The sequence below is a fragment of the Enoplosus armatus genome, chromosome 12, assembly GCF_043641665.1.
Source record: "Enoplosus armatus isolate fEnoArm2 chromosome 12, fEnoArm2.hap1, whole genome shotgun sequence".
In the NCBI taxonomy this organism is placed as follows: Eukaryota; Metazoa; Chordata; class Actinopteri; order Centrarchiformes; family Enoplosidae; genus Enoplosus; species Enoplosus armatus.
In genome coordinates this window covers 4,145,228-4,257,691 of record NC_092191.1, presented here as the reverse complement: position 1 = coordinate 4,257,691, position 112,464 = coordinate 4,145,228, and the positions used below count along the sequence as shown (strand labels likewise).

Sequence of the window (112,464 nt, the reverse complement as noted above, 5' to 3'; positions counted from 1 at the left end):
CTCTTTGTGCGTCAGTGGCTTCAGGTTCACAGGGTTAATGGGGTATTACTCGTCTAAAACCGCGATGGCAAGTACTCTGCTATAGAGGACTGAGAGCAACGTAGAGAGGAAAGAGTGGAGCGTGGAGAGAGCTGAGGAGGTGGAATACAATGTTATACAGTATATTGTTTGTTCCTCCTCAGTGTAATTCAAACATTAATAGTCATGAATCCTATTTTTGTAGTGCTTTGATGAAATAAGAGTGAATACATTAATAGTTCACTAATAATTGTTATGAGGTGTGGAAGATGACCCAGGCGCAGACACAGTGGTGTGGTGGTGAGAAACCTGAAGAAGTTTATTGTTTAGGGAAATGGTGGAGAGGAGATGGACTGAGGAGGGCAGGCCAGGCAGAGCGGGATGGCGAGGAGGGCTGGCGTTGCAGACTGGAGAGGGCAGGTGAGTGATGGCAGCTGGCTGAGAGCAGGCAGGCAGATGAGTGGGCTGGTGAGAGGTGATCCTTGAACCCGGGAGAAAGGAAACAGGGATTAGTCACAGGAAATGAACAGCAGGAATCCAAAAAATGCAAAATCACAAAGACGGACGAGGGCAAAAAACTACCACTGGGGTTAGAACAGCGACCTGGCGATGAATGGGAGGAAAGCCGGGGTTGATATACTGCAGTGGATGAGCTTGATGAGCAACAGGTGTAAGTGATAGGCAGCAATGAGGAAGCCCACGTCCACATACACACAGACAGACACAGAGACAAACAGGGGAACTAGAGGCACAGCAGACGCTGTGACAATAGTAGAGAATATTTCTTATATAGTGGTTATACACTTCAGCTTTCCCGCTGACTGAGAGTCCTCAGGGTTCATCATATTGTCAATTCCACATAAAGAAACACATCACAGTTTGTGTGTAATCACTATCACCACTGACTGTATCGGCAGAGCTGTTAGCAGCATTGATGTTTGGGTTTAATTGCCATCGACTGCTTATTGTTAATGCTGTTGATCCTCTGCACCCGAAGGCGATGAGATAATGATGTGTTCGTGTTGGTCAGATTATGAAAATACTCGGCTGTAAAACAAACTGTCAGATAGTTGAAAATTATGAGATAGAGTGATAATGTGTTGATGATCTCTCTCGCTCTCCTATTACATAAATTGCAGCTTGTTGTTATGGTTACTGAAGCATCTCCATGTTCTGGTGCAGGTTCTGGGCTTAAATTATTATAATGATATTTTTCTACCACTATGTATCCTATATGATGAGGTAAATCTATCCAAAATCAGATATTACAGTAAACAATCTGTGTGGAACTCAGACTTCATGTGTGTAAACTAAATATTTAATAGATCTTTTTTAGCTGCAAAACACAACAAATATGTGTCCAACATTCATTCTCCTTTTAGTTATGTTTTGGTCTAACTAACTATGTGCTATTTCGTTCTGAGCAGGTAAAATACTGTACAGTCGGCTTATCAGAGGTTTAGTGGTGAAAACAGCTTCCTGCTGTGGCTGGAAATGGAGCTGATGAGGGCGTGAAACCAAAACAATCACCCGAAAGACACTAAAATGTGTATTTTGTCGTTTTTATATGGAGGACTTGTTGGAAATTACACGGCGAGTAAAGGATAAGAGTTTCCGACTGTTCTGAAATAAATCTGACAAACTGAGATTAGCTAACTGGCAAATATCATCTGTGACAATGAAATGAGAATCCTGGACTGCAAGTGAGTGTAATGGCAGCGACAGGTTAATACGTTCCAAAGACTGATTTCACACCCGTTCTGTGAAAAGAAAGATGTTAATTTGAACCGAAGCAGTCCAGGCAGAGCATTTTCCAGCCACTGTTTTGTGTTAACACATCCAAACACCGCCAAACTTAATGAGATTTTATTTCAAACCCTCAGCTACCTCTACTCTCTCATTAGAGGTGATCCTCAGTCTTTTTGTTCTGTGGCTTGAATTTATACACATATACTCCTCATTGTCTTTCTGTTGTGCTTCTGCTCACCGAAGGTCGTCGTGTGGGCAATTTTTCATCTGTGCTGAAATTAATTTTAGCTTCCTGCCTCTATCTCTGTCTCTCTCTCTGTCTGTTTGGAGGAAGAGGATGATAAATCAGATAAGTTAACTTTTCCTCGTGTCTGCGAGGGCAAAGAGGTCTGCAGAAAAGAAGTCAGAATAAAAACTTAATTTTTGTGAGAAAGTGAGACAGTGACACATTTTACCTCCTGTGACCTCCACGCTGGAGTGTTGAGGAAGAGTTTGAGTGGTTTTGGATTGTTTTGTTAATTGGTTTTGGTGTCAGGGTCCTGCTCATGGTTTCAAAACCAAAGAAGTCCTCATAGAGGCCACGTTCAGTGCAGAAACCTTCCAGCGAGGCTCAAAATCCTATGTGTGTGAAATATTTAAGATAAATCATGCAATCTGTGTTTTGATTTATTTAATTTTGATTCTGATGTTAAAGTCATTTTGACATCATGAAAATGGGATAAACGCTCAGAGAAGCTTTCTCAGATCAGATTACTTCAAAATGGATCAGCCAATCCCAGTTTGCCTTATTGTTTTTGCACCTGGAAGCATGTAATGAATGGTTTTAAGTGTGTGTGTGTGTATTTGCATTTGTAAGTGCAACAGGGAATCGTTTAGTTTGAGCTTGCATTCATGTATACCTGTGTATGTGTATGTGTGTGTGTGTGTGTACGTTGTTCCTGCAGCAGGACTTTCACACTAATGCCATCTCTCATTGGTTCTGCCAAAAACCAACATGTACTTGAAACACTTTGGAAGAGACAAGCACAAATGACTGGAAATTGGCTCCAAACAGTGTCGACATTAAAGCATCAAATTATCAACAAACAGCTCAAATTGGGTCCTTTATGTTCATTTAATGATAATCAAGAAGTGGTGACAAAGCGCGGGCAGATGAAAGGACTGCATTCAGTCCGGGCCACGCAGCGAGCAGCCTGTCTATGTATTCCTGTCCCTTTGTAAATTTGTCATTTGTTGCATGTCAGTTTGTCGCTTGCAAACACTGATAAGGGAAATGGAAAACGGAGGCTTGGATCTCCTCCAAGTTTTTAAAAATGATTTTTCCCTCTTGTCGTCCTTCATTTTGGAAGGTCTCACACACTCTAAAAATGTGGAGCTTCATCAGAGGTTCTTTATGGGACCATACTGGTGTTTTTGGATAATTATACAGGCAGCTGCTGGTTTTGATTCATTTTGGTTCAGTATCACATTTATTTTACAGAAACTTCATATTTTTAATCCTTTATAGTGACTTTTTAGCCACCTGACTTGGCAAAGTTCTTGCAGCTTTGTGAAGTGGGACTGCTTTGAAATTCGAAAGGTGCAGAGTCTGTGACTGAAACTCAGAAGATGAATAATATACATGCTTGAAAGTCATGAAAGGAATCACTTAGGTTTACATTATTTCCAATGCCAGGCTGTCCTTGAAAGCACCACGCAAGGAGATTTCCCCAAAAGGTTACGAACACAACAAGCAAGCTTCAAGTGCAGGTTGATTTTGAAAATGACCAGCACTAATGTAAAATAGCATACCACCAGACAAAGAACCTTCCTTAAAGAACCTTCAGTTCCTGAAGAGTGAAGCATCCTCTGGTTTGCAATCAGAAAAATAAAAGCCCTCTAAACGTTCTTCAAAGCCTTTTTACTTTCAGTGTGCAGCTGCTCCACGCTGCCATTTGGTATTCTGTTTATGACTTTGGAAACAGAAACTGTGTCATTTTGGCTGCTCTGCACAATCAAAGCCGATCCAAGAGCTTTGATTACATTTTAAAAACAAAAATAACAGTTTGTGTCAACCCAGCGGAGGAGACGGGCCTGCCTCATCCTGATTTAGCTTCTTTTGTTTGTTCAAAGGAATCTGTGATTGGGAAGTTTACCTGTCATCAGCTCCTCTCTCTCTCTCACACACACACACACACACACTTCAAACCAATCAGTAGTCGGAGCCGCTGCCTGCACTGCTCCATTAATGAACTATGAAATGGAAGTTAACAGATTCGTACCATGAAATATGGCCAACAGGGGCCAACTATGATAAGACTGTGTTGAATCACAATGCTGCTAAAACTATTCAGTCAAAAAGAACTATGTCAAAACTTTACCTGACTCGCTCACATATGTGCTCTGTATCCTCCTTCCTGTTGTGCATATTTCAATCAGAGATAGAAAAAGAAATGGGAATAATTTAAGCAGAATCACAAACCAGCTGCAGCAGACCGAGGACCTGTTTTACATTAAGATAATAAATAACATAAATGACATGGTCTGTAGCCATTTGTGTGTGTGTATGTCACGCAATCATATGTTCATTAGAGGCAGCAGCTGTTCAAAAACACTGTTTGCGTCATATCCCCTCTAATAGAAGCGTAGAGTCTGTGTTTGCTGCCTGCTTTCTTTAGCTCCTCTGGTGCTTTTACAGATGCGTGTCGCTTCAGCTTCAGGCCTGATGCTGTTTCAAGGCGGACAGCTCATCAAGATGAGTGACAGGAGCGATTTGAGCTACTGTGGTTAAGTATAACTGGAATCATGCATTCAGTGGTTCAAGGCAAAGAGTTGTTTAAAGTGGCTTTAATCATAACAACGTACTTCATCCTCCCTGTGGAGAATTTCTTTTTACACTTGTGCTCCTCCAGGATGTTCAAACGTCACGGTCAGCAGCAGGACAGCACCTCTTTAAGAACTGAATGAGACTCAGTGTCTTGCTCAAAGACTCTACAGTAGTGTCTATAAGGACACGACAGCAGTGTGTATAAGGCTCTAGACGCGCTACTCACCCCAAATGTCCTCTGCTGGACTCCAGCTGAATCTGGTTGACTTTAAGGTTTGATTTCTTGCTGTTGAATAAATAACTGGATTTCCCCCAGTGCACATTGCAGAACTTTCATCATCCTTCAGATGTATATTCAAAGCTCTTTGACGTAGATCGAGGGCAGAATAAAGATAAAAAAGGTGTTTAAGCATCTGTTTCAGGGGACTCCTGCCTCATTACCACATCTGCATCATCGTCTGGGACTGTAATGGGAGTGCGTTGGTTTTTCTGTGCACGTAAAAGCGTTAAACTCAAAGTATAATTGAAGTGACAGATTTGTCAAACTTGAACTTGATTTGATGAGGACATGAATGAAAGTGAGATGGATCTGATTTGATAGAAGGTCCCGCCATTCAATGAAAAGAGGCTTGATTTGATGAACCTCTGTCATTCATCACAACTCAACTTGCCAAGTATTCAAGTACTTGGCAAAGCAGTAGTAGAATGTCAATTATGAGTGATACAGGTTTTAACCAGCACACCTGAGCCATGGAAGTTAAGTAGTGAGACAGAAGTACGTTCATCCCTCAGAAACGTGACTTTTTTTCAGAGATTCGATTGCTTGTTGGTGCACTTGCTGTGATGAAGCTTTAGTGGAAGCTCAGTAAGGAAGATGTGTGCCTTTATTCCTTTAGCCTGGGTGGATGTCTGCTATTTCATCCTGTTCGATTTTTCTCCATCTCTTCAGCTTTCCTACACTGTCGAAATCCCTACATCTATCATTGCAATTCTGTCCACCATGACCTCCAGGATGTCCAGGAAGGCTCAACTGAAAGTTTCCATCAACCACCGGCTGGCTTTACTCCACCACCACCTGCATCTGGACTCCTATGGACATATGGACCTACGCTTAATCAATCTAATCACCACAATCTCTGCTGCTAACCTCAATAAATATTGTTATACACTTCCAATTTGTCTCTATTTATTGAAATGAGCTTCACAATCACATAAAATGGCTTCATACATTTGTTGAAATACAGCTGGGGACATTTCTTTTATTTCTTTTGTAATTTTTACAGGCAACCATTGAAGTCACATTTCCAGAATGGAGCAAATTTCTTAGCAACCTGAGAAATCTGCTCCAAATATATCAATTCAATTATACTTTCATCGTCTTTGTTTATTTTCAGACAGATGTTGAAGTGTAATTTGTCGAGAAGCTCAATATGGCTTCACGATCAGTCAAGACTTGTTTGTTTTGACACGTTTTCCTCCATCTCCACATTTTAATTCATCTTTTTTTCCCCCAACACATATAAGTAATGGTGTTAAAGACACTGTGTGAATATAACTGTGCTCTAAACTCTGAAATCTGTACATTTTCCACACACACCTGTTCTCACCTGCCACCATTTTCATCCTCTTACCTGAATTAGTTCACAGATGAAGTTAAACTGAATATTTACTTTAATACCGGAGACCTCCACTTAAATGCAATCGAATGTGACGCATGTAATTAACAAATAGCTTTATAAGAAGGCATTAAAACATACAACATAACATAAGATTAAGAAGAAAGCTAAAGACTTCACTTGTACAGTGACGAGTATTTTAACAGTAGTATTATCATCATATCAGTATCCACATTATTATTTTCCTCCAGTATGGGCAGGTTGGCAGCAGCTGGCTGATTGTGTTTGATGTCTGCCGCCTCTCTCCCTCACCGAGCCCTGGAGATACGATGCTGTTTAATTAATGATTCGATAACTGTTGAGGTGTTAAGAGGAGCACAGGCATGAAATACGGCTGACGAGTGGAAGCAGAGCTACGTGGGATTTCTTTCCACCTGGTTCTCCATATGCTCTGTGTCTTGTTGTGTTTTCCCTCTCTGTCTCTGTCCTGATTTCTCAGTTTTACTCAGTGTACATCATGCTTCCTCGCTTTGTCACACACACACACACTCACACACAGAGATCTCAAGTAGCAGGAGGCATGAAAATGCGTCGGGAATGTGTTAAGAGCTTTGCAGACACTTTACCGTAGAAGCTGAAAGGATGTGGGGAGAAGAGTGTGTTATTCTGTCTCATTAAAAAGCAGCAGTGGTTTTACTTGTGTCAGGACAGTGTGTCAGCGATATTATCTGTGTGACTCAACTTAGATGAATAATCAGCACCGCACAGTCACAGTAACAGATGATTACCAACTGCGGGGCTGAATCTGTTGTATCGGATCTTATCAGTGAGCTGGTGTGGAGTGTTAAAGAGGAGGAACGTGTAGCTTTCACTGTTGGAGGTGATAACAGTGTCTGACTGAGGCCGGAGCGAGCAGATGTCGTGACTAACACCACACATTAGTTTAAATTGATCGCAAATTCGCACTCTTTAGATGGCAAAATCACTAACACTACATAACTTTGAAGTACAATTAACAAGCACAACGCCGCCAAGACATTTGTGACAATATACAAATGATTGTAGCTAAAAATACTTATTTTAGTCTGTTGATTACAAACAGTGTTGTGCATGTCCTACATGAAATACAGTTTTTGAACGATATCTTTATTTAAAGTACCCCACAGTACAACCAGTACTTTCATTTATAGCCATGCTAGCATCATAGTTCTATGGATGTCAGTCTATAGGCCACCACTTTGGTGACTTTGGTGATCCCCTGACCTTCCCTCTGATAACACCATGAGGTTGACAGTTGTGGTTGTTATGCAACCATAACATTACACTACCAAATATATGACAGTATGAAGCAATTACATGCACTGAAACACCAGAACAGATATTCATGACAAACACTGCTGCAAGTAGCAGTCGAAATGTAAGCAGGTGTGCTGATGAGTGGATGAGAGGGACAAACTAGCCATTGCATCACTGCCAGCTGTAAGAAATAACAACCAGAGGAAAAGAAAAACACAACTCCCCAGGTCAGGATGACAAGTTATTAAAATTCTTGAATTGGCGTCATGTAAAGTTCCCTTCATCCTTGAACTAACTGGACTGCCTACAGCGAGCCTCTCTTTCATGTAGTGGCTTGGTTTCCTCATTATATGCAATAGTTCATATTCTTTTAAATTATATATGCACAGGAAGGGGTTCACTGTTGCATGTTCCCAGCTTAGCATTTTTCAGTGGCTGTGAGCCAGGTGCTGAGTTTACATTTCAGACAGTATGAATTAAGACGACGACACATACAGGCTTGTGCACTCTTCCACACACATAAAAACCTGAAACCATAAACATCCTAATCCCTCTAGTGTCTGCCTGGTTGCTGGACACTTTGGCCTGGATCTCTCTCCACTCTGCCCTTGTCTGCCTCTGTGTGTTTGGCTGGCTGTGTGTGAAGAGCAGCCATCTGTTTGGGAGTAGAGCTCGTCCTTTGGCTGGCTCTTTGTTGTTAGAAATAAAGCATTCCCAGCCTTTTTTTACCCCTTTTGTTTCAGAAAATTCAGCATTGAAATGTCATCAAAAGAGCCGAAATGTCCATGTTGTGCATGTTTTCAGGAGTTCAGGCTAGATAATGTGGTCATAGAGCTTTTATTTGACTATATTGTAAGAACTGCTGACTGGGGGCATCTTGTTGAACCAATGATCTAAGGTGTGTACCATGTAACCATGACAACCAGTCTGAGTCCTGATGGAGGACTCTCTCATTTCAACTCAATTATGGTGAAATGAATAAAGATGTTGTTGGTTATGTCATATGATATCAATTTACAAGCCACAATGTCGCCAGACAGGAAAATAAATATTGGGCAATTCAGCAATTCACCCTTGGTTAATTTTAAATATATATTTTAAATAAATAAGCAATAAACTACGGTTAGGTTAAGATTAGGGGAAGATCGTGGTTATGGTTAATAAAAATGCAAACATTAATCGCAGGTCTATAACGGGAGGCGAAGTCCGGTCTCCTACATGAAGGTTGGACTCACAGGACAAGTAATTTCCTGGAGTCTCTGCTGGTTGCTTGGCAACTACTCCCAGCCAAGAAATAATCCAGCACATAACCCTCAGTGAAATGGAAAATTAATACGTTTATGGATAGTTTTTTGTACGGATTAAACAAATCAGGTATGATGTGTTAATTTGTGAACTTTAGAGGTGCTACTAGGTGGATTTTGTTACCTTTGGACACAGCCAGGCTAGCTGTTTCCCCCTGTTTCCAGTCTTTATGTTAAGCTAAGCTAATGTGCTGCTGGCTCCAGCTACATACTGTATTTACCATACAAACATGAGTGTGGTATCAATCTTCTCATCTAACTCTCAGGAGGAAAGTGAAAAGGTGTATTTTACCAAAATGTTGGACTATTGCTTGAAGACATTGTAGTATTGACCAACAACAAATGTCCATGGGCGTCCTGCTTCTGTACACTGTGTCCTGTGTCATTCACGTAAAATCAGTTTATCAGCACATTTCTACTAAATCTTGTCATCATTTAATGAAGTTTTTAAAATGTTTGTGTGAAGTTACAGAGGGAGACCTGACCTGGATGGAGCAGCAGTGCTGAGTTTGTTTACAGAAACACCAGCATGACAGTAGTCTGCCTGCTGTGTACTGCATGAGCACATTTTGGCCTCCTCTGCTGTCAAGTAGTCACTGTAAATAAAAGTTGCAGGACTAAGGACTAAACATACTGTGTCATAATGTTGATATTTCATCTAGTGTACAGATGGTGACAGACTGTCACAATCAAAGTAAACAAAGTAAAAAAAGACCACAAAGTTTATTAGGGAGAAAAAATTCTACATCTTTGATGTCCCAAACCCAACTAATACCAGAATATCCAATGCAAGTAAAAGCAAGTTTAAAACAGAGAACCTTCACGTTGTCGTTCATGCAAAGACAGAGGATATATCGATTATTTTATTTACAGTTTCTTTTTTATTGTTTACTGAAATGATCCCTAATGATCCCACACATCCACACAGAACTGTTGTTTTTTTAATTCTTGAATACTTTGACAGGAATTGGAATCAGGATTTTATAAGAAGTGGAGTCAATGATCAGAATCAAATTCAAAACTCTCGTGTACAATCAATGTTCATGCTGGAGCAACATAACCTTCAAATAATTCATGTCCACCTGAATTTCAGGGGCATTTCACTGAATCTTAAATAAAAACTGTGCTGGATGTCCTCTCTATGGAAGCTGTCACTGTCTAAAAGGTGCTAAAGTTTAATGGAGTACCTAGCTGTTGCACACTGGGAACTCCACAAGTTCCTGTTTGCTGAACCTTTAAAACATTGTGTATATTATTCAGCATTTAAGTGCCACTGTGGCTTTATTAGCTGCCATTAATTTCCATAATTATAGTTTTAACAGACCCTCCATTATTGTACCCTGCATTTTTCAGAAGTGCCAGGTTTTATCTAATCATCTCTCCCTCAGCCTGAACAGTTACTCTATAAAAGGTTATTGTGCTTCGGGTCATTGAAAACCTTTCACGGGGCCCTTAGAAATAATCATGAATTCTTCATTCTGAACAGCTTAAAGTCACCAAGGCATGGAGCAGCTCTGTCCTCTGTAAGCCTAGACAGTCTGAATGGAAGCTATTCAGTTTCTGTTTAAATCCCACTGATGAAGGTGTATTTTATTAAAAAGGATTTAAAGCCTACAAGGAGTCTGCTCCACGAGGACTCCAAGGTGAGACTGTGGTTCTGTGTGGTAAAGTGTATTTCATGTTGTACCTCTTTTTCCAACCCGTTCAACGAAAAGTAGACTACAGGTGGACGCTGGGGTGGATCCCTGCAAGCAGACAATATTTAGTCTCTTAAAATACATTTCTCTGGGTTTGAACAGTGCTGGCTGCACAGCATGAGTTTGTATAATGGACTGACCAGTGGGTTGAGCGGGGTTAAACGGGTTAATGGAGGTGTTGCGAAACAACCAGTGCTCTGACACATTTTAGGCGAAAGGCTGTCAGCACTTGTTCTCAGGCTTAAAGGGCTAATGAAAAAAGTCTCTGTTTTTAGTAAGGTGATGCATTAGCCCTTCTACTCTCATTAACAAGCTTAATTATCTTATTGTTGTTCATTTGTATGGACGTTTTTGCAACAAAGCAAAAAAGTACTCAGGATACGTTTCAGCTGATTTCACATTTGTATTATTATTGTATTACATTATTGTTTTTTATGTTCCCACACATAGAAAAGTTGTTTTGTTGCTGTTGTTCCTGCTGATAGAAGACGTCGTTCCACTCTGTTTACAATGGGGTCCTCTCATGATGAGTAGCTGGGAAAATGGGAGAAGATTTTCTGAATACGCTGCTAATCAGTCCCTTAAAGTGTAAAAACACTAAATGGCCAAAGTATATATATATATATAGCAAATTGTACTTTTATAACCCTTTTTTCACTTATATATTTGCATTACTAATTTGTTTAAATCACATTTTCACCCATTTTATTATTCCAGAATAAATTCCCTTTATTGCAGGGGGAAATTAAATGAGCTTTACCTAAAATACACACACACACATCATTCAAACCATCACAGACTGCCAGGAGCTTCCTGCTTGGCAGCAGCAGTGTGGTAAAGCAGAACCAGCTAATCTGTCCTAAACTAATCCGCTCTAAAATAGCTTCACTTAAGCGGCGCTGTCTGTCCTCTGAGCGGTTAACATGCCTTACATGGAGCAAATTGATTTCTCCGGCCTGATTAAACTCACCTTGCCTGTGATTGGTGGTGTTGATTGACTGCTCAGTGATTTCCCAGACTGATTCTGGAGGCTGTGATTGCCAGGGCCTGTTGTGTCGGCATGGATAATACATGTTTTTACTTCCAAAGAAAAGAAAACAGCTTGATTTCCAATTTATAGAAAACTCTTCTCTATAGATAACACTCTTCCATTTCTTGTGTTTTTTTTATTTTTCTATAAAGTAAAAAGACTGTTAACAGAAGTCCACTTACTCCTAATCCTTGTGTCCTCGTTAGGGCACTTGGTTTTCATAACTGGAGAAATACAAGAACATACAGTACTTATGAGCACACACACACACACTTAAAGGCAAGCGAGAGACAGAGAGAGAGCGAGAGACGGGTGATCGAGGAGAGGATTATGGAGACAACATGTCTGCTCTGTCCTGTGGAACTTGTTGAGACCGATGACTGGAGGTGGGGAACTTGTTGAAATAATCAACAGAGGAGGCAGAAACGTAGCGCTGACATCGGAACAAGCTTGTGTGAGGGTGTAAAATCACAACACGTCCTCAACCTTAAACACACACACACACACACACACACACACACACACACGGTAACAGATGGCAGACGCTGTGGAGATTTGTGATATTAATTCAGTCCCGTACGTTGCAGGTTTAACAGGTTCTACTATTCAATAAATCACAACCCCAATTTTCTTGGGAAGCAAAACAACACTTGAAAGAAATTCATCATGAAGGTGTGTTGTAGGTAAATTCTTCATCAAATCTAATGCAGTAAATGTATTTGTAATGGATTGTGTTGGGCAGCTTGTTTTCACCTTTGTTTTGTTTACAAAATTAAACCGCCACCTTTATAGAAAAGGCTTTGAGCTCGCTAATATGAAGTAGCAGTGATTATCTTCGTGATATCATTTTAATATTGGCTACTTCACCTACCTGTGACTGGATGAATATGAGAGTGTCTGAAATATTATATATATTCTAAATCGACATGCTGGTTGTACATGAACACTGTGGAACACTGAAAACACAACATAAAACTGGCCACAGTCACTGCAACCTCACTTGCTGACTTTCCACAAGTTTGAAGCTCAGGGACTCTAAATATATAAATATATAACCTGCAGTGTTATTTTTTAGAAAATATAAAAAGTGTGAAAAACAGATTCTTGACGCCTGTATGCTAATCTGCTCTAATATCTGATTAGCATTTGTCCTTGGTGGAGACCAGTGAACCCTCAAGCCTGTTGGTTATAGAGTGAAAGGATTAGAGCCTGCCATCAGGGGGTAACACACACATACAGCTCACACATGGATAAATAAAACACAGACTCATACACACACAGCCTACAATCACCCTCACACATCTAAAACTTCTATACTGTACTTGTGAGGACCCTGATTGATATAACCCATTCCCTAGCCCCTTAACAATCAAAGCTACGTGCCTACAGCAGGGATTTATACTTGATGCAAGGAGTTAACTGCAGGTCTGTCATAGATACCTTCAACATAAGTTTTGATTTATAGTCTTTTTAATGTGTTTATAGAATTTATAGATTTCACCCGTTGATAGCACGACTGCAAAGCTATAGACGGATGTATCGTACATGATTTACAGTAATCATACTCCCCACTGTTTGTTTGTTTGCATTATTTCATTTACTCTGTGATATAGAGCAACAGTGGCTTCTGCATATACTTCTAGTATTGTTACATCCACATAACTTTTACTCCACCTTCTCTAATTACAGGTGAAAAGGTGTTTTGAGTTACAACCGAGCTAAATATGGTTTGAAAGTGAAAGGATTTTAGACATTTAGGTTACATATCACAGATCTTTTAACATGATTTCAAAAACTACATTTGACTGTGTAAGTATCTGTTTCATCTTGAAATATAGTTCAAAATCCCACGAATCAATCAATCAATCGATGCCTACTGGACTTTTTGAAAACAACTGTCTGCTGCCAAACATCTTTTTGTTCCTTCAAGTGTCCTTCAAATCAAAAGACCTCGTTCTAAAGAGACAAAAAAAAAGAAGATGAAAAGTTTCCTGGTTTTCCACAAGATGTTCCTGTTTTATATTTCCTCTAATTAGTTATCCTGCTTTTATCTGATGTGTCATTTGTTGTGCTCACTCGAGGTAATGGGATGTATTTGCGCATGTGCCTCTTTTTAAGTCTTGTCATGTTGTCAGCTCTCCTGTCTGCACATGGTCTGCAGCACCCAGAGGAACCGGCTCTTTACTGTAGCTATGCAATGAATAACCCTGGTTCCTAAAGGGTTCCCGTTATGGATTTTATGGCGTGATGTTGGAGTCTTGTCCTCTTGTTTGGCCTCTGGGGAAAGTCTGCTGTTCTGGCCATTAAATGATCAATCTAAAAGGGGAAGAAATGCCATTCGATCAGCAGATTGGCCTTTCTGGATAAACCTCATTAACTCAGGAACATGCCATTCCCCCGTCACTCATCAAGCCAAAATGTCACAGAAAATTGGTACCTTTGCTCCGGGTGCAGAGAGAATTCATATGAGCCTATGAAGTGTTCAGCACCCAGAAACCTCCTGTTCACCACCTTGAATGGCTGGGACATCTGATTTTCATTGCATTCATCTCAGCTTTACCTGCAAGATGATCTGCAAGACTTTCTCATCGGAACAATAGAGGAGAATAAGAGTAAGATATCACATAACACGGGGTCCCGAGGAACAGAACAGGTAGAGCTTGGAACGTGTGAACATAAAAATACAGAAACTGAAGTTTGTGAATTTGTGTGTGTGTGTGTGTAACCTCACTGTTGAAAACATTACATGATGATGGGTCAGGTAACGCATAAAGACTTCAATCCATGCACACCGCTGCAAAAGAAACGGCTGAAAAGTACAAAATAAAATCATCTCGAGCATCACACACATCAGAACTCTCCTCTGAATTATCTTTAATTTAAACATTCAGCTGCAATATATACTTTAAGGAGTAGTGACTGAATCTGAGCCCTCAACAGGTATCATCATGATATACTCAAGAAGAGATGTTTGGAAGGCAGCAAGGTCAAGGAGAAGGTCTGTGGTCAGTATTTAACTGGATAATTCATAAAATCTTAATACCTCTCTGTGTGACTGCTGAGGGCACACGTAGTATTTCAACTTTAAGTATATTTAAAGGAATTGATCAGAATCAATAGATTTTAGTTCATCAGTGCGTTTTGAGAGAACTGTCTCCTTCCTCAGCGCACACAGTTCTTTGTAACATGATGATACAGTTAAGCTTATTGAAGCACTCACCTGTATGATAGACAACACAGCATATGTTTGAAAAACATATTTAAGTATGAAATAAAACGTGGCTATGCAGCTGCAGTATTTAAAAAAAAAAAAGAGAAAAGTGTAGCTACCATTGGAAATATGTGGGATATTGCCTCAAGCTATGAAGAAATGGCAGCAGATCTCCTTTCATGTTTGGCTGAAAGGTGCTCGAGCGAGGTTAGAAGAGCCGGAGCAGATCCACATTTCAACCACAGAGACAGATATCTGCGCAGAGGAGAAGGAAACCATGATACTCAAACATGTCTCACACGTGTTCTCGCCACCCTGGGTGACATCCTGATGATCTGAGGGATGTTGACAGGGAGGAAACTCTGCTGAGAATACTATTCAGAGGAAGATGTAGAGGATAAAAAAGACAGTAGGGCATCTTTCAGTTTGTTGTATTCAATATTTGGAAATAAATAAAACAGAAGAAAGATACAAAACAAGCAAAACTGGCTGACATACAGTGAGAATAAGGATGCTTTGTGTTGATCCTCGGGTGTCTTTGTTTTTTAGCATGAAAACAAGGTTGCAGTGTCTTTACCTCCAGGGAGGGAGTAAAAGTTTCAAAGATGTAAAATGAAAAGCTTTGAAACATTTCCAAAACACACGAGCTAACACAAGCTAACACAGAGATGCTTTGAAAGCATCTGGAATAGCACAGCAACAACAAAAAAAAGAGGCAGCTGCACAAAACAGAGAATTATTAGAGAGCTGGTTGCTGTGCTTTATTTGGCCTGCAAATATGGCAGCTCAAACAGAAGTGACAATCCCAACATTGTCATTTCTATGGCCTATACTAGATTGGATGCAGTCCAGTATCAGAACTGCCAACAGCATCAACACAAATGTGAGCCCACTGCCTCTTCACAGGTGGTTCAAATGAAATCATTGACAAACCACTGACCACATGTTACACACAGCTCACACAGAGAAAATACTGACCATTTATTTCCCCTCAGTCTTGGGATGTGGCCCCTGTGACGTCTCCCACAAGGAGTTAATGTAAGGAGAGGAGAAAATTGACAAGTTGTTCATGGAAGTCTTTAGGGAATACTCTAGGAACAGACAACAGCTGAGATGGGAGAAAGTACACCTCTGGGAGCTGGGATTGATACTGTCGACTGCAAAGGTCAGGACCACGACAGTGGCGTGAGGGTGACTGAGACAGTTAAAACGGAGCTGGTTCACATATAAGAGCTGAATCCAATGGCAATTTTCTCTCTGTTTTCCTCCCATTCAGGCATTTAGGTAGCATGTTGTATTTTGTGTTTTAACTTCTGTCTTATGTTTGTTCCCCTTTCATCTGGTGTTTTGTCTTTGTTTTATTTATTCGATTTTATTTTTTTGACTGTGCAGCACTTTGTGACTGTTGTCTGTGGAAGGTGCTCTATAAATAAACGCTTGCTTGCATACCTTAATCATGAATAGATACTCCGGTTTAACTTGTTTCATCTCCAGCTCTGAAAAATAAGCCTAAGATTTGTAGTATACTGAATAATCTGCAAAGCAGTCATGAACCTGATCAGTGATTTAGTGCTATTTTGTTCCCCATATGCTGGGATCACAAGCGCTACAGGGGGCTCAATCATCTTCTAGTTCTTCACTGTTTGATTAATGCTGTGATTGCAAACTCAGATCACAAAAAGTACACATTTTTCTGTCTCAGGCTTTCTTCAGTTTACTGAAGTTATGCACAAACTTACGATGAGTTTCTGTCTCAGGAAACTGAGAAGTTAGGAGGACGTCTGTCTGACTCGTTGGATGTGGTTTGTTGCTGCACGCCTGCTGCTGCGTTCTGCTTCCTTCAGCACTCCGATATTCAAAGTGCCTCTCAGTAACAAAAATGTTGCTGTGTAAAATGCATATATTAGCAAGAGAAGTGGTGAGCTAAGCAGTGTTAGGAAACCACTGATGATGATTGAAATTCAAAAGTTTCTACCCAACAGAAGAATAAAGTCAGAGCTTACATACACTGCTGCACGGAGGTATTATTTGTTCTGCTAACAGATGACTAACCTGAAGCTGGAGTAGAAAATATGGTGTTGAAGTTGATTAGAAACACACCCATTTTTGTATAAAAATATCTTGATGGCTGCTGCTGTTCACACTAAACACATAGGTTTATGTCTGTTTATTCCAAACAGCCCTTTGTTGCTGATGCCTGAGACACAATTTCCTGTGTACAAGATGTTTTTTTTTTTTTTTAAGAAAATCTTAAATAGCACAGCATGAAAAAAGATTATTACTTTAATATTCTCATTATCTTCTCTGCGCTGTGGGATTCCCGACTGCTGAGCTGCCTGAAAGTAAAGCGAGGCGGTGCTGAAGAGAGGGATGCATGCACAGCAAAGCTTCCCTGTAAACACGGGCGAAATTTAAAGAACAAAATGGTAGACCCTTTGTTCTAATAGAGTCCATAAATAGGACAAAAGAGTCCATAAATACAGAAGAGTGCTCTGTGAAGCAGAACAGCTTCCCAGGGGTTTTATTCAGCTGCTGCTCGTCTTCCTCTGTTCAAACCAGCCTGTTTCAGCCTGGTTTGAACTGCTTCCCATTATTGGCTGTAGCGAGGCCGCTCAGCTCTTAAAGCCTGCAGTCACTCAGGCCTATCTTAATAGAGATCACTCTCTGTCTATTGAATCTCATCACTTTGGCAGTGTGCATGCCAACTGAAAACAAAAGATGCTTAAGAGTACAGTATACTGATTCTGAGTGTAGTATCTTTGTGAGGACCAACAGATCTTGAGACAACGTTTTTGGAAAGTGGGTACATTTTGTCTGGTTCTCACTTCTTCAAACATCTGTTTAACACTTGTTTTTAGCTTTAAAGTTAGAATAGGTTGAGGGTTAGGGTCAAGGAAGAGAGAAGGCACTATAATCAAGTAGAAACCGACACGTCCTCATCAAGCAGTACTGTCAACACACACAACCTTCATGTATGTTGAGTAAGACTGGGTGTCTAACCTTAATACTATTTTATGTATTGAGTATTGAGATGTACACTATGTAAGTCAGCAAACTTTGTTCTTGATCGAACACTGATGCATTGGATGCTTTTTGTTAAATGGAAAAGCACTAAAATGTGTTTATTTCCTAATGAATGTACTGAAGAAACAGCAGTTTTTCACTTTGATATCATTTTTTCATCGAGTGAGAATTTAAAAAAAGATATAATGTTTACTCATGTGATTACAGACTGTTCTGTGTTAATGGCTGATTCCTGATAATGTCATTCACAGCTTTATAATGTGTAAGGTCTTCTTTCCCTTCGCTTGATCACAGCAAATATCTGTAGCTATTAAAGTGATGGGAACTGTACAGTAGCTTTTAACAGTTACGGATTTCAGCTAAAACTCCCCAGATCACTATTCATGAAATATTAATGTGAACTTTATTGATCACATATTCCAGCTGAGGTCTCCTCTTTTGAAATGCCGGCAGTCTGTAAATTGACTGAAAATCAGAAGACCAGTGTAAGTGTTCACTCTCACAGTATATCTATGTGTGACTAAAACATGGGAGCTGATCTAGTAAATTGGGGATTTTTCCTACTTTCCCACTAGCTACTATCCTTGAAATGTTTCATCGCTATTTGCTTTTATGCTGAGAAATGCCAGATATTTTATTTCGGAGGCACAATCTTCAGGATATAGAAATAGCAAAGTAATGTATCAGACAGAGGTGATTTTCCTCTGAAACCCTGTGTGCTGCCCTGTTACTTCTCTCCTCAGCCTCTCCTCTACAGAGCATCAGGGCGCTTAACTCTGAAACCCTCATAGATCACACGCCGTCATCGCTGCTATCCTTAAAAACCGACTCTTTTCAGAGCAAAATAGGTCGGTGCTCAGCTGGAAGTTTCCACTGCCCTGGAAAACTGGAGGGCCACGAGAAAGGTGCTTTTTCTTTAATATCAAAAGCATGACATAGATAGATAGATGGATAGATAGATAGATAGATAGATAGATAGATAGATAGATAGATAGATAGATAGATAGATAGATAGATAGATAGATAGATAGATAGATAGATAGATAGATAGATAGATAGATAGATAGATAGATAGATAGATAGATAGATAGATAGATAGATAATAGATAGATAGATAGATAGACAGATAGACAGATAGATAGTCTTTCTCTGTGAAGTCTGAGTTCTCTGCCATCTATCATTGCTTTCAATGTCTTGATTAAAACGCCCATCACTGCAGACTTAATTCAGCGGTCAGTTCTTCTGTAGAGCCAAATATGAATTAGACTGAGAGCAGCAGACAGGCCGCACTGACAGAACATAATTACAGTAAAAGGTCAACAGAGACCCAATCTGCTCTAATGACAGGATGGGAAATGTTGGCCGAGCCGCAGAGCGTTCGACAGAAACAGAGACGCAGCTGCTGGTCGTTACCAAGCTGTTAAAACCTGAGCGTTTACACTTCAGATCCTGTTTGTTGTTTTACAGAAGAGCAGATGAACCTGTGTTACTGTACTACACCACTACACACTCTCTACACACTCCAATACACTGCTGATGCTCTACTGTCAAAGTCGATTCTGAATACGTTTTATTTGCTGATCATTTTGGGTGCTGAATGGTTCTTTTGATGAATGAGTTTCAGTTCCATAATCCAATAGTATAATTAGTAATAACATACACTATTCATGGTATACTGATATACTATGCAACCAAAGTACTTTACTGTAGTGCACTAACAGGAAATGATGCAATACATGCGCCAAAGGACGTCAATCAATCTGCGGCTTTGAAATGCCAATTAAACTAAAACGCATGCAAAATTATAAATATTCTCATATTTTTTTCTCGAGCCGTCTTGTTGCCATTTATAATTTATTTGTGAGTAGCTCCAACCTTCAATTGCTTCTATTGTCTCACTGTTTTATTGTGTTTTAGTTCTTTTTTTAAGCTGCAAAACTTCCTCTTGTGGCAGAGCAAAAGATCTGATCTGAGCTGAATTGGACTGGATGGTGAGACCTTAGTGAACATCAGCAGCACTCTGCGCCTGTTTGAGTAAACGTAATGAACTATGGTGGAAATCACTGCTCGTGCTAATCATCTTGTGTTAATGGCAAACTGTTACTGCTGCTGCAGGAAATGTAAAATGCACTCACTTGAATTTTCTCTGTGAAGCCACCATGGAGGGTCTGAAACAGTATGTGTGAAACTTTTATGGACTGGGTAAAGGTGGAATCACTGTTGTGTTAAATCACATCATGAAAACAGACCTGTGGTTATTATTTTAACCATGTTTTAATAAAACATCTTTTTACAACAAGAAAAGATGTGACTGTGATACTACAGCTTTAGGCTGCGAAGGTGGTAGAATGATATATACATGAGGTAACACCACAAGGCCCACCTGCACATAATACACGTCAAAAAACACACACACGTGCAATGTAGCATCAATGTTTTATTTGCCAGGAGTGTTGTTTTCCCTCATTGAAATCCACCTCAGCTGGCGGCTTCTAAACAACAAAGTGATGCTGTGTCTCGCTGTAAGGCTGCCATAATAAATTCATTTGAACAATGCTTGTGTGCTCTTGTGTTTCTTGACGTACCTGATAAGACAGACAAGGAAGTTCAAGCCGAATACACACAGAATAAAAAGTACAGTAGATTATCGGTCGAGTAACCTTAAAGGAAACAGCTCTGCTCCAAATTGAGATAATAAACCACTAAAAAGCATGACTTCGTGGATCATTTGTTTTTTGATTTGCCACCTCTGTGGTTTAGTTAAAGGAAGATCTTGACATTTTAGGAAATCTGCTCATCTGCTTTCTGATGGAGCGTTACATGAGAAGATTGATAATACGCTCATGTCTGTTCAGGGTTGCATTATTCACACGTCTACAAGAAGTTGATTATTAATAAAATGACAGTCTCAAAATTGGTATTGCGAAGTACCCTGTAGGTGTAATCATGCTGAAGCTGAAGCCTGGACGGTTCTGGAGACAGTGTAATAACAATCTGTGATCAACAGTATTGATGGAGCAGAAGGAGGGCAGAGGAGAGGTCTGAGTCATCAATAACCAAAAGATCATTTGTCACCCCAGCCAGAGTGGTTTTGCTGGAATAAAGAGATAAGAATCCAGTCTGAAATTTGTCAAAAAGCTTATCAGCTCATAGAAAAAGAGGTTGGTTGTTTGGCTGTGACTTTTTAAACTGAGTGAACCACTATGAGATGATAAAACCCCAAATGCGGATTTACAGCGAACGCATCAAAGTTGGATTTTGACATTGACACATTTGGCGAAACACTGGTGAGCTTGTGTTTATTTTTATGGTGAATCAATATGAAATCGCTTCTAACTCTACACCCTCGTGTGTCACTGTCTGCACCTACTCCACCACAAACCTTTGATCCTTTAATACTGAAACCCTCTCTCCCTGTTTCACCCTCATCACTCCGCAGACAGCAGGTACATTCATCACAGTCTTTCTTACATAAATTCGATTGAAATAGAGAAAAACAACCACCGCCCTCATATCAAGCTGTCCTGAGGTTCACTGGCTGGCTGCTGAGTAAGCGGGCGTGTCTGTCTGGATGCCTGTCAGCCTGTTTTTATAATATTTCTGATGCTTCTCTGCTTTTAGAGAATAAACAGACTTCTGGCAGACAGAAACATGCTGTTCAGTCTTTTTCTTTAAACAAGTAAATGCGTTTCTTCATTCTTTTCTAAAAACAGAAAAACATGATAATCATAACATAAAAATTCTAAAGTCTTTAAAGTCTGAATGTTTGTTTGATTCAGGGTTTGAACTGATGTCCTCACAATTCAATGTGAGTCTCTTTCACCACCGGGAGATCCGTTTTTCATACTTCCCTCACAGAGGGAGATCTGACAGGAGGGGACTTTTCAAAGGTTCGACAGTCATGGCATTTAAAAGATAATTCCTCAGAGCCATGGCTGTTTTAGATGTCTTTTTTTAAGAGGTTTTACAATATAAAACTAACCAAAATGCCCTGCAGAGAGAAATCAAAAGTGTAGCCAAAGCAATAGGCTCTGAAATCTAACTGCAGAAGGATTAAGAGACATCAAAAAGCGTTTTGTGAATCCCACACATGAACAGTTGAAATGTTTCAATCTGAGAAAACACAAGAGAACAAAGCAACTGGAGAAAGTCAAGGCACCGATCTATCTCTCCAACATGTGAAATATTTCCACAGAAAATAAAATAAAACCAGCTCGTCTTCTGTTCTTGCCAGCATGAATTTGGACATTAACTCATACGGCTGGGTCTGGAAATGTATGACCTCTAAGGCTTCAGCCCACGCCAAACTTCAAAACTGTGATCAAACTCAGCTTTGCAGGTTGTGTTGGAAATTTAATGAGCCGTTATAGAATCTGGACTTGGTTGGGCAGACCACACGGGATAGTTCGAAAAATAAAAGCTTTCCTCCTCTCTTGTTAAGGCTGCTAAATTTCTCTTGTATCATTGGATTTTACATTGGAAACACCATACAGCAGAATTTGTTGGAATATGAGCAGTGATGGAAAGTAAATAACTACTTCTTCACAACTTCTTTTTCTTTACTTAAATATTTCCATTTGATCTTCCTGCTTTATATGTCCAAACCACTACATTTCAGAGAGAAATATACTTTTTACTCCATTACGTTCATCTCACAGCTGTAGTTGCAGAGTCAGATTTTACATACAACACATACATTCATCTTATTAAATGCAATGTATTGTTATAGATTAAACTAAGGCTGCAGCTGATGGATTTTTTCATCAGCAGTCTAACTTCTTGATCATTTAGTCCATAAAATGTCTTGTTTTGTTCAGCCAGCAGATCAAAATCCAAAGAGATTCAGTTTACAGTGATATAATACAAAGAAAAGCAGCTACTCCTCACATTTGAGGCAAACAGAGAATATTTGTCTTTTCTTCCTAATAAAATTATTGTTGATTACCACTTAAAAAGTCTCATAATGTGTACTTTAGGTATATTTTACTGTTGATACGTCTGTACTTTTACCTTAACTAACTTATAATGGAGTACTTTTATTGTGTAGTTTTGCTGCTTTTATTTCAGTAAATGATCTGATCCTCACTGATAAAAGATAATAAGAGATAAGATAATCCTTTATTAATCCCTCAGCGGGGAAAATGTGCAAAAGAGATGTAATGTTGCACATTCCTATAGTGAGCCATCACTTTGTCATTATTATATTGCTGATGTTGTTTGTACTCAAGCTATAAATCTGAACCTGACACTGAGATGATGAGGACATCTTCAATGCATGATGAAATGATAGTCAACAACAGGATGACAGGGTTCATTCACAACTTCTTCTCCCAAGAGAATGGGAGAAGAATGAAAGGTGTGTGTGTGTGTGTGTGTGTGTGTGTGTGTGTGATTGATGGATAATGTTGTCTGTGCTGGAGAGCAGAGATCTGTTGTAATAAACTATTACATGTTGCTATCAGGGAGCTGTCGTGTTGCTCACCCCTTTGTGAAGGCTCATTTCCCCTCAGCCTCATCCAGCAGCCGACGAACGGCTAGGGAACACTGCTCTCCAGATAGGAACTTGTACGTGGAGATAGCTGGGGGCCACAGTCTATGTGACTGTCACTAAATAAACTGAGAGCTGTGAGGAGAGAGGCCACCAGTCAGCTGGAAGACCTGCATTTGAGACCCACATGTTGGTAAGTGTCAAGCTTAACACCACCTTGGTGGGGATGATGACTTCTGAAGATGAAGCTGCCTGCAGGTCTGCTGTCTGAGGAGCTGAATGACGCTAAAAGAACCACAAGTAGACTGTAACAAGGATATGGGTTTTATAAAGTTGCTGGTCATTAATGGCTCTTCTTTGTGTACAGCTACAAAAAAGGTTTAAGGTGTCCAAGGAGGAGATGCTTCAGTTATATAGAGCTGTGACAGAAAGCAAGCTCACCTTCTCAGTAATAATGTCAGCAGAGGAAATACTTCAGAGAATGGCAGAGATTCAAATTGACTAGGAGCTCCTGAGAGCCACGTCACTGTTTAAAATTTAATGAAATACCTAAGGAACGTAGAATATATATGCGAGTGTCGTGTTTTTATAAGCTTCAGGTTTCTGGGACATTCATTGAATTTACAATTGTGGACACTGCAGGGCTGAACTAAATGTATAAATCCCCCCTATGTGAAACTGAGCTAAATGTGACCCCCTCTCCAAATTGTGATTCCCTCCCAATGTTTCTGAACTGGAGTTTACTTCTGCTGCGTTTCTGAATCTCATCAGCTCTCTTGACATTCAGCTCTGCCCAGAGGAGAGTGAGTGATGACAACCCCCAACCATTAGGAGAGGTGAGCCTAAATGAACAACCTGTTCCATCTCCCTCTGTTTTCACCTCTCTCTCACTCCTGAAGGAAAAATAATGACATTATTAATTAACGCTCACTCAGGGAGGGAACCCCATCCCAGAGCACAGTCCCACTGACCCCACACTGCAGAGCTGGGCAACAGTTATGCAGCGCTGTTTAGTCTCCGAGCAAAATGAATGCTGGAGTTAAACGAGGCACTCAAAATGCTGGAGGTGCGGTTGCAAGTTGGGAGCTTATACCCATGAAAGACTTTTAGGCGATGAATGGTTATAAATATTCAAATGATTATTTATTTTAAGAAAACATGCCTGAGGTTATTCTAGTTAAAACATGATCATCAGTGCCAACATTACAAATGTGAGAATGTGTTAAAAACATCCACAACAGCTTCACACATACTGTTCCATACATACAGTCTACAGTAAAGAACAGTTAAATTTGCCAATTTAATAGTCCTTCTCAAATAGTAGAAACTCTTTCTCTGGCAAATCTGTTTGTAAAAGAAAGTCATCCTCTGCTGTCTCTTCTTGGTTGTTGCAGTGTTTCTGAATGCGCACATTAATATGAAACAATGAACTCCTCATAGAGAAAATATGAAGGTTTCTGATATGCTGTAATTATTTGCTTTTCAACTGCAACAATACATTATCTTTGTTGACTGAATGATGCATTGTTCTCTGCAATTGATATTTGAATATGTTTAAGTGGGAAGCATGTGACCTGATGTTCCTGTGTATCGTCAAGAGATGAGCGCTTGGAGAAGAGAGGAGCAAGCTTTCTATTTGATTGGAGTACGTTGTTGGACACTCCATCATTGAGCATTTTCTTTGCATTTTCTTTGAGACAGAATGTGACCTGACCTTTCCATTGAATACGCATGTTTAATTTAGTGAACCACAAATGATGGACAGTATCTCTTCCTGCGAGTGAACACGGACCACGCTGCTTTATATTCAACATATTCAAAATTTCACCGTCACTGTTCAGCTGGTATTCCTTTCTTTGAAAAAAAGTTTCTACCTAGTTTGTATTTCACAGCCATCAGTTTAACTTTGACCTTGCAATTGTATATTTAATTCAGTAAATCATAAATGATGGAAGATCATCTCACTTTCTGAGAAAACAAAGAAGCCCTCTATGGAACAGCAAACCCTCTAACAAAATACAGTATGTATAATACGTTATGTGTACTCCATTTGTCACAGCTGGTGGGGTAAGGTAGCAGGACACACGAGGGATACACTGGGAACACTGGGAACACATTGGAAACAGGGAGTCAAGACAAGAAACACACAGCAATAACCTACAACGAACTGGCACTGGAGAGAGAGAAGCACACAGACTAAATACAGAAGCAAGGTGGGGATAGCGAGGGGCAGGTGAAACTAATCAGGGCAGGTGCAGACAATCACACAAAGGCAGGAAGTGAAATAGTCAGAAACGAGAGGAGAGGTAAGTAACAAAATAACACAGGAAGCATGAAACATGACTGAGAGAGCTAAACACACATAGGAAGCAAACTGTGACACCACTGGTATGAAAAGCTGTGGTCTCTGTGGACTTAATTATACACCTGGTAGCAAATCTTAAACAATCTAAACCTGCCAGTTTGACATATCTGACTTTATTCATTATTAGACAGCTGTCAGCCTGCAGCTTTATAAGAACACTGAAAATCAGTAAAGGTCCATTTATGCTAAAATCAAGTCAGTCATTAACAAATTATGTCTTACAAGGACTGAAATGTGTGTAGAAGATGTAACAGCAGGGGTTTTCTGTTCCTTAGGGCCCAGAGGCCCTTCATTCTGATAATCTAAAAGTCCAGAAGTCCAAAAGTCTGCAGTTCTCAAGTTCTCAAGGACCATGATTGCGAACAAGTGTTACAGAGCTATGACAGGCAACACAATCAAAATCTGTATTTGCTGCGGGCCCTATGTTTGTATATTGCTGCCCTTTTGCATGCTTTTTGTATTACAAGTTGTGTTCTGGTTGTCAACAGCTTCACAGTCTCATTATATGCACATCAGGTGTGCAGCTCTGGGCCCATCAGCAGCAGTGCTGGTTGAAGATTAAGATCTGGTTCTAAATAAATATGGGACCCACTGTGTACTGAAACACTTACAACAAACCAGAATGAATCATCTCCACACATGTTGTCAGCCCCACTGATTTATCGCTATTGTTGAGAATTTTAAAAAGACAGAAAAAAGAAAGTAATACCACTCCGACTGTTAACTAGACACAAACATTGTTCATTTTTCCACAAATGTTTTGACTTCAAACTGGATATTGTTTTGTTTTTCCACAGGACGCAATGTCAAACTATGAAAAGCTCACCAGGAGTCTTGACAGCCTGCAGCAGCAAACTCTTATTTGTCATTCTGGTTGTGCACTGCATTAATCTGAGGCATAACTCTCCTGAGTGGGTCTCATTTCTGCATTATGGGGACATAAAGTTTTCATCCCAATATGCTTAATGTTTTAGGATCGTGTATAATTTCTGTTGTACCACATTATGTGATTTATAGATTTCTTTAGAAATGAAGGTCTTGAAGAATTCGGTTTCAAAGGTGTGTGTGATGTGGTTTTGATTTTTTATTGATCAGTTGTCTGGTTTTTCACTGACTTCAGCAGCTCATTAAGATTCTGTCTTTGTCAAACAACAGCTTCTATGAGGGTGGTCACCTGTGCTTCTGGTGATAATAACCGTAGGGATACGATTATCAGGAGTAGAACGATATATTAATGCTGTCAATGGCTACACATTATTACTAATAACTGTAATCCTTCAACCAAGAAAAAATAGAACCACACACAATTTGTCCTCAAACAAATATGACTATGGTTAGCAAAATGATTAATAGTTTGATAATGTTATCACCTTTCATAAAACAGTTTGCCATCTCTCACCTCAATCTTAAGGTTGTTAGGCCAAATTGTTACAATTAGGGAAATATTTTGCCCTTTTCCTTGGCTGCTGCCCTTCTGCATGACATTTATATTACACATTACATGTCATGTAGGTGTCAGCAGCCATATGCAGCCTCATTATATTGTATGAACATGTTGAAATTAAGTTTTTTCGTATTTGACTGGTCGCCTGCGTGTCCACTGACTTCAGCAGCTCATTAAGATTCTGTCTTGATGAAATCTGGCTCTGCTGGTGATGATCTTGTCACTGTAGTACACAAGTGAAGAATGTATAAGAATGTAATATTTTTCTTAATGAAATATTGGGAGCTAATTCATTAAACGTGTTTTCGTTTTAACCAAGGTAAACTGACAATTACATTCATTTGTGGGAGCATTTGTTAAACGTCTAAACATAATGTTGTTGTTGACACCAATTTAGCTTTGAATATGGACAGAAAATCCCAGTACCATGTTTGAACTTTCCCGAGAGACAGATCTATTGATTGTCTATTGGGAAACACATTGAGGTAGTGGAGTAAAAGTGGGGCAATGTATAGTATAGCTAATCCACCAACCACCTATGTTCAGTTGTACCAGACAAATTATTGTAAATCTAAATGTTAAGTTTAGAATGAGTTTATCAGGAGAGTGTTTTCTCCCTTTTTATAAGATGATAGTGGATCATGTCTTTGCTTTCCGATGCCACGTTCTGTTGCCCGGCCCTTATTTCATCATCACATTTTCCTCTGTTTTCATCGATCATACTGTAGATGGAAAAAGGTATAAGTATAGATCATACTGCCCCTGAAGGTATAGGTACAATGGGAATGTGGTCAAAACAAAGAGTTGTCAGTTAGATCTGAGAGGTCTGATTGTGGCCGGTGTGCACAAAATTAAACAAACCATTGAGTGTATGCATCATTCTCTGCTTGCAAGCTTTCAACTAGAGAGTTATTTCAGGTTAAGTTCTTGATTTCTTGACAAAACACACTGAACATTTACATCACAAACTGCCATTACGTTGAGGCAGCTAAATTAATCACATCAAGGTCTTTATCTGTTGATAGACAGATGATTTTGAACTATGGCTTGTGGCTTCTGGGAGCTATTTTTGAAATTGTCAGTATATTGTGAGTATATTGCAGGCAACACAAACTTTAAATGGTGTTGCTGTTAAGGGCTAAAATAGGCGATGTCTGCCATCTGCAGGACAAACAGGGAGTCACAGTAAATGGACATTTCACCCCAAAACACACAAGACTTCTTACAATACATCACAATTTTAAGACAACCGGAAAAATAGTTATATAAAGTAAAAGGAGTTTTAAAAGCAGACACACAGTAAACAGCACGAAAAACTATACCTATTTAGTGGGGGGACTGTCCCTTTAAGACTTTCTTCATTAGCCCTTTTGGACTCGATCGCTTTCCGTAGTTTCCGAAGTGTTTGTGTCGTTGGTGGTTGTTGCGCAGTGTAGTGCAGCACCACTGATTCACATTAAAATAGTTACTGTTTGACGTGGACTAAATAGGGGTCTAAAAATGTCTGGGGGAACCCATTTGGAGAACGCAAACCCTGTGATTTTCCAGCGGTCAGGGGAGAGGCTGCTGACAGCGAACGACGAGGATGAAGACGTCCATGACCCCATCGACGACAGAGAAATATTCGATATCCTGTTTCAACTTAGTTCAAGCTAGTTCTTTAAATGAGTTCAGACTGGTTTTCCACCTGACAGATACGTGTGTGTTTTTTAAACTGTTTTTAAACTGACTGGACACAAGCCACGTTTCTTTTCTTATAACATCAATGTTAATAGCTGTTGCATCATTTCCAAGATGACGCAGGCAGGCATATCAAGCTAATCAGATGGATTTAAATTGATTGTAAACATGTACTTAAATACTGCATATGTATACTGCCAGTTTATATCAGTCATCTTTTTTACAGCATATTGTATTAAATCTCTCAAGCAATATGTTTGAACAAAAAAATCTGAAAATGGTTAATCTTAAATTATTAAAGCAAAAAGCACAAACATTCACTGTTCCCGGCTTCTTAAAGTTTCATATCTTTGTAATTTGAACATCTTTGTCAGACAAAATGAACAGTTTGAAGGTGTGGCACTGGGCTCTGGGAAGTTGCATCATCTTTCATTATTTTATGACATTTCATTGACTAAATGATCATCGAGTAATTGAGAAGATGAAGATGACTAATATTATTAGTGTCTCCCACAGCACATATAGGCAGAACATGTGTTGTTGTTGTTGTTGTTGTTGTCTTAAATTCTTTAACTAAAGTTACATCTGATCAGATCCATCAACGACCCCGAGCATCCCCTGTCTCTGGAGGACCTCAATGTCGTGGAACAAGTGAGAGTCAAGGTACGCACCTTTTTTAATTTTGAGTTTAGGTGTTTCTTTTAGGTTTACTACAGGGTGAGCAAGAGACTCCGTAATGGACGTAATAATATTCTGATTGAGTGAAGAAAAAAGTTAAAACAGGGTTGAACTGGACCACCATTCATACCTTTACTCCATCATTCTGTCCCTCATTGACTTGACTTTACAGAGTTTTCACTGCACAGTCAAAAGAAGCATTGTTAACTTTATCTCATTGTCTTTTTTGAAGGTTAGGGCCTTAAAACATTTACCTCACTGCAAAAAACACCCTTCATACCCAACAAGTAAAGTAAAATGTGCTGAAAATTTTTATTGCATTCAGTATGTTATCTTTTTCTCAGGTTGATGATGCAGAGAGCGTTGTGGGTGTTGAGTTCACACCCACCATCCCCCACTGCAGCATGGCAACACTCATTGGTCTGTCAATCAAAGTCAAACTGCTACGCTCCCTGCCAGACAGGTTCAAAGTACGTGTGTGTGTATGTGTGTTGGTATTAAGGATGCACATCACCTCCTTTGATTGAGTGTTAGTTAAATATGAACAACATGTCATAATTTCTGTGTGTTAGTGTTTTGTTGTTCAATTCCGGTTCAAACGCTGTGTGTTTTTCTGTTTCTACTCAGATTGATGTCCACATCACTCCTGGGACTCACGCCTCAGAGGAAGCAGGTAAAAAATATTAGACGGCAGGTGTAATGGGAAATTAAATCATGTTTCCTGTTGGTCATAATACTCGTTGCTGCTCATTATTAAATGTAAGCACTTTGTTTTCAAAATGTTATGATTGTATGTTATGTAATTTATTTTCTTATATTGTGTATGCTGTTGTATGTGCAGTGAACAAACAGCTGGCAGACAAAGAGCGAGTGGCTGCAGCTCTGGAGAACTCCTCGCTGCTGGAGGTGGTCAACCAGTGCCTGTCCGCCAGGAGCATATGAGCAGCCAATCAGCTTTGTCGTCTCCTGCTTTCAGCCACTGATTATTGCAGCAGGACCGTTTGGCTCTTTGACAGCTTAGATGTTGTTAGATGAGCTCTCTATCACCCATCGCCAATCCAGGTGTGAATAGTCACAAAGTCAGGATCAAACAGAGTTCACACAGCGTGTTCCAGTGTTTCCTGGAGAAAAAGTACAGGGAAAGCCAATTCTTTAATGTGTCCACCTTAAGAGAGTAACAGAAACTTTTACTCATCATGCAGAATAGTTTGGACAGAGCACAGAAATTATTTTTCCATTTGTGAATTTTCAGTGTGAAAAAGTTGGGAAACTATAAGTATAAAAAAAATGTACAGATCAGTAATTAAAATGAAATGATGGAGATATTTGTGTGTGTCATTTCAAGATTCATTTCTTTATTTTAGAATCTAAATGAATCATGAATTCTTGTTAAATGAATTTATAGTAATGAACATTTGAATAGTATTTTATAATCTAATGTAGTTCAATACAGCAGCTTGGGAGGCTGTAGATAGTGGTGGTATTGTAAGTATTGTATGTAAACAGGGTGGACAAAATACCTTTCAATGTCATTTTCATCTGCCTCTTTTTCACTCATGTCACAATGTCAAACCAGTGCTCAAAGACTTCTGTTATGGGCTGTTAAGGCTGACTACTACTTTACTTCTACTCAGTACGTGTACACATGACTGACTTTTATCATTGAGTTTAAATTTTTCTATCTACATTCACACCCAAGATCGTTTTAATCATTTAGTCATGAAAACATTTAAGGGATTCCGTGCACAAGTGAATATTGCAAAAGCAGGATTGACTGTTCTGAAATATGCACACAGTAAAAGGGCTTATTTTAATGTCTGTGTCAATCCAGCAGGAGGTGCCCTCATCCTAGCTCTAGATTCAGAGGTGGAGGCTGACAATGTGAAGTTTCTGACCATCAGATCTGAGGAGGAAATCTGGCAGAACAAACATCCAACATGCTTGTCCACCCACTCCACCTCGCTGAACTCAGTGAAAACAGCTAGTCTTTCCTTTAAGTCTCAATCAACCAGATAAGCTAACTAAGCTCTTACACAAATAAGGAAAGTAATACTGCCACAAACCTTTCTTAACTGAATAACAAGGCAGGTTGTGTCAAAGTGATGTAAGTTATACAAATATAAGGTGAGAGTAGAATTATTCTAATGTAAAATGTCACTTTTTTCATTGTTTACTTAGAGAGATGGTTGATACAAATAGTAGACATTTTGATATTTAGTTCTGGTTCCTAAGGAGGTAAAATGCACTTCTTGTAAGCTTTTGTCTGCCAAATAAATGTAATTTTTAAAGTTCATGACGTATGATAAGCTCACAGTAAACATACTGACGCACATTTATTGTGTAGCCTTTATTGTAGGAAATGAAATACAAAAGTTGCCAAAGATGGTTATGTAATCCCACTGTTGACTATCCTGACTCTGAGGGTGCTATTTGGTGCCACTCTTGTCCAAGTGCACCAATTTAGTGACTCTGGGCAGACAATGAAATAAAATACATTAATTAACCCTGTTATCAGATCTATTGTAAAATCCTATTAAAGAATAAAACAATAAATCCGATCAAATAGACATTTTAAGAGTATTGTTAACACCAAAGGGGATTATAAAACGTATTCAACATACAGTGGAATAATTAGTATGTAAACACTATTGACCATTATCACAGACATACATATATATATAATTATATATTTGTTGGGGGGGGGGGGGGTAATTGTTGTCCCTCAGGCTAGACTAATAAAGATTTTTTTCTCTTGTTTCACATCTGGAAACATTGCATCACTGCTAAAGCCTCGGATAAGAAGTCCAGCCGGCACAGCTGCATTTGCCGAAGCCAGAGCCGTGCATACACAGAGTTCAGTCAACCAAGACCAAAGCCAGCTCAGGACAGAAACAGCCGTACTCCGAGATGTAAGGAACAAACACAAAATACGGGATAGGCTACTTATGTGTACTTGACTTAATGAAAATAATCTGCAGTGATTATAGATAATTGTGAGTTGCTGAGTTGTTTTCAGGGGGCCAAGAATTTCTAGCAGTAGATGACATTGTTGCTTAGCAACATGTATAAAAATTCGCTGAGTGAATTTAAGAGTTAGCTAGGTTATGATTTTATTAAGGCTATAACATTAGCCAGAATATATTTATAAACAATTGACCCAAACTAAATTGCGACATGTAGCCATCTGTTACAATAATATATAAAGTTAGCTACTCCTACCAAAACTTGCAGACTGCCTACTTTTTAACTAGCTAATTGTTAGCATTTACTGCTAGCTACCAACCTAAGTTAACACCGTAACCACCTTAGCTAATTGTGTGTTGTATGAAAATGTGTTTTTCAGTGAGCTTGGTTTTATTTGTGGTCTGATTTGGCTGACTTAACTATCCTACGGTGTCTGTGTACGACCGTGCATCTCCTCTAAAGTAACATCATTTCCTCATATGGAGTTCCGTAGGAGAGACTTGGCTCAACCCAGTGTATGTACGGCTCTGGATGGGGCTAGTTTAGCTGGCCTGTCTGCCTGCCTGCCAGTCCTCTGCAGACTTCAGGATTGGCTGCACAGAGGTCCTCAACACCAACCACAGCATATTGACGGTCGATGGAAGATAATTAGCCGTGCACACTTTCATACGTACAGAGGTGGGTCCAGCAAACACTATCTTAAGTTTGATTCAAGTTTTGCGTTTGTGTGCGTGTGTGGAAAATAGCTCCAGTGAAGCGGAAACCGTGAGACCCGAGTTCGGTTTACAAGCTAAAAGAAGTTGGCATCTGCCAGAAAGCAGCTGGGGCTGAATCCAGCAGTGATGGCGAATGAATTGAGACGAACTGTTTACTTCACCGTCAATATAGAAGCATTTAGTCGGTTTCAAACGTCTTGCAAACTGGTACAGGGCTCTGGCAGGGGTTTTGGCAACAGGCCAAGGTTTGTCCTTTATTCCACCCACAAATGATGGTTAACATGAGTCTTGTGTTGACGGCTTTTTCTTTTAAAACTCCTTGTGTTTTCATAGACCAGTCTGCTGTGAGGATGTAGCTCGTCACATGGAGTCAAGCTGAACGTAAGGCGTGTGTTTTATGTCAGGGGAGCTGCAGAGAGAGGAGAGAAAGAGCTGAGGGAATGGACTGCAGTGTTTTCACATATTTGGGTTTTATTTTCCAAGAGCTTTTTTAGGGAGTAGGGACCTCTGGTGGGTACAAACACACACACACACACACACACACACACACACACACACACACACATTATGCAAACACTAAGAAGTGGTCTTGACTTCAGCTGGACATATGCTCCACATTTACATTTACGTGGCATGAAGTCAGAAAGCTAAGGAAAAGGAATTTGTATACATGTACTGTATGTGTGTGTGTGTGTGTGTGTGTGTGTGTGTGTGTGTGTGTGTTAGCAACCTGTTTGACAGAATGCTGTTTGGCTGTAAGCAGTTGCTCTCCATGCACTTACACAGACACACGCTCACTCTTAACACTGAGCTAGTTCTGTTCTGTAAACATTTAGTTTACAGAGAACTACTTGCTTTGAATGGAGGAATTCAGAGTTAACACATGTCGATATACAGCATCTCCACTGCTCTGAGGCCAGTCCACTCTCATTCTTACAGAGCAGTTGAGCAGATACTGTAGCTGACTGGTCTTATCCCTGGTTAGACTGTTAAAAATGAGAACTTGCTGCCTCCCTGTGAAGCTGAAGTGACGTTTGTTGATATTGTGCAAGTGCACATTTCTAACTTGTTTTGAATAGTTCCCCTTTTGCATAGTGGGTGCCGTGGGAGATGCAGTCATGCAACATGTTTAGTCTATGGCTGGGCAATATGGTTGAAATAAGAATCACATATCAGTATATGTAAATGAGAACATCAGTGTGATCATATCATCAACATAAGACTACACTGAACGTAAATAAACTATTGTGTTGTGCATAATTTGATTGACCTTTATTTACACACTCAGACTCCCACTGAGCACCACTTTGTTTAGAGCAAACTTGAATATAGTCTTCCCCCAAAGAATCACAGTACTAAGAAGCACGCTGCATCACACTACTTGTGGTCATGTAACTGAATACTGTATTTTATTAATCTGTTCATTAATGTATCGCATTTATGAATCTACTAAATGCACATGATCTGTCTCAGACTTCTCCCAAATGAATGGCATTGATTGAGTCATCTGTTTACAGCTCTAGGAAACAGAAATTGTCGACCAATTTCTCCAAACATCCCTTCTAATATAAGCAAAGTAGACTTAGACTTTGGCTAGAGAACAGTGAGATTATCCTGAACAAGAGACATTTGGAGGAACTGGAGTAGCTGTAATCATGATGACTAAGATGGATTTACACAAGTTAATTCAGAGTGTTTGGCAGTCATATAGACGTGAGTGGAATATTGACTGACAAGGGTGTGACTATATTGACATTAGTGGGAAGTGTTCCAGTACTGCTGCTCACTGTTTGTTGTCAGTATGTTTCTGGATCATTGTCACATGTGCTAATTAGGTTCTTCGATTAAAAAGATGTATCCCTTTAAATTTAGGAAAGACGTTGTCTGTGAAATCTGGACCCGCTGCCATAAATCCCTTTGTTCAAGCAACAACAACCACAACAACAACAACCATCACTATAAGATGGGTGGGGTTGGGGTGTGTTGGCCTTGATTGACAGGTGACTCATACACAGCCATGGTGGTTGCCGCTCATCAGTTCCCCAAATTTGGATTTTCGGGGTTCAAACTAACAAAGATGGCATTGACCTAATGAAGACTGTCTGAAGAAAGAAAGGGTTTAATGACTCATGCTGACTGGGAGTTGACCTCATTAAGCTCTTTTAGAGGAATTAGATGAAATAATAAGGAACGTCTCTATAGACTCATGCATGTGTTTCTAAATATTTCGGACTGCGCTGGCTCCTGTGCTGGCTGTCGTCCAGCAGCAGCTCCGTGCAGAGGCTCTTGGATCTCATCGGTTTATGTTAACGTTTCATAATAAAATGAGTTTTTGGTCATTGCACTGCAAAGAGTCTTGTTTACTCGCTCTTGTTGCCTCTGGACGTGTTCTAAATTCATGTGCTTTGTTACAGAACTAGTTTTAGTTCATTGCAGCTCTGAGTTCTTGGCATTCCTCAGGAGCGCAGTGGGACGGACCCAGCGTTGGTTAGGAAGTGAGGGGCTGGGAGAATCTCAGCCACGTCTCCCCGCTCTTCCATTTATTCAAATTCTATCTTGTGTTTTCCCATGAATTGAATTCAGAGATGTTCTAAAGAGCCTCTCATCATTTCCTATTATGCAATCAGAGATGAACGGCTACGATGTGAAAAGAATTGCAACACAGACAGCATGTTTTCCTGTCAGGGGATAGCATGTGCATTTGTTTAGCGTGTGTGGGTAGTAGTAGAAACATAATGCAATCCTGTGCTGTGTCTTTGTGCTCAGCTCATGTGATCCTGGCATCTCTCTGTCCATCCAACACTGAAACTCATGACCATGTGCCTCATGTGCTGTGAATGCAACAAGTCAAAGTCATCAACTCCCACAGCCATAATTTGCTGTAAATGTGGATTTCTGCAAAAGAAAAAAAAAATGATTTGAATAAAAGTATAATGAATTATCTGTTAAGAAAGCTTCAAGTGCAGCCAGAGGAAGTTCTCAAATATTGAGACAGTAAAATGACTGTGTGTCTTGGCATTTGAATCAAACTTTATTTTATGTTTGAGTTCCGTTTTCACACAGTCAAAGCGTTTGAATGACATTTTGTGGCATCTCTGCTTGGCCTACAGTATATGAGTCATATGTGGTGTGATGTGTGATCACAAAGCATCTAAAGTGACTGAGTAGCCTGCAGGCGAGCCTGCTAATGTTCATGTGACTGTGACATACAGGATGGGAGGCATATCAATTCTCTTCTCCTGTCTTCTCCTGCCTTCATGCTCCTTTCTCCTAGTGGTTTAGGCTAAGGAGTCTAATGGCTGTTTGTCCTCTTTAAATCTGTGTTCATGATGAGGAAACAATCAAGAAACACTTGAACCTGATGACATCACTTCATGGAGTCTGTTGAAACACAGGGACTCTGCAGGGCTCGTGCTGATGTCAGTGCTGAACAAAGAGGAAATATTGAGACAACCCGGCTTCTGTTGCCACGCCAGGCTGTAGTGTTGTTACGGCTGAAACTGTGTGAAAGATTACGTTGCCTGAGATGCAATGATAATATTTTGGTTCTGAGGAATGTGCAGGTGTGTAATATTACAAACACAATACAATACAACAGCTCTGAAATACCAATTTGGTGAAGCTTTTTAGTCGTAATTGTCAGAGCTGTTGATTGTGCATTTAGTGTATGTTGTCATTGTTAGCTACAGTACAATACGTAGCATTTCAGGCAGCAACCTTCTGGCCTCTTTGTACCTCTACAAGTTTCCTTTTGTTGCCCTGTAAAATAATAAATTGTGATGTCAGTCATGGATGAGAAGATCGATACCACTCTCACATCCGTCAGTTAGATATGAAGCTACAGCCAGCAGCTGGTTCGCTTAGCTTAGCATAAAGGCTGGAAACAGGGGGAAACGTCTAGCCTGACTCTGTCAAAAGGTAATAAAAGCTGAATGTCGGCATCTCTAAACAAGAGACAACTTGTATCTCTTATTATTAACTTGTATCTCAACAATTCGCTGTTTTACAGGGCAATTGATATCAATCATCTATGTCTCCGCCAGAAAGTGAATCTTCCCAAAATGTTGCGCTATTCCTTAAAAGCTGACTTATTAATGAGTATTCTGCTGAGTGTACAAGTGTTCATTAAAATGTTCTGGGGATTTAGTGTAGGTACAGCCTGAACTGCTCATTCAGCATGATGCAATGTGGTATGGGGATCTAAGACATGACAGCACATACCAAAAAAAGAAAACTGCATCTCAGCAAAAAGTAAAGATAGACACTGAATAGGATAATTGCTTCACATCTCTGCATCCACAATCTCAAAATTGATTGAGTTCAATCTACAAAAACTGGACATTCTGAGTTTCATTGTATTGCAATTTAAGGTGTGTCTGTTACTTTGTCCGACCAACAAAATGAAAAAACTAAGATTTTGACATTTGGCCTGTCTTGTTGTCTTTTTCACAATAATGAGGTCATTAAGGAAACAATCCAGATTTGTGAGAAGTAAACTTTTATTTAGGGGGATGTGGAGGTATGTTTGATTTTTGGATGTTTGTTTCATTCTCAGTCATTTTACCAGTGTCAGTTCCAGTATCTGCAATGATTAAAGTTGCTTTTATAGTTCTACATGTGGAGTGGCATTAAGTTCCTGTTGCACATTTGTTTTAGGTGATTTGACAGTGTAAGCAATTTTCCTTGATGCATTAGCTAACTGCAATGGCCTCTGTGGGGAACACTGGCCGTTTTTATGGTTAGCTGAACCGCCAGCTCAGACACGTTTTTCCCCTCTCTGGAGACTGGAGCCTGGTAAAGAAAAACAGCTGAGTATCGGGGGGGAAAGCCAAGGTGTCTCTTTAAGAAGCAGCTCTGGTGCTGTAGTTGGCTGGAAAGAGGAGACAAGAGGGAAAGTATTGAAGTGCAGCCCAAGGCGGTGTTGGCAGGCCGCTGACTGTGTTGCGAGGCAGGAAGTGTGACACTGAGAGCACAGGAAGTGGGTGCTGTGGAGCTACGCTAACCCCTTCGTCCAGCAGCTTCAAGGACTGGGATCAATTCACTTTCAGTTAAATAGAAGCTGCTCTTCATCTTCTAACAATAAAACACAGGGGATGGCTTTCCTTTAAAGTTTTGTTTATGAGCCGCGGCCCTATTCATAAAATGTTTTAGCTTCATCCCTATATGCTTCCATTTTCTGAGAATTTGAAGGATATAGCAAAGGAATTTATTGAGAAGCACATAATACAGAAAACTGGAACTGCAGCATACACCCAGTTGCTTCTGTGATCTTGCCCGATATCCCTCTAATCTATCCCCTCATTTCCTCCCCATCTTGTCTCCTTATTTGCTGCCACATCTTTCTGCTCGTCTTTTACTTCTCCATTGTTGTTGTCAGTGTGCACATGTTTTCACCCTTAGTCAAAATTATAACCAAACTGGTCACTGTTTGTCGTGCTAATTAGGTGTAAAACCAACGAGTGAACAATCCCTCCTCTGCTCTGATGCCTCATCCCATTGACATCATGGGCTCTCCTCTCTTTCCTCCTCCCTGGATATACAGAGGAAGTGCAGTGCGTAATCCATCGTCAGTCATGATCTCAGACGTCACTTGCTGACTGAGTAGATGATGGATATTCACATTGAAGAAATACACTGATTTATCTGACGTGGTGCAGTAATTAAATGTTCTCCAAATAACTACTAATTGGTCTGATTTTGATTAGATTAGAATTAAATGAGCAAATAATATGTTTACTTGAGAAGAGTGTCGTAAAACATTTGACATGAAAACATGCATTGGCTGTGCAGGTTTGTCATACATGGAAATGTTGGTGCATTACTTAATACGAAAGGATTTTTTATAAAACAATGAAGTTTGCAGCCAGTTGTCGTGTTTTATTGTATGCATTTGTTCCTAATTAGACCAATTTGTGTCAGACATATGTACTGTATATCTAGCAAGCTAAGAAATTATATAAAACAGATGTAAAAGTTTAAAGATTTTCTAATTGTGCAGCCTTGGTGGATTAATACACTCTGAATGCATTCTAGTTTTCATATTTCGTTGGACTACTACCTGAGCGATCTCCACAGACTTCTGAAATGTGGTGGATTTATATTTCGCCAGCTTGTAAAACCTTGTTGCAGTCTTCGTTTTCATCCCAAGCCACAGTGGGAACCCCTAGCACCCCTCCCCCTCCCCCAGGTGGGGAACTGAAAAAGAGGAAGTGGCGTGTGCTGTATATAAGCTTTGTGTGTGTTGAAGTGGGACTTCTCTGAATGTGAGATGTGAGTTTAGAGGAAGAGGAATCAAGAAGTTCTACCCGGTGCAGAATGTTTTTTTAAAGATTTTTAGATGCTGCCTTTCTTCCGCTTTTTCTGATTCCGACTGTATGTGGCTACTGATTACATTTTGCATTTTGTTTAGGAGGAATGAACTAAAGTGCTTCTTCTACTGTCTTCTGAACATACTGCTGATTCTTCTATGGACACAAATTGAGTAAGTAGATTTCCACCATGTTGTAGAAGTAAGTAGTAAGAAAATACTTTTTGAAGGGGTATCTTTTGTGACAAAAGTCAAAAGAAAAGGTGACATCTAAAACCTGTAGCCTGTCTCTAGTCTTTGACCACTTTTTATTTTATTGCCTGTTGTGATGTAGTTATGAAATTATCTTTAAAAAGACGGCTGTTGTGTTTTGCTGCAGTTTATTAGAGGACTCCAGCCCAGTCTTGCAGTTAGTACTTAAATGTTAACCCACATGACAAAAGTTTGGCTTTGAGTATTGAGTGGGAGTCAAGCCTATCTACTTTTCATGACAGAGCAGGGTTTCCTTGTTCATAAACATCTTGTGAATGTGTCTGTCAAGCTATATAAAACAGTGTGATTATGGTAACGTGACACCTTAATGTCCTTAAGGGGGCAGTTCACTCCACAGGAAGGTCAGGTCAAGGTCATCTGACAGTTCAGTATCACTCTGGAACTAAAACATGATTTTCTTTGTCCACTGTTGTTTGTGGTGGCAATAAGAGCCGATACACCAACTAGAAGGTCCTTTATTGTATCTATGCCTTTAATAGTTTATATGTGTACAGTGTAAGAGTGCAAATATACTGCATCTTTATACATCAGAAATATTTAAGTTGATTAGTGTAATGTAGTGTTTTCTTGAGATGTATAATATATAGATGTATAGAGGATGAGCAAGTGAGATTTAAATCCCAAACAGTGAAAATCGATAGCGCCTGGTGAGCTTCAGTGAGCACCAGGGTACCTGCTAATTGCATTTTGATTACCCAGAATTACTGAAAGTAAAAGTCACTAGGAAAATCCCACAGAACTGGACTGAAATTCACCTTTTTCGCAATGTAACACAAAGTGAAGGCGATGGCATTGTTGCGCTCTTTGTAGGAAGTGGTTTATGCCATAGAGGAAAACCAGAGAAAAACGGTAAAGATGATTATATTGCATGTTGCTCAGTGATTTGATCTTTTAGACGCAGCTTTATAATAAATGTGTGTTTCTGCCAAAACTTTATGTCCATATTTAAACGTACTGAAGTCACATCTGGTTGCACAGCACATATGTCAAGAGAGGAGAGGCACACAGAATCCTTGTGTAAACTTAATAAGACAAATATACAAAGGCCTTTCTACAGAAGACGTTCATCTGGTGAACATTTCTGTTACAAAATGTATTCAGCATTAATGTTGAATGTTCAAGAGGTAAAATTAACCTGCTGAGTCGAAGACTAAAACAACAGCAATTGGAACCACATCTGTTGCCAGATACAGCTGCTGTATTCGAGCAAGTGCATGTGAACACACCACAGGATGTTAGCTTAGCCACTCAGCACTGTTCCTGCACAGCAGACACATTTATTACTACCCAGGGCTATATTCACAATGTCTAAAATTACCGTTTCCCCTCGCTCATGTTCAAATTCAAATTTTGTGTTATGAAGTTTTCTTGATGATCTCCAGTGTTGACAGGCATATACATATATTCTGAATTACACAAGGTGTGTTTGAGTTGTCTCATGGTTTCTGGAACCTTAATGTTTACTGTTGAGCTGTTGAGAGCTTGGGTGGAGCTGGGTCAAAAGTGATTGGAGGTTTCCACTTAATGATATACCCCCTCCCATCCTCCATCAGCCCTGTGAAAACCACGTTTCTGCATTGAACCGCAGTCTTTTTTAGTTATTCTACTTGCTCACTTAAGATACTTTAATAGCTTTTTAGTTTCAGCTTTTGATCAGATTTTTTAAATATCTTTTTACCCAATTTGCACAGTAATGTAAAACCAGCTGTGCTCTAACCTGATGGAGGGATTGTATTGTATTATAACAAGGCTTTGCCAAAATCTCTCACTGCAGCAGTTGAAGCCAATGTGACATGTGGTTATGGTCATAAAGTAAGCATTTTGCCAGTGTGAACACACCACTTTTTATTTACTATCTGTCTTCGTCCAATGAGCCAACAATGCCACACCGACTGTGTCTAGGTTGTAATCATGTTTTACTTTAAACGAGTAGTCAAGTAGCAGAATATATTCAGCTTCTGAATCCAGAAGTCATGTGTGATGTTTGGGAAAGAACAGGTTTAATTCTGTGTGTGTGTGTGTGTGTGTGTGTCTGTGCGTGTGCAGTCAGTGTAATGAGGTCGAGGAGCACAGGAGCTTCAGTGGCAGGATGAAGAAGCCTTTTTATGACCATTTGTTAACTGAAACATATGTGAGCTTCATTCAGTGTGTGTGTGTGTGTGTGTGCGTGTGCGTGTGCGTGTGTGTGTGTGTGCGTGTGTGTGTGCGTGTGTGTGTGTGTGTCTCTTCAAAGGATCAACACCCTGGAATCCACAACCTCTCCCTCCATCTCCACTACTCTCTCTCTCTGTCTGTCAAAGAAGCCATTGTGAATGCTTAGCTAATATTAGGCTGTGTGTGTACGTACGAGATAGAGAGAGAAGTTGTGTAGTGCATTTTAAGTTTCAACACACAGGCTTGTTTCCTATGGCGGAAGTTGAGCTGCTTCAGTATGTCATCAGCAAGTCCTGCGGCAAAGACATTTGGCTCAAACGTCAGCTGGCTCAGTCCACATTTTGGTGCATTGTACAAATTGCGTTTCAGATGGTGACTGTGGCTAAAGTGACAACCATCAGCCATGGAAAACCGAGGAGGGTTTTTCCATTACAGTCCCCCTCCCTTGCAACAAATACGAAACTCGGTCTCATTGACTCCTGTCTTCCTGCCTGATTTCATCTGCTGTTCTTACATCTGCAGTTGTGTCAATGTCATTTCATCACTGCTGCAGGAAATGAGTCAATGTGTTAGTCTCCATATCCTGGTCTAAACTGTGAAAGTCTTATTTGAACAACTGTCATGAAAGACTAAAGTAAGACTTGACTTGTTCTCTCTCAGCCGTCTCTTGATGATCAGCCTACCCTGTAAGTTCAGCGAGGTCTTCTTAAATGTTATAGATTCAGCATATTTTAAAATGCACTTAAGTAGCCTCAGTGCAAAGTGGTAGAAATGCATTTCTCTATCACAGAGGGTTGCAATCATGGTGCAGGCCAAATGGAAACATCTGTAATTGTTGGCACAGTGGAAACATGCACATGTGCATTTGGCTTTAAATATTTAAATCTGCCAGCGCAGCTTCAGCAGCCACCTGGTGTAGAGAAGTTTGCTCCTGTGAGTGACAGATTGAAGCCTGTCTTTGCTCTTCAGTCTCAGACTCTGTTATGCTAGCTGCTCTGTGAGGCTTCGAGCTAAGTGCTAACGCTAGCATGGCCACATGCTTGCAAAAATTATTCTAACTATGGGTTTATATTTTGAATGTAATCATTTTGCTTTGGGTACCACTTAGAAATATTCTTCAAAATGACTTTGGTTTGGGCTCAACAAAATGCTTTTAGTCACAAATCGTGCAAGAACAGAGCCCATTGAATCCGTGTGCTTTGTTTAAGCTACCAGACATTCAAGGTTTCTTCTGTTCATTTTCTTCTATCGTTCTAAGACAGCATCAACTTTAGAGGAGGTGAAGACAGCATGCTGTGAGCGGTGGGAACTTAGTTTGAATAAGGAGAGAGACAAAAGGCGTTGCGGGTGACAAATCACGCAGGAACTGGCAGAGACTGAGAAAAGAAGGCTGATAGGGGATACAAGGATGAACGTCAACACGGTGCAAACAGGTGAAGAGAGCAAGAGAGGTGATAAACAAATGCAGTGTTGGAGTGATGCACGGTTGAGAGAAAGAAAGTGAGAGGGGGGAGGAGAATGTCCACAATGATGCATAGCTGTAGATTTAGAGGTATCATCATTCTGGCAAGCAGATAGCAGTGGTGCTGGAGCCGCATGGTGACTTCCTGTTTGTCAGCAGCATACAGGAAGTAAGAGGCCCCTAGAGGATGGTTTGACTTAAAATGAAGGCCGAGATGTGTGAGAATTTGTGTGAGGGGAAACTTATTTAACTCGTTAACTTGTATATGGATTACGTTTTTGGGCTGTTAATTGCAGGTTGTGTTTTTACTATTTATAATCAATTGTTTTTGTATGCAGATCATTTGATTGGATTCTCTGCAGTGCTGGTCTAGAGGAGAGACCCTGAAAAGTCTCTCCTCCATGTCCTTTTTCAGTATTGCCAGCTCATTTGTTGCTTAATTTGTGTTACACTTTGAAAAGTGTAAAATCATGATGTATATTGTCACAAATGATAAATGCCAGAGGATGAGATATTGGTTTTAACTCTTTAACCTTGTCTAAAATGTATTCCTGGCTTGTGATGGTTGGTTGATAGAATTTGGCAGTAAAGCTGCTCTGAATTCTGAAAGTGAATTTTGAGTTTTGGCACCATAAGGAAATATTATTCCAACAAACTGCAGTCTTACTCAGACTCTTATTGTCTCTTTTAGTTTTGTGGCAGTGGCACCAAAAATATTCATGAGAATGGTTAGAATTATTGCAAATAAGATAAATCTACAGCATCACACTCAGGATGGGACATTCTTCTCTGTCGTGGTCCTTCATTGTACTGTCTCAAGGACCCCAGTCTGGGGAGCACTGCTTCTGCTAAAACATCTCGCAATACCAGTGTGTTTGATTTTTTTATTATCCTATTGTATTTAGTGTGTGCGTGTTATCTGTCCTCCAGGGTGCAGCGTCCAGTGCAGATAGAGTAAAGTGGAGAGAGGAAGATGCCAGCCCCACCTCCCCCACCACCCCCAGGGCCTCCCCCTCCTCCCACCTTTGCTGCTGTAAGTCATTCTATCTGTCTCTCTGCCCAGTGAGATCTGCTCCCCTGTCCTCTTGACCCTTCTCAGCAGAGACATCTTGTGGATAAGTTATGCCATAACATATCTTTTCCTGTTCGGACTGTGTGATCCTGAGTCACTGCCTGTTGTCATTCACCGTTTTACCTTCACACTCTGTGTTTAAATGTACTTTGTGTGTTAAGATTAATAAAGTTACTAGTTGTTTTTCCCTCTCTCTGGTTGTTTTCAGCAGCTTTACTGTGTCTCGTGACTGTATATCCCTGTATGTGTGTGTGTTTGTGTTTCAGGCCAACACAGTGAAGCCGAATCTAAACCGTAATGAGCAACAGGGAAGGAACGCTCTGTTGGGCGACATTTGTAAAGGCACCAACTTAAAGAAAGCTACTACTAATGACCGCAGTTTACCCTTACTGGACAGTAAGTCAAGACTTATTTAATAGCACTCATTATGTCTATCCTTAGGCAAGTTAGTTTGAAGCCAGGTTTGTAACATGGCTAAGTTTAAAAAAACCCAGCAGGGAACTAAGTCACTATGACACAGTACAACTCAAGGCACAGACAACACCAGGCTGTTCTAAAATAAATAATAATAATTTACTAGGAGTAGTGGGACTTATCCCACTTTGTTATATGTAAAAAATGTATCCTGCAAATTAACAATTCATTTGATTTTTTTTTTTTTATCTTCTCAGAACCCAAAGGAGGAGGAGGAGGAGGTGGTGGTGGTGGAGGAGGAGGCGGCGGTGGGGGAGGTGGAGGTGGCGGAGGAGGTTTTAGTGGTGGGACTCCTTCTGGTTTAGGAGGCCTGTTTGCAGGAGGGATGCCAAAACTGAGGTCTGCAGCAAACAGAGAGTCCAATGGTAAAAAGATGAATTAAAAGTCCTCTGTGTGAAAGCACTGCATCTAGAAACAGCTCTAACAAGGTTCATTTTACTATTACCTTTTCTCTCCTCCAGACTCAGGACCCAGCCGAGGTCCCGTGCTCCCCCCGGGAGGCCGCTCTTGTGGGCCGAGCCCCTTCGGTGGTGGTGGTGGTGGTGGTGGAGGCCCGCCTAAACTCCCAGGAGCCCCCGCTGGTGTCCGTAACAACATCCCTGATCTTCCCAAGGGCCGGCCAAGTCTCTCATTCAGACAAGACACTCCAGGAGGCCCCCCTCCTCCCATACCCAACACACCTCGACCAACCCAGAGCTTCCAGTCTCGTGGAGGCCCACATCCGCCTTCACTACCTGGAGGACCAAAACCCAGCCCGGCTTCCGGACCTCCACCTTCTAGTGTTCCACCAGGGAGGCACGGACCTCTCCCTCCCCCACCAGGAGGCTCCTCAGCTGGGCCGAGACCAGGATTCTCTGGGCCTCCTCCTCCACCCCCAAACAGCAGCCGACCTTCCTTTCCGCCTGCTCCTGGAGGGAGGCCTCCGCTTCCCGACGACCGACCCCCCCCACCACCAGCTCCTGTTGGAGGTCATCGGCCATCTATGCCCCGCGATGTGCCCCCACCTCCTCCTTCTGTCAACTCCAAACCTTCTTCCTCTGTCTCTTCTTCCTCTGCCTCTCGTCCCTCAGTTGGTGGGGGTGCACCCCCTCTCCCGCCGGGACGACCCGGCCCTCCTCCTCTCCCTCCCACCCCAGCTGGAGGGGACGACCATAGCAACCCTCGTCTGCCCCAAAGGAACTGCTCACTCAACAGGTACTGGTAAAGTTTTATCTGTTATTTCCATTAATCTGTGTTTGTCAATAGACAGGTTGCTTTGAAGCCCGGTGTGTACAACCGCATTTCCTATCAGGGAATCAGACGCTGTGAGACTGTGCTTGATAGCTGAATCTGCTTTGATGGTGGTGTCAAAGTTTGCATAGATTCAAATCTAATAGCTGTTCTGTGATGCTGCAGTTCACACATCATGCAAACTTCTTCATGTAGCTTCCCTCTAAAAAGAACAATGCCTTTTTTTAAAAACGTACACAAGTAAAATAAATTCTGGCTTCTATATTCACACATACGCGCATTAACACACGGGAGCCGCCCATTGTAGAGTTGAGGCAGGTGACCTCAAATTTCATTTTGTATATTCAGTTTCAAATATACAGACAGTTTGTTCTTCAAAGTTGTAATGACATTTCTGAAGCAAAGGTGTTATATACAATGATGGCACTTTCTGTAGTAAGTATTATTATTATTATTATTATTATACTGTATAGTTTACACATCGATTAAAATTCAGTTTCTCCTTGCCAGCCATGCTCCAACTCCACCACATGGTCGGACAGGACCTCTCCCTCCTCCACCAAACGAGAGACCGCCATCTCTTGGGAGGAACCAGTCCTCAGCACGCTCAGGTGAACAGCCCTGATTGATTAATTCAACAATGGATGACTGCTGCAAACAAAACATCTGAAAAAGATGAGAAAAGTGTATGATACAGTGTGAAAACACCAATAATGTCAGGAGTTGCTGTAAATATGAAATATAGGATCTACGATGGAAGATGGAAGCTCATTTCAGTGATGTTCAGTATCATAAAAGAATGGCATCACTTCTCATCAGCTAACATGTCAATTGTTATTTCTACCTCCAAAGGGCCTCTTCCTCCTCCTCCTCCCTCAGGTCGTAGCATGGGTGGGGGCAGTGTGAGGTCATCGCCAGCTCCTTCTCCTATTGGACGGCCAGGTCCAGAGCCCCCTCGTGGTGGACCTGGCGGTAGACCTCCCCTCCCTCCGGACAGGCCAGGGGCAGGAGGGGCCCCTCCTTTACCACCCATGGGTAATGGCTTCCAAAACTCTCACCACAACCAGATACAGGGTGAGTAAATCCCTGAGGGTGCTGGTATGGCTTGTTTGAGTATTGATAATACCATTAATTTGTAGGACAAAAAAACCTGGAAGTTACTGTATTTCACCAGTAGAGAGAAAGGAAAAACTGACAAGGAGGAGAATGGTGCAAAAGTACATCTATACAGTATATTGTACAGGAAAATAAAAACCCTATTTGTGGTAGCTTTGCAGGCAAATAATGCAAACCCTATGCCTTGTAGAGGATTGACTGTCTTTTTCATAGACTGTACTCTCCTAGTCTCTACAAGAGAAATCCTTTGCCCTCAATGTTGTTTTTACCACATGAGTTCCAATGTGTTCAGCTATGGCAGAGAAACCCACTGACCTCCCGTTTGCGCTGTTTTTGTCCCATTGAAGCAAGGCAGTAAGTTTGATTTGGAAGGCAGTGGGGACAAGAAGTGACAAGCGGCCCTAAATGTCCTGCTCCAGGAAAAACTGTTTTTAATCACTTTTCCTGAAGTCAAAATATTCTGGGTTGTGCAGATTTTAGACACAAATGCTCTTTGGAGTGCTGGGTATTAAAATGTGAATGTACTGAAATCTGTATCAGTGGTGCAAGTTGGAATGGAATGAATTCATAGATATATTGAAGTGTTAGTGAATGACGCTTCTCATTTGGAAAAAGTTTCATCAGAAAAGCAGTAGTTTCCCAACTTAATTGACTTTCTTGTACTGAGTTCTCTTCAAGTTGCTCTTTACCAGGTGACTCCTGTTATTGTGTTCTAGAGGAAGCTATTATCTGTTTATGTCGTTTATCTGTCTTTGCGTCCTATTTAAAGGGAGGAACAAACCCACTGCCCTCCATTCATGTTATGTTAAACTAGTAGACTCTAACCTGTGACTGGAAAAGTCCCTGTCTGTTAGTGCACTACGTGTATATAGATGATGTGCCCACTGACCTCCATTTCTCTCTATTAACAGATGAGTGGGAGTGTCGATTCACTTTCCATCCAGTGTCAGACTTTCCTCCACCTGAGCCCTACGTGCCCTTCCAGAAGACCTACCCCAGCAAGATTGCCAAGACTGACGGCAGAGGTCAGTCTGACACACACACACACACAAAACCTGTATCTCCAAAAGGTTTTTAAGGAACTAAGAAAAGCCTAAAACTGAATTTTCTCAACCAGTAAAATGAATCATGGAATCACTTTTTCAATTTTTTGTTTAAACTTGAACATTATTACAACTGAAGTTACTCAATTTGATTATAACGTGATCATGATATGAAGGTTAAAATTTTCCCCGTGGAGATATGGAATCGTGAGAAAAATATATTGTTTTAAATAAAAAATGCTTATTGTGCCTTTTTATTCAGAATTGTCCAAAATAGATGAAGAAGAAGTGAAAGACAATGTACTTAACCAAACTAGATGGTCTCTTTTTCATTCCCTTTGAACAACCTTTATACAATATTTTTAGATATATTGTCAAACATACAGATAAACACATGGAACAGTAACCTCTCAGGTAAATACAGTCCAGCTGGACTGTGACACAGTGCCACCTGGTGGAAGAAAATAAATCTAGGAAAGGAAAGGAAAATACTAACTCTGCCTTTGCTTCATTCTAGGTTCTGGTAAAAAGGAGAGAGGAGCTCCTCCTCTACCTCCTCTACCCAGGTGAAGAAGAGGTGGCTGCAAACACAACCCCTGGAACTACTTTTTCAGTTTCCCTGCCTGTCTCTCTCCCTTTTTCTGTCTCTCTGTTGAGCTCATTGTGCTTTTACCTACAGCATGTGGTTCATCTACGGACTGCGACATGTAAAATGGACCTAAAGTATGATTGACCAAGTAAAAGGACAGACTCACAATGTGGATTTATATCATGTGCCTCTGTCGCAGCACAATGGATTCAGCATTCAAAGACCAAAGCCTGTTTGTACTCTGGTACACTGTGTTCAGATAAAAAAGAAAAAAAAACTTGCGTCTCTTTGGGCTTGAGAAAAAGATCTGTTCTTTTCAGGTTTACAGCCATGCTGTGGCTGGAAGAAGCTTTGTGGGTGGGCTTCGTTGACATAGATCACTAATGAACAACAGTATTTTCATGAACCTTGATCCATATTGACTTTATTCCATTAACTGACTTTTTCATCCTTTGCTTACAGTGGTTGATAGATTCCATTAATTGCTCGCTACACTTTTAGAAAATAATCCAAACTCTTACTTGACATATAAACCAGCATTTGGCATGCAGCACATGTGACTTTCCCAGCCTGTTTACACAGCACAGACAAGTTACATCAACATCTTACGGCAATATTATTGTCAACATTGGAGTCCCAGGGTTACAGTGCAGGGCTTCCTTGAGAGTGTCGACATGCTGTTTCTCTCCTTTTGTACCAGTGTTTCCCATGTGCCTTTTTCTATTCAGGATTGTAATTTCAGGCTGCTTCAAAGAGTTAAGGGAATTAGCCTTTTTGTGCCTTAAATTATATGTGTATGTTTGTTCAACTGGGTTGGATCTCCTCTGCTTATGTAAATGTAAAAACAGAAGCAATACAGCAGCTCGATTGCCACGCCATCTACAATACTTAGTATAGTGTCTTCATTACAACATCAATACATAGACAGACATGGAATTAAAGTGAAAATAGCCACAACCTCTTGCCACCGCTTCATAAAACATCAGGGGAAACACGGGTGTTTAATTTGCCAAAGCCGCAGGTGCCTTCACAGTATGTATATTTACATCCGTGTGTTTCTGTTGGAACCACTGAACGGTACTTTTCATTTGATTGTTAAATGTGACATAAGCATGCATTTATTGTTTATGGTTGAGATGTTTTAAAGAACATTGTATGATGTTATGGCAGCATTGGTTTACAAAAGAACTCATTCTTACTTTGCTGTTTTGTTAAAAGTTGCCTTGACTAACGATGAAGGACCTGTGTATGTATCTGTATGATTTAATCAAGTGGTATTGAAGGACTATTATATTAAGTTATGTTTCAGAACTGTGCAGTATTATGTTTTTTTTTTTTGCTTCACCCAGCACTGCTTTGAACGGTCTTTTGTATACGTGATATATTATTATCATGTGTTGGTCAAAGAAACATATTCTTAAAGACAATCTTATGGAAGAAAATCTATTTACATCAATAAATAAAATGCTTTAAGATGCTTTATGTGCTCTACCTGGGGTGAAATGTGCGTTTATTGGACGGTTTGATATTCCTGTACAAAGGACGATCATTTGATCACAGACAAGGATGGTGGACTGTAATCCAGACGAAGTGATTTATTATGTATTATCAGGTAAACAATATGCATCATTTACATGTTTGTGCAATAAAGCTGGACATTACATTGAGACATGGGCTATTATGTTCTATCACAATATGATATAGCTTAAATGTTGTAATTTGAAGAACTTGCACTTGTCAACAATCTCTAAAGATCAGTTCTTGACTTTCTTACTTTCTTAAATAATTATCACCCCAAACATATTGTGACATTATTGTTTTCAAGGCATTACGGCAGATTATATGGTGGTCATCCAGCAACATTGTGCAATCAAGAATTTCTCTGTTTTTGACTTTTGTAATGGGTTGGAGGCTCCTTCCCCACTAAATTAGATACACTGTGTTTTCATTAGTTCATCATTTCATTACGTTAAAGTAGAACACTGGTAGAAATCAATATTCTGATGCATAGCTCCTAAAAAAAACTGTTGGTTTTGTCTCTTTGATCACAAGTAATTTCTGGAACAGTGTCTCAGGTATGTGACTCATCATAAATATATATCAGTGTGCTGTTAACAACATTAGAAATGTTTGTAAGAGATTATATAGAATAAAACAAAGGACAACAAAAGGTGGAATATTTGACCTGCAGAACCTATTGAAGTGTAAATAAGAGGAGTAAGATGTACATAAGTCCTGAAAGACATGAAACATTCTTTTATCTGTCAGTTTGTGGTGGTTTTTCAGTGATGTTGCTGCATCTAAAATCCAGTGAAATGTTCCCTGTTGTCCTGAAACTGAAGGATAATTATTTGCAGTATGATACTGAAAGGGATGAGTGTTTCCAGAAAACAAGCTCCTGGTTGTGAGTACAGATTAAAAAATAATGTCGACATGTAGTGAACCGTTATACAATTTCATGAATTGTTTATTTATTTAGGGAAGTATAGTGATGTAGCTGTGATGGCCGAGTGGTTAAGGCGTTGGACTCGAAATCCAATGGGGTTTCCCCGCGCAGGTTCAAATCCTGCTCACAGCGTTCCTCAGCTTTGGTTAATATGAATTAAATAAACAAGTGATCTTACTACTATGAAAGCTTGATATTGGATTCATCTCATCTCTCAAACTGTATGGAGACGCTCTTTGAATGACGTGAACGGTAAACCACGTTACATATGTTTGATATCCTTTGGTCTTCACACTGCGACTCTTATGCTGTTATAAAACACATAATGAGCTTTTGGGATCCAAAGATTAAATCATTCCCCATATCACATGAATGCAGCGCCACATTACACGCTTTTATCCAATCACAATTGGAGTTGGAAGCGTATCTCGGCGATGATTGGCCGAAACGTCTGTCAGCCATTTTTCAGGGCGTTGCCACTCTCGGCAGCTGTCAGATTCAGAAGCAGAGCTTCTCACACACAAACGGCAGAAACACGGGCTCGTTCAAACAAGCAAGACAGATGAACCTCGAACATTTCTGAGCAGAGGTGGTCCTCTAAGTAACAGAGGTAAGCACGTCATTTCTAAACAAGTCATTTCAAATAATATATCAGTGCCAGATGTTGAAGGTAAAGCTTACCGCGTCCTCCGATTTAACTGATGTTTTTAGCACGTACCAAGCTAGCTCTAAGGGTCACCTGGCAGTGACAATGGTGCTGTCATGTAAAGCAGTTAGCTTCGTAGGCTGTGGCAAAACATTGGTTTTAGTTTGCTACAGTGTCGTTAGGTTGTAGAAATCTCCTGTCACTGAATGATGCGGGTTGACTTGAATGTGCTAATTTAGCTAACGGTATGTTCAAGCACAGAGGCGCAAATAGGGATTCTTGGACCCTGAGAGACTGTTACTCAGCCAACAGCTCCTCCTTCACCTTATATATTAAAACAATCCGTCTTGGTTTCTTTTGAGTTCCCTCCAGCGGGAACACATTACGATTTGAGCTTTCGGTTACTCACTCTCACCCTCTGCTCTGTATCATTAGACTGTGTACTATTTCTATCTCTTACTCCTGCCACTGATCGCGTAGTTTCCATCCTTGCCTTCCTCCAGAGTGCTGATATACCCCAGCCTTCACCTGACCCCTCTGACCCCCATCCCAATCATCACCATGGAGACTGCCAACAACTACGTGCTGATCCACGGGAAGAACATATCCCATAATACCCTGGGGGGCTCTGCTGTGGTGCCCCACATGTCCATCGACAAGCTCTTCCCGGCTCTCCTTGAGTGCTTTGGCATCATATTGTGTGGCTACATAGCTGGCAGGTAGGGTTGTGCAAGAACAGTTACACACTTGTAAAGGATCCCTAGACAATTTGAATTGACGTTTTGGCGTTTTGAGCCCCAGTTTGCCAGAAAATGTTTAGTGAAGCTGTAATTGACCTCCTAAAACAGTATTGCCCCTCAGGTGGGAAATAAACAACAGCCCTCAATAAATCTTAAACTTAAATGTAGAGGGCAATTTTGTCTCCACTTCACGTTTACATGTATGCAGCCAGCCTGTTAAGGTTCTGCTGTCTTTGAGATACACTATGAAAATATGAAAATGACAAGTTAACACCCACTGTGGCTTTCATGTATGTTTATGGCTTTGTTTTCCATTCCTACCTGTAGGGCAGATATCATCACAGAAAGCCAGGCAAAGGGTTTGGGAAACTTTGTGTCTAAGTTTGCTCTTCCAGCTCTGCTCTTTAAAAACATGGTGTTGTTGGACTTTGGAGACGTCATCTGGGCGTTTCTCTGGAGTGTCCTGATCGCTAAGGTTGGTGTCTGTTCATCTGTGTGTGTGGTCACACCTTTTTTTATTTTATATCCTGGTAGTTTGAGAGGATTCTAGACAAGCACAGTCTGATTTTATTGAGTCCTTAGGAAGTCATCTGAGACAGTACTGTAAAAAATAACAAATAAACACAACCTGACTTTGATGCTCCCGTCCTGTTTTTAGGTGACAGTGTTTGTGCTGGTATGTGTGCTGACTCTGATGGTGGCCAGTCCAGACAACAGATACAGCAAGGCTGGCCTGTATGCCATCTTCGCTACACAGAGCAATGACTTCGCCTTAGGATACCCTATAGGTGAGACAGACTCAAAACACTAACACTGATGTATACTCCTCTTACAAATTGTCAGTGAAGAAATACTGTATTGACAGAGTATTCACCCCCCTCTCCCTCTTCTCTGTCTCTATATTTTTAGTTGAGGCTTTGTATCGGAGCACATATCCAGAGTACCTCCAGTACATCTATCTAGTTGCCCCAGTCTCCCTCATGCTCCTCAATCCAATCGGCTTCGCTCTTTGTGAGGTGCAGAAGTGGAGGCAGGCCAGCCATCCACAGCACAGCACTCTTACCATCGTGGGAGTTGTAGTCCTACAGGTATTGTATAAACAGGTGTTTTTAAGGTGAATAACAAACCATAGCAAGTGTAACACACCTTTACACCCTAAGAGGTTGCAATATTTTTTTAGTTTGGCAAAGTTAAAGAGAGACTTGAAGATCTTACCCACTGGGTTTTAGTTATTTTTTCTAACCCTCTTTCTGTCACATCTCCAGGTGTTGAAGAACCCAGTAGTATTCATGGTGATAGTAGGAATCATTGCCCACTTTGCCCTGGGCCAGCGGATCCCTGCCGTGCTATCAGAGTTCATAGACGGCCTGGCTAACTCTTTCGGAGGGGCGGCCTTGTTTTACCTTGGCCTCACTATGGTGAGTTTGGTTTTGTTCAGTCTTGTCGTCTTGTTTTAAGTTTGATTTAATTAAGCCTTACTGTACATTTAGCTTCATCGTATTTTGTTTAGATTTTCTACTGTAAATGTATGTTACTCAACTTTAATTTCAACAGCTTTGAGTCCTGCGTAAACATGAAGGATATCATCAAAGTAAAGTAATCTCTGTTTCTCAGGTCGGCCAGCTTCGAAAACTAACCAGAGACGCTGGAGTTGCCTTGATTCTCCTCATCACAGCCAAACTGTAAGCAGGACTGGAACTGTGTGTGTCTGTGTGTGTGTGTGAGTGATATCATGTGGGGGTGGACTTACAGTATACTGTATATTACTGTATATTTAAAAGTGTTTTACTATATTTAGGTATAGTACATGCACGAGAGGGGCAGCTTATTACAAACACCTAAATATAATGCAATGCAGCCTCACAAATAACCATAGATTAACTTTCTGTCTCTCTCTCTCCAGCCTGGTGATGCCGCTGGTCTGTAAAGACATGGTGGATATTCTGGATGTAGGAGTGAACAGCACAAGTGCCAACCACACTAGTTTATCTAACTTTGCTTTCCTATATGGAGTCTTTCCGACCGCACCTAGTGTGGCCATCTATGCTGGACACTATAACATGGAGCTAGAGGTGGTAAGTACCGTTGATGTAGTAATATTATGTAGTAATATTATGTTAAACAGACATTTAGGGACAGTTCAAGCACTCTTTGTGAACAAGGCGTCATTATGATGTGTCAAAATTACATGGCAAATCTTCTGGTCAGGTCATATGACAAGAATAAGCCATAAAACAGTCTGTCTCACACACACACACCATGAAAGCCATGAAAATTCAAATTTCCCGCTAGAAGTCTGCCATTTAACTGTGTCTGCAGTACTTTGAAACATTCAACCCCCACGCTATAGCACCTCCCAGTTCCATTCTTCTACTCCAGCTACATTTAGTAGTAAATGATTAAGATTTTATGTGTTATTTAGAATTATTTAAGGATAAGAAGCACTATCCACATGGACATCAGAACCCTCTTGTTTTTTAAAGTGTTTGGTGTGTTGGAATGAGCTGAGGAAAGTTTGAAAGTCTGAATTGTGTCAGAGCAAGTAGAAACAAAAGCTAGCGTTGCTTGCTAATTGCTGACTAATATTCATGTCTACTTAAACCTAACTGCATTAGCTGTATTTTAATATTTATTGTTAGATTCTTATTGATCTTAAAAAGTGCCAGATACAATTTTATATCCTCTGAAGGTGATTATTTTCTCTGTCCTTTCTTTAGGTAACATCAGGGATGGTCATCAGTACATTTCTGTCTGCACCCATCATGTATGTGTCGGCCTGGTTATTAACAATCCCTCTAATGGACCCGACCCCCCTGGTTACAGAACTTGAAAACGTCAGCTTCAACATCAGCATTGTCAGCCTTGTAGCACTGGTAAGTGTGTATATCTTGGAGTAAGACCAATGTTTTTAAAGTCAACTATTTTCCAGACTCCATTAGTTACATGTAAGCAGTAATTAGAGCTTTTAAGGACAGGAAGTTGTTACTGACAGATAAAAAAACGTGATGTAATAAAATGCAGTAATAAAAACGTTATAATATGTCTGTTTCTTCTCTCAGGTGTGGACCATAATGGTGATGTTGCTAAGCAGGAAATTTAACAGACTTCCTCACCTCTTTGCCTTAAATCTTTTCCTGGCTCAGGTCAGTCTCCAGTCACAACTCAACTGATTTAACGCGTAGAACAGCGCATTCATTTAGTGTGTGTAGTGTTGTAGAGCATGTGCTTCACCAGTGATGTTTTGTTATAGCGATATTTGGAGGTCATTTGGGTGTTTTGTCTCTGTTCTTTTATCCAGGAAGTGTTACTTGAGCACATGGGCTCTCCTATTCTGCCTTAACATACTGTATTGTACTCTACTCTAGTTTTTGGTGTGTGTCAGTATGATCCTGTGGAACTTCTTGGTGAAACAAGAGGATAATCTCATTGGCAAAATTCTCACCTTCACTCTGCTCTATGGGTCTCTGTACAGCACCTACATTTGGACAGGTAAGTGTTTATATTTGTGAGCGGTTAAGAACGCTTCAGTTTCCGTCAACTACACTATATTTGAATCGATAATAAAATGAATTGTGTTTAGTGTGTACACAAGCATTTTGTTCTATTTTTCAGGTTTAATCCCTCTCTGTCTGGCTCTGACTAACAAAGATGATCTGCTGAGACTCCGACCAGGAGTATTCATGATTTTGGGTTGGGGGTAGGTCTGCACACCCAAACGCAACAGGACCTTCTCTCAAACCTTTAAAATCTTTGTTGTTTTAATAATAACACTGTTACAAAGCAACGGATGCATCCAAAATCTGTTTAAAACAAAAATGTACTTTGCCATAGTTTTACACATGAAAACTGTATGAACAACATTGTATGTGTGTGTGTGTGTGTGTGTGTGTGTGTGTGTGTAGGGTTCCCTTCCTGATAGTCGGGGGTCTTCTGATATCAGGAGAGAGGACTGATACCATAGACTCTGCCTTCTTCTATGGCAGAGCTCAGGTGAGAAAAACACCTGCTACAATTCTGCATTACACTGTTTTTCACTCTTGACCTGTTTGTCTGTCTTCTCTCTTTTCTCTGCTTTGCTTGAATCTGTTTCTTTCCTATTTAAATCTGTCAAGGAGATCTCTACTGTTACTGTTATTATTCAAATTTTATATAAATCTTAGAATAAACTCAAAATTAAGTAGTCCAGGAAGTTTTTTTCATACTCTGTTCTCTGTTCCTCCAGATAATCAGCACAGCAGTGGTGCTTGCAGTCAGCCTGGTGCTCGGGGCAATATCTCTGATGGCTCTCAGCCAGGGAAACAGGGAGCAGAGAGGCTACCAGGCCCTGAACAGAGCTGCTGTAACAAGCATCAATGATGAGCTGAGGACCCCTGGTGGCCGGGAGGATTCACAACAACAACAGCCACAGATGGCAAATTCATCTGCCTGCAGCATCAACTCAGGTAGCTCTGCTCTGTGCTAATACCTTTGGTTTATTCTGAGCCCTCTGTCTGTTGGTGAATTTAGGTTTCTGAGACACATTTTCCTGAATAGAGCAAACATTTAATTAAGTAAGTAAGTAATCTTTGTTAAAGTGGTGTAAAATATAAGCACAGTTAAAATGAGTCCATAATTTTAACCTATCAATACTCACCGGATGATCTACAGTAAATATTTCTGCTGTTTCTGTTGTGTTGCCAGACCTCCACAGTTTGTCTCCTCTCCAGACCTTACCTGACATGATAGCCAGCACACAGAGGGAGCACACAAACAGCACAGGTAACAAACATAATTGTCATCATTAATTTTGCGTCTATTAAATTTAATTATGCCATATATATATTCCACATTTTATTAATTTAATTCAGTTCCAAAAATAAGATAGAAAAGAGTATGTTTCGGTTCTCTGTTTTATATGAATGATGAAACAGAAAGAGGGGAAACAGAAGGAGATTTATGTGTTTATGTGCATGTTGTGAGTTGAATTAGGACCTGCTATCTGCCAGTAACGTTTCTAATTCAAGCCAAACCAACACAGAAACCGAAACAAGACACCAGCATCAGTCTGTCTAATAAAATAGAGAATTGAGATTCATTTTACTTCAAAATTGGCACACTCCTATTTACTATGAGTACTAGGGTGTTAGGACATTTACTTTAGTCAAGAAAAGAAAATGTCAAATGTTTCAAAGAGTGATGAAAACTATGCAGTAATGTAAAGCAGCATGAAAATATCAGTTGTGTCTTTCCTCTCCAGGCCACAGTGGGGCGCTGTGTGACGAGCAGCAGCAGGGTGCTTCCTCCTCTGAGCAGCCGCTGGACCTGCCGCCACCTGGGCTTCAAACCACCGATGATAAACAGACAGTCAGACACGTTCTGCTCTGTCTGCTGCTCATCGTCAGCCTGCTAGCGGTGAGAATAAAATACTCATTAAGTGTGATGGAGGGTTGCGTAACACGTAGCACAGCCAATATTTTATATAAAGGTATCCAGAAAAATATTAAACATTGCCAGATGATCTTGCTTTGAGAAAATGAAATGTCACAACATTTGTGGTCCAAAAAATGGTCTGCCACAATCTCAGTCTTCTGTGCAAATGCACTGGTAATACTTGACATTTTGTTTTTTTCTGTAAGTGATGAAATTAGACAATATTGGTATTATTAGTATTATTATTATTATAGACAAAAACAATCAATGCTTAGGTGAGTTGAGCTGACCACACTCCACCATACAGATTGATATAATAATACGCTTTAATGTAATTTGACTTGTATAAACTCGATACAGGAAGCTGAGGTGTGAACTATAAAGATAAATGTCCTGATGTCTGATGTCTCTGTATGTAGAACCTGTCCAGCTGTCTGTGGTGGTTGTTCAACAAAGATCCAGGAAGACTTTACCTTGAACTACAGTTCTTCTGTGCCGTGGCAAACTATGGACAGGTACCACTGTGCGTTGTGTGTACATTAAATGTGTTTAACTATAACTGCAACTGTAAATACGTAATTGACGTTGTCTTTGTCCCAGGGTTTCCTGTCCTTTGGGATCTTTGGTCTGGACAGACACCTCATCATCCTGCCTTTTAAAAAGAGGTGAGCTGCAGCTTCTACGCGATCGGCAGATTGTCCGTCTGACTTGTTCATCATGGTTTCTAAGTTCTGTTGAGATCAAATAATCAAATCAGACACACAGAACCAGAGTAATGTTTGTGTCTGTGTCAGGTTTCTCGGGCTGTGGCAGGGCAGGGACAGCGAGGATTTGAGTCCCTCAGGTGTACCAGAGGAGGTCAGACTCACCTGTACCCAGTTTGTCCGCTACCACAAAGACCAGTGTGTACAAGACATAGTGCACACACGCAGGTACGAATACTGGTTGGTGTGCGTTTTGTCTTCTCTTTGTGAAGAGGATCAAATTCCCTCCATGTCTTCTGCTTGTTGCATGAATTGTTTTCTGTTAGAGGGGAAAAGTAAATAACCGTGGAGATTTTGTTCCGTTTTGGATCTGAGTTGCTCAGCTGTGAATTCTGACCCTGTTAATTTCCACATTATTACTGTTGTGTTATTTAGTTTCCCTTTGATTCTTCAATGATTTTTCTCTGCATCCTCTTTGCATGTTATCTATCTGTTGTTGGTTCTCTTTCCACCAAGTAGTTATTTTTCATAAAACAAAGTCAAGTTGAACCATTAGACATTTCTACTGTATGTTGTGTCTTTTAAGTTTCACCATGATTTGCAGTACGAGCTTAATTTTGCGGATATAAATAATAAAATAGGAGAAGCATTAGCTGTGACTGCTGCTACTGTCAGGCAGCTATTGGAAATTTCTGTTATTACTGTTGTTAATGTTACTATAACCTGCATAACACTGAAAAGGTCAAAACATTAATGAAACAAGTCTAATTCTAAAGAACAAAAAGGAAAAAAGAGCAACGTTAGCACAACTAACTCACATTGTGTGTCCCTTGTTTATTTTTAAGCAATGTGAAGTCTAAAACTATGTTTTAGATGTTGAATAAGTAATGGAGCCACTCTACTTACTAAAACAAAAACTCTGCTTACTAAAACACGTTGTTTCTTGGGCGCTTTTCTTTTATTTCATTTTAACACATAAAATTCTTTCCACTCTTCCTTTCTCCTCTTTTAATGTCCTTTCCTTTGCTTCCCGTCATATTTCCTTTCTTCCTCCCTGCTTCCCTTTGCCTGCCCTTTCCCCCTTTCCTGTCTTCTCTATCACCCCCTAGTGGCTCAGGGGAGAGTGTGAGCGCTTCGACAGGTGAATCCTTCCTCTGATAATGACAGGTTTGGAGGAGGAGGAGGAGGAGGAGGACTGGAGGAGGAGGCTTTGAGACATTCTCCCTCCCATCAGCCCCAGTACCTACACCCGCATCAGGATCCTCAGGAGCAACTAAACCACGAGCCGCAGAATCTGCACCAGATTCACCAAACTCACAATCCAGCTGAACCATTCGGCCAATGTTTGCTTTCATCCGGGTTTGAGCCTGAGAATGAACACCTTTCACATATTTCCAACTCTGATATCCCAGAGGAGCAGATTTCCCAGCTCCAGTCTAACCAAGCTCATGACCCAGCTAACCCTCACCACCTACACCAGCATGATCTTCATCCCCAGTCCCATTTTGAAAGTGTGTTTCGGGGCAGTGACCTGGTGGGCTGGCTGGTTGAGCGGGGCCTGTGCGCTGGGCGAGCCGAGGCCCAACTGTATGGCGTTCGACTTCAGCAGGGAGGAGTGTTAGATCACCTGACGGGTCGGCACAGCTTCAGGGATAAACTCACCCTGCTGTACCACTTCACACAGGGGGGAGAGAGGGAGAGAGAGGAGGGATGGTGGCAGAACACACGAGAGGAAGATGAGACAGAAAAGGAGGAGGTACCGAGCGGCAAGAGTGGCTGAGTGCCAAAGTGGAAGTGCCTTATGGTGCAGCTTTTCCAACGACTACTAGATGCTGGCTCTGGAAAGTCTAATTGTAACAGACCCACAAGTTTTCTATAGAAATAATTACCTAATTTCACCTCTTGCAATGTGTGTGTCAGTGGCAATTTTGAACAATTTGTTCCATGATGTAGGTGTATTTGTGGTGGTTGCTGTTTGATTGTCCAAGGGGTTGTGGTTGAGGATATAGTTAGAAAGAATAAGAGGAGAAAGAAGAAGGAAGACACGCCCCCTGCTGGTACTTCACCTCTCCTGGCTCTGGACCAAGTCTTCTTGACTCCTTTTTAAAAAAAACTTTTTGTTAAATTCGTTTTCACGGCTCTGAACTGAGCTGGCTTTGATCATAGTTCTTTTTTATTTTAGTCACCTTGAAATGTGAAAAGAGATTTTTCTTCTTTTCCTGTTTTTTTTCTTTTCTTCGAGCCAGTGAACTTCTTAATGAAGTTTCACGATTTTCAATTTGTGAAGGACACATTTGTTTTAAGTTGTCATTCTTCAGCCTGTCGTCCTCAAATATCATATTATTTATGTGACATTTTCGTACAAGCGGTGGGAAGACAATAAGAACAGACCTCTAAACTGACAGTACCTTATGTTTGCTCTTAGCCAATGAGCTGCAGGGCTGCTCACTGAAAGCCAATGGCTGCTCGTTCTGTTTTATGTTGTCATGTTTTCTTTCTGACATGACATCATCTCAAATCTGCCTGTTATTTCAGTATTTGATATTTTGCACGTTGTGTCTTTTAACTACTGACTCATGCATGACTCGGAGCAGCACAGACTTCTGCTCAGCACTGAACCTTTTGCACTGACTGAATAATAACATTCTTCAAGTTTTTCAAATTATGCAACTCACTGGATATTTGTCTTGTGATGATGCTGCGGAAGATGTTTGTTATCTTTGCATTGTGTCATTTTGTTGCCACTGTCAGTTTGAAGTATTTGTTTGGGACTGATTGTGGTCACGTCACTAAATATATTCATTCAGCCGGGGCGGAAAATTAGCAGATGCCTTTCCAGCTAAATCTGGCACAGGCTTGAGAGTTCAGCCCAGGCCAAGCATGAACTCAAGTTATTTCTTTGCTACTGAGATTTTTGGATAAGTGATCCCAAATAAACTCCTCAAATTAATTTTCTTAAAACCTCAAGAACACAAAAGTGTGTAGTTAAAGTAGCTTATATTGTACACAAAGGTTTATAAGTCTAGGCTGTAAGTCAGAACCACTACTGAACTGTTTACAGACTGTTTGGCTCCCACTGAGCGACTGGCAGCACTAACTACACTACTGGCTAGATTTCTATTAAACATAAAGTCATTGTTCTCTGAGCATCTATGTGCATATACTGTGTGTTTATCTTGGTGTCTTCTGCCAACTGACACCACATTGAAGTTCATGCAATTCACATCAGGTCCTTGTGTTTACTGAGTTGTTAAAATGAGTTGAGTGCCTGCCAATGTGAAGGTGCGTGTGTGTGCATGAACAAAAAATGTCTCAGAGTTTCTGTGTGTGTAAGTGTAGGAACGTACCGAGAGATTTTAATGAGGTGTGACTGCGTGTCGATGTTTTGTTTCATGTGTTTTTCTGTAAGTCAATCAGGGTCAATGAGAAAGGCACAAATAAACTACTGTTTGCATCCAAAATCCCACATGTTTCACGTTGTATAATTCAAAACAGAAAGACGCAACAATAAACAGACATTACAGACTGGATTACATTTTTACACACGAAACCTGCATTCTGCAGTGCATGTCGGATTTAAAGAAGATCTTGTCTCCCCTGAGCAGACTGGAGTAGTTTTTTTCTTTAACTTTTTTTTGGTCAAAGAAGAGGAGAACAAACATCTCTCATCCGTGAACCTTTACAAAGGTTCACTTAAAGCAACACTGTCATGAACAAAAAACATTTCTTTACTTGCCACGCTGTATTCATAAGACTGTGCTGACTTGAATGTATGCTGTCTGAAAGTGAACAGCAGATGAAAACAGGATATTTGGCACATTCACGACACAAAACATTGGAACCACCAAACTCACAGAGCGACGATGTTTTCACTGTTTGTGATAAAAATGTGACTCCACTCTGTAACTCCTGAACTTCGCAATGCTGTCAGGCTACAATATAAGATTTGATATCCAAAAATACTAAATCTACATTTTACAAAATATCCTCTTGAGATCAGGTCAATCATGAAACACCTCTGAAATAAACAGCACAACGTTGCTCTCTATGCTTATGTTTTTTGAAAATTTAAGACTATTCTCTACAGACTCTCTGCTCTGCTAAATACTGATTAAAAAATAAATAGTATATTTCCAAACTTAAACAGTAAATCAGTTACATTGACAGCAACACACATAAAGTGCAACACCACACTTAAAGGCCTCATATTCACACGAGCACAAGATGTGATCTTCTCACGACTGTCTCCAAATGAAATATTATTAAAGAGTAACTTCCTACCAGGCTGGAAAACTGTGTTTTTCCTTTTGGAAGATGAAAGGATCAAGCCTCAATGGATGCTAACTTCCACTGGCTTTACAAATACATCCAAACAGTATCTACACATGAATGATCTGCTTCTGAATACACTTTAAAGGCCCTCAGATGATGTCAAGGTGCTCGCATCTGTTGACCTGCACAGAAGCCGACAGTACAAAAAAAACGTGTTGTGCTTGGCGGCTACAAGGTGATAATGTGTGTGTAACTATAAATGTGGTGTAGTGCAGGCTCAGCGAAGCCCTCACTTGGTAAAGGTTAAAGAGTAACTGCTGGTAATAATCATTAGGAAAATGTGTTATGTAACAGTTTAACGTACAAAACTCTCTGACTAGAGGAGGGTACATTTATATTTTAGCACAGTTCAGTGAGCTGCTAACTCATGTCAGTTCAGAAAAGCACCAGATTACAGTGTGCTGGTGTTCAAACACATTCAGTCTTCTCTATGTTGAACCCATCACGAGAAGATCACACCTGATCTGTGAATGCAGCCACAGATACATTAAGACACATTTGCAAGTGCTTCAGGAAAAGGCAGACACACTCAATCTTTTTCCCCATGCAATTCCTGGAACCGTAATGTCTGCAAACTGAGTTACTGAGTAAACATGTGTGAAGAAATGAACATTATTGTCTGACAATCCACAGCAGACTCTAAAATCAACAAAGAACAAAAGGAAGAAAAAGTTTTGGGCTTTGGGTTTGTGAGGTCATCCAGTTTGTTTAAGCCTGAACAGATTTTTCAGGTTTAAGTGAGTGTAATTCAAAAAAGAATCTAAATTGCCAATTTTTAAAATAATAATCTCATGTCAAGACGTGGTTTAATTCATTTTAAAGTTGCTTTTAAAGTCTTTTCCCTAGTACATGAACTACTGAGCACTTTATTTTATTGTAAATCCAAATCTTTTTAGGACTCATCCCAAACAATTTCCCTACAACTTTAGCTCTGTGTATTAACATTAAGAGATCTTTGGGACACTGTGGTCTGAAAGTCTGGTGAAACATGACCCGAAGACATTTTCAAACTTTCAGAACAGATCATACTGTAGGTATGATGAACCTTTGGTGTGACCTCACAGAAATCACGAGGCTGGAGAGGACCAAAGGTCGCATGCCTACCAGTGGAGTTTCTTTCCATCTCAATTCTTCTGACACGATGATGTTTTTGGGAATCCCAAACCATAATCATCGTCTCTTCCGGTCCTGCTTGATTTCAGCCTGGCTGGGTCCATTACTGTCCATGCCGTCCACCTTGAGGTGAGCTTTGCTGTACTGTTTGATCAGCGCTCCAGGGACGAGAGCCATGAGGGCGATGGCCAGGAGCTGGGCCAGCGTCCCCCAGGAGAAGATATCATCCAGAGAGGAGATCTCAGAGAGGATGGAGCCCGTGCGAACACAGATGAAGTTGTAGGGGATCAAACCTGCAGGAGAAAGCAGCAGCTGAGTGATCAGTGATTGTGGCTGATTGTGTTGTGTGTGTGCTTTTTAGTGTGTGTGAAGTCTCACCTATGAGCACAGAGAAGAAGAAAATGGGCATAGGGATGTTGAGGACGGGACAGGTGATGTTAAGGAACCAGTTAGGAGTCATAGGGAAGAAACGAAGGAAAAGGAGGAAGAAGAACAAACTGTTACGATTTTCCTCCACCTGAGGGGGGGGGGGGGGCGGGAGGAAGGAAGATGAGAGAAAAGGACAAAGACGGTGAGAGAAGAATGAGGGGAAAAGTGTAGGAGGTACTGACAAGACTGCATAAAAGTAAAAAAAATCCTAAATAATATTTTAATTAAATAAAAACAGCCTTTGCTGTATACATTGTTTTCAGTCAGTGCTGCAAATGCACAACACAACACAAGCTGAAGAGGAAACTGTTTGTTCCCACTGCTTTAAAAACTCAATTTGTATATTTTTTGTCTTGGTTGTTTCCAAAGTCCACTCTAAATTCATTCATTCAAGCTACTGAAAAATAAATGTTTTATTAATCATGTTTCGTCCAGACTGAAATGTCTCAACAACTACTGAATTGATTACCATGAAATTTGGCACAGACATCCCTCAACTTTTCATCAGGTCAAAATATTTATTAAGCATACTTTGTTTTATAACCAAATACCTGCAAAGCGAATCACATTCCCATGAGCCTCAGCTGTACTGTGTGTTTAGTGCTAACATGGTAAACATTATCTCCTCAACATAAACCTGTTAACACTGTCATTGTGAGCATGTTAGCTCGCCTACATTAGCATTGAGCACACAGCACCAGTGCACCCAAGTGCATCCTCACAGAGCCGCCAGCGTGGCTGTAGACTATGGAGACGCTTACCTTCTTCTGCAGCAGGGCCACCTTCTCAGGGAAGACCTGAACCACGTACTGCTTTCCAAACGCAGAAGAGAGCAGGAAGCAGAATGTGGAGCCTGAAGTGGTGAGCAGGCAGGCCAACACCAGACCCTCCCAGGGCCCGAATATCGCACCAGCTAACATGTTCTGAGGGAGGAAGGGACGCATGAATAGAAAAGCAGATGGATTAAAGTCGTTTGTGGCAACCAAATATCTGGGAACAACACAGAATCAAGTAAATGGCACTCGATTATAGAATATTCTTGGAATGCATTGCCTGAAATCAGATGAACCGTGTGATGTTGCTTATCTTCTCTTCAGGTTTTGTTTAAGTCATTTAATTGTGCGTGTACGAGTAAGTGCGTCTCACCAGGAAGGAGGAACCGGGTATGGCGAAGGACTGTTTGTAGAGGTAGGCGCTGCAGAACAGCAGCAGAACGTAGCTGTGGTGTTCTCTTTTATAAAACTTGAGCATCTCTGCGAGCTCCCGCAGCTCATCCAGGTCCGACGGGAACTTCAGCCTGGATGGAAAGACACGACACAACAAAACTTGGTACCTGCTGATTTTTCAACTAATTCTGAAGGAACAAATCGATCCTTCAGAAGCATAATGTAGTTTTTGTTCTGCCCTCATCTGCTTCTCCTTCAGTTATTGATTTCCTACATTTCCCAAAATACCTTTCATTATAGCCCGATCAACTCTGGATTTTTGGGACTTTTTGGGATTTATTTCACTGGGGACTATTTCTTTGGTGAAAAGGAATTCCAAAGAAAGTACTGAGGTCTGTGGATTATTCAAGTTTACATGGACATTCTTGTTTGGAAAGGCAAGTTGTTCTGGGGATTTTAAAATGTCCAGTCACCTTCATTATATTGTTGCAGCAGCTGAAAATAAAACATCTTTTTTTAATTTGAGTGAAACAAACATGAGCTTCATACAACAAAACATGGCATTTCAAAGACGAGGAAAGACGAGGAAAGATCATGTTAGGAAGAAGGGAGTAGGCAGCCGTGTGTGTGTGTGTGTATGAGTGTGTATGTGAGTGTGCGTGTGTGTGCAATGGCGAGTGGGAGGGTAACAGGATACATTTGATTGAGGGACAGAAATAGTGTTGATGCCTGTAGACTTGAGCCGAGGGTAGGACACACACACACACACACACACACACACACACACACACACACACACACACACACCAAAATCACCCCCTTGAAACTCAAGACGCAGACTTCCTCTACCACCTGCTCTGACATTCAGCACTCCTCATTTCTACTGGTCAGTGGACAAACATTCTCTCCTGTCATTGGCCGGCAGGTTGATGATGCGTAAGCGCTCAGATATGTCAAACTGCATGAATGTATGTACAGTATTTAAGGAGGGAAATGTGTCATCGTGGGCACTTTTAATTATGCTTACGCATAACCCCATGAGATACATTCTGTCTCTGCACACACACACACACACACACACACACACACACACACACACACACACACACACACACACACACACACACACACACACACACACACACACACACACAGGGTAGTGTAGACTCCTCATAGAGGGGACGTTTTAACTCTTAAGTCACTTCATCACAACTAAGAACTGATATGAAGCTGGGTCGTATCAGGTTAAATGTTGAGAGAGTTTTTAAAGCAACTACTGCTTCAATTAACAATTATTTTCACTATTAATTGAAAGAAAATCATTAAATTACTTTTCGAGTCCAAGTTGACATCTTCAAGGTTTGTGTTGTCCAACCAGCAGTCAAAAAGTGAAAGATATTTCATTTACAGAGATGTAAAACTGAGAAAAGTTGAGGAATTACTTAAATGATTAACTGCTAATCAAAATAGTTTTGGCAATTAATTTTCTGACAGCAGACTTAATATTTGAGCCCTAAAAGCAGCATGAAACAACAAACAGCGATCGACGATATTGAAGACATTTAGTGGCATCAAATAACTTTTCATAAAAACGTTTTGAAGATGAAATAACTTTACGCTTTTAGTTTAATACCAGCTGTTGTTTTTGTTGTTACACAAAGGGAGACTTGTTACAGTCTGTCCCACCTACTGACCTAAAGTTAAAAGCCTGAAGAGGAATGTCTCTTTTATTGCTGCCCCAAAGTGGTAGAGTCGTGTCTTACTGACTTTTTATATTGAAGGACCACGCTGTATAAACTTGTGTTCTGAGCAGTCACTTTAATTCAACGTATTTGTAATTTTGTATTTTGTTGTATTTGGTTTTGGTTTCACACATGCGGGACTTAATAAATAAGTCGACATGTAACATGGCCACACCGCTACCTACACTAACACACACACACACACACACACACACACACACACACACACAGACGGACATACACATGCATGACTGGGAAAACAGGATGCCAATATTTCATTGGGTGCTCTCACGCCATGTTTAAAAACTTGGTGAGTAACAGTATAATATGAGTCATATGAATTTAACGGGTGCAACACACACACACACACACACACACACACACACACACACACACACACACACACACACACACACACACACACACACACAGATGGGTTCTGCTCTTGGCTTCAGAGTGTCTTGGTCGGCGTTATTCTATCATCCCTAGACATCCTCACACTTGACTATCTGCCATTGCAAGATACCACTTACACAGACACACACACAGACACACACACACACACAGTCTGAGTAGTAATGCGATCAGTCCAATATGTACTGTGAGGAGAGGAGAATATAAAACACATTAAATATATAAGTGCTATACAGAAATGATTATTATTATCATTCTCATTTGTGACACAGACCTGATCACCAACAGGAGTCTAAATATTGAATCCAAATACATGTTAATAATGTTAATATTAGATCTGCGGGCGACTAGTGTTAAAATGCTCAGATCTTCACAGAAACATGCTCCAACAGACAAAATGTAAGAACAGCTGACTGTATTTGGAGAGGTTATTTATTCCTTCATTCATTGTCCCCTCACAAGGATCCTATCCCAGCATGCACTGGGACAGAGGATGGTAAACACTGTTGATGGGTCAGTTGACCGGTGGTTTCTGCTTCATAGCATTATGTTCTCCTTCTTGACTTTCCTCTTATTTTCGCTATTTTCTTTCACCTCCTTTGGGGCTTAAAATGCTTCAAATGAAACAACACAAGTACTTCACAAGTAGAAGCCATGCATTCAAATGTTGCTTAAGAAAAAGTATTAGCATCAAAATATACTTGAAGTACCAAAAGTAATGCAAATAATTACAAATATTTCATCATCGGATTATAATTATAAATGCATTCATGTGGAAGTATCATTTTAATGTACTTTTATATTTAAATAGCAAGTCTGTAATAATACATCATTATTTATCTGATGGTTACTTTGAATTAATAATCTGATAATCTGCAATGTAACTAGTAACTAAAGCTGTTAAATAAATGTAGTGGAGTAAAAAGTACAATATTTGCTACCAAAATATAAAAGTATACTACAAGTACCTCAAAATTGTACTTAAGTACAGTACTTGAGTAAATGTACTCAGTTACTTTCCACCAATATTTACTGCATTACCCAAAACCCTGGAGAATTAACAGTAAATACACTTTCTGTAAGCACTTTTATTCTTTTTTTATCCAGCTATCCAACTTGAATTGTGTCTTTCCATTCCCGCTACCTGAACTCCTGGACCCCCTCGTCCTCCCCCTCGGAGTCCGGCTGGACGTGCTTCGGTCCCGCGGGAAGATGAGCCGACAGCAGGTAGAGGTAGACACTTGCCGCCGCCACAATGGCAACCAGCCCCGCAAAAGAGCGCATGTTGCCCCCCGCTGGAAGTCCCTGTTCACCGGCTGACTCCTGCTGGACACACAGGCTGGACTTAAAGAGGAGAGGGGGGAGACCGCCGGCGAAACAAGGTCGACGTGTTGCGGTTCAGTTGGGCGACACCGAGAAAGAGGGGTGTCGTTTACCGGGCAACAGGCTGCAAGTGACGGATGACATTTTGGCTGGGCTCTGCAGGCGGATCACATGGCAGCCGGCGAACAACAACTTTCTTAAGGGAAAATACGCTGTTGACGTGTGTGTAACAGTGTCACATGGCAGCCGAAACTCCCGGCGTTTCACTGCGGTTTCTGTTCGTTTGTTTCCGTCACTTTTCACGTGACGTCTTCAACAAAAGAGGCACACTGAACAAGTTTAACTCATTTAACTGAACTTTCTGTGAGAGCGCAGCTGCTCTTCGTCACGACTCTGCATGTGTACTTACACGCAGGGGCCACTAGAGGGCGACACAGTAAAGGCCATGAGGAGTTCAGATTTTGAAATAATACAAACTGACATTATGCGGTGGTAGAGTATTTATAGATGAGGATCCTTATTATGCATCACAGAGTCCATCACTGGGTTACTTATAAATGTAAAAAAAATATTAGGAAATTATACAGGCATCAAGCAGGCGACATATTAAATACTTGCACATTTTTGCAAAGTAGTTTACATTTGTTGCATCTTGCCTCAATAGATTAATCTTTATTTCTTTTAAAAGGTCTCTGTTTTTGGTTATGGTTTTAAGTTTCTATATATTTCTTGTATTTATACAGTTATGTTTTCTGCGGAGGGGCAATAATGTGAAATTAACCTCCAAAAACAGTAACATTAGGTAGCAAGGAGGCAGAGAACAACATGATTATATTTTAAATTACCATTATCTATAGAAACATACATGTGGCTTCCCTGAAGTGAAAGGTTTTGTTCACAAGCCCATTTCCATTTTAGTAAAATGTCCTTATTTTAGATTAGTCTAGTAATCTAGTAGATTTAGATTACTTCTTCACGTTAGATGATTATAAAATACTTGCTTAGCGTTTTAGGAAAGGATTCTTGTTCATGGCAGATTTTATTTGTATCGGAGACACGTTATTTTCAATATAATGTTATATGAAACCCATGCAATGATATTTTTGATGTCTTACAAGTCCATGTGGCCTGAGTATGTGCATGAATCAATAACATCACGTATATTAGCATATTACATAGTGATACGATAAACTGAATTGCATCATATTTAAATATTATAACCCAATAAAGCTGTCTTTGTCTCCAGTTTGAAACTGAATCACACTCTTTATCCTCTTGAAATGCAAATATCAAACACAATCAACAGAAGGACATGTATTTCATTGTTGCGTTTATTTATTCAACATCTTTTGGCTGTTTGGGCCTTATTTAGACTTTTCAAAGCTGTTTCTCTTCATGCTCCCACTAGGCCGCCTTCTCCTGCAAAAGAAATGTAAAACATGTTGTTACAAATGGTGTTAACAGGTAATACAGGTACACTAAGAAGATGACATTCTGCTTCCATACATGTGGTATGAATGCATGTGATTGACTCGACATTTTCACATGTTGATGAGGTGTAAAGGTGTCCAGGTAATGCATACAGCACATTCTCAGTTCCTTTTGTTTGTGGTCAAAGTAGTGTTGTTGCAGACTGGAATTTATTTGGAAAACAACCTCAGTCCTTTAGAGAATACATCAGTTTATCCGACCAGGTGTGCAGCAGTAGCACAAAGAGAAATGGAAACTCTAATGACAGGTAAGGCCTTGCATGACTTTTAGAAAGTATACATACCATCGTTGGGTTCATCGCCTGGTGTAACTGGAAAGCTGGTCAAATCAGCACTCAGCATATCGAGGGCCTCGTCCTCTGGAATAACTAAGATCGGAACAGGTGCTGTCAGCAACAAATCTACAAAGTTTTTGTTCAGTGCTACTCAAGCACGTATGATAAGACTCAATGGTACACACACAGGAATACCTTCTTGGGCCTGAACGAGAACAGCTGCCGTTGCTTTGTGCACGACCATGAGAGCAAAGAGCAGGAGCACAATCTGAGCTTTCATTATCTGCAAGAGAGCAGTCAGGCTCAGTGCCATCCTCTGCCTTTCATTTTGTGATAAAACATTTATGATCCTTTTTAATTGTCAGTAAAAACTGAAAAGAGATTTGAAATAATAACTTACCTCTGGTATTAAAGTCAGCAGCAGTAGCCTGTATGTGGGTCGTTTGACGGTGAAGTTACTGTTTATGGCGTCTGTGCTGTGACTCTGGTTTATATACCAGACTGTGGGTGTGTCTGAGTCTCTAAAGCATCTTAGTAATCTGCCCAGTTCAGTTTTAGGAAAAATAGGTTCCAAAAATACGTCACTCTCTAATTGTTTTCAAAAGTTCAGATTGTGAAAAACAATTCTCAAACGAGCAGTGAGCAGACTTGTTTTTCAGGCTCTGAATTTTACTGATATGTGGGTTCAGTGACAGGTTTCATTATTCATTAGAGAACATTGGATAGAAACAATGAAACGATGACTCTGATGTTAAAGTACCGACTCTAAACTTTCATTCAGGGTTTTTTACATCCACATTTTACAAGATTTATTCAGGGTTTCTTACGTTTGTTATTTACTCTGTAATGTGATTTTTTTTTCACATATTCAATCGTCTCAAATCAAAACCTTAAATGAGAATAACAAAAGAGTCAATTTAGCCGCTTGAATACTGATGCTGCAGGCAGGTTAACATCCTGTATAGGTCTGAGACAAACTGGATTTACTCTATCTGGATTGAAGCAGTCAAAGTCTGTCTCTATAATGAAAAAAGAAAGAGTTTACTTTGTTTAGAAGGTTCTTGTTTTTGCACCTGTGTTTTGTGGTGATAGATAATCAGACTACTGGAGAAATGCTCATGGAGTGAGATGTCTGCATGATACTGAAAAGCAGAGGAGCTTTGCACACAGCACGACGAGTCGATAGAAACATCAGTGTTGGCAGATGTTTGTGGTGGTAACTGCACACTCAGCCCTTACTTTACAGGACGGTCAATGATCCATAATTATCAGCGGCTACAACACGTCTTGCTCTCTTCGTCAGGCCTGTAAGTTAAACGTGGCTACAGTATAGTGCACTCATTTTAATGTGTGCACGTGTACAAGGCAGCTGTATGAGAGGTTACCAATGAAAACCTGCCTTATTGAGATATTACACAACTGTTGGAGAACTGATTTACATTTAGATATTAAATTACTATTATCATTATGTCCTTGTGTCTTAAAGGTGAACCCATGATATTTTTATTCCAACATAAGTATTTTAAATGATGATTTATAGAAACCACTTAAATAGTCACTGTGAAAATGGCTTTCTAAAGCATCAGAGCACAAATATCTTATACTATAAGATTACTATTTTAAACAGTGGTTTCTCTTGACAAACGAGATGTCATTTTCTCTTCATAATTTCCATGTTGAGTAAAACCTGTTTGTGTGAGTTAGGCCCTCATCTCGATTGCATTCTGTTCCTCACATGCCATCAATACCTGCGTGGACAAGAAAAGCGCTCTTTCACCCCAACATGAAACATTTTGGACGGGAAAAGAAAAATGAAATGACTAACTTCATGTTTTTGGTTTGCCTCCTGCTGGAAACAGAATCAGTATGTACAGTACAAACAACTGTGTATTAAAAGAAGTACTTTAATTGTCATTTTGTCTTCCCGTGTGTGTGTGTGTGTGTGTGTGAGCATGTGTACGTGTGCATCTGTGTCGTTGCTCAAAACCAGCCACTCAGATTCATATAAGAGTTCAGATTTATTCATTCTTCTCTACAGAAGAAAAGATTTAACAAAATCTCTAATACAGAACATAAAGAAACATTATCGACCGCAGTTCCTATTATATACAATGAAGTCTGTTGTCTTGACAGACGAGGAAAGAAAGAGAGGGGGTGGGGGGGTGGGGGGTGGGAAATGATGCACATGTAATACATTTACATACTTTTGCTTACAGAGAACGCACCCACACATAAGTGCTATCCTACCTGACAAAAAGTACCGATATGCAAATAAATGTGCTAGACTGGATCGACCTGAAAAATACTTCTCTAGTTCGACTATTAAAGGACTCGTTCTCATTAGTGTTTTCAGTTAACAAATACTATAATACTGACAACCCTGATGGACATTTTCCTCTAATCTAATAAAGCATCAAAATACGCCTCACCTTAGACAAACATGGCCAAGTAGACCCAGGTGATCTTACTGTCTTATTCAGCGACCAGGACCACACTTTTATTTATGTGGATTATTATTGAGTAGGGGAGTGAAAAAGCTGAACGTCATATTGTAGTTCTGCCATCACCCTCTGGTGGGTGATGTGTTCACTGTGTAAAGCTCTACGTTAGCGACGATCTTCCTTATATATCCTATTTTCAATATACATAGATGGGAATTTATGTACATACACATAACAGATAAATTCATATTATTTTATAATGAATGCTGGTTTAAAAAGAGAGCAATGTGGGAGGGTATGGAGGTTTGGAAATAGGTGTATTATTTCATGATTACTTTAGACTCTCTACCTTTTAAATACTGTCTCTTCTACAGTCAACCAACTTATTATTTTAACAATTTTTTACTCACAAACAAAATATCTCTTGAATTTGGAATTAAGCGGGGAAAAAAAATGAAATGCATGAGGAAAAAAATGGATTAATGTCAATGGAAAAGAAAAGCATCCTGTTTCTATCTGTAGAGTTTATTCCAAGTTTGTCCTTTGATGTGTGTAAAATATTGTAGGAGTAGTAGTATACTGATATACTGGATATACTGTACATATTATATATATAGTTCATCCACTACTTTCAAAAACTACTAGTATGCCAAGTACTTCAAAAACAGGCATTGTTGCAGTTTCAAGGTTTTGGCCGTACTTGAAAACCATCATCAGGAGCAGGTTGTTAAAGTAAAACTGAAAGCTTGATGCTGCAACAATCCTTTCTTGGAATGACTCTCCTCTTACATGTTTTAGATATCACTCCTGGTTACTTTGAATGTTATGACAATTTTCTAAAAGTCTGTCATATTTTCCAGATTCCCAAAAGTTAATTCTGTGGGTTTGTTGTCTGTTTTTGCAGGACTGAATATGTCAAATGCTATATGATATTAATGCAATCTGAATATATTAGGCCTGTTGTCACACAGCCTGTCTGCACTACAAGTGAGGTCCTTTAAAGTTCAGGAGAGAAAGAGGTAAACGTGGATGGAGCAGAATCAGATTGTAGGTGGTTAAATAGTGACTCTACAGATTGATTCATCACAATATAATCAATTGTACAGATTGTAAAGCCCCCTGCGGCATATTTGTGATTTGTGATAGCAGGCTATATGAATAAAATTGACTTGACTCAGTCAGCAGTTAAAAGCATTTAAATGCAGGGACACTAAACTAAATTGAACCAAACGACAACATGAAGCTGATCACTGGAACAACAGCTTGAAACATGTTTCAATAAAATCTGTCATCACAATTCATTTGACAGGGATTGAATTAATGAGAGGATCTCTCACACCACACCAGCAAACCAATACTTCTTGACAAAACCAAACATACAACAGTGCAAAGCACTGAGTTAGTTGCATTGAGATTATTATATTATGGCTACAATGCTCAAGCTAACAGTCTGAGGGCTAGTAGGCACATCTTTTGACACAAAGACAATGTCACACAAGGAAAAAAATAAAATAATCTGGACAAATCATTTTAAAATTATAAGTAACATTTGCATTGTTATTAAAGCTCAGCCTCAAACGACTTCCTGCTTCAATAACTGGTGATAAATGGTGATGTGATGTCTGCAGGTCTCCAGGATAACCTGGGTTTCCCCTCCACACACAACTAATATTCAAACACTGAACCAAACATCGACCTTTGCTTCTGTCTTTGTCACATTATAGTAAATGATATAAAACACAGAGAGATTTGATTTAACAGGGAGGTATTCAGCACTTGGGCACCAACAGTAGTGAATAGCTGGTTTAAGTTTTTTATGGCCAGATGTATTGCTGCCTGGATTACGCACTCATGTACTTATGCACAAAATTAATCTCAACTGTAGTTAAGGTAAGCGACTGAAACCTCTTGATTAATGGTTATTATGGTCAGGATTTATTAAAATTTACATTGTTGACTAGGATGGCAATGGAAGCTGTGATGCCAGGGCGGAAGACAAACCCTCCAATCTACGACCCCTCTACTATTTGACCGTTGTGTTACTCCCCGTACTGACAATAAATGACTAATTTGTGCAATCTAAATGTTTCTGCATCACTTTCACCCCTAAAATGACTTTCTAATGCAGAATTGTTGCATTTACACAAAAGCTTTATATACAGCTGTCTTGGTTTCTACATGTAGTTTACATTTAGCCAACCTAAACAGTCATTGTTCATTAGGAAATTATAGATTAGTAGTTGGTTGGATGTCAATTTGTCAATTAATCAATCAGTATTTTATAATCGATTCATCATTCCAATCATTTTTCAAATCCTCAATAATGAAAGTAAACTGAGCATCTTCGGGTTTTGGACTGTGGTGAGATAAAAACCAGCAACTTGAAGACATCTCCTTAGGCTTTTCAATATGTTCTGACAATTAATCAATTCATGAAGAAACTGATCGGAATATTGATCAGTATCTAAAATATAACAGTACACATTCCTGTCATGCTGTTATCATCTCTGGTTGCACATTAACATAATCTGTTAGAGGCTAAAGTGAGAGTGACATTTACATTAACCTCAGTTTCTTTCCTTAATTAGCAATCTGATTAATGAATTAAGGAGGATAACACAATCCAGTTGTTGCTTACTGAGAAGATGTTTCAACTTTAGTGCAATAAGGGAAAAGACCTCCATGATGGCTCCAGACAAGTTAACTCTTTCATGAGAGTGAAACATAAAGGACAAAGACAGAAGCGTCCATTTCTCCAGTGAACGATGTGTTAAGGTCTACAGTTTAATGTGTAATTTCTTTGTTGCATCAACCCAACCTCGTCAGGAGGGCTTCGAGCTACATTTTGCTGCTTGGGTCCAGTTACAGAATTGATATTAAAACCAGAGCCCTTGATAGAAAGAGTTACGACGATTTGTACAACAGTGGACAGGTTGAAACCCCCCCCTCTCTGGTGCTGACAGATGCAAATATTTAACAATGACTTCCATAACATCTTCATAGTTTCACCACAAAGTTATTCTTCTAACCACTAGGATACTACCGTCACACTGGAAGCTGCAGAACGGCACACTGCTCTAAATGTTTACACACTACAGAGACTGGAAATCAGCAGTGGTGTTCTGGTAGCCGAGGATATCGAACACAACACAAGTGGTAAGTATCATCCAAAACATCATTAAGTAGACCGATAGGTGAGGATCATAACAAAAGGAATTGGAGGGGTGTACTCTGTGTGCTTGTGTATACCTTAAACTACACTACTAAATACCACATTGATATTGTTTACAGAGTCTTTCCTCTACAGGCAGAGTCAGCTTGCCATCATGTACAGTTTAATGAATAGATGTTGTAGATGTCTAAACATGACACATGACTCTTGCATCAGTCCCTATTCAAGAAAGAGAGATTAACAGTCAAAACATGGCAAAAAACTAGACAATGGTGTTATTACCAGATGGAGGAGAGTCTTTGTCCGAGGGAGCATCACTGGGACGATGAACCTTTTATGAGAGAAGCTGTCATTCCAGAAACTTTACAGTACAACGCAATCAGTGAGTTTTCATTTTGTCCAGAAACAAACTGTAGTCAAATAGTTGAAAACTGGAGTCCTGGCTGCATTTCAGTCCACTGAGAAGCTGACGTCAGCGCATTTTCAGCCTTATTACGTGTTGGCAACCGTGTGGAAGATGTGTACTTCTCATTAGCGTCCATTGTTTGGTGTCACAGCTGCTCCTAACAGCAATTTTGTGCCCCACATCACAAGTGTTTGTTCAATTCAACTGGGGGAAACCAACAGAGCAGGTGAAAGAAACAAATTAATTGTCCTACAAGATCTGGTTCGCCCCTGGTTGCCGGGAGTTGCCTTCATCCCCCCTCTCTGATTGGTGTTTATGAAAGTCACATGGCACGAGGGGGAGGGGCTGTCCCTGCTCGGCCAACACTGACTCATAAGGCGGCGCCGCTTCCAGCGGGAAAGAGATGGATGCGATGTGTGGATGCTCCTGCTCCTGTAGTCCCAGTGGGTAGTGGGAGGGGGAGAACCAGGCGGCGCTGGCCGAGGTCTCTCCACAGTATGGAGAAGGTTCCAGACTGGTGTAGTTTGTTTGCTCCTCCTGCTCTGGCCCTCTTTGACAGGGGTCCAATAGGGAGTAAGGAGGCGGGTCATCTGTAGGTAAGTAGATCTGAGTCGAACCTGGGCCAACACACTCATCGTAACTATGGAGACGAAAACAAAATTTAATACGATTAATAAGGTGAGGACGGAGAGCCAAAACTCATTTCTTTTGTGATAATTTCTTTCTGGCCATTTTATGTCACAAGAACATCAGCTAGCAAGTTATATATCTATGGAAGCTACGTTATCTTGAGTTAATTCTTTTGTTATTTTGAGAAAACAAGCTTTGCTCAAACACCTGGGGTTGTGGAAGTCTGGTCAGACAACGTTAGATGACTAGAACAGACAAAAAAGTCTCCCATTTGAATCACCAGTACAAAAGATGAGCACGTGTTATAAAATATCTGGATCTTTGAGAGAAGGTAGACGCCTGCGTATATTTATATATATATAAACTTAAAGGGAGAAATCAACCACAGCTCTTAATGTTTTGGTAAGAAACAATCACCAAGCTTATTCTGTTGGTAAATGGTGATTGGAAGCTACAGATTACGCCTTGTACAAACTGGGTCACTTTTGGATTTGGATCAATTTCAGATTAATTCGGGAACTACGTTGGCAGTGTTTTGTTCCCACCTGCAACAATGAAGCCTTCCTCTTGCTATGGAGAAGAAGCTCCATAGCAACAATGGCCGAGACTCGTGGGAGTCGAGGTACTTCTGAGATATGAAGTTTACATAACTAAAACTGACCATAGCATGAATATGTAATATCATATAGGATCATTTAAATTATCCAGGAGACATCAGTGATTCCATTTTGAGATGCAGCATTAAAATAAAACTAAAATGTGAATTTGTGTAGTTTCCTGAATATAATCCCAGCGCTCCAGCTCTGACTGTGTACAACTGTGTGTTTGCTATGTCACAGCCAAGTCTATGATACATTATGTGCTGACAGCTGTCCAGTTTCGTCTGTCTCTCCACACTGACAGGGACACAAAAAGGAAGAGAAATAACCTTCAGAGGAAATGTTTATGTAACAACAACAAAACAGCTAATGTCTTAAAAACGCACCTGCTTTCAAGCCCACTCATTTGCACACATCCATGTTTGTGATTTATTGAACCCCATAAGCACATTAAAGAAAATTGACTGTGTCAGTAGCCCACAGAAATGCAGCGCTGCGTTGTATTACGCTCTGCAACTCGAAAACATTCATCAATGCAATAATGTCATCATTCACTCCGCTCCAACAAAGTTCATAAAACATGTAACCTTTGGCTTGTCCCTGCCTGTGTGTTTAATACTCCCCTCAGGAGTCTGTTGGTGTCTGAGAGGTCAGCGGTTCGGGCTCAGTTACAGAACATCATGCCAGGAGCCGGGGGGGAAGTCAATGTCTTGCTCAAGGACACTTCAGAACAGAACAGGGTCTTTGGTTTGGAAAACTGGCTCCCCTGTTTACTCCAGTACACTGCACTGCTGTGCCTACTGTAACTGCAGTTCAGTAAAATAACAAAAACTGTGATAAATGTACTTTACGCACGCACTGTGATACACGAGCAGGATTAAGAATCACAATCTTCTCCTAAAATAAATGGTAAATGGTTCTTCGAACGGCGTTCCTGAGAGTTCAACACACTGCTGCTGAGAAAGAACGCACACGCAAACAGTCAAAACACAAGCAAATGAAGAAAACATCATCACCAATTCAACATCACATGCAGAAAAACGAACAGGCAGATAGAGAAACACATTCACCAATTTGACAATTTGACAGCTGAACAAAACCTGCTGCAGATACACACACACACAACCAAACACAAAGAAACTGAACTGGACTGGATGTTGGCTGGCTGTTGGTGGACATGTAGTGACATGAACATGAATGATTTGGGGTTTTTTGTACCTCCAGTAACGTAATCTTTTCAAATACACACTGCAAAATTGAAAATGCTGGTCTGGCTTTGTAGTATTGATGGGGATGCTGACTAATGACGAATGCTGAATGAAAATGGTGGATAACCACTTGGTGGACACGAAGCGAAGCTGCCAAACAGTCAGATTAATACTTTTTTGGATACTTTTAGAAAAACAAAATAGAATAATAGAATAGAAAACAAACTAATTGTGACATGTTAACAAAGTTTCCAGATATTTGTGCGTTATATATATATATATATATACAGGACTCTCACCAGAGTTATCGTGAATGAATGAGACCTTGGTCAAGGTAATTAGTCGCGTCAATTTCACATCAACAGTGTTGCTAATGCTAATGCTTCCCAAACCATAACTGCATTTCCCATAAACCCTTCTCTCCGTTACTCGAGTACCTCACACAAGGTAAAGCTCACTCTTCATGGTCTGTTGTTTGAGTCATGATAAATACACTAATATGCCAAACTTAATGATAAAATGCTTCATGTTTCACCATCAACATGTAGTCTAACCCATCAAGAATTGATGAAGGCAGCAGCCTCCCTCTGTCCTTTGCACACACACACACACACACACACACACACACACACACACACACACACACACACACACACAGCCTCCTTCCGTCTTCCTGCTGTTTTGGCAGAGTCCCAAAATGCTTCCCTGATGAACTCCTCCAGCAGCCCCAGAGGTCAGGTTTCTACCAACCTCCTCCCCCAGCCACAGAGCGAAGACAAAGAAAGGAACGTATTAAATAGAATAAAACTAAACAGAAAACAGAATTATAAAACCAGTATGTGTGTGTGTGTGTGTGTGTGTGTGGAGCTAATGGTACATGATGATGGCGGCATAGGAAGCAGTAAATCAGTGTAACTCAATCAGCTCAGTGGTTAACTATATCAGTCTGGTACCGCACAGTGCTGCATGTGTGTGTGTGTGTGTGTGTGTGTGTGTGTGTGTTTTACCTTGCCCTCTTTCTCTGTCTCAGTGTTGGAGACTTTGAGTGTGTCTGCTGTTTCCTGTTAAATGTGTGTGTGTGTGTGTGTGTTTGTTTGTAAGAGAGCTATTTTAGCCGTGATGTGAGGCTCAGTCAGAAAGCCCTGATGTCCACTGCACCCACTGCTCGTCATCACACACTTCTCTCTCTCTCACACACACACACACACACACACACACACACACACACACACACACACAGTACTGTTAAAGGAGACTGAAATAGCACTTGAAGTGAGAGCCTGTCTGTGCGTCCAGCGATCAAAAGACCTTTTTACAAAGTCATCACTATAAAGCAGCGTGTGTTCTTCAGCATCTGCATTTAATTACACATTTTAATTAGTTAATCACTGGTTTGTCGTTTATCTAAACACACTTGCCTGATATCAGACCTATTTCCGTGGGGAGGGAGATTCGATTTTTCCCTAATCTCTAGAGACCAACATATCCGCCTGAATCTAATGTCATTTTAAATAGACACTGATGCGTAACCATGCCAACCAAAGACTGTATATATGCCAAAATACTGGTTTTGGGTTTTAAGGGTGGAGCAGAGGGTAAACACCTCCACACATACACACAAACTAAAGGATTGGGGGTAGCTAAAGTTTTTTTAATTCAGATTCTTTTCTTTTGCTTTTGGGACCTCTGACCTCGAACACTCATGCCAAGGCATGTTGAGGTGAAAATTGGAGGCAGGGGCAAGTGCGTGCTGGGCAGGACGAGGGTGTTTCAGAGGTGTTGTAACACACTGTACATCTTTGGTCTCCTGTGTCTGTGTTTCTACAAAAAACGTCACACTCGATAATGAATGTGGTGGTTTACACTCATGTGTGTTGTGTGTTACCAAGGTGTCGCTGAGTGAAAATAATTTGTCTCCTCTGAGACACATGCTGGGAGTTACACAACTGCTTCTGTTTATCTGTCCGTCTGTGTTTTTGTCTGCTGCCAGTTTCCGTTTGAGATCCAGACACATCATGTAAATGACTCTCCAAATTAAATTTGTTAATTATTTAGTCAGTTAAGGTGGCAGGGTAACAAACTCCATGCTGCTGCCGTCCTCAAAAATAATGTTTTCAATAAAGTTAAGTTCTTATATTTCTCATATTTATGAAATGTATTGAGTTACTCAGGTTTTTTTCTCTTTTCTCGTACTTTAATCTCTCTCTCTCTCTCTCTCTCTCTCCCCCCCTGCTTCCTTACCCTCTTCTTTTTCTTTCCTCTTTCTTTGTCTCAGCCCTGGACCCGCCCCTCTCCCTTGACTCCTGTTGACGAGCTGGAGTCCTAGTTTTTTTGTTGATGAAGTGGCTAAACCTTCCCCTGCCACCCTAACACTACAAATATGTGCATGTTGTTTCCTGTTCATAAAGCTTTATCGACCACTTTTTTTTAAAACACTAATTCCAATGACTATGTGCACTATAATGTGGGAGGGGTTTCTCATAATGGTGGTGTGCATATAATGACTGCTGAAGTCGTTATTATTGTCTGCCAGTCTGTCAGAAACAAATGTGGAAGCAGTGTGATATTGGTATAGTGCTGCAGAAACCTCTTAAGGAGGCCACTGTTTGCGGTCCCTGTCTCCTATAAATTACATTTATATATAACAAATTTTGCACCCCGTCCACCTCTCTGCGACTGTCGTAGATAAACATAGCGCTTCATTCACCGCCAAAAAAACCCTAATATCCTGGAGGCTGGAGCTGTTTTAACAATGACCACGATATTTCCCCAACATCAACCACACAGTTTTTGTGGCTTAACCTGAACTGTCACAATAGAGAAGGAAGTCAGATACACGCAGGTCATGAGACAGGGAGGACCTCTGGCAGGCGTTCATGCACTGGTTGTGACGCTCTACGGAGCTGGACACCGGACAACACTTGCTGCAGCATATGGTCTCTGTGTGTGAGTGTGAGCATGTCCCCACTCTGTACCACTGTGAAAGGTACTTGCCTGTGGAGGAAGAGGACCATATAGATGCTGCATTCACAGGTGTGTGTGTGTGTGTGTGTGTGTGTGTGTGTGTGTCATGTGGATCATGCCAAAGCTGATCTGATTTCTCAACATAAAGGAGCTCACAAGATGAAGCCCACAGTTAGACTTAACATTTCAGACAAAGTTGTCTCTTTAATCTGTTTCGTTACCTGAAAGTCTGTCTCTTTACATTACATGTCGGTGCGTTTGTGCAAAGATTACGTTCATCCTATCCTAAGATGGCAGGACAACATGGAGCATATGAGGTGGACAGTACACATCGGTGTTGTTCCTGAGACTATTGAGATTATTGAGCTTCTGTCACCTTGTCTCTCACTTTCACTCTGTTACTTGTTAAGTCCTCGTCCTTGCTGTCTGGTGTTATCATTTATCCCAAGCTTTCGTTGCTCCCTGACTCTGTGTTAAAATTGCTGGGAGACATCCTGACCTGAGTACGCTCCTCCTGTCTTTGTCAGTGACACCGGCTGTTGGTGTCACACAGTTTGACACAGCAACAAGCAATAGGCTCATCATTCTGAACACCTCTGTTGCCATCAGTCAATGAGGCTGCTGAACTGGTGCTTTCTGTATGTGTGTAGCAGGCATAACGGCAGCAAACTGAAAAACAAACGTCATCACAAACTCTATTGTAGTTTAATGCTGTAGAAGAAACATCCCTGCCTAATCATTTCAAGATGTACTTATGTATGTAAAATACATGTACGTATTTGGTTTACAAATAGTTCAAATAGTTTCAAGTTCAAAATATTCCAACTGCAGTTTTAATGTTTTTAAATCATCAGTAATACAGTTTCAAGGCAGTATCTATCAACGAACATCTGAACAAGCAGACGAGCTCTGATAAACCCAGCGTAAGCAAATGTCAGACAGACAAAGTTAGAGGCTGGCTGGTGAACATGGAGCCTTTAGCAGCTAAAGAGTGAGATATTTTCCTCAGGAGCTGGTGGAGACAAAAAAGGAGAGTAAATATATTTATTCATCAGGTTCCCAGAGACACAACTCCAAACAAACGCTAATCTGTGTTTCACATTCACTATAACAACTTAAAGTCATTACATGTCAGTGTTGTGTTTACAGCTTGTTGTGCTGCCCCCAAGTGGAATGTCAACACTCATCTTTCCAAACTTTGTTCAACAGTTTACCTCTACTTGTTCCCTATATTACTACACTCGCATGAGAAAGCCAGGAATGTGTGTGTGTGTGTGTGTGTGTGTGTGTGTGTGTGTGTGTGTGTGTGCCAAAGCTTGCTCGTCTTCTCCCTGAGAGGAAGCAGAAGCTTTCGGTCTCCACAGGTGAGCTACTGATCCGTGAGTGTGAGTGAGAGAGAGAGTATGTGTGCATATATGTGTGTTCTTCGTGTGTGTGTGTGTATGCGTGTGTTTGTGTCGGATGTGTTACGTTCACAGTCTCAGTAGGTGAGCTGTTGATCTGAGTTCTCTGAGTTTCCCTCAACCATCTGTGGCCTACACACTCACACACACACACACACACACACACACCCTGCAGGATCGTCACATGACTGCAACTACCTGCTTGTTGACAGGGTACCAAACAACAACTTGCCAGCATTATGGTAAACAAAATGTGCGATTTGTATGTATGTATGTGTGTCTGTTTGTATGTGTGTGTGCGTGTGTGTGTGTGTGTGTCTTGGCCGCCGTCCCATCGTCCAGGCCAGAAAGTCCTGCTCTCATACAGGCAGTCCAGAACACTCTGCTTCCCTGCCAGAGCCCTGACGTAGCTCGTTAGCTTCCTCTCCCTTCCTTTTCTTTCCCCGTCTTCTTGCTGTTGTGTTTACTGTTACTCTCTCTCATGTTTCTACTGCTCAAGTTGAAGTGAGGACAAACACTGTGGTATGGTTTCCGTCCTGTACTGCTAATTAGCAAGGTTCAGGATTATTCATAAACATTACGAACGAGAGCTGTAACGGTGCACGAGACCATTTTCTTGGCCCACATTAGCAGCACCAAGCAGCATTTATACACCACAGCCAACCTAAACCCTGCTGCTGACCAGGTGTATCCCTCCACAGATGATGTATCTTCCAGGATGATGCACTTTGTCTGTGTTACAAGAACATGACAGGAGCTTTGGTTTGGTCCCCAGATAACAACCCCAGCACAGACCTTCAGCCTCGGGTTCAACATGATAAATGTGAATGTGCAACGCTACTGAATCAGCACGAATCAGGATCCATGAGAAACATTTCCTCAAAGAATATGATCTACTTATAGCAGTAAAATGATAAGTGAGGCTATCATGCTAAATGCTATGGGAGTATCATAGCATTTAGAGTCATATGCAATACCAAACTGATAGAAAAACTTGAAATAATCAAAACTGTTGGGCATAACATAAACCTATCGTATTGTTAAATTAGCCCAGGGAATCCTGTGTTTCCATTATGAAGAACATTTAGAGTATCAGTATAAGAAAACAAATAGGAATCTTCTGTATACCCCATGACCCTTCATATTGATGCTGTGAAGTTCAGACTGTGGCAGCTGGTGACCAGGGACATCGGAAAGTCAAATACAATCGTCTCAAGTCAGTAATGAACTCTCTTTTAATGAATAAGTACAAAAGATAAGATACTATCCAACCTCAGATCAGTTAATGTGGGTTAAGTGAGTGAATGTTTCTAAGGCAGAGCACACACACACACACGCACACACACACACACACACACACACACACACACACTGCAGGGGAGGGATGTATGTGAATTATTAAAGTTGCCAATTAAATCAGCTGACATTTAGATCAAAAACACCATGATGTTGGCCTTTAGCAAGCTCTTTCTCTCTCTCTCTCTCTCACACACACACACACACTCAGTCCTGCACCCTCACAAAGGGCACCAAAGGTAGCCCCCTAATAAATGAATTGCCACAGAGGAAGGGTCAAACCAAGTGGACTGAGACCAGCGGGGGACACGGGCTGAATGGTCAGTTACACTTTATATTTGACATATGACATAATTGGCACAAGGGGGAGCGGTCTCCTTGCTAGTTTAAACATACTGGAGCTAGTGGTGGGTGAGGACAGCCCGGGCTTAAGATTTTCATTTTATTTTAATTCCTTTTCTGAATATTTAAGCTGTCAGCAGAACATGAGCAATTGTCCCATACCAACATTGTCTGCTCTGGACCTCATTTCAATTTTGACCCTAAAGTAAAAAATATAAGTCTAGGTAAGAAAGCTTAAAAGCTGGATTTTGCGCCTGAATACTGGTGAATACCTAATGGTGAATAAAAGCCTTATTTTGTTTACATAATGACCTTGGATTCACAGTAAGTACTTACCGTGGCGGTGAGTCAGGGTACAGGTTGTTGACCTGTGACAGAGTCTCTCTGTATGAATCAAAGTCTAAACCAGGAGGAAAGTCTTCTAAGCAGGTAGATCTCAGTTCTCCTACTGAACCTCCATAAGAAAAACCATCCAGACCTGCAGAGACAGAGACATGAAGCTAAAGCCCCGTTTGAATGGAAGTTTTGTCATTTGGGGACATCCAGTAGTATTGCAACAACTGAGGCGATGGATGCACTTTTTTATCTGGTGCTCATCTTGAATGAGGTAATTTGTTTTCTCTATCCATCCATTTGAAGTCATGGCAGCAACTATTGTTTAATATTTGCTTGATGCCTCGAAATATTTCCATTCTCTTGGGAAACTGAAAACCTACTTAAGATTTTGGAAGCAAGTTATGTGCATGAAGATGTGGGTGTAGTGAATTTCAGACCAACATGAGCAAGAAAAATAGTTTAGGGGGATTTCATCAGTTATGTGAAGCCCCCACATAATAAATACCCTGAATAAATGGGCCTGACATTTGTCAGAAATGTTAATATCATATAATCTATAATTACTGTAATCACACAGTAATTGCTACAATCCTTAATGAAACTTTGTACCTGTTAATCAATCACTTAATTATGAATTAATTAGTTAGTTGGTCCGAAGTTCAGACTGACCGTAGCTCGCTCGGAGGTGTGGGTTTCGGAGTCGACTGTCTTTGCGCAGGCTGCCGACGATGATGGTGATGCAGGAGAGGAAGAGGACCAGACCTATAACGATCCCCGCCACCACCAGCGGAGACACCAGGAGAGACGCCTCCCCTCCCGACTCCCTCTCACTCCGGCAATCTGGGTACTCCCCATGGCTCTGGTTGGAGCTCACTGAAGGAAGACAGAGAGTGATGGAGGTCAGGCTCGAGTGTGTGTGAACATGTATGTTCACGTTGGAAAATAGTTTCGGGACAGATTTCAGGTAATTTAAAGGGAATGAAGGGATATTTCTGATGTAGATAATATTACACATATTACATACAAAATGAAAGCCTTTGGTACATGAAGTTCTGATCTGAACAGAATATTGAGAAAGGAGCACGTTCATCTTGGTTTTGGAGGTTTTGTTGTACTCAAATTTTATTTTCAATAAATACTTTTGGTTTTATGTTAATATGACACTGGCATTGTAAATGTGTCGAGCAAGATTAGCATTTATTATGTTATGTCCATGTCCTCCTAATATATGAGTCCAGTATTCACTCTTCTTTATGTAGTTCCCTACCTAAAATAAGGATTAATATATTAATATGATTACCATTAATTCAATAAACATTAGAAAAATAAGGTAATCTACAAAATAAATATTAACAATAATAAATCATGTTAATTAATACCCTGACATTTATGGAGGACATGAAGTGAAGTCTGCCTGTCTGTCTGTCTCTCTGCCTGTCTGTCTGTGTCAGGTCTTATGACAGTAGAGCACCACGGGGTCGTTCGTGTTACATAACTGCTGTCTTGCCCTGCACACATCATATCAGCGAGGACTTATTCCATTTCAGTGTGTGACAGATAATTAGAGCTAGAGTCTACACACACACACGCTGTCTCATCATCATCATTAGATTACACAGCGATCCTGTTCCTCTCCATTTCTGTCTAATGTCTCATCTGTCTGTTTACTCTGCCTGCCCACCCTCTTCCTGTTTGTCTTTTTTTATCTGTCTTACTGCCAGTCACTCTGGATCTGTGCGTCTACGTTCGCAACACAGCTGAGAGACGAGAGACGAGGAGGCTCCAATTTAATTTATTCTCTCTTTCGTTGTAACCAAAGTGTTCTAATGCTGTTCTACATGCCCTCCATATTGTATGTGGCACAAATCGGCCTTTCTCATAAATATGCAGATCACAAAGCTCCACGGAGGTGCATATTTTTAAAAAGAATGTCATGTTTTATATCAGTCAGTTTTTTAATCTCGGCAACCCAAAGCAATTAGGCTGCGGAAGTGTTTGCACAGAGGATCCATGTTTCGGGGGAGGGACAGTCTAGGACAAAACTAGAGTGACACATCACATCATATGTTCAAGTGACAAAGCCCTCCAGCAACCGGATTAATCATGACATGGCAAAGGAGGAAGTCAGGTAACATTATTATAGAGCCACAAAGTCCGCGTGGGGAGGAGGTCGGGACAAAACATCTGATTTTAACCCACGGATCGCTCTTCATTTCCTGTTTCCTACCAACTGTTTTTTACCTGACCTTAACCAAGTGTTTATGAATGTAACCATGGCGACCTTAACAAAGCATTCATTTTACCGCAGTGTTATGTTGATATGTGTTGTTCTCGAGGGCATCGACCAACAACGTCGTTTGGAGGTGAACTTGTTTGATTATCCGCCCATTAGCTACACCCGCTTATCCGCAGAGGGGCTCCAGGTTTGAACACCGAGCCCTCTTTCTGTGAGGTGACAGCGCTAACCACTGCACGGCCATGCTTCCTTGTTGGATTATATTGGCTTCAAACATGAGCAACATCCTAAGATATAAGCATACGTATGTGTCTTGAAAAGTGCGGATCCGGTTTGACCATAATTCCAGCAATTTTTAAAAAATACACCAGTGTAACTACAACAACTGAAGGACAAAACGTGTCATTGTTATGCCACTGACTGACCCAGAGGGAGACTGCCTCCTTCATGTTGTGCATGTGGAAGACGTGTTTCGTGCTGTTGTAGTCTCTCTTTCTGTCTATCACTGCTCCAAATAGAAAGCAGGAGAAACAATCAAAATCGCAAAATGCAATCGCATTCTCAATATAATTTTCATCTCAGTCTCGGTGCTTCTCTATAGCTCATTTCTCGTCTCTTTCGCCCCTGAATGTCTGCGTCTGTAATTCTGTTGTCTACAGCAATTTGGTTTCACACAGATTCCCGAGAAGAGGAAAATGTTCCCTCACCCCAAACGTTTCCCAGCAGACCTCTCTCAGCAACGTCTGCTCTCTCACACACTCCTTTGCCTCCTCTTTCTCTCTCTCCTAACATGGTTTTCTCTTCATTTCGCTTCTCATCTCTTCCTCATAAACTTCATCTTCTCTCGTGCTCTCAAGAGAGAACTCACAAGGAAATTTATAATCATATAGATTTACTTGTGAGGGACACACACACACACACACACAGGACAACATTGCCAGAGCCGTGCATGGCTACAAAAACTAATAGAGCTTCCAAGATTGTTATGAATGTGTCTGTTGCTTGTCGGTCGGTCCAGCACTTTGGCCAAGACTGAAAAATATTCACAACTATTAGATGGATTACCATGACATTTTCTACAGACATTTGTGGTCCCAAGAGGAGGAGTCCTATTTACTTTGATGATGCTACCATGGGATTCACTTTTGTGGTTTCTATTGAAATGTCTCAACAACTATTGGATTGGTTTGTTTTATGACCAAATTTCTGCAAACTAAGGAATGCTGTAATTTGTGTTTATTGCTAATTGACAAATGTTGTGTCTCCTAGAAATTACATTTATATATTACATTATATATTACTAAATTGTTTTCTCCATTATGTTGTGATGAAAAAACATCATCTCTGGCTGGACTATGTTCAGCGTTTCATCAGTGTTTCAGTCTAGATATCTTTTTAACACCAGAGACCACGGTTTGCATCTAGAGTCCCGTCTGTCGTTAGGTTTAGACACCAAGAGCACTTTGGTTAAGATTAGGGAAAGTCATGGTTTCGGTTAACACAACTTTTTCTGTATTAAACCGGACCACGAACTTTTCCCAACCGTAACCAAGTGCTGTGAGTGCCTAAACATAACCTTAAAGAGGTTTAATAATGCTGTGGTCACTAGACGCAGATCAAATATCAGATCAGATCACATATTTGCTGTTGCAAATTGGTTGTATATAATTTCTGGGAGACAGTGTAGAAACTTTATGATGATGAGTCTTTATTCTCATTATGAAAAACAACTCCAGTGTGATAGTAGCATCTATGACCACTGAACACTTACTGGTACATGAGACAACTGGTTTGACACTGCATTATGTTATTAATGTAAACTCTGTGTCTCCGATTAAACATCATTCATGCTAATTTGAGGCCTGCTAGGAAATTCAAAGCTAATAGAACTGACATACAGTTGTTGTAAGTTGTTCTAATCAAATTGCACCTTGAAGGACAAATTAAGTATTTTGAATTGAATTAAGAGATGTGATCAAACCACTCAAATCAACTGTACAGCTACTTTCTTTGTGCCACGTCATATTAAAATGGCCACACACTTCTCATGGACAAATAATAGGCTTCTTGGCTTTTTATTAGCTGTATGAACTCTTTGTCCTGTAAGGCCACTGGACAAAAACCACCCAGCAAATGTCTTTTTTGTTCTCTCCACTTCAATGTGATTTAAGACAGAGGAGGAGAATTTAAGAGATACAAAGAGTGGAGGAAGGGTGGAGAGGGAAGGCAGCCACACAATAATTTGGAGAGAGCGAGGAAGAGACAGAAAGAGAGAGAGGGAAAGACTGTAATAAATGGTGATAGTGTTATATTTCAAAACCCTGAGGGGACTGGACCCAGCTGCAGAGAGAAAGCAGAGAAAGAGGAGAGAAATTTTGTTTGCATGCACATGTGTGTGTGTGTGTTGGTGACTGGGTAGTGTGAGTCTCTGAGTATAAAAATATTAGCCCTACATGCTCATCCCATGAAATAAATCAGCGTAAATGAACAGAGAGAAGCAGGTTAACAAGAAAGACTATAAATCTTGAGACATCCAACATTAGGAAATGTCATAAATCTTCTGTGCACCATAATCTCACACATTATTTGTCTCATTATGTAACTAAAGTAACAAGGTGAGTGACAGAACAGCAGTTACAGTATGATGTAGGGAGAAAACACTGACATACAATACTTCCTGTGGCATCACCCATATGATCTGTTTTTTTTTGGTTTATTGCTTGCCACCACCTTGTCGAATCAGAATTTTATTTTGTTTTAGATACGTAGGGCCGAAGCTGAGGAGAGTTGACGAGAGAGTGTGTTGCCTCAAAAAACAAACATTAAAGTCATTGTTGAGACTTCTGGCGAACAAAAATTGACTATTTCGAGAGAGAAGTTGTGAATTTACTTAGAGCTGAGGCCTTTCTGCATTGGCTTTTGCTTGTTAGGGATTCAGTGTCTTGCTCAAAGGCTCTCAGCAGGGCTCGTGCTTGCGGCCCCTCTGCATGAGAAACACACAGTGACCTTTACACCACTTTGTTACTGGTGTGTATGATAGAGTATATGGTATATGTTCATACATAATGAAACAGCAACAGAGGTAATTCTCTGTGACAGCTTGTCATTAATGTTTACTCTTGAACACACACCATTTCCTACACTGTATACTGTAGTGTGTTACAAAAAGACAGTTTATAATCCTTATGTTTACACCAGCCCTAAACCGAGTGTTGATCTGAGACGGATTTACTGCCTTTAAATGTGCATGAGGTTCAAGTTGTTCTTATTTTCTGCTTTTGTGTTCTCAGTCAGAAGTTGTTTTTACTATCTGTGAGCAGAACTGCAGCAGCTTTTTGACTTCATTCCCGTGAGGAATTATCTCTTGGAAAACTCTATCTTTCTTTTCAGCTGACAAACATGACCTGTTAACGTGGTTGGCGTTTAGGTTTTTGCAATGAAAAATGTCACTGGAGAAATAAGGAGGATTGCATCGTTATGTTACAAATGATAATACTACGAATGTGCCCCTGCACAAATGTTGTTGGCCAGTGCGTTGTGGAAAAGTTTAGCAAGAATCAACTTTCTTGCCAGAGCCCCTGCGTCAGTACTGCCAACGTGAAGCCTCCTCATTTATTCAAAAGAACGAAGGTGCTGCCTCTTTTGACGCAGTCCAAATGGCGGACTGCATGCGGCCTTTTTCTCTGGCCACATGAAAAGTCATTCTGGAAAATGTAAAATATCGTGTAGCTAACTGAAGTAGAAGCATAAGGACATTGAAGAAAAAATTCTCCAACAAAAATGGAAATCGCATCGTCTCATTTAATAACTCCTGGAGTTCAACAAGCAGAGCAAAGGGGGAACATCTAGTAGTTTTGTGGATTTCTCTTCAGACAGATGTCGAAATGAGGCTTATTTCTGGATTCTGGAAGGTAAATACAGTGAAAATATGAATATCTAGTGTGTCACATTCAGAAATTAATCTTTAGGGTATGTTTTGTTATTTAAAGTTGCATCGGTTTGGCGTCCTGTAATGATAAATCAAGAGAGACAGACGCACAGGGGAAGACAAAATGATTTGATGTCAAAGGTCAACATATAGGTCCCAGGTGTGTGTGTGTGTGTGTGTGTGTGTGTGTGTGTGTGTGTGTGTCCGTCCTGATTGGGGAGTCACTGGCAGTCATTTACTTTTGGGTGTCACAAGCTATAAAGGCTAAGAGCCTGTGATATTGACTGCTGCTGCGCACGCTGCTTCACTTTGTACATTAGCTGCATACATTATACAGAAGCATCAAGCAGCCACTCACATTCAATCTGACAGCTTGTCATTATGAGTTACGACCACCTTCTCTTCAATATGAAATATACCATAGTGCTGGCCGACTGTACATCCTTAGACATCAAGGCAGAGAGAGTTCCTCCTGGCACAATGTTCAATAAGGGATGACAAGGAACTCAAGTCAACAGCGGCATCAACGTCGATACTCAGAGAGGGTAAAAGAGAAATAACCGGAGTCTTACAGGATCATCCCACTGTCTGTTTACCACAATATATGTACATTTTACATTTCTACCAACCATTTTCCAAAGCATGCTACAGTATATGTTTTTCAATCCATCGGTTTCTTTTAACGTCCGTATAATGTGAAAATGTGCAGAGCAGATGTGATGAGGAATCAAAGTGTACGTGCAGTTCTCTGTGAGTCTTTGAGAATGACTGCATGGTGATGATTCATGCTTGATTCATAATGAACACACTCAGGCTTGTATTTGTCGCAGAACATGTGGCACAGTGACGACGCTGCAGTATATAGCAGGCAGGAATGTCTTCAATTGTCATTCATCCACCCGAACTATCCTCCATTTATCCATCTCCCTGTCCTCTATCATTCTTCCTCCCTCTACCACTTCTACGTTCCTTCAGGCTGCGCTTCAGTAGTCGTGGACCGTTCAGAGCACCCCAACAAACCACTGCAGACTTTCCTTTTTTGATAGCTGACAGCTGGACTGCTACCCTCCCACACACACACACACACACACACACACACACACACACACACACACACACACACACACACACGCATCCCTCCTGAGACTTCAGCGTCTTCTTCAAGGTCAGGACACTCTTCAGGCTCTGTTTGTTCACCGGGTTAGTCATTAAGAAGTATATTATATAGTAGGAATATAATATAAAGCTGTTAGCTGTATGTGAGTAAAATATAAACTAGAATAGAATATTGAATAAAGACTGATAAATGTAGAATAAAAACACATTTACATTCACATTTTTACCAGCTTACATCAGGCTGATCTTAATATCTTTGATAAGCCGTACTTTAAAACAACAATGAATTGTTGTTGTAAGTGGGGATTGCCTCAAAGCAGTAAGATTAGTAAACTAGACTGTAATTATTGTGGACATAAAGATCCCCTATTATTTTTAGCTTTGTGTTGAGCTGTAATGTGTGGTGGAGCCTGACTTTACAGAAAGCAACCATCATAGTCTAAAAACAATAGAGATGTCTATGAGGGCATCCAAGAAATGTTTCCTGTATGCAAATGATGGCGTAAAAATAAAATAATGTATTAAGTAAAAAGACAAAAAGTAGCTTATTTGAGTTTTTACTGTCCAGAGAAAAAAGGAAGAAACTACATTTTTAAAACAAAAATTTACCAAACACAGTATCCATGAAGCAACGTACAGTATTCAGACCACTACAACATCTGTTTTCCTTCGCTGATGTATTTTAAACTGGCAGAGGCAGCATGTGTGTGTGGGCTGAGGAGCTGAGTAGGATCTGATTCACTGACCTTCAGCAACCTATTTGTTGTTACTCTCATTCACTCTCTCGGCATTTGATGCAAGCTGATGCTGCGGGTGTTTCTTCTTATATGGACTCAAGGAAGAGTCGTTGTTGCCAAGGCAGCATAAGACAAAACACTGTGGCGAAAGTTAAAAAAGTTCAAAAGAAACGATAACAGGTGAAAATGTGGCACATACAGTAACAGCACTAATATGAGGCCACTGATTGAGTAGATTTGGGTCTGTATGTTTAATACTCTTGTTTAAAGTGAGTCAAATGCTAAAACCCTAATTAGCTAATGGACAATATTTATCACATTTGACAGTGAAGGGTAATTAAGCCGGTTTCATGTAACAATCAGTATCAATACAGTTCGACCAGGAAGCTCATTAGGATGCATTAACATCATTGCAAGTGTCTGACCACACAGCTGGATTTTCAAGCCAATCAGCCTAAGTGATGTTGAAAACATCTCCACCGCAGCATGCAGGCATTTCTCAAACATGCAGTCGAGGAATAAAACAGGGTTTGTTTCATTTCTGAAGAGAGAAGGAAAATATTTTACAAAATATATTTGTTTTAATAACAACAGCAGTAAGAATACAGATTTTTGCACGTCTTCTCTTTCTCTTGTTTTTGTTATGTTACAGCAACAAACCCATAAAGCGATTTTTCACAAATGAACCTCTTAAAAAATGTCCGTCTGATGTCTAAGAAAACAGAGCTTAATAAAAGAGACGTTTGAACATGTTATGGACACACATTATGCTCTTTCTGGTGCATAATTTTTTATATTTGCTGCTCAATAAGATTTAAATATGTGATAATATGTTTAACTGTTGCTCTAAAACCAGGCTATAGTCAAATGTGCCCAAATACATTGTAAGCTTTGAAGGATCTAAAGCGTAAACATGTCTTCAAAAACATGTAGAGCTCAGCAGGAAGCTAATAAACTCAGTATAGACCATAATACTCAATAAAGGTCATATTCCTGTTCAGCATTTTCTTTTCACTCTTCTTGGCTCCGGATAGTTTGTTACCATTTGATGCCTGTACATTTTTTTCTCATGATGACTGACAGTTTGACACACTCTTTGATTGGCTGACTGCTCCATCTGCTAGCACCACATAAAAAATTATGTTGATAAAGGTACGTCAGGATGCTGTTAAAGGTATTTCTTACAGGTCTAAAGTTTCTTAAGCAGGGCCCAGGCTCAGTGCCTGATCGGCCTGCTGGACTGGTTTGTTTTGTCTGTCATGAGGCCAAGAACTTAAGTGTACAACATGTTGTTTCTTTGCTAATCAGACAGAAGGCCATGAATAAAAAAAAAACTGCTGTGAGGAGCGGATTTTTCTCTACATTCAAGTATGGAAAGTTGGCACTGAACATCTTCCAAATTGTGTTCATTGTTTGGTAGACTGGAGAGGATTTAGTGTGCGTGCTACTGCAGAGGTTTCATACCCAGTTCCTGCTGGGACCTGGCTGTTCTCTCCTGAGTCATGACCGAGGTTCCTCCCTGTTTTTCTGGTTTTCAGAAAACCCTTGAACTGCGACTGCACCTGACCTGAGCTGGATTTGCATCAACCAACGCAGGCACTAATTAACCTCTCAGCTGGTGTTGTTATTGGTCCATTACAATATTATACTTGTTAAACATTACACCTGAAAGAAGGGATTTATTTTAGATTACTTTTTGGGTGGTTGTAAGAGATGACGTGAGCCTCCAGGATGCCCCAGGAGGAGAGCTGTCTGCACCTTTTCAAAATATTGTGGGTCTTATCTCACTTACTTTTACTTTGGGAAGTTGCTCTGAATAACAGCATCTGCTACATGTTTGAGTTACCAATAGTGATCAAATGACAGCTAATTAATTCCAAAATCATTCTTCAGGACTGAGTGTGTTGGTGAGAATAGACCCTGTGTTTCCTTCATGCATGTTTTTTAATAGTGTGTGTTCAGCATTAGAAGCAGCAGGATAACCTCCAGTCTCTGAACCCCTCAGGATGCACGCAGAAACAATGTTGGTCCACCTGTTATGACTTGTGAGCAGTCTTAACACTAAAAATATCCCTTTCAGAAAGATTCAAGTAAAATATCTTGAACATGCAGGGGAGGGGAGCACAACTGCACAGTCATGGTTTGCAATGAAATGAAGCTAAACTAAATGCCACTATTTTGCAATGCTGTACTCAACACCAGAGTATCGTACTGTCACTGGTATGAAAAAATGAGAGATGTCCAGCCCTGATTTCAATAGAATATTTTTTTCTAACCAACAAATCCCCCTTTTTATCTAAAAATAACAAAAAATAGCCAAACCTCACAACTTGTGTGTGTCAAGGGATCCCTAAAGTGTCTGTCAATAAAGGCTGCACAAGGTTTTACAGAAAGAGATGTGCAGAAGATGTAGTCGTGGCTATGACATGAAGTGACAGATGTTATCTCCTCACTTGTGCAGTGTGCTGGAAAAGCTTCAACCTTCCTGCAGCCTGGTCAAAGGACAACAGGGGGCTCAAAGAGAACATCTCTCTCTCTCTCACGCACATCCTCCTGCCTCTCCTTCCCTCTGTCTTTTATTGCCGTCTTGCTGTTCTCCTTCCTTTTCGCTCTCTGATCCTTCCTGTTGTTGTATTGAACCGCTGCCAGGAGGGCTCTGGTGTTGGAGGAGGGAGGACATTGGCCATTAAACCATCATGTCGCATTACCACTGGAGCAGGGAAAGGAGGAGGAGATGGAGGAGAAAAAGAGGAGGCCCTGAACTCATCTTTGATGAACACTACACGCCAATGGGGCTGAAAGAGTAACTTAACACCAGGCTGAAAACCCCTCTCTGGTTCTGTGTCACCTCAGGAGGGGGCTCTGCTGGACCTGTAACCACACCCAACAGTGATGTCACCGGGTCCATCACTGTTCAAAGGTACTTCAGTACGTGCGACAGTAGTCAGTAACAATGGTGATTCAGTATCGTCAATTCACTTTGAACTGTATCCAGATGAGGCCAGCAACATTGCAGGGAAGTCAGAGCAACAACGATATAGCATAAAGCATGAAGAAACAAAGGTATATCTTTAGCAAAGGTAAACCTATGACATGCTCAGAAGACCTTGTGATTCTTTAAATGCAAATGTGATCACTGTTTCTGCGAAGCCGGCGGAAGCTTTACACACATCGGTTCCCTCAACCTCAGGCCTGATGCTGTTTCAAGGTTGACAGCTCGTCAAGATGAGTGACAGGTGCAGTGGTACGAACCGAGTGACAATGGAGAGGGCGAGACGAGCCACACACTCTGCTGACTCCCGGCACAAAGTTGCATATTGTAGATTTGATGTTGACAAACAGCAATCACATACAAAATTGGTAAATGTGGGTAAAGTATGACCCTCCAACAACTGCAAATAGAGCTCACTGAACTTTTTGTCTTTCCTCTTTCTGTCTATAACATTACATACATCATCATCACGTATTCTGCTGTTGGATGTTCAGCAATTGCTATATCTTACTGGAGTTCTTTGGAGAAGATGTACAGTATTTTCACAGATCTGGTTGACCCCCCTTGTTGCCCCCTACCAGATTCAGAAGGTGATAGGTAGTAGACTTATGAGTATCATGGATGGATTACTGGATGAGACTACCAGGTACAGAGCCTATATATGAAGCGCCTTAACATTCCTTGTTGGAAAGTCAATCAAACAACTACAAAGATATGCAACATGACCACAAAGAGACACAAAACAACCGCAAAGACACACAAAATGACCACAAAGAGACCCAAACAACTCCAATGAGATGCAAAGCAACCTCAAAGAGACACAAAACAGCCGCAAAGAGATACAAACGACTGTCCATGGCTGTAGGCTTTGGAGTTACAAATAGTAGGTATTTATTGATATTATTTCAAATAAGAATACTTAAGTTACACAGGTGGTTTATTTGGCATTCATTTATTACATTAAATAAACAAGGTAACTACTTTTAAAAATGTACAGTACATTATTGCCAAGAACAAGGCCTTTAAATGTTTACATTTTAGCGCCCCCCTTCTTTAAAACTGTACCACAATCCCACCCCTGATTGTCACTCTTTGAGGGTGTGAATGAAAAAAAAAAGGTATTCACTGTCCTCCACTGACTTGCCAGGATCCTCTGACAGCAAAACTTCAAAGTATTCTGTCCTCCGTCTACAACCCGTCTGAGACACGCTCTCACACACACATCAGTGTTAAATTAGGATGTGTATTTAGATGAGGTAGTATGTGGGTCACAAAACATCACTGTGAATATGGGTCAGAATACATCATACATCCCCTCTCTCTCTCTCTCTCTCTCTCTCTCTCTCTCTCTCTCTCTCCCCCTCTCTCCCATGTGGGATAGATGGCAGAGAGACAGATTATCACACCCTGCTGGCCCACATTCCTGCCTTCCCCTCGTTTAATCATCCACCCCTTTCCTCACTTGTTCAGCTCAGACCATCCCTTGTTGTTGTTGTTGTTGTGGTCACTTATTTGGATCGTTTATCTCCATAAACAACTGCTAATCAGACCTAATTCTGATGACATCACCACTGAATTATGGGAATTATGATTCAAAAGAAGTAGGTTTTCAGTGCAGTGGTGTCATATTTTATAACATGATATTATTATACTTTTAAATCTGCTTTGTAAGCAAGCACACAGCGAGGATAGATAGATATATACTGTAGATAAAGAGAGAGTTCAGACCTTGTATCTATACAGGTTGTGACAGGTTGAGGTTCACACCTGGCATCCAAGTTCGACTCTGACTCTGCTGTCTTGCTTATATGTGCTTTTATCAGTGGGGAGCTAGACATGTACAGGCCAATATCAAGGGGTTTTACATTCTGTGCAGCATCTAACACCCTGTATCCTTCAAGTGGCACAAGGAAAAACCTCCCTAAAACCCTGCGACAGAGCCTCACCTTGGGCCCGGATGTCAAAAACCTGTCCTAGCTTACTGCAAAGTCGACTATAACGTCCGTCAATCCATTTGCATCACAGACCTGAGCGATCAGATCCTTCAAGTGAAGATGATAGATGAGAGGATCAATATCAATCAAAATAAATCTATTTGTGTTCAGTGGCAAGAGGTTTGTCAGTAAGTGGCTTCAGTAAATAATCATTACAGTTAAAAATGTCTTCTTTTCTTTTTGTTATATAATGAGGTTAACTGGCTCACCACAGGTTACAACATGTGAATGAAAGAGATCTGCAGTTGTTAGAATAAACTGATGTCAATCTTCTCATTTAACTCCAGGTAAGAAAATAAAGGATTCCCCAAAAAGTGGGTTGCATTTAAACCTGTAAACTTGCATGGTAGAGATTTTACATGCTCCCAGCTGAAAGCCTTCGCTGGGATTTGAACTGGTTCTTAGTTCATTGTGAAATCCTTGTGCAGCTGTTGGTGGTTTTGGTTTGACAGGAAGAAAGAACAGAAATGCTCTAATGAGCAGGTGCATTGGAGGCCTGAGTTACAGCAAAACCTGTACAAATAAATTATTCCTGAAAATGTGTATTTCCTTTTTTTTTTATTATTTAAATATAGATCACACAGACTCAGTGTGACTCTGGCGTCTCTGTAGCCCCAACCAAACTGAAAATAAATCCCGGCAATGACTGCAGTATATCCTTCTGTGATCGGTCGGTGATCTCTGTAAATCCAGCTATGATTGATCAATAAACACTGCAGATCGGGTTACGATTGGCCACTGCTCATGAAACGTCAACACTGATTGGTGAATGAACCTCATAGATTCAACTCCAAATGGTCAGGGGAGCACTTTAAATCCAGCTATGATTAGTCAATCAAGACTTCAGCAGTGCAGAAAATACCATATTTGATCCATGACCCACACCTACTGTATATATGCACATACTGCACACACACACAAACACACTGTATAGTAAGGCATACATGCGCACACCGTGTCCATTGAGGCCATCTGGAAAAATTCAGGAAATAAGCTGTGATGACTTTTTTCACCAGAGAGTGTGTGGCTCAGATGTATTTGGGGACAATGTGACTAATTTCCTGTTGCCATCTCAACTCGCAACAAGTGACAACACAACACCTGTCCTCCCTGTCCGCTGTCACATTCACCTGAAGCTGTCCAACTTGCTTGTCGCTTCATGTCCTTTGAGACTCGCCTTGTTGCTCCATTTTTTTTGCTCCAAACACCTGACATGAGGGCAAAAAGCCGTTGACATGACCTGAGAGTTTCATTTCAGAAATGAGTAGCATCACAGACATTATATCATTTCTGCTCTGCCTGGAATAAACACCAGCATCACCAAACAGACCAAGTGAGGACTTGTGTCTGTTAACTGTGTCTACACAGTATGTACTACACTACGGACTAATCATCATAGTATACTGTTTTAGCAGTTAGCATACAAAATTATCAACATACTATACGCCATTTTAAACTAACGGGAAATTATTATGTGACGTCGGCTGTCAATTAAACTGCAACTTTAGAAAGCTACTGCCAATTAAACTTCACAAGGAGAAATGGTACGATTTTGTTTGGAGCTGTTTCATTTATTTTGTACATTGCATTGTGGGAGAAGACTGTGCATCAACAGCGCTCATTAGAAAACAACTCTATTTAGTATGCATACCATCTACAAAAACCTGCTTACAATCAGTACGTAGTATGGATTTAGGACATGACGCATGTCTTTCCTCTAAGGTAGGAAGTCAGGACTTTTGTCATTAGCTGAAACTTTGCTTCTATAGTAAGTACTCTGCTTATAACATATACTGTCCTTGAGACATGAGTTGTATAAGAACTAAAAACAGCATGAAGATGGACACACACAATGGTACAGACATTTTCCATCTCCTAACATACTCGTCTGGTCACTTATCCTCACTTATGGAACTGGCTGTGTGGTTTGCATGCATTAAAAAGAAAAACGACTGAACAGAAAACAACCTATTGACAATTATCTGATGCCTTTCCTGTTACACAATAATCTCTCTAACAACATTATCACCTCCCTGGCCTGACCAGACAGTTAAAAGCTGTGAAATTGTTTTGACATTTAAAAAAAAAAAAGAAGAAGTAGAGGCAGAGGTGTCCACTGAGAGTTTGACAGGCAGCCACATGCCCAGCTGTGCAAGTTTAACCTCAGCGAACAAACACAACGATTTCCCACAATATCGCATGGCATGGTGAAAATTCAACTTAGAGCAGCTTTAGAAACAGTTTTGAAAGATATCTTTTCTTTCACAGCGCCACACAATATGTAATGGAGTCAAATCAGGGAATTGTGGTCTGTCTATCTGTCCAGTAACCAAAAAAATCAGCAAAATGCCCACACACCTGGCGTCTCACACTGATTTGTTGAAAATCTGTCTGTTTCTGCCCATCTATCAGACAATCAAAGTGTTTCTATCTGTTCGTCTGTCAGGTCGCTGAAGGAGGATAATACCCAATCCAGTAACTGCGGGTGGCTCAGAGGCAACTGGAACAGTCAGATAAACAAAAGCCAAAATAGTCATAACATCACATCACAGAGGCCCATTTCAGACAGACCTCTCTCCCTTTTGAATTACAAGACCGTGATCTCGTTCTCCTCGCCTCACACACTGTCTCTTTCTTTGTCTTTCTATGTGTGATTCCCTGTGTGGCTCTTGCCCTTTTGCTCATCCCTCTCGCTGTCTTTCTTTCTTTCTTTCTTTCTTTCTTTCTTTCTATTCCATCTCCCTGTTTCTCAGAAGTGCTGTGTAGAGGATAGCGACGCAGAGGAGACAATGAAAAAGAGGTGGAGAGGGGAGGAAGAGGCCGATGTTTAATCATGTTAAAACAGCTTCGGCACACACCCCTCTGTGTAGCCGTCTCCCCTCAGGACACTCAAACACACATATTTATGGATCGCACATGTTGCATAACATGTTGTAGATGAATTAGAATTGCAATATTGTAAACAGCCAATTCGTCCATCCGTCCATCCACTCATCCTCACAACTAATTGACAGCTGTGAGCAATTCAGTTACATCGTCTTTCCTTTATATATTCATGTAAAATCATCCATCTGTACTTCTATCTGTTCTCAATCTGTCCGTCCATCCGTTTCAAACGTATTCACATTGAAGAGCTGATTAAATATTGATTATATAGTTGTTGTCTGTTTATTTATACTTCCATCCGTCAATCTGCCATACAAATTACTGATTAATTCAAAGGGAACATTTGTGCACATTTTAGCTTTTTTTTTAATACATCATACAGACCATTTTTCAAAGCATGTTTTTGGCTTGATTTCCTACCTCCAGGACTCCAGGAAAATTCATTTCCACAGACTAGCTTGACATAACCCATCACAGTGATCATATAATCCCTTTTATCTAACTTACCTCTGCACCAGGTGGAAGAGAAGAAGGTGTCAGGGAATCACATCCTCTGTGGAGAGTCCCACACCTGTCCCAAATCATGTTAACTGGCTTGGGACAGGTTAAAGCTAATGCCTCACTGTCAAGCAGCAGCTTTGCTCCTACCAGAGGCCAGAGCAGGTGAGCCGGCAGGCTTCACCTGAGGGAACCACGTCCCCTCTCTGTCGAACCTTATCTCCAGTTGATATTGGATGCAAAACCCCGGATTACGTTCCACTGCAAACTTTTTTTTAACATCCAATGCCAACATTTTTTAAACTACAGTATGGTTACAGATAGGGAAACTAAAAATGGGTAGGGTTAGGTAACTAAAACACTTGGTTAGTTGGAAATGCTAGACCTCACTCTCTGTCTCGCTACATATACTGTAGGGCATGTTACTTCCTGCACTGAACATTGGACAGCATTGGACGTAAATCCTGAGGTGCAAAAGCTCATATTTTCATGAGAAACTCATCCAGGTCAGCGCATTAAAGTCGCAATGAAAGAGTATCTAGCCGAGTGAAACAGGATAGGCAGGCGGGACATAACGTTGGGAGGAATTTGATTAGAACGTTGAAAAGTGGGCGTACCATGCTGCTGCTAGCTAAGTTATGAAACGTATCTCTGTGTCGCTCAATGCTGAAGATTGGTGGTACTTGAATGTACCACATGAAAAACTGTCCTTTTTAACTGCACTACTAGTTCTGCCTGGAAGGAATGAAAACACCTTCATTAATCTAAATAGATTAACTACTGTATGGTATGCTCTGGAAAATCATCAGAGTAATACTGTGTGTAAGCTTTACATACGGTTTTGTTGTAAATAAGCTTAAGCAGTGTGGCCTTTAATGTTTGATACTCTACATATCCATCCGTCCATGGTGTCATTGAACAGCTGAGCCAATACGTCCATTTCCAAATGACAGAGCTAATGAAGTGAAGAGGAGGATGCAGCGAGTGCACTGAAGTCAAAGGGAGCCAGCGTTAGTCAATATTGGCACCAAAGACATTAGCAAAGACATTTACCCTTCACTTCTCCTTCCTCCTCTTCCCTCCCTCCCTCCCTCCCACTCTCCCCCTTTCCTTATTCTTTCAAATGTTCCAAGCCACCTCCCTCAATTTCCCTCCCCGCTCTTCTCCTTTCCCTCTACTTCCCCTCGAGAGTGATGCTGCCCCCCCCCCCGACACCCATTTCACTTCCTATAATGCACCTTGCTCCTGTCCACTGCTTTCCTTGTTTCATCTATATCTCATCCTTCCTTTCTTTTTATTTCACTCATGCTTCATCACCTCTCTCCCCTGCTTCTTCAGGCATTTCAGAAAGATAGATAGATAGATAGATAGATAGATAGATAGATAGATAGATAGATAGATAGACCTCACTTTTTCCTCTGCTACTTGTTTCTCTCTCTCTTATATAAGCACACACACATGCAAACTTGACCACCTGTGGTGTGCATTAATTGTCTATGGGCCCTGATGGGGGGTTAGTGAGGTGGAACAGCCTTGGTATTTGCTGACCTGCTGGGCCGTGAAATCTCCCTGCATATGCACACGCCTCATATCCATTTAAATAGATTTAAATAAACGACCTTACACTGTGACTAGATTGGACATTGAGCAAAGATGGACGGATGGATGGACGGACAAAGAGAGATAGGCGGGCGAGATAGAAGGTAAAATGCCGTTAAATGAAGTTTTTCCCCCCATTTCCATAAAGCATGGGAATGTGATGATTGATGGCTTGGTGGCGGGAAGGCGAGGCGTCGCGGCGCAGCGCTGATAGATGGATAGAAGATGTGTGCAGCGAGGGGGAACAGAAGGAGATTCCATTTCAGATCTGCCCTCATCTGATGCACGCACATGCCAGTGCTCTAATATGTAGATTGTGTTTAGCCTTTATCTTTTGCAGTGATATAAGAGGGTGGAGCATGAGCGCACACACACACACACACACACACACACACACACACACACACACACACAGACCCTTTCAGTTAACACTTATTGTGTACATCACATATACACACAAATACTCATATTTGTTTAAATAATCTGTTACTTTTTGTACATCTTTATTGGTCAAGGTCTTAACTGAGTTTTGAGACATCGTGTATTGGACTATTACATCACATGAGAACAGTTTTGTTTGCTTGTTTGGTTTGGACACTAATTAAGCCTAATGCCTAATAGGCTTCTTAATTTTAAAACAAGAAAATATCTGAACAAAACAGAGAACAAAAACACATGTTTAAATAATAAAAAATCATTTAGTAATGTATTTTTATTACTGAGCGACTTTCCCTCCAAATATGAAGACAGATGTGGTTGTTAATGTTGGCAGTTGGGGGCTGCATGCCCTTCTCTGGGGCACAGAAGCAGCAATCCTGGGGCACAAACAGCTGCCATGTGGTGCATGTCAGCCTCCTCAACACTCTGCAAGAGCACGCAAAGGTGGATCAGGGTAAAGTTTTTAGCACCCTTGTTCATCTGGGAAAAGTCGACTGATTTTTCAACAGAACCTTGCTTGTGAGGTGGATGCTGCAATCACATTCTTCTGCCGGAGGTCACTAGCATAATCACTGATCATAATCACGGAGTAGTTTGGGTTTGAGTGCCGTACATCTCAACAGCAGTTGTTGGGGTGAGAGTTTCATAGGGATTTGAACCACATCTGTTCAAGATCATGAAGATCAAACACACCTGACAACACTGAAGGAAGTATTAATATGTTACGGAGCTCACAATGTTAAAAACCTCTGTAAAGTCTACTTGAGTGTTGAGACCTGGACAAGTGACCTGGACAAGTCATCATAGAGTTTTCACCAAATTTAATGCTGACTAATGAAGCTTAATGAAAGTCCAACCAGCGAGACCGTCATGCTTATTTTATTCATTCATTCGTTCTTTCGTCTTCGATCTTTTTCGTTTCCTGCTTCCAACTCCATCAGCTGGCTGACGGCGATCACATTTTTCAGTTAAACCAATCAGATATTTCCACAACATCTGTAAGCCAATTGACTTATTGCTGTCAAACATCCATTTCTTTCCCTGCTGTCATGTCAGTGTCTGATCGATCAGAAAGCCTTTCTTAGTGTTGCCTAAACCTAATCAACTGAGACCACGAGGCCTATTCATGTTTGTTTATTAACTGGCCACTGGCCTCCTGTTATTTTGCAAAAGGGGCCCCCGGGCAAAGTAAGCTGAGTATCCCTGACGTCTTGTCCTAACTGAATCTTACATGGTTGGACTCGGGAACCAGTCTTTTTTGTAGGATTACAGAACTGTGTAAAATGTCAACCTATACAATAAGCCACACGCAGAAATAACTTGACATATCTATAGAGCTGCCCATCCAAAAGCTTTTTATCTGTCTGTACGCTCTGTTCTTTTATTCATCACTATTTCTTTTCCTAGGAGGGAAGCACTGTTGGTGCAGGTCTAAACGCCCTGGAGCGAACGGAGGGATTTCAGGTGTAAAGGGAGACAGAGAAAGACTCAGAGAGGGATGTGAATAATAGATCAGAGAGGGGAAGAGAAAGTGGGGAAGAGTCGGGAGGAGAGAATGAGGGAGACATAAAAGGTGGGAGATGGAGAGAAAGAGAAACAGATATGAAGAGGGTGTCAAAAGGACGGAGAGTCAGATAGGGAGGGAGCCTGAGAGATGCATGGGAGTGAGAAAGAGGAAGGAAGTAGGACTGACAGGAGTCACGCATCCATCCAGCCATCCATCCATCCACCCGTCCATCTGTTCCTCCCTGCCTCCAGTGTGGTCAGGAGTCGTTGCGTAAGATGGCGATTCATCTTTTATTGAGATGGGGAGCTTCCATAAATATGTCTACCTTGTTCTCTGGAGTTTTAAAGCTCAACCTGTAATCCATCTAAAAATAAACAAAGGGTACCCACAACAACAACGACAACAAATCAAAATATACTGTAGAAGCACAAAGGACACAACTTCTTTCCTGAATTATTTCAGAGGGAAGTGTTTTTGTTGACAGTGAATTATATTTTCAGATTTCCTTTAAACTGCTGTGCTCCCCTGACAAAGGCTAAACACGGCTACTATTTTATAGAAAAGGTTGACTGATATGTGGTTTTAAAGGTCAATGACAATAATTTTGTGCCGATGCAACGATTCATAACAATTTGAATTTCTCCTCAGAATCAGAAATGATCGGACTGTCAGGGACTCAAAACCTGTCCAATATGATCCAGGCTGATTAATCAATAAAAATGAACTGCAGGTTTACATGTTGCCCAATATTCAACATGTAATAGAGTGTGTTATGTGTTACAAGTGTTGTATCCTTGTGGTTATTAACATTTATTGTGTTTGTTTACATCACTTCTGTTTTCTGTATTAATCTGAAATACGTAATTTACACAGATTTATGTTGAAACTTTCTTCAGAGAAAAAGATATTAAGTTTAGTAGGACAGGAATTATATTTATCACTACATGGCATTTGGTCAACCTGTATTCATATATAACCCTGATAAAAACCTAAGTACATTTGACATAAATATGGCCTATCAGTTTGTTTATAACCCTGTCTGTCGTGTTTAAGAAGTCATTTTAGCAGTTTAACAAATTGAGGATTTTCTTCTTTGTTCTCTTATTTTAAAGATCAGGTTTCATCTTATATAATTCTTTAATATTAAATTACTGTAAACATACATACATGTCATACATACATTCACACATACATACATACTTGCTGTCTTGTATTATTGTTTTCCACATGAATCCCACATGAAGCTTTATCTCATCACCTCTACTACAATGTAAGAATCATGCTTTGCGTCTTCCAAGAAAAACATACTCCTCTCTTGGTATCTATAGAACAAATAACACTTAACACCAGGAGACTAATTAAAGCACAAAAACAAAATGAAAGGAGGAAGAAAAAAAAGAGTTCCTTACCTGAGCAGATCAATTTCATCAGCATGAACCCCTGTTCACAGTGTTTCCTATTGGCACATCTCAACAGGCAGGAAGCCAACTTCAACTGGTCTCTACCACACAGTGCTGCTATATATGTAACTACAAAGACACAGAGAGAGAGGGAGAGAGGGAGATCAGCACATTAGTGGGAAGACAATGTGGGGAGCAGGCCTAAAGAGAGCAGCCAGAGAAAACAAACAGCAGGCAGGTAGATGGAGACGGAGAGAAATAAATGAAGAGAGTGAGAGAGGCTGTGTTGTCTTACCAAGAGAGAGAGAGAGAGGGAGGGAGGGAGGGAGCAGAGACTGATGTGCGAGTCACAACCTCCAAGCCCGGCTGTTTATAAAGCCCCAGGCAATGTGTGTGTGTGTGTGTGTGTGTGTGTGAGGCAGTCAAGTGGCCACCCACGCCACCCTGTGTGTGAATATGTGTGTGTGTTCATTGCTCTTTCCGGAACATGGCCACAGGGTTCAAATGTTCCAATCAATACCTGAACCACACACACACACACACACACACACACACACACACATACATATACAGAAAAACGACTGCTTTAATACAGGCATGTAATACTACAACTACTACATCTAATAATAATAATAATAATAATAATACAGATAATAAACATTATTATTATGAAAAGTGAAATCAGTAGAACACACCATCTTTCCATGAAGTCCCTTCCTCTGGAACAAACTCCCAGCTGCTGTCGGGGAGGCTGTTTCTCATGCAGTCCTTAAAATATAGATTCAGAACCTGTTTCTTCTCTGTATATATTTGTTTTTTACCACAACTAATCTTATAGTTTCTATGTCGCGGGAAAGTGGTCCCGCAGTTCATAGAAGCTTAAAGGGACTTTGCTTTGCATGAATCAGTTGGTGGGCATCCTACATCTTTCAAGCCACTCTGCCTTCCCACTATCCATCAAGTTGTCTGTCCACAACACGTCCTCCATGCTGCCCCGTCCTCTGATCGCACCCCACACCTCACCAACATGTAAACCATGCTCACAGCTGATGCTGCACTATAATCATATTGTTGGACTATAATCCAGGCTCTCTTCTGTAGGAAGATCTTATGTTTCTTCATTTCTGCCAGAACTTTTTTTTTGGGGGGTAGTTGTTCTTGTTTTCAAATAAATGTCAATCTATCTATATTATTGTTATCCTGGCTGTCCATACTGTACGTTGGTCTATACTGTACACACGACGTCTCTTACATGTCTGTCCGTCTCCTCCGTTGCTCCTCCTTTTCCCAGTTAAAGGTTTGTTTTGGGGAGTTTCTCCTCATCTGAATCGAGGGTCTAGAGACGGAGGGTGTCAAAGCCCCTTATGGCAAATTTGTGATTTGTGATATTGGGCCATATTGAGATATTATCATCTCCGACAGTCGGGAGCCGTTGCGGATGTGGGCCTATAAAGCCCTTTGAGACGTTGTATATGGTCTAGTGGTCTTTAATTGAGTTGGATAAACCCGTTCCAAGTTGTCAAACACTCTGTCACTGTCAAGTCATGGCGATGAGATGTCATGCCGCACTTCCTCTAATTCTGATAAATCATAAATGCTGTGTAAGATTTAATCCCTCACTTCCTGTTTACACACAGAGTGTGTACAGGAGCATGGACGTGTGTGTGTGTGAGTGTGTGTGTGTGTGTGTGTGTGTGTGTGTGACTCATGTGAACCTACGATGCATTCTGCTTTATTGTTACATAACTGTCCCTGCTCACACAGACAGATATTACAGACAACACACTCTGGCAGCTAGACTGAACTATCTCCCTTCTTTCTCTCTCTCACACACACACACACACACACACACACACACACACACACACACAGTTGGTCATTCTCACTCCAGTCTTGTGCTGTTGTTGTTGTTGTTGTGTGTGTGTGTGTGTGTGTGATTGTGTGTGAGAGAGAGAGAGAGAGAAAAAAACAGAGCTCACAGGATTTGTGTCAACTCCAACCCGACTGCACAATGCAGGAGGAACTGAAGCTACAGAGGAACAGCTACGATGAAGAGGAGCGAGTGAGCGAAGAGAGCACGACATGACCTAACCGCTTCTAAATTATAGTAAATAAGAGCTAAAAAAACACAACATAACTTCTTCTGGGCTCTGTGTTGTGTAGTGACACGTTACAGTAGGTTTTTAGTCTTTAATAATATGATGAAGAAGAAATACTTTCTGCATTCTCAGGTAAAAACGGATTCAAATGCATATTTACACGTAAATGCACATTCATAACTTTGCTGCGTTGATACCAATTTTAATCTGATGGTTGTTTACCAAAGCAAACAGATTTTCAACTGTGGTAATCCGATATTATTTCACTTTTATTTAGTTTTACTGAGATATTTTAAATCCAGAAGATAGTAATTAAGACAGCATGTTGCTAATTGGAAAAACATGGCCGTATAGGAAATATGCTTGTTTAGATGAGTTTTGTTTGTTGTTTTGATAAAACATTTTCTGGCATTGCATTTTGAAACTATGATGCACAATATGTTTGGTTGTAGAGGCCATATTTGTTTGTATTGATTAATTAAAAAAAAGTACTCTGAATGTAATGTTTCGAGGTAACTGATGGTTTCATTATTGTTTCTGTATTTTTTGAAGCTCCACACTACAGGAAGATCTCTGCTACAGAAGCCTTTTAAGACAAATTTCTGGAATTTCAACTTCATCAATGAAGCATCATGATAAGCTGATTATCGTCACCACAAACTGAGCCTCATTTTAAGTGGAAAGTGTAAGTTTTATGGGGTTTAACAAGGTGAGCCACTCTAACTAACTGCCCATTAGATAACACTGTGTGAGTTTTTAGGACTGCTAGAAATATAGTATTTAACCTGTAGTAATCAGGCAAGTTAATTCAGATAGAAACAGCCAGGCAGATAAAAGGAGTCATGATGGGGAAGTGTGGAAAGAGCAAAAAAGAAGGTTGCAAATTGAAACAAACAACCCAAAGCAAACTGAACAACACATGGCAGCTACAAATACACATAAAAGCAAATAAAACCTCCAACATGCAGCATCCATTTAATACATTTCCAGGAAGAATGAGAGACGGATTCAGAAGGATTCAGATTTTTATAGACTTGAATGCATTTTCAAAATGAAAATGATGTCATTTCTCTACAGACTTGCATTGCTTATAGTTGCCAACAGGAGGCTACTGCCAATTTCTCAAAATCGCGTATAAATGTCCTTAGAGAGAGTTTGGTTGGAGATGAAAGTCTTCTCAAAATCCAAACTGGACGGGAAGAGCAGAGTAAATACTGTACATACTTTAAATTCTACATGCAATCACAGAAACTCTGCTACTAGTGTGCATGCAAGGCAAAGCATTTCTGGAGATGAGACGACACACGACACATGGCAGCAACTGGATCAAAAGCCACAGGACCGGAGAGGATGGAGGGCTTTCGTCGATGGCCTGTTCCTTAGGGAAGATCACTAAACACTGTTTTTAGGCCGTTCGGCCATTTTGGAATACTTTTGTTGTGAGGACTAGTTAAACAGATGTGACGCTGTTTTTAAAAGAAGCCATTATTATATAAGTAACTTGTCAAGTTGCCACAAAACAATAACTGTGACACATTTCTGAGGTGTTACATGACTGCTGGTAGCAAAACAGCTCTAGATACTGTGCAGAGCTCGTAATGCTCAACAGATTAAAACAAAAGCAGGCGATGACGGGGAGAGAGAAGAAGGAGAGAGTGGGGGACAGGACCAGTCAGAGACAGAGAAACTGAGGGAGTCAGGTATTACCTGTAGCCACAACAGCACTCCATCATTTCTTCATCTTTCTTTCTGGTATTCCCTCTCTCTGATGCTCTCTCGCTCTCTTTGTCCCTCTCTCCCTCCTCTCATCCATCTCCTCCCAGCTCTCTGTGACAGTCTATTTGGCCCACACAGCCCTGTCATCCATTCAACCTGTCAGTCCTGGCAATGGCACCAATCTCACACTGACTAGTGTTTGTAGCCAGGCAGGCAGGACCCGCGGTTAAAGCGTCCGTGCCATCGCTGAAAGCCCGTGGGTTCAATGCCCATGACAGCCGGGTCACAGAGGCGACCCCACAGTGAGAGGGTCAGAGGTTCAGTCCTCATGGAACTGAGGGCTCATCTCTTGTTACAAGGTCTTCACGCAATCTGCATTTACTTTACTTACTTTACTTTACTTTATTCATGTTTTATACTAGCAATTTTACTGTTATTTTATATGTATATATATATATATATATATATATGTTTTACAACAGCGAGAGTGGACAAGGCAACCAAATGAACGATCAGTCCGAGTTTAAAGGGAAATTACATGCTGAAATTCTGCAAATTAGGCCTCATGGCTATGTAGTGTGTGGGTCAGGTGACACAAGGGAGACCGACTGACACTGATTAAAGGATGTTAACATTTTTTTTTTTTTAAACATACATTTCATAGATAAATCCTAACTGGTTGAGTCATATGTCAGCATCGTGCTTTCAAGGTTCAGGGCTGATTTTAAAACGATAGATGGCCACTTTCAACCCACAAAATGCAGATTTGTAACAGTTTGGCAAGAAATGTCAATATTAACACCAGCATTGATGTGTTTCATCACAGTACATCATTTAGTTTACAGCTCAAAAAACACGTGTAAGTGAGCAGTACCTCTTTAAAACATGTTGCCAGGGAAACCAATATATTTGGAAGTGTGTTCATAACTACCGTAAGTACAACTGGCTGAAGTGCCTCTGCAAAATAAACATTTAGGGTAAGAAACTTCCCTTACATCCGAGAGTCATGTATCCAGTCTTAGTTTGTTGGACACGTTGCATAAATCTGTAAGTGTCAGATGGAAGTCAAAGGGCTTTTTGTAGCGTTGACCTTCATAGCTGAGTGGAGAGAGAAAGCCACTTAGATAACCCATGGAAGGGCTTTGATATCCTCCAGGGAACTCAGCATTAAGACTGCATGCAGCCCTGACACTGTGAGGCTCTTTAGATCAAACTGTCAACCGCTGCCACTGAAAAAGTCACACGTATTAAAACTGGAAAGTATGGCTTTTAACACACAGATGGCCGCACTTTAGCCGTATCAAGGGAATTTAATATTCCTGTCTGTTTTTAGTTGTTATGCATTTTATTTTTGCCATTTAGTTTCTGCTATCCAGTTCATGCATTCTGTTTTTATCTCGACCCATATGGTTTCATTATGTCACCTGCACCTGTTTGGATTTCCTCTGTTTTATAGGCCTAAATAACTTTTATATAACTCTAACAC

The 112,464-nt window shown here is 40.6% G+C and overlaps 5 protein-coding genes, 1 long non-coding RNA gene and 1 other non-coding gene across 7 annotated transcripts; 4 read left to right on the top strand and 3 right to left on the bottom strand.

Annotated features, from left to right (window-relative positions):
- The first annotated feature begins 28,456 nt into the window (after nt 1-28,456).
- ciao2b (cytosolic iron-sulfur assembly component 2B) lies at nt 28,457-30,731 on the top strand. Its single transcript, XM_070915895.1, has 5 exons — nt 28,457-28,675; nt 29,312-29,391; nt 29,751-29,876; nt 30,034-30,079; nt 30,248-30,731. Exons 1-5 carry the CDS (start codon nt 28,549-28,551, stop codon nt 30,346-30,348), a joined length of 480 nt encoding a protein of 159 aa, XP_070771996.1. The 5' UTR covers nt 28,457-28,548; the 3' UTR covers nt 30,349-30,731.
- A 13,524-nt stretch (nt 30,732-44,255) lies between these two features.
- wipf1b (WAS/WASL interacting protein family, member 1b) lies at nt 44,256-50,473 on the top strand. Its single transcript, XM_070915941.1, has 8 exons — nt 44,256-44,315; nt 44,621-44,750; nt 45,026-45,193; nt 45,290-46,022; nt 46,569-46,669; nt 46,911-47,132; nt 48,086-48,199; nt 48,735-50,473. Exons 1-8 carry the CDS (start codon nt 44,256-44,258, stop codon nt 48,785-48,787), a joined length of 1,581 nt encoding a protein of 526 aa, XP_070772042.1. The 3' UTR covers nt 48,788-50,473.
- An 829-nt stretch (nt 50,474-51,302) lies between these two features.
- Nucleotides 51,303-51,384, top strand: trnas-cga (transfer RNA serine (anticodon CGA)). Its single transcript has one exon. It is a non-coding gene; the product is annotated as a tRNA-Ser (tRNA).
- A 1,075-nt stretch (nt 51,385-52,459) lies between these two features.
- gpr155b (G protein-coupled receptor 155b) lies at nt 52,460-60,531 on the top strand. The gene is made up of 19 exons (XM_070916478.1): nt 52,460-52,617; nt 52,966-53,113; nt 53,297-53,426; nt 53,548-53,726; nt 53,904-54,056; nt 54,253-54,320; nt 54,542-54,713; nt 55,356-55,511; nt 55,698-55,781; nt 56,004-56,127; nt 56,251-56,335; nt 56,541-56,628; nt 56,861-57,080; nt 57,319-57,396; nt 57,875-58,029; nt 58,467-58,562; nt 58,648-58,712; nt 58,842-58,979; nt 59,919-60,531. The coding sequence occupies exons 1-19, from the start codon at nt 52,460-52,462 to the stop codon at nt 60,529-60,531; spliced, it is 2,910 nt and encodes a 969-aa protein (XP_070772579.1).
- A 3,722-nt stretch (nt 60,532-64,253) lies between these two features.
- On the bottom strand, nt 64,254-69,231 carry LOC139294536 (transmembrane protein 41A-B-like). Its single transcript, XM_070916450.1, has 5 exons — nt 69,092-69,231; nt 65,772-65,922; nt 65,387-65,548; nt 64,575-64,713; nt 64,254-64,489 (listed from the first exon to the last, which is right to left on the bottom strand). Exons 1-5 carry the CDS (start codon nt 69,229-69,231, stop codon nt 64,254-64,256), a joined length of 828 nt encoding a protein of 275 aa, XP_070772551.1.
- Nucleotides 69,232-70,583: 1,352 nt separating this feature from the next.
- On the bottom strand, nt 70,584-71,529 carry LOC139294698 (uncharacterized). Its single transcript, XR_011598407.1, has 4 exons — nt 71,436-71,529; nt 71,231-71,318; nt 71,045-71,128; nt 70,584-70,689 (listed from the first exon to the last, which is right to left on the bottom strand). It is a non-coding gene; the product is annotated as an uncharacterized lncRNA (long non-coding RNA).
- Nucleotides 71,530-77,303: 5,774 nt separating this feature from the next.
- On the bottom strand, nt 77,304-111,308 carry bean1 (brain expressed, associated with NEDD4, 1). The gene is made up of 4 exons (XM_070916477.1): nt 111,172-111,308; nt 86,502-86,737; nt 85,833-85,974; nt 77,304-77,694 (listed from the first exon to the last, which is right to left on the bottom strand). Exons 1-4 carry the CDS (start codon nt 111,306-111,308, stop codon nt 77,304-77,306), a joined length of 906 nt encoding a protein of 301 aa, XP_070772578.1.
- Nucleotides 111,309-112,464: the final 1,156 nt, after the last annotated feature.

Bases quoted from the DNA above. Each gene is read 5' to 3' on its own strand.
- ciao2b (XM_070915895.1), top strand. From the start codon at position 28,549: ATGTCTGGGGGAACCCATTTGGAGAACGCAAACCCTGTGATTTTCCAG. The intron at 28,676-29,311 runs ATATCCTGTTTC...AACTAAAGTTAC, and splicing joins CGACGACAGAGAAATATTCG to ATCTGATCAGATCCATCAAC. The intron at 30,080-30,247 runs GTAAAAAATATT...TTGTATGTGCAG, and splicing joins TCACGCCTCAGAGGAAGCAG to TGAACAAACAGCTGGCAGAC.
- wipf1b (XM_070915941.1), top strand. From the start codon at position 44,256: ATGCCAGCCCCACCTCCCCCACCACCCCCAGGGCCTCCCCCTCCTCCC. The intron at 44,316-44,620 runs GTAAGTCATTCT...TTTGTGTTTCAG, and splicing joins CTCCTCCCACCTTTGCTGCT to GCCAACACAGTGAAGCCGAA. The intron at 47,133-48,085 runs GTGAGTAAATCC...CTCTATTAACAG, and splicing joins TCACCACAACCAGATACAGG to ATGAGTGGGAGTGTCGATTC.
- gpr155b (XM_070916478.1), top strand. From the start codon at position 52,460: ATGGAGACTGCCAACAACTACGTGCTGATCCACGGGAAGAACATATCC. The intron at 55,512-55,697 runs GTAAGTGTGTAT...TTCTTCTCTCAG, and splicing joins TTGTCAGCCTTGTAGCACTG to GTGTGGACCATAATGGTGAT. The intron at 56,336-56,540 runs GTAGGTCTGCAC...GTGTGTGTGTAG, and splicing joins TTCATGATTTTGGGTTGGGG to GGTTCCCTTCCTGATAGTCG.
- LOC139294536 (XM_070916450.1), bottom strand. From the start codon at position 69,231: ATGCGCTCTTTTGCGGGGCTGGTTGCCATTGTGGCGGCGGCAAGTGTC. The intron at 65,923-69,091 runs GTAGCGGGAATG...CTTTCCATCCAG, and splicing joins GAGGGGGTCCAGGAGTTCAG to GCTGAAGTTCCCGTCGGACC. The intron at 65,549-65,771 runs GTGAGACGCACT...TTCCTCCCTCAG, and splicing joins TACCCGGTTCCTCCTTCCTG to AACATGTTAGCTGGTGCGAT.
- bean1 (XM_070916477.1), bottom strand. From the start codon at position 111,308: ATGAGGACTGAACCTCTGACCCTCTCACTGTGGGGTCGCCTCTGTGAC. The intron at 86,738-111,171 runs GTCAGTGTGAGA...CACACACTCGAG, and splicing joins CTGCCTGGCTACAAACACTA to CCTGACCTCCATCACTCTCT. The intron at 85,975-86,501 runs GTCAGTCTGAAC...CTGTCTCTGCAG, and splicing joins ACACCTCCGAGCGAGCTACG to GTCTGGATGGTTTTTCTTAT.